Genomic DNA, 114,745 nt, shown 5'->3' with positions numbered 1-114,745 from the left:
CACTCTGGGACAGCTTGTGGGCCACTCCCTCTGGAGGCCACTCGATGGCGTGATGCCTGTTGCCCAGCTGCAGCCAAGGGGCGAGGCTAATCATCCTGCGGGTGGAGCAGGAGGACATCCCCCTGGAGGGGGAAGATTTGTGGATCTGCTGCTAGTCTTCTTCAGCACCACGTACGGGAGTATGGTGGTGCAGTGCGGGGGGGCTGGGCAGTCAGCACCTGTGGTGAGGTGCCAGCCAACTTGGGCCCAGCTCAGCATCTCGAACCAACCCTGCCCCATGAAGCTGGGGGGAGCCTGGGCCCTTTCTTAGGGGCTCTCAAGTGTGGGCACCAGGCTGGCATGGGCTTACAGTGCCCCCAGCATGTTCCCAGGAGGTTGGCAGTGGGACAGGGAATCTTTCACCTCAGCTCAGTGCTGAGTGTCCACATCACAGGCTTCCCCACTGCCCTGGGCCTTCCCTGGCTGGCTCAGGAGAAAGGCCAAGAACTGACGCTCTGGCATTGGGCTGAGGTGCACTGCAGGAAGGGATGCCCTGCTGGGCTGCAGCCAAGGACATCCTTCTCCACAGCAGCCTGTGGCCACCTCCATGATAGTACTGCCACCGCCCAGATGCAAACCCCCTGCCACCAACAAACATTGGCACAGACCAGTCAGGTGCCAGCTCCTGGCCCTGGCCCGCCTCCCTGCCCATCTCACACTTGGGGACGGGCTGGCTGTGGGAGTTGTGCCCATGGGAGAAAGCTCCTGCTTCCCTCACTGCCTGGCAGGCCAGGTGGCTCCTGTGGTGACTTGGCCTTTGGCCATGACACCAACCCGTGGGCTGGCCTTGGGCCCTGAGGGCGAAGTAAGGCCCAAGCCCATTAGCACCCAGACTAACATGTGCTGGGACTCTGAACTTAGCTACAGCCCTCACTGTGTTATAACAACACCCGCATTTGGCTCCTCCCACTGAGGGAATGCAAGTCCTTTACAAAGATGGGGAAACTGAGGCACAGATGGGCTGGGACTCACCCATGGTCACAGAGCCCAGTTCCCTGCTCTAACCACTAGACCAGGGATAGGCAACCTATGGCATGCGTGTTGAAGGCAGCACACAAGCTGATTTTCAGTGGCACTCATACTGCCCGGGTCCTGGCCACCGGTCCAGGGGGCTCTGCATTATAATTTAATTTTAAATGAAGCTTCTTAAACATTTTAAAAACCTTATTTACTTTACATACAACAATAGTTTAGTTATATATTATAGACTTAGAGAAAGAGACCATCTAAAAACATTAAATGTATTACTGGTACGCGAAACCATAAATTAGAGTGAATAAATGAAGACTCGGCACAGCACTTCTGAAAGGTTGCCGACTCCTGCACTAAACCATACCCTACAGGTGCCCTTGCAGCAGCTTTCAACCAGACTCTTGAGCAAGGGACTGCATTCCCCAGAGCCCCCAGGATCTCACCCGTCCAGGGGCCTGGATGGCAGCTCCCTTCGTCTGTTCCCTCTGCAGCAGACCCATCCTGCTTCCCCCAACCCAGCCTGGAAACACACCGCGCCTCTCCCCCAGTACCTGCAGCTGTTCTCCGGGACGCTGTGTCTGTGGGCCCTGGGGCTGATGCCCTCATTTCTTCCAGGGGATGGTTTGGCTGGGCATAGGCAGGTTTCTTTGGTGCACCCTGCAGCCTTTGGGTAACGGCCAGTGCGCCTGTTGCTCCTCTCCCCACCCCTCGTGGTTTCAGGGAGCAGCAGCCCTGCTGGGTGGGAGGACTGGCCTGGGCTGGGGGAACATGGGGTGTAGTGGTCAGTCACCCCGGGGTGGTACTGTGAAACAGTCGGTTGGCTTGAAGGACCCGGAGGGTCTCCCAGCCACAGCTGATGTCTGTGCCGGGAACATGACCTGCTGCAGCGCAGCAACGTTCCTCCTCATCAGACCAAGGCCTGTGCTACACAGCTCCCTGCCCTCCACAGGCAAAAACTGGCATCGGGACACTGCCCAGAGCTGCGGCTGCCAGGGCTGCGATGGCTGGCTCTGGCAAGCCGCAAGGGGACAGCCGGAGTGATTTGATTGCGTGTGTGGCCACAGCACCTTGGAGCCCCATCCCAGAGGAGTTTATTATTATTTGTATTACGGAAGTGACCCCAACAGCTCAGGCGCCTCCTGTGTCAGGTGTTGCCCTGAAGGGCTCACGATCTAATACGGGCGCCAGACACAGGGTGAGACAGACCCGGAGAAGGGCAGAGGCAGCATGTCCCAGGCTGACAGGGCTCTTTCTGGTCCAGCCCCACCTGTGCCTGGCTCAGCTCTCCGCCACAGCTGGGGACAGTTAGCACAGCCACATGACAGGAAGCTCCCACAGCTGAATCAGGCCCAGGCCGAGGGCTGACCCAGAAGCCTGCAGGGAGCCCAAGGTAGTGAAGGTGTATCCAGCTTGAAGGAGGCCTGCCTGCCCCCTAGCCAGGCCAGGATTAACATGGAAGCTGAGCAAAGGCTGCAGCCAGCTGGAGTGATCAGCACAGACTCTGCAGGCCTGAGAGACTCTGGGTGCAGGCAGGGCTACTTACTGGAGTTATCAGCCTCTCCCAGTTGGGCTAAGGACTAAGCCGAGATGCTGTAAGAAACAAGAGCCCTCACAGCCGAATCTTGTCTAGCATGCCTGCAGCTGGGTGCCCAGCAGGGGAGGAGAAGGCAATGCATCTGCAGGGCCATACTGTGCCCCCCAGGGGTGCAGGTCACTCAGTGCCCACCCAGGATCCAGCCCAGCCCACCAGAGCAGGTGGCTTTCAGAGCCAGCTCCCTGGGCCGGCCAGCATGGCCACGTGGCCTGCAACCAGGCCAGAGATTTGGGTTTGAAACCCTTTATTTCAAGAACCTGGCTAGTTCCCTGGTGTACATGGAGTTCCTGACAAGGGGCTCAGCTCCCCCCCACATGCCAGAGCGCCATGGAGCCAGCCTGCTCTGGGCTTTCACTGGCTCAGGGGAGCTGCTTATTCCCTATTAATGGTCATGACTGTTGGTTTCTATTCCAGTAACAGCGAGAGGCCCCCGCTGTGATCAGGGCCTTGTTGCAAACACCCAGGCGGAGGCTGTGCCTGCCCCCAGCAGCAATTCTTTAGATGAAGGAAGGATTATTAGCCCTGCTTCACAGATGGGAAATTGAGGCACAGAGAGATTGTGACTTTCACAAGCTCACACAGGCAGCAAGTCTGAAGCAGAGCAGGGCACTGATCCCAGGTGGCCCAAGCCCCAGGCGGGTGCCAAACCACCAGACACCACACAAGTCTTTTTCCCCAAGGAAGAGCTGTTGTAGGCATCCTGGGAAATGGAGTCATATTACAGGGGGATGAGCATGGCTATTTCCCTGAGGCACAGGGCTGGCACCCAGTGGAGTGTACACAATTTCAGGTAGCTCAGTGTTGGCCAGGTGCACACACGGACAGATTTAATACTGTTTCCTTGCAGAAACCCAGCAGCCTGCAGCACTTTCTTACAGTAGTATCCGTTAGCTGCAGATCTGGGGGCCTCGAATTCAGTGCTATGCTGTCCTTTGCCCTTTTGAGTTCATTTATCATCTGTCTAGAGAGGAAGGATGGGCCAGTGGGTAGGGTGCTAACCTAGGACTTGGGAGCCCCAGGGCCAAGTCTCTGCTCCCCACAGACTTCCTCTGTGGCCTTGGGTAAGTTAGTCTCCCTAGGCCCCGGTGTAATGGGAATACTAGCACAGCCCTGCCTCAGTGGGACGTTGGCAGGAGTGCAGGCAGAGCGCCAGAGATCAATAGTGCTTAGAAAGGTTTTCTTATTATTTTTAACAGATAAATAGCTAGGACTTTACCTTAGAAACCTCAAGCCCATCCCTGGTTTTGTTGGAGGGCATCCAGGGGCTGTGTCTTGGAGTCCTTTCGCTCCTAAATGGAAAGTAAGGTGTGTTAACGCCTTAACAAAGAGACCCATTCTCCCACACATTGCCAAGGCATTGGCGTTAAATAGGTATTAAAACTACTGCAAAGCGGGTGGACTACAATCCTCCTGATGGTGGGCAAGTGCTCCATGGCACCATTTCTTGTGTAATCCTGCACAATATGATACTATGGGGAGCTTATCGAGTGGAGGATGTACTATGGGTGCGGGAGCCTGAAAATACAGTGGTCTTCTAAGGACTGGTCTGCCCACAAACATGTACCATAATAACAAAGTCTTGTCTACACCCTACCTTAATTAAACTGGTTTAATTAAACCACTGCACACTCCAGTATGGATGATATGATTTAAGAGGGGCTAGCTTTGGTTTAGCTTACACCTGTTCTTAATCAACATGCATCCGACGAAGTGGGCATTCACCCACGAAAGCTTATGCTCCAATACATCTGTTAGTCTTAAAGATGCCACAGGACTCTCTGTTGCTTTTTACAGATCCAGACTAACACAGCTATCCCTCTGATACTTGACACCTGTTCTTAATCAACTGAAGCTAATCCAAGATAAATCTGGTTAAATTGAAATACAAGCATCCACACAACCTTTTGCACAGGTTTACCTAAATCATCTTAAAAGCCCACCTGACGTGAAACTAGGGCATCTCTGTCTGTAGACACATCCTCAGCCAGTTTTATCTCACACCTTTTGTTATTTGGGGGCAGGTCCCTGGATGGACTGGATACCTATTTTGGACTAAGAGTGGCCTATTTCAATTGGTATCTAAAAAAGAAAGATTAAAGTCAAATAGGACAGTCTTCATCCAAAATAAGGGTGTCCACACAGAGAGACTTTCACTGAAACAACAAAAGATGTGAAATAAAACGGATTTACTTCCAGTGGGGGTGTAGCCCAGCCCTAGTTATCTCCCTGCAAGTGTACGTATAATCAGGCCCTAAGTGTGCCTGGCAATTAACCAGCAGGAGAGAAAAGAGAGCCTCACTGTCTCTGTGGCCGGCATCCCAACAGACTCAGGCCAGCAGAGAATGCTGCATGCTAAAGCTAAAGGATGCAAAACACCCTCCATGCACGCGCCGAAGTACTTGATACAAAGCATGGGTGGGCGGCTTAGCGCTGAACTTGATATCCTTGAAAAAGCCAGCAATGGAAAATTCCTGGAGAAGAGAGGACAGAATGGCAGCTCACTCTGTGACTCCAACAGGGAAGGGATGCTGCTAGGAGGAGAGATCATCTCTTAAAGGAAGCTGGAGCGAAGACCTCTGGATCCTGGGGCCACAAGTGGGTCATGAAATGGCTGGGAGGGATTGAGAGTGTATGATCCCCACCAAGATCTTAGGCCAGAGCCACAAGGAATTAATGGTGTTAAAGGGCCTTTATTCCTGGAGCACCTCACGTGCACTTCTTCGTCCTGCAGAACAAATACCAAGAAAGCACAGTGCTTTGGAACCTGCCCCTTTGCTCCGTAGCCTCACACAGCAGAATTCAGGGGAGGCTTTAATGAGCACAGGCCAACAGTCTGTTACTGTTACATACTCTTGGGATAAACCAGTAACATGTGGGGTCTGCCTTTCAAGGAGCTCAGCACCCAGGTAGGCTCCCAAATAAGGGGCAGATCTCCCATGTGCTCAGCTCCCAGTGTGACACCAATGGTCTGATTTTCAAAATTGTTCACCACACAAAGTGCTCTTTGAAAGGCCAGCCCCTTATTTTGGTGCTCAGATAGATGCCGAGCTTTCCTCTGTCACTGATTGTCTTGCCTAATCTCAGAGGACGTCTGACTTAATTCTGAGGTAGCTGCTCCACATAAGCTATGTTTTCTTATCTGGGCTCTGTATTTATTACCCTCTGGATTTTGAGCAGGCTGGTCTAATATGCTTTGGATTGTCTGCTCTGTACCAACAATTGGCAGGTCTTAAGTCTAAGAGGCAGCTGTCTAAAACCTGGCTAAGACAGGGATAGAGAGAGAGAGATTGTCCAAAAGAGAGAGAAATCCTAGCTTGGAATAATTCAGTAATGTCCCCAACTCCCCTGAAGAGTTATCTAGGAAAGAAAATGAAACAAACTAAAATGGACAAGGTCTTTGACAACTTTTTTTTTCTGAAAGCTGACAAAATGCTGGAATACCTGCAGTTCAGGAAGAATAATCTTTCAAGCTGTTTGATGGTTTGTAATTTTGTTTAAAGTTTTAAAAAAAAAGTTAAAAAGAAAAATGAGTGGTGTGAGATGGAATAATCTCATGATAATAATCATGTTTTCCATCCCGCTAGTCAATTCCACAGCTCACACAACACAATAGTTTAGGACAGGAAGTGAAGAAGAATCCCACATTCCAACTGAAACTGCAGAGGGAATTTTAGGAAAGAGGAATATGAATTAGGCTAAAACGTCACTGTCTCCCAAGACCTATAATGACTACACCTCAGTCTCAGCCTCACTTTTCTGTCAATTCCAAAGTATAGTTCTTTCCACTGCATAGTGCCCCCAGCCTCACCCTGGAGTATTAGCACAGTACGGACACAGAGGAAACAGCGCCACCTATTGAATCAGCTACTTAATTTCTAACAGAACCTGAGTTTTCTCATCCAAGAACTGACCTACCCTGCTCTGGCTTCTCTTGTAAAATGCCCCGAGTTCTGAGCAGGCACAGCCCAGGGGAACACAGCTGCTGGGCCCATCTCCTCTCACATGATGGGGGGTAGGGCTCTGTGCTCTGCAGTGATCTATTAGCATCCTCTGGGTGATCTAGTAGGCAAGGTGGGGAAAGAGCAGCTTGGGATCTGCCCAGAAAGGATTAGCTCAGGGGAAAAGGCTCCAGAATGAATGAGATCCAAAAGCTGCACCGTGACCATGGCTTCCACGGTTCTGTGATCAGCTCCTCTCCTGCGGAAGATGTAGCTGCAGGATAGGCTGATAGAAGCCCCTTTGCACTGTGACTGTCCCTGTGCATTTAAAAATGTGACTGTTGCCCCTTTGGCCCAAGCCCTTTGCCAGTATTTGGGGGCTGCAGGTTTGTTTCCGTTAGGAGGAGAAACTGATGCCACACGTCAGGTCTATTCTTTGGTGCAAGCCTGGTAATGAGGGCTGGCCACACAGTCCTGTTTCCCTAACATGTAGGAACAAACAACTGCAGGCAGCATGCTGGCTCAGAATCCCCCATGTCTGCCACTGCAGTGCACTCTGTGCCCAAGAAGGCCTGGCCCCCTGCTTCCTCTCCACCTTTGTCTTCACTGCAGACTTAAGGCTCTGACCCAGGTTTTAGCCCAACCCCCTGACATCCACACACAAACCCCCTTTAACCTGGGTTCATGCGTGCTTTGAGCCTCGGCTGGCTTGCAGGTTAGATCCCAGGTTTCACTTTAGCGCCACAGTGTGGGTGCAGCTGAAGCCTGGGTAATGGAGCTCAGGTTGTGACAGACCTCCAATGCATTCCCACAATTCCCCAGAGGCTGGGGGTGTGAGTACACCCAGGAGCATGCTTTGGGGAGATGCCCCCAAAACCACCAACTGGCAAGAGCATCTCCAAGAGGCTGGAGGAGGAGAGGAGCATGCAGACAGCAGTTCACCACATTCTATAGGCCATTATCCTCTGACCCCACTGAGGGGTACCAAAAGAAACTGCACCATCTGCTCAAGAAAATCCCTGAAGAAGCACAGGAACAAATCTACATAGACACACCCCTACAGCCCCAACTAGGGGTCTTCTATCTGCTATCCAAGATCCATAAACCTGGGAATCCTGGATGCCCCATCATCTCAGGCATTGGCATCCTCACAGCAGGATTGTCTGGCTATGTGGACTCTCTCCTCAGGCCCTATGCTACCAGTACTCCCAGCTATCTTCAAGACACCACTGACTTCCTGAGGAAACTACAATCCATTGGTGATCTTCCAGAAAACACCATCCTAGCCACTATGGATGCAGAAACTCTCTACACCAACATTCCACACAAAGATGGACTACAAGCCATCAGGAACAGTATCCCCAATAAAGTCACGGCAAACCTGGTGGCTGAGCTTTGTGACTTTGTCCTTATCCACAACTATTTCAGATTTGGGGACGATTTACACCTTCAAGCCAGTGGCACTGCTATGGGTACCCGCATGGCCCCACAGTATGCCAACATTTTTATGGTTGACTTAGAACAACACTTCCTCAGCTCTCGTCCCTTAGTGCCTCTACTCTACTTGCACTACATTGATAACATCTTCATCTGGACTCATGGGAAGGAGGCCCTTGAAGATTTCAACAATTTCCACTCTACCATCAACCTTAGCCTGGACCAGTCCACACAAGAGAGCCACTTCCTGGACACTACAGTGCAAATAAGCGATGGTCACATAAACAGCATGCTGGAAACCTACTGACCGCTATACTTATCTACACGCCTCCAGCTTTCATCCAGACCACATCACACAATCCATTGTCTACAGCCAAGCCCTAAGATACAACCACATTTGCTCCAATCCCTCAGACAGAGACAAATACCTACAGGATCTCTATCAAGCATTCTTAAAACTACAATACCCACCTGGGGAAGTGAAGAAACAGATTGACAGAGCCAGAAGGGTACCCAGAAGTCACCTACTAAAGGACAGGCCCAACAAAGAAAGTAACAGAATGCCACTAGCCATCACCTTCAGTCCCCAACTAAAACCTCTCCAGCGTATCATCAAGGATCTACAACCTACCCTGAAGGACAATCCCTCACTCACACAGACTTTGGGAGACAGGCCAGTCCTCACTTACAGACAGCCCCCCAACTTGAAGCAAATACTCACCAGCAACTACATACCACATTAGAAACACTAATCCAGGAACCAATCCCTGCAACAAACCCCGTTGCCAACTCTGTCCGCATATCTATTCAAGGGACACCATCATAGGACCTAACCACATCAGCCACACCTTCGGGCTCGTTCACCTGCACATCTCCCAATATGATATATGCCATCATGTGCCAGCAATACCCCTCTGCCATGTACATTGGCCAGACTGGACAGTCTCTGCGCAAAAGAATAAATGGACTCAAATCAGACATCAAGAATTGTAATATTAAAAAACCAGTAGGAGAACACTTCAATCTCCCTGGACACTCAATAACAGACTTAAAAGTGGCCATTCTTCAACAAAAAAACCTTCAAAAACAGACTTCAACGAGAAACTGCAGAACTGGAATTAATTTGCCAGCTGGACACCATCAAATTAGGCCTGAATAACGTCTGGGAGTGGCTAGGTCACTACAAAAAATAATTTCCCCTCTGTTGAAACTGACACCTTCTTGTCAACTGTTGGGAATGGGCCACATCCCCCATGACTGAATTGGCCTTGTTAGCACTGACCCCCCACTTGGTAAGGCAACTGTCATAACTATAAAGGGAAGGGTAACAGCTGTCCTGTGTACAGTACTATAAAATCCCTCCTGGCCAAAGACTCCAAAATCCTTTTCCCTGTAAAGGGTTAAGAAGCTCAGGTAACCTGGCTGGCATCTGACCTAAAGGACCAATAAGGGGACAAGATACTTTCAAATCTTGGGGGGGGAAGGCTTTTGTTTGTATTCTTTGTTTGGGAGCGTGTTCCTTCTTGGGACTGAGAGGGACCAGACATCAATCCAGGTTCTCCACATCTTTCTAAACAAGTCTCTCCTATTTCAAACTTGTAAGTAAATAGCCAGGCAAGGCGTGTTAGTTTTCCTTTGTTTTCTCAACTTGTAAATGTACCTTTTACTAAAGTGTTTATCTTTGTTTGCTGTACTTTGAACCTGAGACTAGAGGGGAGTCCTCTAAGCTCTTTAAGTTTGATTACCCTGTAAGGTTAATTTCCATACTGATTTTACAGAGATAATTTTTACCTTTTTTTTTTCTAATTAAAAGCTTTCTTTTTAGAACCTGATTAATTTTTCCTTGTTTTAAGATCCAAGGGGTTTGGATCTTGATTCACCAGGAGTTGGTGGGAGGAAGGAGGGGGGATGGTTAATTTCTCCCTGTTGTAGATCCCAGGGGGGTTAAAACTGTATTCACCAGGAGTTGGTGGGAGGAAGGAGGGGGAATGGTTAATTTCTCTTTGTTTTAAAATCCAAGGGGGTTGGATCTGTATTCACCAGGAAATTGGTGAAGGTTTTTTCAAGGCTTCCCAGGGAGGGAAAAATTGAAATGGTGGCAGCAAAACCAGAGCTAAGCTGGTAGTTAAGCTTAGAAGTTTTCATGCAGGCCCCTACATTTGTACCCTAAAGTTCAAAGTGGAGATCCAGCCTTAACAGCAACTCTCATCTTTTTATGTGCTGTATATTTATACCAGCTTACTGTATTTTTCACTCCATGCATCTGATGAAGTGGGTTATAGCCCACGAAAGCTTATGCCTAAATAAATATGTTAGTCTCTAAGGTGCCACAAGGACTCCTCATTATTTTTACAAACCTCACGGGTACTTACTACAAGGGAAAGGGGGCCAGACGTACATCCAGCAACACCCTGCTCGCTTGTGTTACTCTGAGGAGTTTGGCTGGGTGCTTGGCACCACCCTGACTACAGATCCCAGTGCCGGGCATGATGGGATTTTGAGGCAACCCAGTCTGGTGTATAGATTGGGGGCAGTGGGGCATTGCCAAAGGATCTCTGAGAGGAGAGGCACCAGGTCAGATCTCAGTCCTGGAACAGATCTTGCTGCCAAAACAACTGGCCGGAGTCCCTAGCCCTATCTGGGGATGTGCCCCAGGAATGGGCAGGAGAGGAAGGGGCATCAGAGCTGGAGCCTCAGCTGAGTAAAATGCAGCTGCCATCTTTGTTATTGTTATGGGCGAAATCAGAGCATAAGTGGGAGGGTCACAAAGGAATTACTGTCCTGGACGAGATGGTGTGCTAAGGGGCGGCCTTCGCATCAGCTGAGGGTGGAAACTGCGCCATTGCCCAGCCCCCTTCCTCCACCCCACCCCCAAGATGGCTTCCAAGGTGGGGAGGAGGGGGGAGAATTTAAACCTGCAGCTAGCGAGTTATTCTAATTAGGATGCATCTGGTTGTACTAGGATGTAACTCTGTCAAAACTGGGATGACAGGCTTAGCAAACACAAATGCATAGCTAAATACACACACACAGGCTGCACTCCGTTTATAACCCCGCCATGACTGCAGTGACCCAGAGAGAACATCTGTCCCCCTGGCTGTATTAAGTGGCAATGTCCCTTGGTGCTGGTGGTGCTTGGCCTCCTAGCATGGCGCACTGTCCGGGTGAGGGTGGTGAAAAGGCATATCTGTGGTTCACAAGCTTTGCATCCTAGTTCAGCATCCTGTTTACATTTCCCCCCCCCCCCCCCCACACACACACACACACACTCCTGGCTGATGATGCTTGAGAAGTTTTCATACCAGAGAAACTCAAGTGATAGTGAGATTCTGGGTAGGGCAAACTTCCCATGCCCACCCCTGTGGGCTTACGTGCCCACTCCAGTCATTGCTTTGCTGATTAGTCACCGGGTGACAGAATAGCTTCTTGACAGACAGTATTCATCCTCTTCCAATATGGAATCACCAGCGATTAACATCTTCCAGTGGTGCTGCTGCCTGAAATAGAGTTAAGCCCATAACTGGTAACAGGCCACTGGTCCGGTAGCCCTAATGGCCTCCTCATGAGGCTCACAGAGCCCTTCTCTGATTTTTGTTTTTAACGAATTAAATATGAAATACCTACTGTAGGCTCTGTGGACTGCTAACATGGGCTGCAGCTGCCCCGACCAGGCAGATGGGTAGAAATGAAATAAAGGCATGCACCGAAGAGATGAAAGTATCCACCTGCGGCCTTGCCATGACAAAGAATGGAGAAGGGAAGATACTTTTCCTTCTTCTTCTTTCTCTTTGACCTCCTGCGCCCTCTGGTGCATAGGGCCTCCCCCATTTCTGACAGTTAGTCCGGTCTTGCGCTGGTCTGTCCAGGGTTCTGAGGATCACATTGGTGGATTTGGCTTCTTTATTGCTCTGCATAATCCTGATCAAGCTATAGTACAAGCTTTCATTGTCTTGGCAGGACCTCCCACCTCTGCCAGGCTGACTCAGCCACAGGGCTCTTGGGGAGAGGAGCCCGAATCAGCCAGGGGAGGGGGAGGATCAGGGACAACCTGCTGCAAGAAATGCATAATGACTTTGGATGGAGCTCAGCCAGGCACCTTGAGTGCCAGACCAAACAGCTGGAGGGGGACAGGGAGAGGGAGGAAAAACTGGTCGTGGACTTCAGTGAGCACAGCCAAAGGATGAGGGGGCAAGACCTAGAGCAGCAAAGGAAGTTGTTTGTACAGCGTTTTTTCTTGGCGGCAAGCAAGCTGCAGACCCCAGCATCAGTGGGTTCTCCTCCACCCTGTCACATCCCGCAGCAAATACAGGCGCTGGCCAGTTCCAGGGTGGGCTGAGCTATAAGTCAGTGAATACTTGCCTGGCATGTCAGCGTGCCTGGGCAGACGTGCGCTGTTCACACCACACCACCCTAGTGCAGCCGGGAGGCAAGAAGGCCAGGTACGCTGCCAACGTGCAGCTCCGTTATCAGTGAGATTGCACCGATTGCCGTCACTGTTGGTTTTCACTGCACATAGCGCAGTCCAGTTTTGTTGCCGTTTACACACTGCGCTTGTTGACTGTGGGCTGCCTGTATGGGTTCTTAGGAGGGGATTTATTGTTTGTTTTATTTTTTAAAACCATGTTTGTTTGTTGTACATTCCCTTGGTGTGTGAATACTTGGAAAACAAGAGAGAGGCAGGAAGTTTTATCCAAGGGTGCACACACACACACAAATTTTAATCGTGAAACTAATATGACACTTGCCACCACCCCATGGCATCAGGAGCACCCCATGCTCCTACTAATGCAGCCCAATATGCCGTTAGCCTTTTTGGCAATAAGGGCACACTGCTGACTCATATCCAGCTTCTCGTCCACTGTAATCCCAAAGTCCTTTTCTGCAGAACTGCCGCTTAGCCAGTCGGTTCAACAAGGACAAGTGCAGAGTCCTGTACTTAGGACGGAAGAATCCCTGCACTGCTACAGGCTAGGGCATTGCCAGTAGATCAAGGGAAGTGATTATTCCCCTCTATTCAGCACTGGTGAGGCCACATCTGGAGTATTGCGTCCAGTTTGGGGGGCCCCACTACAGAAAGGATGTGGATAAATTGGAGAAAGTCCAGCGAAGGGCAAAGAAAATGATTAGGGGACTGGGGCACATGACTTATGAGGAGAGGCTGAGGGAACTGGGCTTGTTTAGTCTGCAGAAGAGTGAGGGGGGATTTGATAGCAGCCTTCAGCTACCTGAAGAGCGGTTCCAAAGAGGATGGAGCTGGGCTATTCTCAGTGGTGGCAGATGACAGAACAAGGAGCAATGGTCTCAAATTGCAGTGGGGAGGTTAAAGTTGGATATTAGGAAAAACTATTTCACTAGGAGGGTGGTGAAGCACTGGAATGGGTTACCTAGGGTGGTGGTGGAATCTCCATCCTCAAAGGTTTTTAAGGCCCGGCTTGACAAAACCCTGGCTGGGATGATTTAGTTGGGTTGGTCCTGCTTTGAGCAGGGAGGTTGAACTAGATGACCTCCTGAGGTCTCTTCCAACCTTAGTCTTCTATGATTCTATGATTCCCCAGCCTGTAGCAGTGCATGGGATTCTTCTGTCCTCCATGATTTTTCCAAGGACTGAGATGAGGCTGACTGGTCTGTAGTTCCCCAGATTCTCCTTCTTCCCTTTTTTAAAGATAGGCACTATATTTGCCTTTTTCCAATCATGCGGGACCTCCCCGGATTGCCACAAGTTTTCAAAGATAATGGCCAATGGCTCTGCAATCATGTCAGCCAACTCCCTCAGCACCTTGGATGCATTAGATCCGGACCTATGGACTTGTGCACGTCCAGCTTTTCCAAACAGTCCTTAACCTGTTCTTTCACCACTGAGGGCTGCTTACCTCCTCCCCATACTGTGCTGCCCAGTGCAGCAGTCTGGGAGCTGACTTTGTGAAGACCGAGGCAAAAAAAGCATGGAGTACTTCAACTTTTTATCTGTCACTAGGTTGCCTCCTCCATTCAGTAAGGTTCCCACACTTTCCCTGTACTTCTTCTTGTTGCTAACATACCTGAAGAAACCCTTCTTGTTACCCTTCACATCCCTTGCTAGCTGCAATTCCAATTGTGCTTTGGCCTTCCTGATTACACCCCTGCATGCCTTCCAGTCGATGGGGTCTCCTTCTGATCCCTTCCCTCAGATAAAGGGAAGGGGGGTTGAAGGGACATTGGGCCCCACTGCAGAAGCTGTCACCCCACATCTGCCTGCCCTTGCCCAGCAATTAATCCTGCCCTCCCACCAGCTAAGCCCCCATCAGCCCCCACCCTCACAGTTCAGCCTCCCCCACCCCAATCCTCCCCTTTCCAGTCACCAGTCTCACCTCTGCTCCCCCTGGTATTCTTCTCTCCGCTCTCCCAGGCTGGGAGGGCTGCAGCAGGGCCCCCATCCCCTTCTGGCCCTCCCCCAGCTGGGTGCTGCCTGGGGGGGAGGCTGAGGCACCATCCTGTCCCGGTTGCTCACAGGAGGGGAAAGGGGAGGCGGAGCAGAGCTGCCCTGAGCTGCTGGGGTCTTTGCTCTCTCCCCTCACCCCCCGTGAAAGCAGCGAGCGCAGGGGAGAGACTCTGCTGGTTTCTGGCAGGGTTGAGCTTCAGGAGATGCTGGAGCTTCTTGTATATTGCTAGATGAGTCCTGGAGCCCTGCGCAAGCCCATGCCTTGTGAAAGGCTTGTGAGCATTTGCAGTACTGTGTACCCCAGGCGGGCGAGCCAGCCAGGCTCAAAGCACATATCAGCCTGGGTGTGGGGTCTGTGTGAGATGGTACCGGGTTTTGGGCTGACCCCTGTGTAAGAGCCCAGCTTCACTCTGCAGTGTAGACGTAAAAGTGACTCGCTCAATCTCAGAGAGTCTGCGTGAGGGCTGAGAACTGAGCCGGGTCCCCTGAACCTCAGGTCAGCACCTCTACCACAAACCCCCTAATCACCTCCTGAGTCCTTCTCTGCCAGCCGGCAGACAGCACCCCAGTCCTGTGGCCAGAGAGTAGCCTCACAATGTGCCAGGCAGGCAGAAGAGGGCTGATCGGACTCACAGGTTGTAACGTCGCTCACAACTGACCTGCAGTTTCAATGAAGCCTAGGAGAGGGCTGTAGGTAGGGTTGCCAACTTTCTACTCGCACAAAACCAAACACCCTTGCTCCACCCCTCCTCCGAGGCCCCGCTCCTTCTCAGAGGCCCTGCTCACTCCATTGCCCCTCCCTCTCCCCACACTCACTCACTCACTTTCACCAGGCTGGCTCAAGGGCTTGGGGTGCAGGAGGCGGCGAGGGCTCTGGCTGGGGGGTGCGGGCTTTGGGGTGGGGCCAGGAATTTGGAGTTCAGGGTGCAGGAAGGGGCTCTGGGCTGAGGCAGTGGGTTGGGATGTGGGAGTGGGTGAGGGCTGGGGGTGCAGGCTCTGGGGTGGGGATGGGGATGAGGGTGGGGTGGAGGAGGGTGCTCCAGGCTGGGACCAAGGAGTGTGGACAGCGGGAGGGGAATCAGGGCTGGGGCAGAGGGCTGGGCATGGGGGGAGTGAGGGCTCTGGGGTGGAGCTAGGGATGAGGAGTTTGCAGTGCAGGAGGGGGCTCTGGGCTGGGGGTGGAGCCAAGGGGTTCGGAGTAGGGGAGGGGGCTTTGGGCTGAGGCATGGGGTTGGGGTGTGGGAGGCGGTACCGTCTCTAGGCCGGGGGTGCAGGTTCCATGGGTGGAGCCAGAAATGAGGGGTTTAGGGTGCAGGGGGGGGCTCTGTGCTGGGGCAGGGCGTTGGGGTGTGGGGTGAGTGAGGGCTCCAGCTGGGAGTGCAGGCTCTGGGGTGGGGCTGGGGATGAGGGGCTTGGGGTGCTGGAGGGTTCTCCAGGCTAGGGATGAGGGGTTCAAAGGGTGAGAGGGGGATCAGGGCTGGAGCAGGGGGTTATGGCGCGGGAGGAGATCAGGGGTGCAGGCTCCAGGTGGCGCTTACCTCAGGCAGCTCCCAGAAACAGCAGCATGTCCCCCCTCTCTGGCTCCTATGCGTAGGTGCGGACAGGTGGCTCTGCGCACTGCCCCGTCTGCAGGCACCGACACAGGTGTGTTAAATCCAACTAAAGGTCACCATCACCTTACAACTACCCAACCAGAACCTCCTTGCATCCCAACAACTGCCATCCCCTGCTGCTAGGGCCTGCCCAGAAAGCAGCTAGCAGAAGGTGACAGGTAGCTGCAGCAGGGGATGGGACATGGGGCGTACCTGACATGGAGCCCAGAACCCTGTTAAAGAGCAGGTAGCTGTTAAGAAGGAGGGTGAGGAGAGGGAATCAGGCCCCCTGCTTGGGAGTGTCTTCAAACAGCTACAGTGAGGGCTGGGAAGGTGGGAGTGAGCTCATTGCGGGGGCGGGGGGAGGAACTGTGCCGGAGAGGGAGTAAGCCACACATGAGGGGCAGCTGGCCCTATGGTGCTCAGTGCAATGTTCTCAGAACATGAGAGGCCCAGTGGCAAAGGATCCACGAGGGCTATGAACAGATGGACACTACAGCGGGGTAACGAATCTCAGGGCACGCCTTCACTATCCACCGGATCGGCAGGTAGCAATCGATCGATTGGGGATCGACTTATCACGTCTAGTGAAGACGCGATAAAATCGATCCCTGATCGCTCTGCCGTCGACTCCAGAAATCCACCGCGGCAAGGGGCGGAAGCGGAGTCGACAGCAGCGCGGCAGCGGTCAACTCACTGCCGTCCTCACAGCCAGGTAAGTTGACCTAAAATACGCAACTTCAGCTACGCTATTCAAGTAGCTGAAGCTGCGTATCTTAGGTCGACCCCCCCCCCCCCATAGTGTAGACCTAGCCTCAGCCCTGGCACATGCCCCTCATACCCACGTTAGTTGTTTCCTATCCACCCTAACAGGAATTTATAAAACAGAGCCAGGATGGTCATAGAATCATAGAATATCAGGGTTGGAAGGGACCTCAGGAGGTCATCTAGTCCAACCCCCTGCTCAAAGCAATCCCCAACTAAATCATGGTCTTGTGACTAAATCACAGACTTTGGATTCAGGAGACTGGGTTCTGTCTCCAGGTCCATCAGTTAGTCTCTTTGTGGCCTTGGACAAGTCCTTTTCTCTCTCTGCGCCTCAGTTTTCCCATACGTACAATGAGGATGACAATATCTCACATGGGGGGGTGGGAGATATGAGGTGTAGATCATTGGCGCTTTGGGATCTTCAGACAGAAGGTGCTATAGTTGGGCAAAGTATTATTAATTATTATTATTATTATTATTATTTTATTATTATTAAATGCCCAACATAAAAATCTGCATATAAGTTTAAGAGTGTAGGTGTGGACATGACAATATTAGAATCTTACATTCATACAACACTGTTCAACTGAAAGGTCTTCACAAACAGGTAAGCTAGCCAAGAATCTCTTTGTCCACAGGTGACGCACTGCCTGAAGTACAGATCTGCTTACTGTTGCTCGGTAATGCCATGGGCAGGAAGCAGAGGAGAACGCTAACTGGGAGATGGAATTTGCAAGCTCGAATTTGTCCATAGCACCCAGACTCTTCTTGAAAGGGCTGGATACAATTTAATGATTTTAAATAGTCAGGACCTTAGTTTTATAGCTCACTCAATGCCCCCTGACACCAGGCTGGGGGGCATTCCTCCCTGCCAAAAACAAAAAAAAGAGTGCCCCCTCCTAAAACAGCAGCACCTTCCTGCAGCTACTAAGGGGTTCCCCCCAAGCACTGACCCAGTCCGATGTCACTGAGTTTATAAGATTTCAGAAGCTCTCAGCACCAAGTGGCATGTACAAACAGAACACTGAGAATGAGGGATTACAGCGCAACGTTTTTAATCTTTGTTTTGATGCCTTCCGTTCTTACGTTGCACTGCATTTCTTGAGCAGCTTTTTGCTATTGCCCTGGAGTAAGCTCTGGGGAGACTCCTCTCCCCAGTGACTTCAGGGGGTTGGATCATGCTAGAGTGGCCTCGTTAGCATGAACTGTGGTGAGAATTCTCCTCTCCCTCCTTCTAGCAGCTGTTGACATGGCAGCAGACAGGCTCTGCCCCCAAATGATGCTCTTTCACTAATGCCAGCGAATGCTGTGCTCCTTCCTGGGTGCCCCTACAATGCATTTCCTGAGGCAGAGTGGACAAGTCCTTGCTAACTTAAAGAGGGACTGTCACATCTGGACAACCTTGATATGAGAAACTATTCAGACATACTGCTGCTGAGTTCCTGGTTTTCCTCTGCAACCTCTGTGCTAGTAAAAGAGCCAACCCCTCTCTCTTCCCAACTCAGCTTCTCCTTCTGCGTTACTGCTTTGTGAAATCACAGGTCCTGTATTCATGACATCACAGTTTGCGGCCATGAAACTAGGCTACTGGCGATTCCAATTCTTGCAACTGCAGGATCAAGCAGGCCATGAAGATGAGCTGCTCCCTTGTTCAACTGCCTTGGAGCGTTAGCAAAAGCACGAAGGGAGTTATTAGAAACAGGAAAAGTAAACAGCCCTTGGTTCTAAGAGATTGGGGAATTCTCTCCAGTGCCGCTTTGAGACCAAGTGCTTCTTTCCACTTGGGGCCCTTTCCTGCTCCCATTGAAGTCAACGGCAAAGGGCCAAATTAAGTCTCTTTGAAGTTTTGCTTCATCAGCGCCCCCTAAGAGAGTTGTGGCCTAGAAAACCCTACTTGGTAATGTAGAGGGCTCAGATTTGTAGATTCCAAGGCCAGAAGGGACCAATGTGATCTTCTAGTCTGACCTCCTGCATAAAACAGGCCAGACACCTGCCCTGAAATAATTCCTGTTTGAACTAGAGCAGATCTTTTAGACAAACGCCCAGTCCTAATTTACGAATTGCCAGTGATGGAGAATCCACCACAACCTTTGGTAAGTTGTTCCAGTGATTAATTACCCTCACTGGTAAACATTTACACCTTATTAGGCTTGTTTCCAGACTAAATTTGTCCAGCTCCAACTTCCAGCCATAGGATTTTGTTATACCTTTGTCTGCTAGATTAAAGAGGCCATTAACAAATAGTTGTTCCCCACCTAGATATTTATAAGAACATAAGAACAGCCAAATTGGGTCAGACCAAAGGTCCATCTAGCCCAATATCCTGTCTTCTGACAGTGGCCAATGCCAGGTGCCCCAGAGGGAATGAACAGAACAGGTAATCATCAAGTGATCCATCCCGTTGCCCATTCCCAGCTTCTGGCAAACAGAGGCTAAGGACACCATCCCTATCCATCCTGGTTAATAGCCATTGATGGACCTATCCTCCATGGATTTATCTAGCTCTTTTTTAAACCCTGTTATAGTCTTGGCCTTCACATCCTCTGGCAAGGAGTTCCACAGACTGACTGTGCGTTGTTTGAAGAAATACTTCCTTTTGTTTGTTTTAAACCTGTTGCCTATTAATTTCATTTGGTGACTCCTAGTTCGTGTGTTATGAGGAGTAAATAATACTTCCTTATTTACTTTCTCCACACCAGTCATAATTTTATAGACTTCTATCATATCCCCCCTTAATCACCTCTTTTCCAAGCTGAAGAGTCCCAGTCTTAATCTCTCCTCAGATGGAAGCAGTTCCATACCCCAATCATTTTTGTTGCCCTTTTCTGAACCTTTTCCAATTCTAATATATCTTTTTTTGGGATGGGGCAATCACATCTGCACACAGTATTCAAGATGTGGGCATACCATGGATTTATATAGAGGAAATATGATATTTTCTCTTATTATCTATCCATTTCATAATGATTCCCAACATTCTGTTAGCTTTTTTGACTGCCGCTGCACATTGAGTGGATGTTTTCAGAAAACTGTCCACAATGACTCCAAGATCTCTTTCTTGAGTGGTAACAGCTAATTTAGACCCCCATCATTTTATATGTATAGTTGGGATTATGTTTTCCAATGTGCATTACTTTGCATTTATCAACATTGTATTTTAATTGTAGACTGAGATCAAGTCACCCCTTAACCTTCTCTTTGTTAGGCTAAATAGATTGAGCTCCTTGAGTTATCACTAAAAAGCATGTTTTCTAATCCTTTAATCATTCTCCTGGCTCTTAGGCCTGGTCTACACTACGGGTTTAGGTCGACTTTAGCAGCGTTAAACCGAATTAAGCCTGGACACGTCCACACAACGAGGCCCTTTCTTTCGACTTAAAGGGCCCTTTAAACCGGTTTCTTTACACCACCTCCGACGAGGGGATTAGCGATAAAACCGGCCTTTGCGGGTCGGAATTGGGGTAGTGTGGACGGAATTCGATGTTATTGGCCTCCGGGAGCTATCCCACAGTGCTTCATTGTGACTGCTCTGGACAGCGCTCTCAACTCAGATGCACTGACCAGGTAGACAGGAAAAGACCCGCGAAGGTTTGAATTTCATTTCCTGTTTGCCCAGCGTGGAGAGCACAGGTGACCATGCAGAGCTCATCAGCACAGGTAACCGTCATGGAGTCCTCCCAGGATCGCAAAAGAGCTCCAGCATGGACCGAACGGGAGGTACGAGATCTGCTCGCCATATGGGGAGATGAAGCAGTGATAGCTGAACTCCGTAGCAGTAAAAGAAATGGAAAAGTATTAGAAAAGATCTCCAAGGCCATGAAGGACCGAGGCCATAACAGGGACACACAGCAGTGCTGCGTGAAAATTAAGGAGCTACGGCAAGCCTACCACAAAGCCAGAGAAGCAAACGGAAGGTCCGGGGCAGAGCCGCAAACTTGCCGCTACTACGCGGAGCTGCATGCGATCCTAGGGGGTGCAGCCACCACTACCCCAACCGTGTGCTATGACTCTCTCACTGGAGAAACACACAGGGAAGACGGTTCGTGGAACGAGGAAGATGACGATGGAGGTACTGTAGGTAGCTCACAGCAGCAAGGAAGCGGAGAAACCGGTTTCCCCAACAGCCAGGATATGTTTGTGACACTGGACCTGGAACCAGTAACCCCCGAACTCACCCAAGACCCTCAGGGCACACAGGAGACCTCTGGTGAGTGTAACTTTGTAAATATTTGTAAACATTACAAAAAAAAAGCAAGCAAGTCTGTTAACGTGTATGGGGATGGAGCGGAAATCCTCCAGGGACATCTCCAGAAAGCTCTCCTGGTTGAAATGGGGTGATTTTATTAAGGGGGACATTCAGAGGCGCCCGTTCCTGCTATTCTGACCAGAAATGTTCCCCGCTGTTAACCACGCGGTGGGGGGGAGGGGTGAAGTGATCATCCCAGAGAATCGTGTGTGTGTGTGGGGGGGGGTGGTTTACTTGTGTTTGTGCCGCATGTTAACCGGGAAACCGCAGCCCCCTCCTTTTACATTGAAACCCCATTTTAAATGGACAACCCAATTCATCCTTGATATGGGAAATGCGCTGCTGTTTGCAACCTTTCCCGCATGTTAAGAAGGTTAAAAAAGCCAAAACACTGTGGCCTACGATGGCTGCCTGCAAGCCGAAATATGCGACCTTGTAATGAAAGAGTGTACCCATTGTTCCCTAAAATGTGTCTTTTTTAACCACCTCTCCCTTCTCCTCTACCAGCTGCAAATGTTTCTCCTTCGCAGAGGCTCGTGAACATTAGAAAGAGAAAACGTAAGACGAGGGACGAGATGTTCACGGAGCTGCAGATGTCCGCCCAGGCTGATAGAGCACAGCAGAATGCGTGGAGGCAGTCAATGTCGGAGATGAGAAAAGCCCAACATAAACGAGAGGAGAGGTGGCGGGCTGAAGACGATAGGTGGCGTCAGCTTGCAGACAGACGGCAAGAGGCAATGCTCCGTCTGCTGGAGCATCAAAGTGATATGCTCGAGCGTATGGTTGAGTTGCAGGAAAGGCAGCAGGAGCAGAGACCGCCGCTACAGCCCCTGTGTAACCAACAGCCCTCCTCCCCAAGTTCCATAGCCTCCTCACCCAGACGCCCAAGAACACGGTGGGGGGGCCTCCGTCCACCCAGTCACTCCACCCCAGATGATCGCCCAAGCATCAGAAGGCTGGGCTTCAATAAGAGTTAAAGTTTTAAAATGCAGTGTGTCCTTTTCCATCCCTCCTCCCCCACCCATCCCAGCTACCTTGGCAATTATCCCCCTACCTCTGTAAGGAACTAATAAAGAATGCATGAATGTGAAAAAACAATGACTTTATTGCCTCTGCAAGTGGGAGGGGAGGGGAGGGTGGGGTGGGGTGGTTGGTTTACAGGGAAGTAGAGTGAACCGGGTCGGGGGGGGGGGGTTGGAGGGTTCATCAAGGAGAAACAAACAGAAGTTTCACACAGTAGCCTGGCCAGTCACAAAACTCGTTTTCAAAGCTTCTCTGATGCGCACCGCGCCCTGCTGTGCTCCTCTAACCGCCCTGGTGTCTGGCTGCGCGTAATCAGCGGCCAGGCGAGTTGCCTCAACCTCCCACCCCGCCATAAAGGTCTCCCCCTTACTCTCACAGATATTGTGGAGCGCACAGCAAGCAGCAATAACAATGGGGATATTCTTTTCGCTGAGGTCTGAGCGAGTCAGTAAGCTGCGCCAGCGCGCTTTTAAACGTCCAAATGCACATTCCACCACCATTCGGCACTTGCTCAGCCTGTAGTTGAACAGGTCCTGACTACTGTCCAGGCTGCCTGTGTATGGCTTCATGAGCCATGGCATTAAGGGGTAGGCTGGGTCCCCAAGGATCACGATAGGCATTTCAACATCCCCAATGGTCACTTTCTGGTCCGGGAAGAAAGTCCCTTCCTCCAGCTTTCGAAACAGAGCAGAGTTCCTGAAGACGCGAGCATCATGTACCTTTCCCGGCCATCCCACGTTGATGTTGGTGAAACGTCCCTTGTGATCCACCAGGGCTTGCAGCAGCATTGAAAAGTACCCCTTGCGGTTTACGTAGTCGGTGGCTTGGTGCTCCGGTGACAAGATAGGGATATGGGTTCCGTCTATGGCCCCGCCACAGTTTGGGAATCCCATTTCAGCAAAACCATCCACTATTGACTGCACGTTGCCCAGAGTCACTACCCTTGCTATCACCAGGTCTTTCATTGCCCTGGCAAATTGGATCACAGCAGCCCCCACAGTAGATTTGCCCACTCCAAATTGATTCCCGACTGACCGGTAGCTGTCTGGCGTTGCAAGCTTCCACAGGGCTATCACCACTCGCTTCTCAACTGTGAGGGCTGCTCTCATCTTGGTATCCTGGCGTTTCAGGGCAGGGGAAAGCAAGTCACAAAGTTCCATGAAAGTGCCCTTACGCATGCGAAAGTTTCGCAGCCACTGGGAATCGTCCCATACCTGCAGCACGATGCGGTCCCACCAGTCTGTGCTTGTTTCCCGGGCCCAGAATCGGCGTTCCACGGTATCAACCTGCCCCAGTGACACCATGATTTCCACATTGCTGGGGCCTGTGCCTTGTGAGAGGTCTATGGCCATGTCAATTTCCTCATCACTCTCGTCGCCGTGCTGCAATCGCCTCCTCGCCTGGTCCGGGTTTCGCCTTGGCATGTTCTGGCTCTGCATATACTCCAGGACAATGCGCGTGGTGTTCATAGTGCTCATAATTGCCGCGGTGATCTGAGCGGGCTCCATGATCCCAGTGCTAGCTATGGCGCCTGGTCAGAAAAAAGGCGCGAAAGTAGTATCTGATGGACCAGGAGAAGGAGGGCGGGAGGGAGGGAGGGAGGGCCGAGTGACGACATGGCGTACAGGTACAGGAACAGGGAGAAACACAAACAACTGTCACACAGAATGGTCCCCCCAAAGATTAAACTGGAAACCCTGGGCTTAGCAGGCCGTTGATTTCACGGAGGAAGGGGAAGCAAATGAACACAGAACAAATCTATTTTTTACATCTTAAGGTGGCAGCCGACGCTGCAGCATGAGTGACAGCCATACCAGTACGATGATGATGGGTACCAATCATAATATACCATCATCTGCCAAAAGGCAAGGGGCTGCTGCTGTGTAGCAATGCAGCCCCACGTCTGCCAGCCCCACGTCCGCCAGCACCCAGCATCGCCCTCGGCCTCTTCTGGGTGCTTAGCAGACAATATTGGGCAATTGGCAGAAAATAGTATATTATGACTGGTAACCGTCATCATCAAAACAGTAGCATGTCTGCCCAGGTGGCCATGATTGACAGCCATACCAGTATGACGACGACGGGTACCAGTCATAATATACCATCGCCTGGAAGGGGCTGGTGCAATGCAGCATTACGGCTGCCAGCCCCACGGCTATCACTCATGCTACACCGTCTACCGCCAAAAGGCAGTTAGCAGCTGCTGCTGTGTAGCAATGCAGTCCCACGTCTGCCGGCACCCAGAGGACATATGGTGACGGTGAGCTCAGCTGAGCTGAGCGGGCTCCATGCTTGCCGTGGTATGTTGTCTGCACAGGTAACCCAGGTAAAAAGGCGCAAATCTATTGTCTGCCGTTGCTGTGACGAGGGGGGAGGGGCCTGACGACATGTACCCAGAACCGCCCGCGACACTGTTTTGCATCATCCGGGCATTGGGATCTCAACCAAGAATTCAAAGAAAAGGCGCGAACCGCTTCTCGGTTCGAGCTGTGGCGCAAACGTAGTATCTGACGGCCTAGGGGAAGGAGGGAGGGGGGCCGAGTGACGACATGGCATACAGGCACAGGGAATTAAAATAAAGAACGGTGGCTGTGCATCAGGGAGAGACACAAACAACTGTCACAGACTGGTCCCCCCCAAAGATTAAACTGAAAACCTGGGTTTAGCAGGCCGTTGATTTGACGGAGGGAGGGGGAAGCAAATGAATACAGAGAAAATCTATTTTTTTACATCTTAAGACGACGGTGCAGCGTGACTGATAGCCCTCGGCATCTTTCTGGGTGCTTGGCAGCAAATACGGGGCGGTGTATGACGATGGTCTTCAGGCCTATTGCACGAGCTGCTGCTCAGGGAAGACTCTGCTAACGTGCGATGACCCGACTTGTAATAGGCCGGCTAACAGTCATAATACACCATTTACTGCCAAAAGGCAAGCCCCACGGCTGCCAGCACCCAGATCGCCGATGAAGGCTACCAGTCTACTGCACCGTCTACCGCCAAAAGGCAGTTAGCAGCTGCTGCTGTGTAGCAATGCAGTCCCACGTCTGCCGGCACCAAGAGGACATATGGTGACGGTGAGCTCAGCTGTGCTGAGCGGGCTCCATGTTGTCTGCACAGGTAACCCAGGTAACCCAGATAAAAAGGCGCGAATCTATTGTCTGCCGTTGCTGTGACGGGGGAGGGAGGGGCCTGACGACATGTACCCAGAACCGCCCGCGACACTGTTTTGCATCATCCGGGCATTGGGATCTCAACCCAGAATTCCAAGGGGCGGCGGAGACTGCGGGAACTGTGGGATAGCTGTGGGATAGCTACCCATAGTGCAATGCTCCGGAAGTCGACGCTAGCCTCGTACTGTGGACGCGGTCTGCCGACTAGAGCACCTAGAGCATTTTATTGTGTGGACATACACAATCGGCTGTATACAACCGATTTCAATAAAACCGGCTTCTATAAATTCGAACTAATTTCGTAGTGTAGACATACCCCAAGAATCATAGAATATCAGGGTTGGAAGGGACTTCAGGAGGTCATCTAGTCCAACCCCCTGCTCAAAGCAGGACCAATCCCCAACTATTTTTTTTGCCCCAGATCCCTAAATGAACCCTCTCCAATTATTCAACATCCTTCTTGAATTGGGGACATCAGAACTGGACACATTATTCCAGCAGCCACATCAATGCCAAATACAGAAGTAAAATAACCTCTCCACTCCTACTCAAGATTCCCGTTTATGCACCCAAGAATCACATTAGCCCTTTTGGCTGCAGTGTCGTACTGGGAGCTCATGTTCAGCTGATTGTCTACAATGACCTCCAAATCTTTTTCAGTCACTGCTTCCCAAGATAGAGTCCCCTATCTTGTAAGTATGGCCTACATTCTTTGTTCCTAGATGTATGACTTACATTTGTCTGTATTAAATGCATATTGTTTGCTTGCCTTACCTAGCGATCCAGATCTCTCTGCCCTCTTCATTATCTACCACTCCCGGACAGCAAATTTTATCAGGGACGATTTTATGTTTTCTTCCAGGTCATTGACAAAAATGTTAAATAGCGTAGGGCCAAGAACTGATCCCTGCGGATCCCCACTAGAAACACACTAACTCAGTGATGACTCCCAGTTTACAATTATATGTTGAGACCTGGCAGTTAGCCAGTTTTTAATCCATTTATATGTGCCATGTCAATTTTGTATTGTTCTAGTTTTGTCATCAAAATGTCATGCAATACAAAGACAAATGTCTTACAGAAGTCTGTTATAGCAACACTACACATTTATCAACCAAACTGGTAATCTATGGGGAAAAAATGAGTTAATTTGATGGGATCTATTTCCATAAACCCATGTTGATTGGCATTAATCATATTATCTCTTTTAATTCTTTATTAATCAAGTCCTGTATTAGCTGATTCATTATCTTCCCCAGGATCTGCCAGGCTGACAAGCCTAAAATTATCCATGTTGTCCCATTTACCCTTTTTAAATACTGGTATATTGGCTTTCTTCCAGTTTTCTGTAACTTCCCCAGTATTCCAAGAGTTATTGAAAATCAACATTAATGGTACCGCTGCTGAGCCAGCTCTTTTAAAACTCTCCAATGCAAATTAGCCAGACCTCCCGATTTAAAAATGTCCAACACTGGTAGCTGCTGTTTAACATCCTCCTGAGTTACTACTGGAGTGGAAAGTGTTTCATCATCATCATCATCATCGGACATGACTATGTCATGCTTTTTCCCCAAATACTGAGCAGAAATATTATTGAATACTTCTGCCTTTTCTGCATTATTATTATTGATAATTTCACCATTTCCAACTAGTAATGGACCAATACCATTGTAAGGATTCTTTTTGTTCCTAATACATTTAAAAACTCTCTTACTGCCCTTAAATCTAATGGGCATAGATTTCTCCTTTGAGCCAGTATGTGGCAGTGTGGCATACATGTTCGTGATGCCTTAAGTTCTTGCTTTCCAGAATCTAAGAAGTCTTCATTGCCCTCTGCCCAACCTCCCCAAATTCCCCCACATCTCTAGCTGATCAGGTTGCTGAGAGCCTTGAAAACCTGAACCAGATGAAACTGATGTGGCGAAGTCTGCCTGGGGAACCACAAATTGCTCTGAGAGATGTGAACTGCCTCTTTCATTTCACTGGTGGCTAACTCATACACCTAGTAATATATGTTGAATGTCAACATTGTGGACTATTTCACCACTCATTAAGGCATGGCAGAAAGGAGACGCAGGATGATAGTATGAAGATCTGCACAACCTCCTCTGAATGACAGCTCACGCCCCCTCACCTATGGGGAAACCAAGGTCAAGAAGCCCAGTGGGCCAGGGTATACCTGCCTCACTGAGCCCAAGATGGTGTTCTTGGATCCCAGTGAGGAGGAGTGCATGGAGACCAGGCAGCCTGCAGCATAATTGTAATTTGAACATCTGCACAAACTATAATTAGCAGCATCTCATGTGGGCAGAGTTCATTTTATGGGCAGAGCTTGGAAAAGCACCTGTTTTTCTCCCCAATCTGACCCCTACCTATACCATTCTCATTTCAGACACGTTTTGTTCATACTAAGAATTTTTTCCTAAAATTTGCTAGTGGTTGTAGAAAAACTAGGAATGCTAGGGTACCAATGGCTTTTTAAGCAGCATATTATGCAGATATGCTCCTAGCTGAGTTGAATAGCATGATGCTTAAAATGCCTGTCTATACTGTTCTTGATGTTACTACCACCAGTGTTAGCAGTGATAAGAAATTTTAAAGAAAAGGGCTAAAACCAGTCAGTGTACTTACAGTTAAATAGTAGGTTATATTAGGCATCTCCAGAAAGGCCCAAACAATCAAAACCAAATAAAAAAATATTTTCAACAAACCAGACAAGAATAGTCAGTTAACTAACACAGTCAATGGACAGACACAATAGTATTATAACCTGGGCCCCAATCCTGTGGATTTATTAACATGGTGCCAGACTCTCAGCTGGTGTGAATTGGCATTAGCTCCAGTGAAGTCTATTCCAGCTGAGATCCAGACCCTCAGAGTAATTTGATGCACGACTATCCCCAATGGGTTTGTAAAGTTACTTTTGTGCTTAAGACTTTGGAGGATTAGGGGATTGAAGTCAATGCTTGCTAGATCTGTGCATAGGTTGGACTTTGAACACTTAACTGGTCATTTTCCTTAAACTTAAAAATATATTTTAGAGGCCACTCTACACTACACACCTATATCGATACAACTACGTTGCTTGGGCGTGTGAAAAATCCACACCCATGACTGACATAGTTGTACTGACCTAACCCTTTGTGTAGACAGTGCTATGTCAACGGGAGAGCTACTGCCTCCCAGGGAGGTGGATTAACCATGCTGATGGGATTCAGAGTAGCAGCCGTGTTAGTCTGTATCCACAAAAAGAACAGGAGTACTTGTGGCACCTTAGAGACTAACAAATTTATTAGAGCATAAGCTTTCGTGGACTACAGCCCACTTCTTCGGATGCATACAGTCTCGTGGCTGTAGTCCACGAAAGCTTATGCTCTAATAAATTTGTTAGTCTCTAAGGTGCCACAAGTACTCCTGTTCTCTTCATGCTGATGGGAGAAGCGCTCCCATCTGCATAGTAGCATCTGCACTAAAGTGCTACAGCTGCACTGGTGCAGTTGCACAACTGTAGCACTGTATGTGAAGACAAGCCCATAGTCACTGAGGGCTGAATCCTGCTATGGATCCATCCAGAATTCTCCTGCCTGCCCATTGGTTCAGGGGGATTTCCCTCTGGAACCTGGCATCTCTGCAGGCTTCACTGTCATGTGAAAGATGAGTGAGGGTCATTGCAACTTGGCTGCATTTTATTGAAATAAAATTAGGTGGGGGGCCCCTGCCAAAATGGCCCTGTGATGCTGTGCTTGGAGTTCTAAGCCATACATGCAAATTCCTAGCAATCCTGATACTTCATGAGTACCCAAAGCCTCATTCAGCCTTCCCATCTGACTGCACCCATACCCCAGGCCATGGTGTGAAGAGCAAAGAACAGTGAGGGGTGATAGGGAATGGATTACAGAAGTCCTGGCTCCCAACCCCCTCTGGAGCTGGCACAGAACCCAGGAATCCTGAGTCCCGAGTCCCAGGTCCCTTATTTTAACCAATAGCTCCCCTCCCTGTCCTGGGACAGAGACCAGGAATCTGGGCTCACAGCCCCCAACCACTAGACATCACTCCCCTCCTCTCCCAGAGCCAGGGACAGAACCCAGGAGTCCGAGCTCCTAGCCCCCCCCGCTCTAACCACTAGGTCCCCCTGCTCTCCTGGAGCCAGGGCAGAAGCCAGGAGTCTTGGCTCCACCGCTGCGCAGCTGCCTAGCCAGCCCCGAGAACGAGCGGCGCTCCCTTTAACTGTCCTTAGGGAGAGTCTGCAAACTCCCCGGGGCTGGGGCCCCGCGGCGGGCGCGACGGGTGTGGGCGGGCCGGCCGGCCCCGCCCTTTGACGACGCCCCCTGGGCCCCGGGAAGCGGGCGCCGCCTGCGCGGGCGGCTATAAAACCCTTCGAGGCCAAGCAGCGCCCGTTGCTGCTGGTGCGAGAGACCAGCCAGCTCCACCCGCCCCGCAGCGACCCTGCCTGCCCAGCCCCATGGCCTTCCCTCTGGTGAGTCCGCCGCGTCCCTCCCCCCGCCGAGCCCGGGGGGCGGGGCGGCACGTGCTGGCCGGCGCGGAACCGCGTGTTGGCTTTCGCGGGCGGGAGGGGGCGGGGCGCGCGAGACTCCTCGTGACGAAGTGTTGGTGGTAGGTAGAAGGGTGGGGGCGGCTGCTCTAGCGGGGGGCTCCGTCGGGGTGGGGGGCAGACATCACCCCCCCGCGCGCTGTGTCTGAGCCCTGCCCAGCCCCCTTGGCTCGCGGTGGGTGGCTCGTGCCTGGCGCGGGGACAGGCCGGCCAACAGGGGCAGGTCTCGGGGCGCTGCGGCCCGCGGGGAGGGTTCAGGGCACCAGTGGCGCAGCCAGACCCGCTGGACTCTGACCGCGCCAGTTTGTCGCTCTGCGGAAGTTTCTGCGGCAGGCCGGCCTGGAGCAGGGGGCGTAGGGTGCAATGGCCAACAGGTGCCGGAGTCAGCGGCTCGCCGGGCATCGAGACCCGCCCTCTAGCCCCTCCTGCAGCCCAGCTGCGAGCTCTGGTGCTGGGGCCGGTAGAGTGCGTGTGGGCTTCCACCCTCGCTGCGCAACGTCCAGTACCCCGGGCTCCCCTCTCGGCGGTGCTGCTGGCGTGGCCTGCGCGACCTCGGCCCCCGTGCACGGGCTGTGGGACCCGGCTGCGTGTCTGGGAGGGGAGCAGCCTGCCGCCCTGCCCTGCCCGCTCTAGCTGGGGAGTTCGCAGGGGCTGGCGGCTCCGGGGCGGTGAGTGGGTGAGGTGCGGGCTCCTGGCTAGGGTGTCCCGGCGCCGGCTGGGGAGCTGGACGGCGCTAACTGCCCGAAGCGGTGGGGCGGGGTCCTGGCGGGGCGCTCCGCGCTCGGCCCCTTTAAGGGCCGGTCCCCGCAGCGCCAGCCGGGCCGCCCCCTCACGTGGTTTCACACGTTCGCTGAGGAGCCCGGAGCAGCAGCCGCGGCGGAGCCGCCGCCCGGGCGCAGACACGCCCAGCCCGGCCGGGGCAGCGGCACCTGTTGGCAGCGGTAGGAGGGCGAGCCCGCCAGGTGAGGGCCGGTCGGGGCCGCAGGGCGACCCCCGCCGGAGGATGCTTGGTCATCGCTGTGCCCCGAGGGCGCCCCGGCCTGAGGCCCCGGCGCTGCTGAGGGGAGGGTTCCAGCCGCTCCCTGCGGATCTGTCCGCGGTGGGTGAGGGGCTCTCACTGCCGGCGGGGCGGAGAGGGGCCCGGCCTGCGGGGCAGGGTGAGCCGGTCCTGAGTCCGGGCTACCAGTGGGGCGCTCTCTGTGCCTCCCCCACCCGCGGCTGGGAAGGGCGCTGGGCCGGGTCGGCAGCGGGTCAATCACCCCTGCCGGGCGCTGCTCGGTATGGCGCAGAGGCCCTGGGCTCGCACTGTTTCCAGCTTCTCGGGTGAGAGCAGCTGTCAGCGTGGGGCGGGGGAGCCCAGAGGCTCTCGGCGGGGGAGGCTGGTCCAGCGTGAGCCGCGGTTCCGTGCTGCCGCACCTGCTGCTGCTCTGGGGTAGGGGAGTGAGCACAGCGCTCTGCTTGGACTGACAGAAAAGGGGGTTGGAAAACCAAAGTTTGAATTAACTATTTATGGTAAGAAATTGGCATAAGCACTTGGGCTCAGATCTCTTCTGTAGTGTACCTTATTTTGCTATGATTTCTGCCAGCCCCCCCTTCAGGCTTGGGCTGAAGCCCTACTCCTTTCCCTTATCTTGTCCTATTGTGAGCAAGGAGACTAGCACTTGGTGCTTCACTGCCTGGTATTTTTCCTAGCTAACCTTTAGAGACTCAGATTGTACAGAACCTCTCTTCAAAGGTACAGCTCAATCCGAACATTGGGGGCTTGTGAAGAAAACACTAAATCCCTTAGGAAGAAAGGTCTGCATGCTGTAAGAAGTTGTCAGATAAAACCCTGGCTAGTTTGTCTGCCATAGTTGCTGCTGCCTATTAGGGCACATATGGCTAGGATGTCACCAGGGAAACGTGCAAGCAGACCTCTCAGGATTTGTTTTCCTGTAATGATTGCTGGCTAGAAGGTGTGTATCCAGACTGAGGTTTGGAGAAGTACACAGAGGATATGGGTCCTCAATCCTTCACATTTCATAATGAAAGCTATTCTATGCTCTTCTGACTTTAGAGCTTGTGTAAAGAACCAGATCCTTGCCCCTGGAGATGGAAATACCTGTGCTTAAAACGGAAGACAGTTGTGCAACCTTTTCCTCACACCTAGGGACTGTGGAGCCCCATTTAAAGGTGGGGGCAAATCTGTCTCCCTCTTTACCATTCAGCTGCCCCCAACAGCAGCCTGACCCCTTTGACCCATGAACCCCTACACCAGGTGGTCTCAACCTTTCTAAGCCCCCCCAAGTGCTGTAAAAACTCCATGGCCCACCTGTGCCACAACAACACTTTTCCTGCATGTCCATTAGATTAAAAGCCAGGGCTGGCATTAGGGCAGAGGGTAGCAAGCAGGGCAATTGCCCAGGGCCCTGCAAAGCGAAGTTGCTTGTGCTTGGGTTTCAGCCACAAGCAGCAAGGATTGGGCTTCAGCTTTCTACCTTGGGGCCCCAGCGAGTCTAACACCTGTCCTGCTTTCTGATTTATTTTCTGAAACTTACTCACAGCCCCCCAGGGGGCCCTGGGCCCCTGGTTGAGAGCCACTGCTCTACAGTCTGAGTGGCATGGCAACCTGGTGCATGGGGTTAGCAGTCGCTCAGATTTGTTCTGTCCAAAAAGTGGTTGGGCCATGACCATGGTGCCCCTCAACTCCATTGACCGTCTGACTAGCTGAGTGGCTCTGGTGATGCAATATAGTGCTCTAATTATAGCATCACTTATTTGTCTTAGATAAGAAAGTGGGTAACTTGAAGCATTAAATGATATTGGGAATTATGTCCAAAGTGCTGTAATGCCATAATGTAGTGTTTAACAATAGCCATGGGTGTTTATCTTCTCTCCCCCAAAGAACACTGTTGAATTAGATAATCAAAACTGTTAGTCCAGGGTCAAACTGAGGGGTGGGGTCAGATGCTTGCTGCAGCAGCTGGAGAGACTCCCAGACTAAGGCCTGGTCTTGTATTTAAAAACTAAGTTGTTGTAGCATGGCCCTCAGAGGTGTGAATGGCACCGGAGCTGTGCCAACCTAACACCTGTTATAGACGTAGCTCGGTCAATGGAAGAATTCTGTTGACCTAGGTACTGCTGTAGATTACCAACAAGCCTGATCAGTTAAACTGACCTAACCCTGGCCTAGACTGCTCTAGGTCAGTGAAAAAACTCTATTGACCTAGCTACTGCCTCTTGGGGAGGTGGATTACTTGTCCTATGCCAATAGGATTAACCCTCCACATAGATGGGGGTTTAAACTGGCACAGTTGTCTTGTTTATGCTTGGAATGCTACCACAGTAATGGAAGAACACCTTCCATTGCTGTAGGAAGTTTCAGCACTACAGTGCACTGTGGCTGTCCTACTGCAGTGGCTGTAGTGTAGTCAGGGCCAAAGGCCATGAGGGGGAACTCCATAAGCCCCAGCTTCACTTGGCTCCAATGGGCAGCAGCTCTTAGAACTGCCTCCTCTTTGCTGCCACAGCTGAGGGCTGGGCACTCTCCCAAATTAGGTCAATGTAGTGGTGTTGCTCAGGGATATGAAACTCACCCTGAGATGTAGTTAAGCCAGAGGTGGGCAAACTATGACCTGCAGGCTACATCCGGCCCATGGGACTATCCTGCCCAACCCTTGAGCTTCTGGCCAGGGAGGCTAACCTCCGGGCCCCTCCCCCACTGTCAACATCTCCTGCAGCCATGCTGCCATGTGGGCAGCACTCTACACAGCAAGGTTGCATACTCCTGCAGGGCAGAGCGGCAGTGTGTCTGGCTCCAGCCAGGTGGCATGGCTGCCAGACATGTTGCTCTGAGCAGCGTGGTAAGGGGGTTGGGTTAAGGGGTGGGGGGTCCCAGGGGGCAGTCAGGGAGCAGGGGATGGTTGGATGGGCTGGAGGTTCTGGGGTGGGGGCAGTCAGGGGGTGGGGGGGTTGGATAGGGGGTGGGGTCCTGGGGAGGGTTGGATAAGGGGCAAGGGGTCCCAGGAAGGGGCAGTCAGGGGACAAGGAGCAGGGGGCATTGGATAGGTTGGGGGTTCTGAGGGGGGGCAGTCAGGGGGTGGGAAGTGGGAGGGGTCAGAGAGGGGGCAGGGGCCAGGCTGTTTGGGGAGGCACAGCCTTCCCTACCTGGCCCTCCATACAGTTTTACAACCCCGATGTGACCCTTGGCCCAAAAAGTTTGCCCACCCCTGAGTTAAGCTGACTGTGTAGTCAGCCAAAAGCCATGGGGGGAGGGGGAAGGGAGATCCATAAGCCCCAACTTCACTTGGCTCCAATGGGCAGCAGCTCTTAGAACGGCCTCCTCTTTGCTGCTGGGCTGATGGAGTTCTTCCACTGGCCTAGCTGCGTCTCTGAGGTAACATTACGGCAGTAGTAAGCATCTAAGCTGCCATGGAACAGCTGCTGCTGTGGCCTCTCTAGTGTAGATATACCATGAGCCAATAGTTCTCAACCAGCAGTATGTAGAGGTCTTCCAGGAGATGCATCAAATATCTAGATATTTGCATAGTTTTATAACAGGCCACATGAAAAGCACTAGCAAAGTCAGTACAAACTAAAATTTTATACAACCAGTGACTTGCTTATACTGCTCTAGATACTATGCACTGAAATGTAAGTACAGTATTTATATTCCAATTGATTTATTTTATAATATAGTAAAATGAGAAAGGAAGCAATTTGTCAGTAATTGTGTGCTGTGACTCTTGTATTTATCTGATTTTGTATACACTTAATTTCAAAGTGAGGTGAAACTTTGATTCGTCTTGCATACCCCAACTCCTGAAAGGGGTACTGTCGTCCGGAAAGGATGAGCCACTGCCCTGGGTTATACCGGCCATGATCTCTCCTGTGTCTTTCAACTTAGATGCCATTGTGGACTTCTCTTAAATTGGTACCATTGGCATTTTTGTTTCCTTTTCCTAATCTGTTCTGCTCCCCATCACTAGTTATCTTACTAATCCAGTTTTCCTGCATTTGGCTCTTCTGAAGCCATGTCACAACTCCTTGCATTTCCTTTCAGAGGGACCTGTAGTCCAAAGTTCTTATTGGGTATCTTAGATATATGTATCAAGGGAATCCTGGGTCTCAAACTAAAAAATCCTGAGAAATGTTAAATACAGAGTATTGTAAGTTTCCATCAAACAAAACGTTCAGATCTGTTATGCCCAGCTAGGTTGAGCCTGGTCTCAGGCTGGCCTACAGAGGTCTTTCAGAGCTGCTGTAGATAGGCAACTCTAATCTCAATAAATCAGTAATTGCCAGAATGGTTCAGCATCTTGCTAGCAGGAACTGTTTAACATGGCTTCCTTGCTAGTAGACAAGATTGAACTATGCAATAGAGTATATCCTCCCTGTGATATATTAATCTTCTGTGCTGCCTCTGCTGGCCTGGGAAATGGTATTGAGCATTGTTAGGCAGAGCTATTTAAGACAGTTATGTCACATGATAGAGCAAATTCAGCTTAGTTATGGTTTGGGCTTGAGCATGAATGTGGGAGTCCAAACCCCCTCCACCACAACAGAGCCCCCACTAATGTCCATGGGAAATCTTCATAAAGATAAGGGTGGAGTCTGGCCTTTGTTAATATTTAATATTCTACTTTCCCACTCCCTCCACTATCCTGCTCTTCAGCCACTGTTTCTGCCCTATATCTCTTCCTTCTCCAGCCTCCTGTCTGCTCACTTTCCCTGTTCTGTATTGCCTTTCTTGCAGCAATTCCTGGGCTTCTGCCTCACCCCTCTCCATTCTGTTTGCTAAAATGCAGTGCAGTAGCTAATCTTGACAGTGCAGTGTCCTACTATTATACCCCAGAGAAATCAGCTGGGCAAGCTCTGGCCCATGGGTACTGACACCCTGGCTTAAAGATAGTTAAGGCAGATGGTCTTGCTTGGATCCTGTCTACACTACAGAATCCTCCATATGAGGGGAAAGGGGAGGGTTGTCTAAATTGCACAGTAGTTAGTCCCATTTTGCAGTATAATGATGCCACAGCATGCCTTACCCATGTTTCCACAGTATGAAGGTTTTGGACTTAATGTTATTTGGGAACATTATAATCATAATTTGTTCCACTTGACTGGAACAATCATTGGGCTTGTGATTTGTCAGTGTTCTTATGTTCTAACCAGGTCCCTGACAGTTGACTTTGTCTGAAGCTGTACGAGAGCATACATAGCATGTGCTCCACAACAAATTCTCTCTCAACCCTTTGGGCCACCTAATTGGTCATCACAAACTAGTATGATATCCTGAGAGGTAGGTCAAGATAGTTGGGGTGAAAGGGAAATGTTAGCCAGATGGAGAAGGACAGGTTGCCCTGTCCTGTACTATATGAAGAAAGAGGTAGTGAGGAAATGGGGAAACAGGAAGACTATGGACAGGTCTGCATGTAAAATGGTGCCTGGGCACAGCTGCACTGTTTAAGTGAAGCCAATCCTATGCTGGAGCTAATCCATCTCCTGTGGAGGTGGTAAGAGAAGCTCTCCTGTCAGCATAGCACTGGCTACCCCAGGGTTCAGTAGGTCAGTAGAACTACATGGCTCAGGGATGTGGATTTTTTATCCTCACCTTCCCCAAGCATGTAGTTATACAAATATAGGTCTGTAGTATAGACCTGGCCTATGATGCACAGTGCTTAGGTGACTACTTAGTCATGTTACTGGAGCTGTGGAAACTTCAGGACTCCTGAGTATAGGGAAAGTGAGAACTGGGTCAGACTGCTGCTTACTGACTGTAACTAGGTTAAAAGGGCTAGTATTAATTGCTTTTTGCAGGGCCAGTCACTTTATTGTGCACTCTGCTCCCTGCATTTGGCAAGAATTAACTTGTTTGAAACCAGAGCAGCTGAAGCCAGCATGGCTCTTCCTTCTGTCTGTGCACTAGCATGACAATATTGATGCTGTCAGGAATGTGCTGTGCACATCATTCCACAATTTGTATAGATGTGGTGTTTGCTTGTGAACACTAATGAGCCTGGGTTGCTAGGAGAGGCATAACCCAATGTAGTTCCTGTTAACACCAAAATGGCAGCAGCTGGTTTTGGAGGGGAAGAACAGTATGCAAAGCTGGCATCCATAAAATCTTACTAAAATCTTGAAGTTCAGGCTGCTCTCACATCTGATCAGGTATGTGGTTCTCATTAATTTGTTTGTATTCCCTTAACTGGGTCTCAACACCAACACTCAGTTTCCAGTAAGCATTAATGGAAACTTCAATGCTACAGTGCCAGATCCTGCAGGAATTAGATTGATGCACTGTTTCCAGGAATGTAGTGCTCTTGTCCTTACTGTGATAGTATGTGAGGCTCCATTTAAACATCTTAAACTTGGTGGTAGGAATTTAAGGAGGCCAAAGTAAAGTTTAGAGTGGCTTTTGTATGTCTCCTATCATTGGGCAGTGTCTGTAGAAACACCACAGCAACAGAAGAGGCCCCAAGCACTCTTCTCAGCTAGTCAGGGCTCAAGTTGTGTTCCAGACTTGTAACTTTCCACACAGTCAGTACCCCAGGAGAAGTGAAGTGTTTGACTCTAACAAGGCAGCTGGCAGTCAGATTGGAAACACTTCCTTCCATAACCTCATTGGGGGTTTGGTTGAATTTGCATTGGTTCCCTGGAAAAACATGGCTGTTTAGCATGAAGGGCTGAATGGCTTTCCCCTTCACACCTTCAAAACTGTAAACTGCTCCTTTACCTACCAATTGTGAACTGAATGACAAGGCTGGAAAAGCTGTTGATTGTTGGAGGAAGGTCTTGCTACATGAACACTAGTGTCTAGGTCTCTATTATCTAGCTCAATGGCCTCCAAACTTTTTTGATCACGCCCCCCTATCAGTAAAAAAAATTGAGCACGCACCCCCTGCCATACCATGGGGCCAGCTCTACCATTTTTGCTGCCCCAACTGCTGAAGCGCAAAAAAAGCTGCTCGGACTCTCGCCCAAACTGTCAAAATGGCACTGCTCCGGCAGTGCTCCTCCTGCCACACCCCCCGAAGGATCCTCTTGCGCACCCCCTGGGGTGCACACACCCCACTTTGGAGACCACTCATCTAGCTGACACTGAGGTAAGAAAAGTCCTCTGAACAACTAAGGGCTAACCTACACTGGCAATGTTAAAGCCCTGCAGCAGCAATGCTTTACTGTGGCTTGTGTAGTTGTGGCAGAGCTCTCCCAGTGCTCTTTATTTAAAGTGTCTGCTCCCTGGCATTCTGCATCTGAAACCAGTCTGGTTCCAGTTAGAGCTGTGCAGAGGATAAAAGTTCCATTTTTGCAAAGGACTTTGAGATTAACATTTTGTGGTAGTCTAATTAGGACCAAAATTTTGAAATTCTCAAGAAAATTCTTGAAACTTCACTTTGGGTTGATCAAACTGTGGTGTGTTGGTGTTTGACAAAATCAAAACTGCATATCTTGATTTTACTTTTATTAATGCAATACAAAATTCAAAACAAGTGGTTTCAAAACCAAGTCAAAATACTTGCTCTAAAAATAGCAAATAGGATGTTTTAACATCAGAACTTTCCATTTTTTTCAAAGCAAAACTTTGTCAAAATCAACACAATTGCATGAAGCATTTCAACACCAAAGCTGTGTTCTCTTCCAGAATGGTTCTGAGATTGTTCTGGCCAGCTGTTTCCAGCCAAAGCATTTTCTAAGGGCCTGTCTACACTAGATTGTAAGATTTCCCTCACTAGTTCAGCTCCACTGGCATTAGGAGCATTGAGATACCAGGTATCTTATGTTGAGTTAGACAGCTTAGGGCTTGTCTACACTAACTTATTTTGCTGCCTTAACTATGTCAGTGTAGTCAGGGCTTAAGTTTGCTTGGTAAGTGGGGAACAAACCTCACTGTGTTCTAGAGCAGGTAGGCACCTAATCTAAACCTGGTTTTGCCTAGACTACCCTGAGTGACCACACCATGTTCTGTTTCCTTAAACTGTTCAAATCCCACTATAAAACTTCATGTTGCATTCTAAAAAAACATAGCTTTTCCAGCAAGTTTAGATGGAACCAGCTCAGGCTCCAGGGCTGAGAGAGCATTGGTTAAGGGAAGTCCTGCACGAGCAGCATTACTGCAAAGTACCCCTGTACATCAGCATACTTCAGCCCCACAAGTGAGACCCCACTCAGCACAAGAAGGGAGCTCAGTCTCACTGGGCCTCTTGAAATGTGGTCTCAGCTGAAAGTCAGTAAAATCCTGAGTTCTAATTAGTGTCCACTTCACTTCACTTCTGAAGCCTCATAGCTGGCAGATAACTCCCTTTGGTCACTAACTCATGCTGGGCCTCAACTCTGGCTCATTAGTTTGAGGACGTGAACCAGTCTTCTGAGTCATCACTTCCATTGTCTATCTTGAAGCCCCACTACTCCTCTCTAGATTCAATGAAAACCCTTCCTCTCATCATCCCTCAAGACTGAGCCAGTGATCCAGCTTCCCTCCTGCTATGAAAGTCTAGCACATCCTGTTTCCTCTTTCAGTAGTAGTTGTGTGGAAGCACTTCAGGGAGCTTCATATGTCTAAATACTTGGCTGTGAGTGAGGCTGTTAACATGTCTGGTAAACTAAACACATCCTTGCAGTTGCGCTGGCTTGTTTAAGCCCCACCTGGTCAGCCTTTTATGTAGTAATTTGGTTCTGCTCAATCAGTTGGAGACAACCCAGTACAGACCCCTCTCTGCAAAGACTAATGCTTCAGCAGTTCTCCATGCTGTCACTTCATCCTGCATCAGCACAGATGCTGCTTGTTGGAGCTGGTTCTCCAGACCTTCTGTATTGGTGCTTTAGTCTGAGTAGCCCAGTATCACTTTACCTTTATCACTGCTTCCTTGGTCTTGTACCAAAGCTTTTGGCAGCATCATAGAATATCAGGTTTGGAAGGAACCTCAGGAGGTCATCTAGTCCAACCCCCTGTTCAAAGCAGGACCAATCGCCAACTAAATTATCCCAGCCAGGGCTTTGTCAAGCTGGGCCTTAAACCTACAAGGAATGAGATTCCACCACCTCCCTAGGTAACGCATTCCAATGCTTCACAATCCTCCTAGTGAAACAGTTTTTCCTAATATCCAACCTAAACCTCCCCACTGCATCTTGAGACCATTACTCCTTATTCTGTCATTTGCTACCACTGAGAACGGTCTAGATCCATCCTCTTTAGAACCCCCTTTCAAGTAGTTGAAAGCAGCTATCAAATCCTCCTCATTCTTCTTTTGCAGACTAAACAATCCCAGTTCCCTCAGCCTCTCCTCATAAGTCATGTGCTCCAGCCCCTAATCATTTTTTGTTGCCTTCTGCTGGATTCTTTCCAATTTTTCTACATTCTTCTTGTAGTGTGGGGCCCAAAACTGGACACACTACTCCAGATGAGGTCTCACCAATGCCGAATAGAGAGGAATGATCATGTCCCTCGATCTGCTGGCAATGCTCCTACTTATACAGCCCAAAATGCTGTTAGCCTTCTTGGCAACAAGGGCATACTGACTCATCTCCAGCTTCTCATCCACTGTAACCCCTAGGTCCTTCTCTGCAGAACTGCTGCCTAGCCATTCGGTCCCTAGTCTGTAGCACTGCATGGAATTCTTCCATCTGAAGTGCAGGACTCTGCATTTGTCCTTGTTGAACCTCATCAGATTTCTTTTGGCCCAATCCTCTTATTTGTCTAGGTCCCTCTGTATCCTATCCCTGCCCTCCAGCATATCTACCACTCCTCCCAGTTTAGTGTCCTCCGCAGACTTGCTGAGGGTGCAATCCACACCATCCTCCAGATCATTAATGAAGGTATTGAACAAAACCAGCCCCAGGATCAACCCTTGATACCAGCTGCCAACTAGACATGGAGCCATTGATCACTACTGGCTGAGCCCAATGATCTAGCCAGCTTTCTAACCACCTTCATCCAGCCCATACTTTAACTTGCTGGCAAGAATACTGTGGGAGACTGTATCAAAAGCTTTGCTAAAGTCAAGGAATAACACATCCACTGCTTTTTCCCCCATCCCCAGAGCCAGTTATTTCATCATAGAAGGCAATTAGGTTAGTCAGGCATGACTTGCTCTTGGTGAATCCATGCCGTCTGTTCCTGATCACTTTCCTCTCCTTGAAGTGCTTCAAAATTGATTCCTTGGGGACCTGCTCCACGATTCCCCCCTGCCTCCCCGGGACTGAGGTGAGGCTGACTGGCCTGTGGTTCCCTGGATCCTCCTTCCCTTTTTTATAGATGGGCACTACATTAGCCTTTTTCCAGTCATCTAGGACCTGATCGACATGAGTTTTCAAAGATAATGGCCAATGGCTCTGCAATCACATCAGCCAACTCCTTTAGCACTCTCAGATGCAGTGCATCCTGCCCCATGGACTTGTGCTCGTCCAGCTTTTCTAAATAGTTCTGAACCACTTTTCTCCACAGAGGGCTGGTCACCTCCTCCCCATTCTGTGCTGCCCAGTGCAGTACTCTGGGAGCTGATCTTGTTTGAAGACGCTCAAAAAAAGCATTGAGTACATTAGCTTTTTCCACATCCTCTGTCGCTAGGTTGCCTCCTCCATTCAGTAAGAGGCCCACACTTTCCCTGACCACCTTGTTGCTAACATACCTGTAGAAACCCTTCTTGTTAGTCTTAACATCCCTTGCTAGCTGCAACTCCAAGTGTGACTTGACCATCCTGATTTCACTCCTGCATGCCTGAGCAATATTTTTATACTCCCTGGTCATTTTTCCAAGCTTCCACTTCTTGTAAGCTGCTTTTTTGTGTTTATGATCAGCAAGGATTTCACTGTTAAGCTAAGGTGATTGCCTGCCATATTTACTATTTCTACACATCAGGATGGTTTGTTCCTGCAACCTCAATAAGGATTCTTTAAAATACAGCCAGCTCTCCTGGACTCCTTTCCCCCTCATGTTCTCCCGGGGGATCCTGCCCATCAGTTCCCTGAGGGAGTCAAAATCTGCTTTTTTTTTTTTTTTTTTTTTTAAGTCCAGGGTCTGTACTCTTCTGCTCTCCTTTCCTCCGGATCCTGAACTCAACCATCTCATGGTCACAGCCTCCCAGTTCCCATCCACTTTTGCTTCCCCTACTAATTCTTTCCTGTTTGAGCAGCATGTCAAGAAGAGCCCCTAGGTGGTTCCAGCACTTGTACTAGGAAATTGTCCCACTACAGTAATCTGAATCTTACCTCTTTATTTGGTAGGCTTCACTAACCAACAACTTGGGCTAGTGATGTGCAGTCTTTATGCTACCAAGATCTAGAAAACTATATCTAATGTGCATGTGACTCTACATCATATTCCTGGAGTACCCCTCACCATAGTATCAATATACTGAGTGGAAAAGTCTCTTCTGTCCATGACTCAAGGCTGTTCTGAATTGCTGCTCAAATCAGCATGGAAGCTGCTTTACTGAGAGCTTGTATACACTTAAAACACTGCAGTGGTGCTGCTGTAGTGCGTCAGTGAAGACACTACCTATGCTGATGCCAGGGGTTCTCCTGTCTATGTAGGTACTCCACCTTCCAAAGAGGGAGTAGTTAGGTTGACAGGAGAATTCTTCTGTCTACATTCAGGATTAGGTTGGTTTAACTGCATCATTTTGGGAATGTGGATTTTTGCATGGTTATACTAGCTTAATTTCCTAGTGTAGACCAGGCCTGACACTGTAAAGAGTCTTCCATATGCCCTACAGAATGGCCTTCTGCATGCTTCCTCCCATAGCTTCTGAACTTCCCATATTAGTTAAGCCTAATTAGCACTAACATGGGTTCCCTGCTTTCCACCTGTCCTTCCTCAGAGCTCCCTGGTCTGTATCCCTAGAGATCAAAGTAGGGGAGTAAGTTTTATTCTACTCCATAGATTGAGTCAAATTAAAGGTCTTTAATTTGGGAAAGAAACCATGATCAAGCACCTTTCCTTGGGCACAATGGAGCTGTCGGCTGCACTGGGGTTAAATAGGTGTTAACAGTTTGAATGGATTTTAGTCACACTTATTTGTCTAGCTTCCACCTGGTGATACAGTAGGAGTTGACAAGTCTGCAAGTTCTCCAGTATCATAGTTCAGAGTACAGAATATCTCAATTTCTAATCTAAAAACTAGAAGGAACATGATGAAGGCTTGTAAGTTTTCAAAGTTATAACTGCCCTTGAAACTAGGAAGCAAAGAGAACAGAGAGAGTTGTACTGATTACATTAGTTAAATAATTTAGTTTAAACAGATGCAGAAATACTGGTGCTGGAGCCAGTGGACTGAGGAGCATGGGCTATGTACTTGGGTTTGGGATAAAGTTGTAAAGACTGGCTGGTTCACACCTGCCAGGTGGGTCCTGCCTTCTGAGCCAGTGGTAGCGGCACTTACAGGGGAGAACTTCAACAGGGCTTCTAAAAAAACCCAGTCCAGCATCCGTCTCCTCAGTCTTTGCTTGATCTTGTGCTGATGGCATCATTTCTGGCATACAAGCCTTCCCATATGAACACTAGTCAGACTGCAACCGCTGGATTTAAATAAGGGAGACTGTATGTTGTTTTTATATAAAAATATATGGCTGTGTCCAAGATTCCTGAAGAGAAATCTACCGTTTGCATAATTCTAAGTCAATATGTATTGACCAAGCACATGTTCCATCTTAAAAACAGAGCTGAATGCTTCCCTGTTTTCCTTCTTTCATGGGAGCAGATTTTTATGGCTGGTAGCTGCAACAGCCTGGCCTGTGCCAGCTTTGCTGCAGTTAATGCATTAGTTCTGTTTTCATGCTAGGAATCCGGCTTTGTTGTAGCCAGCTTGTTAAAGGCGTTGGAATCCAGGTTGCATAGTGAAAATGACTCCTTTGCCATTCCAGGGATCAGGACTGCAGGAATTGTATCTTCCTGCCTCCATTTTAAATCTTCACTGCAAGACTCCATCAGTGATAGCTTTTGTGTACCTGTGCATGGAACTTATCCAGACACCCCAACAGGAGCACAGCTCATGGCTGCATTGGCACCTCAGTTGGATGCCTGGGGCAGATGCCCCTAACCAGAATAGCGCAGCAGGGATCAAGCATGGCACCTTGCTCCTGGGTCACCAGGGGGCTTGAGAATGTAGTCCTAACACTTCTGAATGGTGACAAGGAGTACACTGCTCTCTAGTGACCCCTTCCTTCTAGAGGGTCACCATGAGGCAGGGCTTCTGGGAGGACAGGAAAAGCCCAAGACTTAGTTATGCTTTTCCTCCCTAAAGTCAGGCTAATGCTCAGCTTACTTTGGCTGTTGTTCCAGTTAATAGCTGCTGACTGGAGTGATGAGCAGGGGATTAGCAAACAGTGCTGTCACGTTGCTCTGCAGTGGCTAAAGAGCATGAGTATCAACCTCAGGGCAGACTTAAGAACCAGCATGCAAGCACCAAATTGACTGCAAGTTCTGTACATACATTTCACCAACCACTTACCAGGCATCAACTCAGGTTCGATTTGCCTTAACATGGAGTCAGACAGTCCCCTTGGGTACCCCAATCTGTCTCACCACCCAGGTGGAGCTATCTTTGTAATGGTCCCTTACACCATGAATCTCAGCAATATTCAGGTTACTCCCAGTCCCAAAGAACCAGTCACTTACCCCAGGTCAGTTGAACCTTGGATCTCACACCGTAGACTACACTTGTAGATTGGCTAAGGGTTTATTAAATAGGAAAAGAAAATGAGTTGCTTCAAACAGTGGTTCTCAATTTGTTCTACAAATAACACACCACTCATATTTTAATATCCTTAGTCTTACATTTCTAATGCAATGATGTTCTCTCTCTTCTCTCCCCCCCCCCCCCCCAAGCCACAGCAGCCCCTGATCTGAGGCTGGGAAGGAGAACCATCTCTCCCTGGCAGCTGCAGCTGGGGAAAGTGACCTCTTTCTCTGACCGCTGCAGCCCTGCACATCCCCATCCCCCGCCCAAGGCCGCCACCACCACCTCACCTTGCATGTGTATCTTCTCCAGGCACCTAATTAGTGGAGCCACACCTGCATGGCTCCACTAATTAAGTGGGTGGCCCTTCATTCTCTTGTATGGCTACCCAGGTGTGCACCTTACAAGGAACTATCCGCAGACCACTGGAACCTCAGGCTCATCACTGGCATTCTCTTGCTTATGCCTAGAAAACCTTGCCCTAAGAGTCAACACAATAATGGTATAGTTTCTCCTTGATGAGGGGTTTTGTTCCTTTCCTCCCTTTGGCTTTGAGCTGCAAACTTAGTCAATGGGAGGAATTCACTTGCAAGACTCCTGTGAGACCTCTAATATGCCACTTTCATCTGTCTGTCAATGAACCTTCCTTGTTGGGCATGGGATAATGCCTTTTTTGTAGGAGACCAGCATTTCATGCTAGTTAATGCTTCTGTCTGATTTACAGTTAGAGGCTTACAATGCAAATGTTCAAACATTACCTTACAATACAATGTTATAAATGAAATAAATATACAGCATCTCTCAAACATTCCATAAAGTCTAAACACATCTAATTCTAGTACCTATTTTAAGAGGTGAGCCAGACTGGTTCCATCTCTGTATTTCAGTATTCAGCTGAGACATGGACCTTGCCAGGAGCTAGCACCTGGTCTACCAGGATTAGAAGTGTTCCTTCCTCCCTTCCCCGCCTCCCTCTAAGTGAAATAATTCCTGTAGACTTCATGGTTACCTCTCAAAAGCAGGTGTCACCAACTTTTTTGAAAGAGGATGTGACTTTCTCCCTCACCCCACTGCTATGATCGCTGAGTTGGGCCATAGTACCTGGAATTGCTGTGTCCTGAGCACCATAGTGGAAAATCAAGTGAGGTTCTCCTTCCCCAGCAGCTAGGGGGAGGCTTGGGCAGAGTCTGACTCAATCCTGGTTAGCATTTTCTAACAGTGCATGAACAGGAATTTGCTGTTAATGTGGGCAAGCATGGTTGTGGTTAATCTGTTAGTGGGGCATGGCTAGCCCTGGGGGAACCACTACAGACAAGGCATGTGAGCTTTGCTGCACCCCAAAATGTCCAAGGTTTCTTTTCCTGTGCCTCTAGCAAGTGGAGTGTCCAGCAGCTACAGGTGCTTGTACACAGTCTCTTCAGAAGAAACAAGTGTTTGTACAGGTACCATCTAGACTGGTGGGTCAGACTATCACCACCTTGTTTGTGTGCAGTTAACGATCAAAGCAATGATGAAAGTGCTACTTCCCATAACTTAAAATCCACCTATGGGCAACCCCCACCCCCAGACTATGCAGTGCAGGCAAACTACAGTAGGGCACCTGTGTTCAAGCTGGTGTGTTTGAAAATCATGTATTGGCTCAAATGTACCTGTACCCTGGATATGCCAAATTCCAGGGCCTTGTCAAACCAGAGCTAGGTGGCCTCTTGCACATCCAGTGCTGAAAGGGTTCTCAGTAGCTATTGTGATCTGATCATAGGACTGGTAGACAGGAAAGGAGTCTCATATCCCAGTTATGCTGCTGACTTGTGCAGCCCTAGGCGAGACACTACTTGACTAGGTTCTGTCTCTTACAGAAAAGGGTAAGACTTGAGGAGGGGTGTTCGGATTTCACTATCATCCTTTATACTAACAAAAGCTTGCTCACCCATGCTCTTGACCCTCTTCCTCTGACACAAAGGAACTGTACTGAGATGTGGCTCTAAGGGCTTGTCTACCCTGGCAATTAACAGTGCTGTAACTTTCTTGCTCAGGCATGTAAAGTGCCAGGTAAACAGTGCCCCAGTGCTGGGAGCTATGTTCCTTGTGGAGGTGGGTTTTTTAGAGCTGGGAGACCTCTCCCAGTGCTGCGCCACGATATACAAGACACATTAAAGCACTGCCGTGGCAGCGCTTTAGTGTTGCCAGTGCAGACTAGCTGTAAGTGTAGAGGCCTAAAGGTAAAAGTAACCCAAGTATTTAATGTAAAACCAGACTATAGCTGTAAAAATCATACCTTGGTCAAAGTAGGCCATGTAAATCAGATGTTAGCTGGCAAGATACTAACACTTATCTTTCTGCCTAGAAAGAAGATATTGGGAGGACCACCAAAGACTGCTGGGATAGCCCTGATGCACCTGCTCTCTCTACTTGCAGCAATGCAGATATCTTCCGCAGAATAAATGCCATGCTGGATAACTCTCTGGATTTCAGTGGAGTCTGCACGACACCCATCACAAAAGGAAGACGTGACCTTTTGCCAGGTGACTTGGTTGGCTAGTGCTCATAAGAGCACAGGGAGCAATGTCAGATGGCTGCAATACAGGGATTCCATAGCTGGATATAATATGCAAACCTGTCTTGCTTGGTATTTCTTAATGTCTCAAGAGTACTAACAAGTGGGGAGTGTAAAGATGACTTGTCACGGAAACCACTGCAGATCTGTGTGTGCATGCAGCCCTGTGATGCATTAGAGCCTAAGTCTCTTTCAGCAGCTTCTTTCTGTTTCTACTATAGAAATATCAAAAAGGGTCAAGTCTTTTTTCCTGGTCTGGTCAGAGTCTTAATTCTGGCTTACAGACAAACTTGCACTGAAACAATGTAACTGTCTGTCACCTCTTGCAGTGGTGCTAATCTGCTTGGTGCAAGACTTATTTTGGATTCGGTGTCCTACTTTGATGTTTAAACACTTTCTTAGGGTTCATCTTTGTGTACAGCAATGCAGCTGCAACACTTCAGTGATGACACTACTACACTGACAGAGCTTCTCCCATTGGCATAGTTAATCCATCTCCCCAAGAGGTTGTAGCTGTGTCAACAGGAGAAGCTTGCCTGTTAACATAGCACTATCTACTTGAGGGTTAAGTCAGTGTAACTGCATAGCTCAGGAGTAGGGATTCTTCACACTCCTGAGTGATGTAGTTATACCGGTATAGGTCTGTAGTGTAGATCTGACCTTAGGCCTGGTCTTTCCTAGTATAGCTATATTGGCAAAATTTTAGTAAAGTGCTCCTAGTGAAGACTCAGCTTATGCTTGCAAGCCCCAAAGAGGAGTGGATGTCTGTTCATCTAGCCTGCTGCTAGTAAACCTCTCCTGGGTCCTTTCAGCCAGTGGATCCAAGTGTTCTATTTCAGGAACTGTGGGTCTGGTTACAGATGTATCCTACTCCCTGGGCAGTGTGAAGCTCTGCTGCCATAGCATGGTGTAAGCTAGGAAACTAACTGGGCAGCTTTCGTTTAATGGTCATGTCTGTTACTCAGCCCTGTTTGAGTTCCAGGTTATCCTTGTGGAGAGTCTTCATGATGACACATACAAGGGAAAACTATGGGACTTTGGCATAAGTTTGCCTTGATCGATACACTGGACTTAAAATACCTGAAATGTCATATGTGACTGAAGAGACTTCCATTCCAAGCACCATGTAATTACAATATGTATGCAGTATTGTTCCTTGTCTGCCACAGTATGCTGTGGTCTTCACTGGCTTCTCTTTCCAAAGTGGCTGAATGAGAAAATAAAAATATTTAAGGGGTCTCTCTACAACCCACTGAGACCAGAGTAAGTTGTCAATATCAGATCTCATTCTCTGCAACAGGAAGCTAAAATCCTTTTTCCTTGAAATAAGAGGTGCCGTTTGCTTAAGTACAGAGGATAAAAACATTGCAAGACTGGTGTGTGGATAAAAACTAATATTTAATTAAAAACCTAATGACTAATCAGTGTCACCAAGAAGCCAGATTTATAGAGTGAAGCTTCCTAAGGTTTCTGCTGCATGAATGCAGGAGGCCATCTGGGATATGGTGGGTCCAAAACATCATTCCCATCTCATTTGCAGCACTACTGTATTTTGAGATGTTTCTAAAGTTGCACACAACATTGTTTTAGGCATTTCACTAACAGTTGAGCTGTAAACTACAATTCTATGGTGTACTTTTCACCACTTTATGCACTCCTTACACTTTTGCTCAACTTGAACAATGAAAGTAGGCTTGCTTTGCTTTTCAGTCACTTTCACCATGTGGCTTTCATGCATCAGCACAAAGCTGCATGGTTTGGGTTGCAGAGCACTGCAGGACAATACTTAAATCCAAGCTGCCTCTAGTGGCATAAAATTATACGTGTCAGTGTTGGGTCAGTCTCTTTTTAAGCAACCTAAAGTTTAACCTAAACTACTGACATGCCCAACCAAAGGTTAGGGTTCTTCCTCCAGCAGCTACCCATCCTGAGCCAAAGAGGGACATGCTGGAGACTCTGAATTGCAGTAAATGGTAGTCATGGTGCAGTGACAGTCTAGTGCCATGATCTTGTAGCCATATATCACTTAGCTGAGCTTCTGGTAAAAGGGTTTGAGTCAGCATGGTCCATGTGATTTACACAGCTTGGGCAGAGGGCCACAAGACCAACCTATCATCATCAGCTGCCTAAGTCAGTTTATGGATGGTGTGGCCTCTTCACAAGCATGGGCAGCTTCAGTTACATCTCTTCTCTTGGCAAAGGGGAAGATAGTTTTGCTGAAGGAGCCCTGCCTTATCTAGCTTATATTAGAACACTTACAGCAAACCAGGCGTTTCCATATTTTGGAAAATGCAGAGTCCTGTATCAGTGAGTGCACACTTACATGGGGACAGGGCATTAGGTGGGGTCTAATCAGTACCAGTTCATGGTACTTCCTTAAGCTAGAAAAGATAACTACATTAACATAGTACAATTAATCACTAGTCAAGAATGCCAAAGCTCATGTTGTCAATGTGATTCTAATTCTACCCCTGTGCAGAAGCAGTAGGATCAAGATCACTTACTGTTTCTTGTAGAGTGTAGTCATAGCTGCTTTGTCCAAACTCTTAAGGACTGAACAAGTCAGGATCCTGGAGGAACTGTTCCTCACTCACCATGCACCTTAGGCCTGATTCCCTATCACCATGTGTTTGACACTAGCGCAAAGTGACTGCAAAATACCACTGTTTGGATTTGGTAGCATTGTGTACCCACTGTGCAGGGCAGTGGAGAGTTAGATCCCTTGTATTGGAAAGATTCCTGAGTTCCCTCTGGTATATAGCACTAGAAGATGCTACATGTATCTGGCTGTAGAAAATCCTATAGTGTAGTTGTATAACTAAATGCTATATCATAATTCACATGTATAAAGTGCAGCATTATGGTTCTGTATGCATTCTCAAGTACTGCCTTTCCTCACTTGAGAGCCTAACTGCAACTGTAAGTTAATGTAGTTTGAATAGATTAAAAACTAACTTAAACACCTGGAAAAAAGCTAGGAAAAAGACTTAACCCAGTAGGGGAATCATTCATGCTTTAATTTGTCTCTGTTGCCAATATCCATTGACTTTCCCAGCTCAAACAAAATCCAGGATAAGATGTCCCTTTCAGCATGCATAGAAGGATTACACTCCATGTAGAATAAAGATTGTGGACGCTTGTGCCCTTTTCACAATTTCTTAAATAGTTGACTATTGCTAATGAGGAAGTGCACAAATGCATGTAAAGACCCTTCACTTCAAGGGTGGAAAGATGTGCAGACACAGGAAAGGGAACACTATATCCAAGCTTGGTGGTTGTTCTGCAGATAAAGCTTCAAGCTTTCAATTGACTGGTGTAGTTTATATGTCTGGAGAGTTATTTGGACTCTCTAAGTTGTTTCACATGGAGGAAAAACTAATACCAGTGGGGCTGAATGCTCCATACTAAGCCTACCAGTATGTCAGCCTTTTTAAAAGGGTCACTGTTTTCTTTATGGTTAATCTTAACCAGTGTTAAGACAAACAGCTGAGTTTTATGGGGTTGTCCCTAGTAACTGTTTCATAGGTTTAATGAATGAATTGCTCCAGAAGTTGCACAAAACTCAGTTTTAGTCACTAACAAACCAGGTTACACAGACATCCAATACAGCATTATATTGGTTGCTGGCAACACCTGCTGTAGAACCTGACTGATATACTTGCAAGTTCTGTGTTAGAGGCTAACACTCCTGAACACTTGCCTTTTAGTCTGCAGCCTGTGCTTAGTTTCAGAGGTGGCATTTTTGGAAAGACAGTGGCATGGGGGGACCTGTGTGCTAGGAGACAAGCTCTTTGGAGCAGGGACTAAGTCTAAACTGCTCCAATCCTTAATCTCAGCTGAAATATTTATCCTCACTCTACGGGGAGGGGGAGGGGGATTGAGGCACGGAGATGAAGTGACATGTCAAAGGCAGAGCCAGGAATTTAACCCAGATTTCCTGAATTCCAGTCAGTGTCATACCCACAAGATCATTCCCCTGAGCATAAGGAGAATGTCTTAAGCAATTCTCGTTTTGGGAGAGAAGAAGGTACACTTCCCATTATCTCAAATTTAAACCCCAGTTCTGAGGGTCTGGAATTTGTAATGGGGCATAGCGCTAGTCTGTAAGGCAGTGGTGTCAGATGGCTACCTCACAAGAATTGTTGATCCAGCCCATAAGGGTCATTCTGCAGGATCCAAGCTTTCATTTTAAGGTTCTTCTCAGTCACAAGTTAGAAGCTTTTTTAAAAACACCACAGATCACCAACTAGCATCGTCACAACTCATACCATTCCCCACCTTATTCAGTCTGCAACTACAGGGGAAATATTCAACTAAAATGCCAGGTGGATTGGATTTCTTCACTTGCACCTTTTGAGTTTGGGCTCTTGAATACTTCTCTAGCATGTTGGTGTCAGAAGCAGTGCCCCAAAATAAAGAACTAGCTTGAAGCCTTCACCATAGTTCTGCAGGGTATAACATGGATATCCTAGTTCAGGCACAGGTAAGAATCAACAGTTGAAGATAACCTGGGACTGGGCTAACATCAGGAAAGCTGAGAATTGTTATCCTTTGCATGTTAGGAAATGCATAGCATCTCAAATGTCCAACATTAAAGGGCGATTTTCTGTGTGGACTCCGTAGCTGTTTCCAGTAGCTCAGTGAATTTGGGTCTCAATCAAATCTGACTCATCAGTGATTGGAAGCCAATCCCCCCTCAACTTTGGGTAGTCTAGTAATTGTGTTAAGGCTTGTCTACAGCATGGGGAGTAACTTCTAAATTAAGTTAACATGTTGCATATTGATCTGTATGGATGCTGTTGGTGTGCATTAAAGCACACTAGGGAACCTTAATGACAGGTTTCAGAGTAGCAGCCGTGATAGTCTGTATCCACAAAAAGAACAGGAGTACTTGTGGCACCTTAGAGACTAACAAATTCATTAGAGCATAAGCTTTCATAGTCTACGAAGAAGTGGGCTGTAGTCCACAAAAGCTTATGATCTAATAAATTTGTTAGTCTCTAAGGTGCCACAAGTACTCCTGTTCTTTTTAGGGAACCTTAATGTATTTCTTGCGGTGTGCATCACCTGGTTCTACAGTGACCAATCAATGTGTAACATGTTGGTGCAATTTAAGTCACACCCCGAGGTATAGGCAGGCACTGAGATGATAGCCCCTTCTCCACCAGCTGAGCTGGTAATGTTGGCCTTCTAATATGTTTACGTTGTGCAGTGCTCAGCTGCAGCAGTGTTAGCTGGAATGGCTCCTCTAACTGATGCAGACTTTAGTTTCTCCTGCAGTGGCTTCCTGATGGCTGCTGTAGTAGGGAGTTCTTGCTCTCAGTGAAATGGATTTGCATATGATCACAGGACATACTTGCCTAGGAGTCTGACTCCCACTTCCCCCTGCTGCAGAGCCAGGGTCAAAGAATGCTTTTTCCCCTCTGTGGTTCTTGAAATTGTCATTAATCATTTGGCCTTTCAAAGTTTTCAGTTAATTACAAACAAGTAAACCCCCCCCACTGGCTCTGAAGCAGTTAATATACCATTAAATGTCAAGTTTTGGCACTATTCAGAGTATGTCTACACAGTAAAGAACCCCATGGCTGCCCTGTGCCAGCCGACTCAGCCCTGCGGCCCAAGCCTATTTCATAGCTGTGTAGACTTCCAGACCCAGGGACTGTCCTACCCCAATGGGTCCCAGAGCTGGGGCTCCAGCCCAAGCCTGGACATCTACAAGCAATGAAGCAGCCCCACAGCTGGAGCTGCACTGGCCAGCTGTGGGTTTTTTCAGTGTAGAGAGGACCCTCAGATTATGGGAAAAGCAACACTTAACTGAAAGGCTTTAGAGCAGGTGTGGCCAATCTGTGGCTCCGGAGCCACATGTGGCTCTTCAGAAGTTAATATGCAGCTCCTTGTATAGGCACCGACTCTGGGGCTAGAGCTACAAGCACCAACTTTCCAATGTGCCAGGGAGTGCTCACTGCTCAACCCCTGGCTCTGCCACAGGCCCTGCTCCCACTCCACCCCTTCCTGCCCCCTCCCCTGAGCTGGCTGTGCCTTTGCTCCTCCCCCTCTTTCCCCAGAGCTTCCTGTATGCCACAAAACTGATGGGGAGGTGCTGATTGGCCAAGGTGCTGGGAGCAGGGGGTGGTGTGATCGGGGGCTGCTGACGTATTACTGTGGCTCTTTGGCAATGTACACTGGTAAATTCTGGCTCCTTCTCAGGCTCAGGTTGGCCACCCCTGCTTTAGGGTTTCTTGCCTGGTCCCTGGCTGCAGAAAGACCCACTAGCTACAAACAATACAGATCTCCAGGATTCCATGCTCTTAAACTAAGGGCTTGTCTACAGTTCATGGCAAACGGGTGCAAATCCACCCCCACTAGCCTGCTACAGACTGTCCATGAGGATCCTGCTGAGTTTGTTAATGTGCTTTGACTTAGTCCCATTTCAGTGAGGATTTGATTTAAAGTGAGTTAATGAACTGTTAATGGTTTGAATAGCAGCAGTGTTATTCTGTATCTGCAAAAAGAACAGGAGTACTTGTGGCACATTAGACTCAAAAATTTTGAGCATAAGCTTTTGTGGCACTAGCAGTCATCTTCAGCCCCCAACTAAAATCTCTCCAGCGCATCATCAAAGATCTACAACCTATCCTGAAAGACAATCCCTCTGTCTGGTAGATCTTGGGAGACAGACCACTTCTTGCTTACAGACAGCCCCCCCCCCCCAATCTGAAGCAAATACCAGCAACCACACAACAAAAACACTAACCCAGGAACCTATCCTTGCAACAAAGCCCAATGCCAACTCTGTCCACCTATCTATTCAAGGGACACCATCATAGTACCTAATCACATCACCTATGCCTTCAGGGGCTCGTTCACCTGCACATCTACCTATGTGCTAGAAATGCCCCTCTTCCATGTACATTGGCCAAACTGGACAGTCTCTACACAAAAGAATAAATGACACACATCTGACATTAGGAATCACAACGTTCAAAAACCAGTAGGGAAACAGTTCAACCTCTCTGGTCACTCAGGGTATGGCTACACTTGCAGCTGTACAGCACTGTGAGTTAAACCTCTCTTCGTACAGCTGAGTAGGGAAAGCACTGCAGTCAGTCCACACTGACAGCCACCAGCGCACTATCGTGGCCACATTTGTGGCACTTGCAGCGGCATTGGGAGTGATGCATTATGGGCAGCTATCCCACAGAGCACCTCTTCCCATTCTGGCACTGTGGGTTGTGGGAAGGGGGCAGAGGGTGCGGGACACTCTGGGTCCTGTCCCAACACCCTGTGATGCATCGCTTCACATCCCAGCAATCCCTGTTTCCATCCACATTTGGCGCCATTTGGCACCATCTTTCAACGGTTTCTGTGCAGCCTGGTCTGTGTTCTGTTTCGGTCTACGGGAAATGGACTCCTTGATATCATTGGATTTTAAGGAATAGCTTGACTGCCAAATGTGACGTGCTGGCGAGACTCGTCAGCATTTCAGGCTCCGACGATATCAAGTCACATACAACATGAAATTGCTTGTGGCATTCACGGACATGCTCAGCACCGTGGAACGCCGCTTTTGGGCTCGGGGAAACAAGCACTGAGTGGTGGGATCACATTGTCATACAAGTCTGGGGTGACAAGCAGTGGCTGCAGAACTTTCAGATGAGAAAAGCCCCTTTCATGGGACACTCTGAGGAGCTCACCCCCACCTGTGGCGCAAGGACACGAGATTGAGAGCTGCCCTGATGGAGAAGCAGGTGGCTATTGCAATCTGGAAGCTGGCAACTTCAGACAGCTACCGAGCAGTCCCTAACCAGTTTGGAGAGGGAAAGTCGACTGTTGGAATCTTGGTTGATGCAAGTTTGCAGGGCCATTAATTGCATCCTGCTCAGAAGAACCACGACTCTGGGTAACATGCAAGACATTGTGGATGGCTTTGCACAAATTGGTTTCCCTAATTGTGGAGGGGCGGCAGATGGGATGCATATTCCTATTCTGGCACCACTCCACCTAGCATCAGAGTATGTTAATCAGAAGGGGTGTTGTGGATCACCGTGGGCGTTTCATTGACATTAACGCAGGCTGGCCCAGAAAGGTGCATGGTGCATGTATCTTTCGAAACACTGGTCTGTTCAGGAAGCTGCAGGCCGGGACTCTTTTCTCAGAGCAGAGGATCACAGTAGGAAGTCAAAATGCCCATTGTGATCCTTGGAGACCCCACTTACCCATTAATGCCGTGGCTCATGAAACCCTACACAGGGAGCCTTGACAGCAGCAAGGAATGGTTCAACTACAGGCTGAGCCAGTCCCGAATGACACTGGAGTGTGCTTTCGGCTGTTTAAAGGGCCGCAGGCCATCTCTGTATGGGAAGCTGGACTTGACTGAAAAGTGTCCCAGTGGTTTTATCCGCATGCTGTACCCTCCATATAATATTTGTGAAGGGAAGGGTGAAAGATTCAGTCAGGTATGGACCCCCAAGTTTCAACACCTGGAGGCTGAATTTGCACAGCCAGAGAGCAGGGCTATTAGAGGGGCCCAGCACAGGGCTGCAAGGATTAGGGATGCCTTGAGGGAGCAATTTGAGGCTGAAAACCAGCAGTAATGTCTGGTGCCCTGCACGGGAGTGAAGTGCAGTGCTTCCAATGTTAGTAGGAATCGGTGTTTGCTAAGCTGACTTGCAGTGGCTGTTTCTTTCCTGGGCTAAGGTATCTTTTACTTTATGCGATAATAGACTGTTTTCAAAGCCAAAAAAATCCATTTATTGAAAAGACAACTGCTTGGGAATCAAAGGGCAAGGGGGTGGGGAATGGTACAATCACAGATTTGTATGTCCTGTCTGGTGTGCTGTGCAATGACTGCTGCACTTCCGGATGGCTATACTGCATGGTGATGGGGGCTGAGTGCAGAGGGTAAGGGTCGTAGTTCCCAGGGCTGGATGGTGAAGATACAGGTGTTGGAGGCAGCTGGTGGCGGTAAGAACCCAGATGTTGGGGAAAGTGGGTTGGCGGTGACATGGGGGCACAAGGGAAAGAATTTTGGGACAAGGGGTGGGGGGGCCAGGCACAGTAGTGCTCCACCTGCATGGCTACGAGCGCCTGGATAGTCCGCTTAGCACTCCATGATGCTTATCAGCCAATCCATGCTTTGCTGCCAGTGCTCCGTGCTTTGCTGCCAGTGTGCTGTGTTTTCCTGGTGGATCCTGCTTTCGCTCTCCCTCCACTTCTGCGCTGTTTGATTCTCTTTAAGAGATTGATGCAGCGTGTCTTCTTCCGGAGTTTTTGCAGTGATAACACGGATGGCGGAGATCTAATAGCAAAGATCTGTAAAGGCAAAATGCAACAATTAACAGAGGCAGCATTGTTTATACCAGACAGAGTAATGATTCCCCCACACTTAAGGAGGGTGCACAGTCTACACAATAGCATAATTTTCCCATTCCAAAGAGCGCACATAACCCACAGGAGCCCCAAAATGGTGAGTAAGGGGGACTGATTGTTTCAGGGCTGTACTGCCCTCTGGGTTTCTGTGCCTTGGGGAGAGCCAACAGCTGCAGGGGGAACCTATGCTGAACATTGTCCCAACATTTTCCACAGGAGTTCATCCTGGAAGATCTCGCTGCTGAGTGACCTTGGGAAGCAAGGAAGGGTCTTCTAATGCAATGTGGCTTCCGCCCTGGCCCATATGCAGCTTGCCTGTGTGCAGCAATGGTCCCCCTCGCAGCACAGTGGATGGACATGTTAGCCTGACTGGGACAAGGACTATGGTGGCTCTCCCAAGAAACATGCGCAAGCGCATTGCCCATGTTCTAGATGAGACTTTTGAAGAGATTACTGAGGCCAATTACCCCAATGTGATAGACCACATCAATGCGCTATTCCACATCTAGCATGCATGCAGCCCTAACCCTTCTCTCCCAAAAAACCCACACGAAAAAAATTCCTTCCCAGAAAGAAAAAAAAACCCGCTTACCGGGAACCTGCTCTTCTTGTCGTCCTCCACCAAGTACCGGCGACTGGCTACCTTTCTCCTGGCTCGAAGAGCTGCTGGCTGCATGCCTCCAGGGATTCCGGGGTGTCTCCCCTTTGCCCCAGCACCCTCACTCCTGCTTTCCTCTTCCACCTCCTCCTCCTCCTCCCCCCCACTCTGAAGTGTCCATGGTGGTGCTCAGAGTGGAGGTGGGGTCACCCCCAAGTATCGCATCCAGCTCTTTGTAGAATCGGCAGGTCGCGGGGGAGCACCAGAGCGGCCATTTGCCTCGCGGGCTTTGCGGTAGGCATTCCGCAGCTCCTTCATTTAATCCTGTACTCGGTGCATCCCAGTCATGGCCCTTGATATCTGCCCGAAGGTGTCGCGCTCCAGCCATAGGAATTACAACTGGGACTGGACAGCTTCCTCCCCCCAAACACTGAGGTCCAGCAACTCGCCATTGCTCCATGGGGGTTCACTTGGCGCGTGGAGGCATGGTCACCTGGAAAGTTTTGCTAATAGCACTCCACGCCTGGCTGAGCAAACAGGAAGGGGATTTTTAAAATTCTCAGGGAATATAAAGGGCAGGTCTGACGGTTGGTTACCTGAGGCCAGGGCAGTAGAGTTCAAACTGATGACCAGAGTGGCTAGAACAGGCATTGTGGGATACTGCCAAATACTTCTGGAGGCCAATCCGAGCGCATTGGGCGGCCACACTGGCGCCGCAGCACAGCAGTGACAGCACCATACTTGTTGTTCCTCTCGGGGAGGTGGAGTGCCAGCAGCGCTGTAGCTGTGGAGATACAGCACTGTACGTGCCCTGCCAGTGTGGATGGGGAGTGAGATGCTGTGAGTTACAGCACAATAAAGCTGTGTACAGCACAAGTATAGCTAAGGCCTCAGTAACAGACTTAAAGGTGGCAATTTTGCAACAGAAAAGCTTCAAAAACAGACTCCAACAAGAAACTGCTGAACTAGAATTAATTTGCAAACTAGATACCATTATCTTGGGCTTGAATAGAGACTAGGAGTGGCTGGGTAATTACACAAATTGAATCTATTTCCCCATGTTAAGTATCCTCACCTTCTTGTCAACTGTCTGAAATGGGCCATCTTGATTATCACTAAACAAGTTTTTTTCCTCCTGCTTATCTTTATTAATTAGCCTCTTAAAGTTGGTATGGCAGCTCCCACCTTTTCATGTTCTCTGTATATGTATATATCTTCTTACTATATATTCCATTCTATGCATCTGAAGTGGGCTGTAGCCCACAAAAATGTATGCTCAAATAAATGTTAGTCTCTAAGGTGCCACAAGTACTCCTGTTCTCTTTGAACTGTTAATGTGTCAGCAGGGTCCATACAGTGGCAGGCTAGTGCAGGATGGATTCACACCTCAGCTTGCCACTAACTAATTGTGTAGACAAGCTCTTAGTGTGCTAAACGTGAAATCTCAAAGATCTTGGACACTAACAGCCTTAACTCCTAGTTCAGTTTCATTATGGGCAGAAACCCTTTAGCAAGTGAATTCTCATTCAGTGGCCTAAAATCATGAAAACCAGTCGCCTACAAACCAACCATGAAGTAGAGATGTACACTCAGCTAGTCACAAAGGGATTTAGGTGCCTGGGTCCAAAATTCAGATCCTCTAAACCCTGCCCAGCTGCTATCTAACCTTGCAGGTACATAGTCCCATGGCATTTAAACTGCTGCAGGGCATGTACATAGCCCCTTAGCCTTGAACTGGGTGTGGGTCTCCTGCAAGCACGGCTGCTGCCTCATGCCTCTCCAAAAAATACTGCCATCAGAGGAGGAGGCTCTGATAATTCTTAACCCAGTGGCTAGAGCACTCAGCCAGGATGTGAGGCCTGGTTCACTTTCCTCCTTATCCTGATGGGGAGCAGGTGCTTGGACCTGGGTCTGACTTATTCTCTCTAGTAGAATGCATGGCTGAATCAGAGCAGAGGGAGTTCCAGTCCTAGGCCTGGTCATCCGTAGAAAATCAGGGAGATGGATTACCTGTCATCAGGAGAATCCCTCCTGGCAACATAGGTCCTGCCTACAGTGAAGCGCTACAGTGGCACAAAACTGAAGGCACCTGACTTCCTTTGAAGGGTGGGGTTACACCCCCCCCCCATTTCCTATTGTCTAGCTTTGGTTGCTCCCCACTCAGCTTGCTGGCTTCTGGGAGCTCCATTCTTAGGTACCAGTGCTCTCATGCAGTGTCTAGGGAGCCTAAAGCCAAACTTGAGGCTGTGGATTTTGCTAGGTGGTAGGGTGTTGCACATTGCAATGTGGCATCTAGGGACCAACATGGATCTAAACCACAGGGTCTTGCAAAGAACTTGAAACTTTCTCTTCTGTGAAATGAGGGGCCTTCTAATGGAGGGTTAGCTAAAGATGCCTATCTACATCCTGTACTTCTGGATTTGAATGTTCACTTGACTTTTGTGCTTTATGGGGTCACTTGGGTTGAAAGCTGGAACTTGGCAGGGATGCAGGAGTGCGCTTTGCTAGACTCTCGACTTTTGATTTGATAAGTTGAGTGTGAAGGCAGCAGTTGGAGTTTGTCTAACTGATCTGTTTGACTGGTGGGTGCAGGTAGAGATGGATTTATACAACTTAACGGTGCAAAAAAGGCCTTTTCTACATTAGGTCTTAATCACCTAAATCTTACTAGAAGGCTGAATACTGGAGAGCTAGGGAGGTAGTGTTCTCAAGCAGATTCTGGAAGTTGTATTATCTAGCATCTTCCTACATGACCGGTACCCATCTTTTGAAAAGCTGGAACCCTCTTAAAAGTAAAGCATGCTTGTCATACTAATTGTCCATTCATCCATAATGAATGGATGCAGTAAAACTGTAGATGACCTGAATTGCCAGGCTTAAAAATAAATTTAAAGTTGGAGTGTTTCAGGCTTCTCTCATTATAGGAATGAGTTCATGTCCTCCTTGCTTCCTCTGTAGGTCACCTTAAGATGCCATTGGAAGTGTTAATTACTGGCAGCCTTTCTGCTGAAAAATGTCTTGTCTATAGGGTGTTTAGTTCACACCATACTGGCCCAGAGTGTGCAGAGTCTGACTTGAATATGCTGTCCAGTGCAGTGGTTCTCAGCCTGGGGTATGTAGAGGTCTTCCAGTGGGTAAATCAACTCCTCTAGATATTTGCCTAGTTTTACAATAGGCTACATAAAAAGCACCAGCAAAGTCAGTACAAACTAAAATTTCATACAGTGACTTGTTTATACTGCTCTATGTACTAGATACTGAAATGTAAGTACAATATAATCTTAAAATCAACTGGAATAGAAGTATGGTAAATGAGAAAGTAAGCCTTTTTCAGTAATAGTGTGCTGTGAAACTTCTGTATTTGTCTGATTTTTTTGTAAGCAAGTAGTTTAAGTGAGGTGAAACTTGGGGGCATGCAAGAGAAATCAGACTACTAAAAGGGGTGCAGTAGTCTGGAAAGGCTGAGCACTGCTCTAATGCATAGCACCCTTTTTCCTTCTATTAAGCTTGGAGGTCAGGACAAGTTGGTGACTGGTGGTTTTAAAGCACAAGTCATCAGTGGAAAGATGATTCCCACAGACTTGGGCTATGGCACTCCCATAAACGGCATAAGTAGAAATGCTCTATAATCATGAGGGCTGAGTTCTAGTTGCTGTGGGAACAAACTGAATTGCCTGAACAAAGTGTCTAAAAATCTTATGATGCTGTCTCAGGCCTCATCTGAAATAAGTTGCCCCTCCAACTATACTACTAGAACTAAAGTAGTTCCACACCCTAACACTTTTATTATGTTCTACCTATATCTGCATTTCTTTGGTGTAGTTTACTCCCATGCAGGAAGGAGAATAAGTTGTACCAATATTGCATGGAAAAACTACATGAGACGAACATGCAGGTTGCAAAGACAACCACTCAAAAGTTAGGAAATGCCAGGTTGCCTCTGCAACTTCAGCTCAGTCCCCTTGTGCATATGCCTCATGATAGTCTTCAGCACAATCACATACTATTTTTTTTTTCCACCCCCACAGGTCACATTTCAGTCGGTGCCCAGAATGGCTGGTGCTTAGTGAATGAGTAGCTATGTAATATTTTGTGTTCACTGTTCAGTGTAATCCTAGGCCTCATACTGCATGCTAGTCAAACCCTGCTCTAAAGTCAGAATTATTTCCTCATGGGCTCTTCTGTGGTTCTCATCTCCACAGTATGAGGCTTCACAAACATTGCTGTTAGTTGAGGGAGTGGTGGGATCCCTATTGCCCAAGTTAAGGTCAGATGTACCTACTAATTTGGGGTGCCCAATTTGAAACTCCTACAACCTGATTTTGTTTCAGAATCCTCAGCATTATATAGCACTTTATTGTGTTCACAGCACAGCTCCAATTTGAATTCATTTGTAGCCAAGAGTGGTCAGCACATGTGTAAATCAAACCAAAGGTTTTAAATTGGGCACCCAGAAAATGAGAAACACTTAGCAACCCCCTGTGAAGTTTTAAGTGACATGCCCAGCTTCACATAAAAATTCTGTGGAAGAGGCAGGGATAGAATTGAATTTCTCAGGAGCATTTAACTGCCATAACCATGAGACCCTCTGTCACAGGTCAGGGGTGTGCAGGCACAACTGTGGGCCTGGGCTCAGGCCTAGTGGCCAGAGTCCATCATGGTCAAGATGGCTGCCACCTCTGAGCTGGTAGCCCAAGATAAGGGGACCTGGGCCCTCCCTCTCCACTGGATCCCAAACCAGAGTCCTGTCAGTGGCGGTGTTATCTGCCACCAGCTCGGCAGGGATCCGGCTGAAACACACTGAGCTAGCCTCCAGTTGTCCAACCAACTCCCTACAAAGACTCGCGGGGTTACTTCCTATCCACTTCTCTGCATCTTGTGGCTTCCTAGTTCCCTGCGTTCCTTCTCCCTCAGTTGTGTCTAGCACCTGGGAGTTGAGGGTTGCTGTCAGCTGGCTGGCCTCTGCATCATGGAGTGCCTGTGGCCCTTCAGCAGGGGCCAGCAGCACACCACCTTCCCCTATGGGGTCCACCAAGACTGAGCCAGGCTGCTCCCTCTTATACTGGTGTTGCATTTTGAGCATACCCAATAGGGCCGTGGGGGCATGGCTTCCTCAGCCCACAGTGAGGGGTTAACCCCTGTAGTCCCAGTGGGGCATGCATGCCCCATCACACCCTCCTTTCTCTTTCTGCAATCGCCTGCCTCACTCATTACTCACCTTCCAACTTTCCCTACTAATGAGGCAGGGATCCTACAGGCTCCTTCACTAACAGCTCTGACTTGTCCCCACAGCAGCTGCATTCCGTGCAGTGAATAAGGCAGGGTCCTGTGGAAAATGGTCTGTTAATGTGATGACTGTTGTAATACATACATGCAAGGGGGCTGAATTAAGGCTGCACCTGAATTCTGGCACTTTTGAACGCTTGAGTGCTTGACTTGGCAGTGTTCTCAAGATAGCTTTTGCATGTAACCACCTGGACTTTATTCAGTTCATTTTTTAAAAAAAACAAGTTAACATCTTGACACCCCATGGGTCCCAAGCTGGGTCAGAGCTTTTGGATCCATGTACTGACCTCTGCCAGTTGAGGGAACAGAGTAACTGACCGCAGTAGTGCCATCCTCTGCATGGAGAAGCACTAGAAGTGGAAGAGTCACCTTGCCAGATATTTGCTGGCTGCAGAGGAATGGTGAGACTTGGGAATTTCAGTTCCATTCCAGGTCCTGGGGGGCAAATGTGCTGCCTTTTTTGGCCATTCCCTCCATTTGACCCCTTTGTGCCCCATACCCCTTTTATCTGTACAAGTTCTTTCCCCACCCCATCTTAGTCCCAGCCCTGTTCTTTCTACTTAGTCTCCACTTATCAGGCTTCCAATCCCAGCTTGCTTGCCCAGTAAGTTTTAGTCTCACTGCTCCAAACTACCCCATTCCTAGTCTCCTTGCCCAGCCACTTCCCAGTCCCTCCGCTTGCCCTACCTCTTTCCCAGTCCCTGCCCTCCACCCATGTTCCCATCCCCACTAACTCCTAGTCTCCTTCAGTTTTTTCATCTAATCTGTTCCCCTGGCTCCTTGTCCGTCTCCCCCATCTGATCTCGGTTCCCCCTGCCTTGAAATGACTACCTGGATGTCAGCTGAGGGCAGAGGGACTCCATGCTCTGGCCACTGAAACAGCCCTTCCCTGGCCCAGAGCAGCTATTATGAGGAGAGCCACGCTTCACCGCATGGCCAGTGGCATGTGCTCTGAGGCAGGAGCATGTGCGGGATGGAATCTTGTTAAACAAATCAAATCCCCTGAAGTCTCTTCTCAGCATGTGCAAACTACAGTTTTCTGAGGCTTGTCATATGGGTGGATCTACAGATGGATGGCAGTAACAGCAGCCTTTGGGTCAGGGATGTGCCTTTTGCCAAATTCCAGGTTTCTGCTCCAAAGCATAGGAAGGGTAGAGCATTTCAAAGAAATCTCCAGAACTTTACCATGGGGAAAAAACGCTCTTTTCCCTAGCCTCACTCTTGGAAACAGCTGAATGCTTAGGCTGATCTTCGGGGAAATGTCTGTGGAGGCTGACACGTGGCACAGGAAACTTCAGTCCAAATGGTTACTATTTGGCAAGGTTACATGTAACTGAAAATGGCCTCATTGAGGTTGCCCTAAACATCCCATTATAGGCAGGACTACTAGCCCTGCCTGTAATACGCACCTTTACACCATTGTGTCCACACTAGAGGCTGTACTGGTCTGACAATCAGTTTTTAAAAGTGTACAGTGTTTGTAGACGTTGGTCATGAGGGCAGCGAGGACAGAGTGCTGGCTGCCAGCAGGTGTGGCTGCAGCATTACTATGTTGTATTATCTCTGACCTGCAGGCCCCAGACTTCCCAATGATTGTCAGATACTGTATGTGATGGGGAAACTTTGGGGTGCCCAAATCCCTGTGAGGCTTAGGTAGGGCCCATCTTCTACTGTAGCATAAACCTGGTTCTACCTTAGGATATTTGATGACTGGTGTCAGCTTCTGGAGCTGTGCTAGGCATGTAGACCAGTAAATCACATAGGATTCTGCTGTGGGGCCGGAAGGGAGGTCACAGGGCTGAGTACCAGACTGGTGATGCCTGGGGTGGCCGTAATTACACGTGACAAATGTGGCAAGCAGGAGTCACTGCAGCACCCTGCTGAAGAAGTGGGTGGGGTGTTCATTGGCTGGCATGCAATGGGAGGGGTTTGGAAGCAGTGTGGAGGAGACTACTGTCATTCTGCTTGGGAGCTGGCTTACAAATGCCCTGAGTGACTCAGATTTTGGGTAAGGTAGCCGAGCATCTTGTGGCTTAATCAGCCCCCAGATTCTGCATCAAACTGGCATTCTCACACCAACTGCCTGCATTTCTCTAGCCTGCTGGCACAGACAACTAAACTAAGGCAGGAATCCAGCCTCTTTAATAGCTCTGGCTTGTGACACCCTTTTCTCCTTCTCCCTCTTCTCACCTCCCCTCCCCGGGTGGGGAAGGATAGAAGGTCAGTGAGCCATGAAAATTCCTGTCTAAATGTGAATTGGGAGTTCTGCTCTTCCTGGCCAAGTTGCTTTCCCAGTGTGACATGCAGGCTCAGACTGGCCTGCAATATAATGCACTTCTCTTCTTAGTGCTGAGGATTTTTTTGAAGGTTATCCATATTATTGAATAGTAAACAATGCAGAGTCAGGGAGGCTCAGTGGCCAAGTTGAAGCAAATAGATTATGCTAGCAGAATTGTGAAGCTTTGCATTGGGTGGCTGAATCGGGGCTGGAGCCAGCAGCTGGAGCCTGTCCAGGACTAAAGTGTTTTTGGGTTTGTGGGTGGAGGGGGAGGGGCAGGGACAAGAGAGCTGGATAGCACTAAACTAGTGGGTCTGAGCTGTCGCTGCTGCTGAGGATTGCTGTCTCGAGCCTCTTTTCCTCTGTGCTGTAGCTCACGGCTTATTTGTGCTGTCTGCCTGTCTTGATTTACTGTAGCTGTGCCTTTTCCTTTCTGCATGCTGTCTCGTCTTCCAGGGGAATCTACCCTCTATACCTTTATTTTGTAATAAATGATGCGGTTATATTGCATGCCTGAGTGACGTCACTGTCAGCACAGTAAGCATCAGCAGCCTGATCACATGCTGGCCCAGTCAGTAATGCAGACGGGATAGGAAGGTGGAGGGGGGGCAGAGGAGGGAGGGGGCTGGTTCCTGGACATATGGCAGTCTTCCCCTTTGGGGTGCAGTTTAGTCTCAGTGGCTTCATCATAGGGCAGGGTCTGGCTTGAAGCTTTGGGAAACTCTTCCTAAAAATCCCTGAACTCTTCAGCTTGTGTTTGTTCCACCTGAGCAGACTTCCAGGACTCTGAAGGAGCAGTGGCAAGCAGGATGCTTTTCCCCAGCTCTGCGCAAGAGTCTCCCCGTGGCCTCCCGGACACAAACGACCTGTGCCTTGGCCTGCAGTCTCTCAATCTGACGGGGTGGGACAGACCATGGAGCACCCAGGATTCCGATACTGCAGCACAGACCAGCACACAGTCTGGTGAGTTGCTCTCTGCTTACACACAGCAACAGTTGTTGATTTGCTTTTTTTTTTTAAAGTGAAGCTATTGCCCAGAAAAGTGGCTGTTACAGGAGCAGGTTGTGACTGGTTGAGGGATTTCTCTTACACTCAGAGCATTTATAAGGTTAATGGGGTGACGAGTTCGGGGGACAGAATAAGGGGAGGTTTTGGTTCTGACTGTTCTGCAACTACTCCAGTCTTGGCTGGTGAAACAGGAAACATAACTTACAAATACCTAGGCTTCTCCACATCCTGTGAGTCTGGGGATGGATTAATGTGCTGATGGGCAAGAGCCTTGATTAAAAAATCTGCTCATACCTTCCAAGTATGTTAGGGTATATTTGAAGATTGAGCTAAACACGTACACTGAGAACTCCACTGCAGTGTGGAAGTGGCGTTAAACTCGCTCCACTTCAGATAAATCTACTAGCAAATTGCTACCTGGGCAAAATAGGGTGTGCTGGCAGAAAGTGGTCTCTCTACAGGGAGAGAGCTGCATGCTTGCAGAGGGACCCCCTGCCTGGCAGCAAATGCTGCTGTAGCACACAAGCTTGGGGTGTTGCACTCTCTGGGTCTGCTGCCTACACGCTGCATATGGGGTGTGGTGGGGGTGCAGACTGAGCTCCAAGTACCAAACTCAACCAGAAGGTTCCCAGCTCTGTAAAAGGGCTCAGCAGGACTTTCTCTCCATTCTCAAACTAAAACAAATCATGTTCTGGGGAATGGCACTTGGTCTGCAAGAGTTAGTCTCTCCCCCACTAGCAGAGTGAAGGCATGGCAGCAGAGTGAAGGCATGGCAGCAAAGTAATGGCTTCTTGTTTTGCCCTTCCCCCTTCCAAATGCTGTTCACCCTGGCTTTCGGCTGGGATCTATCTCAGAGCACCAGCAGTATGGAGTGCTCTAGATCTGGGCGCTGGTTTTCTCTATAGAAACTGAAGTGAAGAGCAATGCTGTACCGCTCAGTTTTCTAGACCACAATTTAGTGGCATCCTTGTGGTGTGGTTGGGTAGGGTGCAAGAGGGGGATGTGGACTCATCTTTCAGGTCCTTTTATAATAAAGATCTGGAAAGAACAATCTCACAGATGGTGTTACATTCACTGAAGTATCAGTCCATGGAAATATCTCCTGCTTCAGCAGAGTTTGCACAAGTTCAGCCTGGTTGCTACAGAAACTCCTCCTTTTTATAGAAGCAACCTGCTGCTTTGTTAAAAGGCTAGTGCATCTTTGTGCATTGATGGGGGTGACATAAAGGCCCCAGGCACATAGCAGATACTGATAGGACTGTGGGTTGCAGTGTCTTCTCTCTCTCTTCATGGGGGTGGCCATTCTGGGGTGGTTCTGGAGGAGTGGAAGTGACCCTGCTCAGGGAAGGTAGCAGTGATGTGAAGTGTTGCCGGCTGCTCTGCTGGCAAGCTTCATGCCAAAGCTCCCAATTTCCTTCCCACTGACTAATGCCTGTCACTTGGTTATAGCAGTGGGTCACAGTCTGCCAGGGGCAGTACCGAATGTCACTTCAGATACTGCAAAACTGGTCTGCATGGTACCTCATGCAGCTTCCTCCCATGGCTGGGCGTGGGACTTGTCAGGTGACTGTTGCAGAAGCAATGTAGCCACGTAGGGAGGGAGCAATGAGTGTTAAACAGGCTTATGCACAGACCCCTGGAAAGAACTTCCTGTTGAGGGGTCTTCCTAGGAGCCATTGGCACTCCAATAGGCTTGGGTTCCTGCCCTCCTGTGCAATCCAAAAAATCCAGCTGGCTTCCCCTGGTGACCCTGTAAATGCTCCATGTCGCACCAAACAAGGGACTGTTCTTCCCAGGCCGCAGTTGTGCCTGATCTTCTCCTTCCTTTGCTAATGTCTTGTCTGTCTTGCGCTTGCCGGTGAAGCTGGGAATAGGGAACTGTTGGCTGACTTTCAATCACTCAAACAGGCCTCCAAAATGGTGGTGGGAGAAATGTGAGTTCTTAATCGGAGCTGAAAGGAGCAGCAGCCTTAGATAATTAATAGCATACAACATTTTGGGAAGTGTCTCTGATAGGCGACTGGGTACTGAAACTGGATTATGGAAGCTTAACTAAGGCCCTGTGAACAGCAGTTGTACATATGTGCTGGAACTGAGGGTGCTGCTACACCCCTTGGATTAAAGTGGTTTCTATCAGATACAGGGTTTACAGTTTGTTAAATGGCTCTCGGCACCCCTGCAGTTGTAACCAATCCAGCAACATCCAGGGTCTGAGTACTTTCTAGTATTGTTATAGCCATAATGTGTATAAGACATAATGCACAATGGCAATGCAAAGCAGTTTTGTGTGACTGCCTCTTGCTGCTGCTCTGGGCCCCACATGATCAGCTGTAGCAGTCTCAGATGTTCCTTCTCAGCCAACATCTTGCCTGGCCCTTTTGACACAGCCTCCATTCTCACTAGCTACTGATACTTGTATGGCAGCTCTCTGCTATTCAGTGGGATGAAATGGTACATTGATCTGTGGAAGGCTTAAAACTGTAAATTGCTGCTTCCTCAACATGCAAACTTAAACTGGATATTTATGCAACACAGATCACACCTCCACTAGGGACTTCATATGAATTCAGATTGTGCAGAGCAAAATAGCCTCTGAATCAATAGAAAATTCAACTGGAAACTAGTCTGGGGTACTCCAGTGACCTTCCTGATCACTTAATTATTTTGGTGTCTGTAGAACATATCCTTCACAAATGGGGTACTGAACTACCCACAGCTCTAGTGCATCACATAGGAGTTCCTCATTAATAGCTTGCGAAGCTCAGTGGAACAGATGGCAGTGAAGAACTAAATACTTGTGATACTAAAATACTCAGGAGCACAGGCCTCCTGAATGCAAGGGTTAAGCATCTTGCAGAGGTGAAACACCCTGTTTGAGGCAGAGCACACAAAATTAAGGCTTGCATTCCTCCTGCCACCCAATCACTATCCATTGTGGGGCTTCTACCCCTGTAATTTAGGGGAAGGGAGTTTGTTTTGACAGTGCATAGATTGACCCACATGGGTCAAACTTGCCATCTACACATGGGGGGGGGGGGGGGAGTGCATGGTCTACAGGACCCACGTTCATATACCCAGAGCCATTTGTTGGCAGTGCCATTGCAGTCACCATAGTCTTTCCACCCCTGCAGAATGTGCTGGCTACATTCTCCGTCTAACTGCTGTGCATCCTGCACGAAGCAGGGCAGAGGGAAATGGGAGACTAAATGGAAAGGCAGGAGAAGTGGCGCTTGAATGGGCGACCATGGCTTGCCTTGCTGTGGGTATGGTGCATGTTTGGCTCAGGAAGTGAAATGCTGGCATTGGTGCGCAGCTGTTCCATTGTTTGCACCTCCACATCTGCAGAGTCTCGTCCATCCCTCCCTCCCTAGGACCAGGGAGTTGCCATGAAAAGCTTTGTGGGAGGTAGGGGTGGGGGGGATTCAGACTGGGTCTGGAACATTTTGGGAAGTGCCATGTGAAATGGCTTCTCCTGTTTGTGTGAGGGGTGGGCATGGGGGAGCGTTTCCACACTTGAGACCTTCAAGTTTTCAGAGGGGCCAGCAGATATGGTCAGCTGGTATTGCCTGGCCATGCCTTGTGTAGCAAAGGCAGAAAGCAGCATGTGAACGCCAGTCTAGTGCCTGTCCGTAATCTCTGGCACTACAGTGATGCAGGTATTGATTCCCAGCTGGCTGCCTCAGTCACTCGGTGCTGTAGCTGGCATTTCAGCACTGAGCCAGGGGTTATCAGAATCAGGAAATCCTGACTGCAGAGGCACTGGACTCGGCATTGGGTTGTCTGTCTCTAGAGCCTGGCTGGGAGGGGCAGGTGCTTCCAGCAAACTGCAGTTGGGACAGTTCTAGCAGTGACTCAGCTGTATAAATCCACAAGGAGCTGGCCAGGAGGGTGGAAGTGCAAAAAATTAACAATCAGTCTAAAATTATGATTGCTGATTTGGTTTCCTGCAGTGCCAATGCTTGAGCATTGATGAGCTGGAATTCGGGCGCTCTAATCTGCAGGACTTCACTAAATCTGCATACAGCCCCTGCCAGGTGCTGGCTGTACCTCTTCCTGAAAAGGAATGTCTGGCAATAGGGAAACTATACAGGTGTCACCTTGTGCCTCCTGTGGAACTGATGCACAGATATGCTTTATATTGCAGTTGTGTACAGGGACCCAGTCTGGGTCAGGGCCCCATTATGCCAGACACAGCAGACTAGGCAAAAATGCTGTTTTTGTTTTGCAATACCAAGGAGTTTTCTCTTGCAGTCAGACTGCTGCTTCATGCCTCCCCGGGGGCTGGGAAGCTGCTCAGGCCCAGGACATGGGGCTTGCAGTGCATTTTCCTGCTGACTCTACTACATTGTAGAGGAGACAATCCGCCTTTGAGAGGGTGGAAGAAACTTTGCCCCTCTGCCAAGGAGCACCCTCCGCTCCTGAAGCTGCTGTCTTGCCTGGGGAGAGCCTCTACTAGAGGTAGCGGCTGCCGCAGTCTAGAATTGCTGCATCTATTGGCTATAGGATTTAATTGCTGTCTTGTGGCAGGAGAAGAACACTAAACCCACTGCTGCCACTAAAACTGTCTGTCAGACTAGGAATATTGACTCAAGTCCCAGAAACCTGTTCTCATGGAAATAAATGCGGGCCTTGGATGCTTCCAGCTAAGCATCTCCTGTAATGCAGTATTCCCTTCCCAATTTAATAATCATAAATATGCAGTATTCCTAGCATCCAGGGCACCTGTTTCTCCTTGGGGGAGGTAAAGGGACCGTGGAGGAAGGAGCCTAAAGTGCTGGTTTAGTTTGTATGCCTGCATAATAGATGACAGTAGCACACAAGGAGATGTGAGGTAGAGCCCTGCAAGGGACTACCTTTTAAATCCTGCTTCCACCCACACAAATCTTAGATCATGAGACACAACTTCTCCCACTACTTAGAAGAACCACAGTTGGCTAATATAGAATGGAATTCAGATACAATTTTTACCACTAAAAGAATAAAATAAATCTTGCTTAAACCATGTAAAAATATTTAACTCCTGTTATAATAAACATCAAATCTCTATCCCTGTCCTAAATTTAAGAAAAATAAAGGTTTTAATACTTGTTGAAATTCTATTTGAAAAACTGAGACTGTTTTCCCACAAATTACTGCAGTCTGGTTTTTATTTGTTCCTCCACACAATCCTGACCATAACAAAGTACATTTTACCCTCTCCTGCTATTATGGCAGTAGGTCCTGTGGGATCCCAATTGGGCTGCAAGCCTCTGATGGGAGGTTTAACATGTGCTCAGTCTCTCTGCTCTCACTGGATGGTATGAAGCCCTTATGCTGTTAACTGAATACCTGGCATGAGTATGAATGCCAGTATTGCCATACTGGATCAGACCAATGACCCGTCTATTCCAGTATCTGCTCTCTAGCTCTAAAAAGTACATCTGACTCCAGATGGACAAAGTGACTAGTCCATGGAGAAACATTCTTAAACACTGTTAGCAGTGGTTGCTTATGCTCTGTATCATAGGGTCTGTCTTCTTTTAGTCTAGTTTATATAACTAGATGTTATCCATATGGCTGATTAGCAGGATTAAAATAAACTCTTGGTGTCTTGTGGCAGTGCGTTCCATAGTTTGACTATGCATAGTTTCCTTTTATCCATTTCAGACATTGCTTTGCTTTGTTTCCTTGGTTGTCCCCTGGTAAAGAGGAGTGCCCTACTACCTTCCTGAATGCTTGCTTATATACACTGTCCTGTCTCTTCAGAGAAGAAACTGGGCCTGTTCCATTCATAGGTCCCCTTCCGGAAGCCCTTCGATGGCTCTGACCCATTCCCAGTCTCTAGATAAGTCTTCTCTCCCATCAGGGTTTGCCTCTCCCACAACTGGGCTTCCCCCTGTGCTGCAGTTGACTGGGTCTCATTGCCAGTCATTCTTGGCTGGAGATGGAACACTAGATGGGGGAAGGCTCTAAGGCCTTGTCTTCACTTACCGGAGGGTCCGGCGGCACGCAATCGATGTTCTGGGATCGATTTATCACGTCTGGTTAAGACGCGATAAATCTGGGATCGATCCGGGATCGAAGTGCTCACAGTCGGCGCCGGTACTCCAGCTCGCCGAGAGGAGTACGCGGCATCGACTGGGGGAGACTTCCTGCCGCGTCTGGACCGCGGTAAGTTCGGACTAAGGTACTTCGAATTCAGCTACGTTATTAACGTAGCTGAATTTGCGTACCTTAGTCCGAAGTGGGGACTTAGTGGGGACCAGGCCTAAGTCGCTACAGGGAATTCTTACTAGGGTGTCTGCCTGGTGGGTCTTGCCCACATGCTCGGGGTCTAACTGATTGCCATATAGGGGGTCAGAAAAGAACTTTCCATCCAGTCAGATTGGCAGAGACCCTGGGGTTTTTTTGCCTTCCTTTGCAGCGTGGGGCATGGGTCACTTGCAGGTTTAAACTAGTGTAAATGGTGGATTCTGTGTAACTTGAAGTATTTAAACTAGGGCTGTCAAGCAATTTAAAAAATTGTGATGAATTGCACTGTAAACAATAGAATACCATTTATTTAAATATTTTTGAATGTGTTCTAAATTTTCAAATACATTTCATTTACAACACCGAATACAAAGTGTACAGTGCTCACTTTATATTTTGGTGGGACGATTTAGTTGGTGTTGGTCCTCCTTTGAGCAGGGGGTTGGACTAGATGACCTCCTGAGGTCTCCTCCAATCCTAATCTGATTTTTTGATTACAAGTATTTGCACTGTAAAAAAAAATAGTAGTTTTCAATTCACCCAGTACAAGTACTGTAATGCAATCTCTTGATCATGAAAGTGCAATTTACAAATGTAGAATTATGTACAAAAAACTGCATTCAAAAATAAAACTATGTAAAACTTCAGAGCCTGCGAGTCCACTAAGTCCTACTTCTCATTCAGCCAAAAGTTTGTTTAAATTTACAAGAGAACGCTGCCCTCTTATTTACAAAGTCACCAGAAAGTGAGCACAGGCATTTGCATGACACTATTGTAGCCAGCATTGCAAGGTATTTATGTGCCGTATATGCTAAACATTTGTATGCCCCATCATGTTTTGCCCACCATTCGAGGACATGCTTCCATGTTGATGATGCTTGTTAAAATGTATTAAATTAAATTTGTGACTGAACTCTGTGGGAAAATTGTACATCCCCCTGCTCTGTTTTACCTTCATTCTGCCATATATTTCATGTTATAGCAGTCTCGGATGATCCAGCACATGTTTGTTTTAAGAACACTTTTGCTGTAGATCTGACAAAACACAAAGGTACTAATGTGAGATTTCTAAAGATAGCTACAGCACTCGACGCAAGGCTTAAGAATCTGAAGTGCCTTCCAAAGTCTGAAAGGGATGAGGTGTGGAGCATACTTTCAGAATTCTTAAAAGAGCAACACTCCGATGCAGAAACTACAGAACCTGAACCACCAGAAAAGAAAATCAACCTTCTGCTGGTGGCATCTGACTTATGATGATGAAAGTGAACATATGCCCGTCCACACTGCTTTTGGATGGTTATCGAGCAGAACCAGTCATCAGCATGGATGCACGGCCCTTGGGATGGTGGTTGAAGCATGAAGGGACATGAATCTTTAGTGCATCTGCCACAAATATCTTGCAACGCTGGCTACGACAGTGCTATGCAAATGCCTGTGCTCACTTTCTGGTGACATTATAAATAAGAAGAGGGCAGCATTATCTCCTGTAAATGTAAACAAACTTTTGTCTGAGCAATTGGCCGAACAAGAAGTAGGACTGAGTGGACTAGCAGGCTCTGAAGTTTTACATGGTTTTATTTTTGAATGCAGTTTTTTGTACATAATTCTACATTTGTAAGTTGCACTCTCATGATCAAGAGATTGCATTACAGTACTTGTACTGGGTGAATTGAAAACTACTATTTTTATAGTGCAAATATTTGAAATAAAAATACACTGATTTTCAATTACAATACAGAATACAATAGATGAAACTTATTAAATACTTTGGATGGTTTTTCTGTGTTTTCAATTGATATTCCATTAAGTGATTAAAACCGCAATTTTTTAAAATCACAATTTAGTTTTTGAGTTAGGCATATGAGTTAACTGCAATTAATCAACAGCCCTAATTTAAACCATGATTTGAGGACTTCAGTAACTCAGCAGAGATTAGGGGTCTGTCACAGGAGTCTGTGGGTGAGGTTCTGTGACCTGTGCCGTGCAGGTGGTCAGACTAGATCACGATGGTCCCTTCTGACCTAAAGTCTGAGTCCTCTTCAATAAAAAGAATCTCCAATCTCTGTCCTGCTAAGAGCTGGCTTCCTCCCCTGCTGCCCAACCAACAAAAGTAACTTATCTTAATCAGTGGATCCAGAAAAAATGAAACCCTACCCTTTACAGGATAAAATCTGATTGGGAGAGGTGCCAAGGACTGGACTATATAACCTCTCAAGGTCCCTTCCAGTCCTGTGATTCTAGCTCTTGACTCTACCTGGAAGACACTCAGATACCACAGCAATAGGTGGCAGTGTGTAGACAGTGTAGGAAAATTCTTGCTTGTTAAGAAGGGGTTTAGGTAATGGACATCACCTTAAGTGCATCCCTGGAGGTTCAGTGCTCCCCACTGTGGCAATCTCTGCTGATCTGGGTTTTGGGGGAACTTGTTCCAGGACATACAGCAGTCTCCCTTCCCCCAGAGCCAGAGGGAGCAGACAAGCCTGCCAAAAAGCCATTAGTGTTCCCCTTGTTGCCAGCTTTAGGTATCCATCTTGTGTGCCTAGGAGCAGCCAATACTGTCTTACACCAGTAGCTTGGGGAAGAGACTTTAGCTGTCTGCTACTGGCTCAGCAGCACAACCCTTGAGGGATTGAATTCCAGTCCCATCTTTGCATCTCAACAGTAGTGGCACAGCAGTCTGCTTATGGGGCCTTTCTGGCAGCTGTCACTTCCACATGTGGGGTGTGAGCTGGGGATGCTGACTATGGTATCTCAGAACAGGACCTTCCATAGTGAGCAGGTAGAGCTGCCTTTCTACCCAGCCTTGGTTCTAAAAGTTGCTGCTGTTCCACAGAGTTCAGGGGTCTCCTTCCTGCAAAAAAACAAACCTCTTCAACCCTGGAACATGCAGACTCCCATAGCTGTTAGTCTGACTGAATTTAAGAAAAATATATGAAGGTTTGATGCTTTTTTTTTTAAACTGCTGGGCAATACAGAAGAGACCTCTAATGCATTGAATGCTAGGTGGTTGTGCTGAGGCATACAAGACAAAAATAGAAGCTTATCACCAGGTCATGATTTCCTGGACTAAAACCTTTTGCATCCGAAGAGATCTGCAAAGCAGCAGATTGGTCTTCAACTTGTACAATTGTCAGACCATTCCAGCTACAGCCCCTGTGCAGAAAAGCGCTGAAGCATGTGCTTACATGCTGTTTTTAATAGGGATGTTTCCTGAACTGAAGCCTAGATATACAGGTGTTGGCAGACCCAGCCTCTGGTAGGAAGGTACTGCATGTTGTGTTGCTCTGGAAATCCACTAAAGCAAACTGCCATAAACACCTGTGGGAGGGTGTTAATCCCAATAGCAGGGATGGCTAGCAGGGATCCAGAAGTTGGATTCCTGATCCTGTCAAGTATTCAAGCTCACCTTCCTGGACTATCCACTAACTGAATGCGCAAGATCAGTCCAGTGACCATTGTTGACCACTTAATGCTGTTAGAAACACATTGTCTTCTAGTTTAAGAAGCAACTGTTGGTCTTCCTGGAGGAGCTAAGCCTCCTGCCTTGTCATTATTCAATTGCAAAGCCAAGACAAAACCCACTGGTAGGAATGGAATCTAGATAAGCAGAGAAATGTATGGGATATCAAAGTCTTTGTCTGCTATGTCTTGAGATATGGGTTGCAAAAGTTGAACTCTGTATCCAAAGCAAGGACCTAACACCAGCAGATACAATGGCATATTATTTCTGGTATTCTCCATCCCACTTGTTATGCATCTCTCTACATTTGCTTTCTTGACAGCTACTGCACCTTAAGTTTAATCAAACTGTTGGCAGTGTCCCTCAGGCCTTTCCCAAGTAAGTACAGCTGACTCTGAAATAAGCAATGTGTAGCAGTGGATGGGAACTCTTTCGATGTGTATTACCATGCATTTGGCAGGTGAAGTTCTGTGTTGACACCAGGCTAGAATAGTATCAGAGGGGTAGCTGTATTAGTCTGGATCTGTAAAAGCAGCAAAGAGTCCCGTGGCACCTTATAGACTAACAGACGTATTGGCGCATGAGCTTTCGTGGGTGAATACCCACTTCGTCAGATGCCGATACTTGCATCCGACGAAGTGGGTATTCACCCACGAAAGCTCATGCGCCAATACGTCTGTTAGTCTATAAGGTGCCACGGGACTCTTTGCTGCTTTTTACAGGCTAGAATAAGCTCTCTAGGTTTATCCGGATTCGGAAAGAGGTCTAGCTTGTCAGAGTTCTCTAGTACTATTACTGTAGTATCCTAAATAAGCCCTTCTTTGGGTTTTAGTGAAAGGGAGACATCTGAGATCATGCCAGTAACCCTGGGGGAAAAATAAGGAGATCTTTACCCACCATGAGCAAAGAGGAACAAATTTTTGTCCTCTTGTTGGTGCTTAGTTCATACAGATTTTGACGGAAGTCTTAATTTTTCAATGCTTGCTGCAGATGGCCTTAACTGCCTTCCCCCCCCCCCCCACCCTTTTAGCCCAGCAGCTACCTCTTTCAAGTTCTAGATGGAGGCCATGTCTACATAGGTGCAATTATACTGGTGCAGACTTAGCACTGATGCAACACATCTCTATTAACCTGGGCTTGCTTACACTGCTGCAGTGAGAGTGAGCCCCATGTAGTGACTTTGCTGCATGCACAGGGACCAACACTGTAGTAGTGCTGAAAGGAAGGACCATGATTCCTGAGAATGTTGGAATCCACATCTTCCCTCTCGCTATGGGGTTCTGTGCTGCAGCTGCACTTCTGTAAACAGCCTTGCACAAGCACTTGCCCCATCCCACTAGTAATACCTACATTAGCACTGTTCTAAAACATTGTAAGCACAAATACCTAATGAGGCATTAAACAATTCCTTGAACATGTTTGGCTGTCCAGTTACAGGGCTGCTCAAATTCAGTTCTGACTGTCAAACAAGTTTAGACTAGTGTCCGGTAGCTGCCAACTGCGCTCGTGATGCCATCTTGGATTCTTAACAGAACCAAATCATGTCTAATATGCATACACATGCTAAAAGTGATGGTGGCTTTGTCAGTGCCTTCTTCCAATGGAAACTGAATTCAGTCCTGCTATGCCTAAAACCTGCAATCTTAACCCCCTCCTCTTTTGAGACCAGTCATTTGACTGACTTGCATTGATGTAACAGGCAGGGCCAGCTCCAGGCACCAGCTGAGCAAGCAGGTGCTTGGGGCGGCCAAGGGGAAGCACGTCGGGCTCTTCGGCAGAAATTTGGCGGAGGGTCCCTGTCCCTCTCGGAGGGACGGACCTGCCACCAAAGAAGTGGCGCAGTGGAACTGCCCGCTGATCGATAGCGACCCCCCCCCCCGCCCAATCGCTTGCGGCGGCAAAAACCCTGGAGCCGGCCCTGATAACTGGAAACCTATTGCAGCAAAATACATAGGTGCTTGAGTGAACATACCAGTGATATCAGATCTGCTGGTTGTGTTCCAGTTCAGGTGAGATGTCATTTAGTCTGATTTTGCACAATAGGTAAATTTGTGAAAGCACATAGCACAGAATATCCTCCTTCAAGAGCTTCTTTCTCTATACGGTCTCTGCTGCATTGGTGTCTTAAAGCCGTCCTGGTAAGATGTAGCTGCTGTTAGTGCTGACCCTGCCATTGGTCTGTACCAGTGCAGTGCCATTTGGAGATGGTAATGGCTCATCTGCTAGGGTAGAGAACTTTATCGCTGCCTCACCCTGCTCAGAGCAAGGTTAGGCATGATGATGGTATGAATGCTTGCGCAGTCCCTTGTCATGATGTATGCCAGTGATTTGCCATTGTAGCTGCATAGGTGTGCAAGTAGTAATCAGTCCACTGTGAATGCACTTGTTGATCGCAGAACCTGAGGTACTTTGTGATTTTTGGGGGCAGTGACATAGCCAGGTTCTGCTATTGGTGCAACTTTATAGGGTGTAGATTGACTGGCAGGCTTCATGGCGTCTCAAAGTTGAACTAGCCTGTAATCTGGTGGAGGAGAACCTCTGCATTCTGAGCTTGCTCCGGTAGCTCTGAACAGCCCTGGCCTGCTAACGCTTACAGATCAGGCTCCCTAATCTGTCTGCTCTGCATTGCCAGTACTGAGGGTGGCAGCATAGCATGGAGCTCAGCTTCTCAAACACTCTTTTGTACTGGGGCTGAAGTCTTGCATGGCCTCGTCCAAACTCCCTTCCACTTGGACAGTTACTCCCAGTTCTGACACCTGGTGGGACCACACTGCTGCACACTTGTCTCAGGCTCACAAGAGGTGGAATGCACACTTCCAGAGCCAGAAGGGCCCACTGATCATATAGCCTGGACTGTACAGAACAGGCCAGGAATTATTTCAGGGAAATTCTTAGCACAGATCTTGGTGAAAAACCCACCAATCTTGGTGCACTAGCCCTGGTGACTGAAGCAAGCAGAGGTAAGTCTATATGTGCAACCTGGTCACTATAACATGGTAAACCTGTGGAGGAAGCCCTGTACCTGGCCTCTCAGGCCTTCATTGAGAACCATTAAAAGATTTATGTTGGGGTGTGTACCAGACCAGTCTGTTACAGCAGTGATCTGTGGCTTCTGGTATCAGCAGACAGGGATGGGCGCTATGACGTGCTTCTTCCACTATCCATGACTTAAATAGGATTGGTGGGTTCAGATTGTTTGCTGCAGCAAACAGACTTCAGCTCTTTGCATTATGCTGCATTGCACCTGGCCATAATAGCCTGCTGTTAGTTTGGCATAACTAGGCCATATATTGCATGATCCTGCAGAATGGTCACAGCTGTGCCAGTCGGGCTAAAGCCAATTGGTGGGGAATGACGCACATGCACTGCCAGCAGAAGAGCAGCTATAGCTGGTCTGTTCAGACAGACGAGTCCCCCCGTAGTTGGCTCCTTTTATAGACTGTCCACCTGACTGCCCAGGATCAGATGGACCAGGATCCACGCTTGTCTTTACAACACTGTTGCAAAGGGATTAATTGCATGCTCTGCACAAGGGGGAGGCTCCAAAAGGGTTGCGGTCAGGGTATACCTGCATGACCCTAGGCGTGTGAGATTTCTCAAGTCTGTCCCCAAATATCTGGGAGTGAATGGGTCTCTGCACAGAAAAAGGACAAATGGAAGGGAATTTCCTCTAGGGAGGCTGTAGCAGGTATTCCTGAGCCTCCCCAATGCGGAGTCAATGGGGAAGGGGCATAGTCTTCCTGGGTCTCTGCTGGGACAAAAGCACTTTCAGAACTGAGCTGAGATGCTGGGAGCAGCCACGAATGCTTTTGGGGCTCCCTGTTTGTCTGGTGTGGAGACCTATTAAGGGCAAGTACCAGCTAACCAAGTGACAGGATTGGTGGCATGTATCACTCAGCCCACATTAGTGGACTTGAGCTCGATTAGGGGCATTAGAACACACTTGGTCTCCTCTGCATTGCATATCTTGATGTGTAACTGTATCAGGGGGTAGCCATGTTAGTCTGTATCCACAAAAACAACAAGGAGTCTGGTGGCACCTTAAAGGCTAACCGATTTATTTGGGCATAAGCTTTCATAGGTAAAAACTCCTTGTTTTGATGTGTAACTGAGTCCCTGGACTCCTTTGTCTTCCTAATGTGGCTGGACCTGTAAGTGACAAAACAGCTGACTCACAGGTGATGTGATGGCTGAGCTGCTGTCAGTTCTGGAGAGACAGCTCTCAGGTGCAGCCAGCAGAGTTATCCTTTTAGAGAGCCACAGGACTGCACAGCCTCCCTCCTGCTAAAATGCTCTCCTCCATGGAGTATGAATAGAAAAGGGTGGAATGGAAAGTGAAGTTGAGTGGAGAATACCCTGAATCAGTGTGGCAGACAAGTCACTGCAGGGCTGGAGGTGGTCAGCCATTTATCATTTAGTATCAGAATCTGACTCCTGGGTTAAAATATGTGCTTGGGCAGGATTCTAAGTGGAAGGAAGAGGGCTGGGATCTTAACCTTGAGCGCATTCCTTTTGCAGTGGAAGCTTGTTTGCTTTGTCAGGGGAACTAGATCTGATGTCAGGCTCAGATCAGTTGCAAATGGACTTCAACCAGTCTGGCTATATCTTACAAGCCTGTTTAAATTTAGATGCCTGTTTTAGATGCATTTAAGTTGCTTTTTCTTGCAGTCAGGTATCAAGCTTAAAGGTGCATGGCCAAGCAAACCCATGGTTTTCAGACTTGTCCTGCACTATAGAGAATTTTTAATCTAATGGTGGTCTCATGACTAGGCACTCATCTAGGCTGCATATATAACTGGATAGTGGAAATGATACTGCTTCCCCTGTTCTTGCATATATTATCAGTCTCTAGTTTGCACCCTAAGCATTGCAGCAGACACTTGTGAGGAGCGTCTAATTGATACTTATATATAGAAATGTGTGTTCCTGGGCTCTGCAAAACAGCAAATGTATCAAATTTGACCTGACAGTTTTGCTTTTAAATCTTGGCTGCTGGAACTGATGCTAATGCACAGTGGACATCATGCCATGCTGCATATTTGTCCTGCTCTCTAAAAATAAGCATGCAATTGTGCATGTAGTCTCGCGTTACCTACTTGTGTGTACACTAGGCCTGAAGACATTTGAACTTTCAGCAGAAGCTTGCAAATCTTGCCTATTTCCATAAACTCCATTCTGGCTAGTCTTGAACCCTGACCATCCCTTCCGTCCCTACCCACAACATCCTGGGAAGTTTCTAGACAGCCCCTTGGTCAAGGCATGACTTGAGCCAAGTATTCAGGCCTGCCTCTCGCACCTCACCCACTTGGGACTCTTCTCTTGATCTTCTTGCATGCTGTCCATACAAGGGTCAGTGCTTCCAAACACTGAGTTCAGCCTGCAGATGACCCCTGACATCTTAGGGCCTCATTTCAAAAATAACATCCATGCTGTTGGATGTTCGTTAGCTTTTTTTATTGTAAAACACTAATTGGCATTAGGTTTTAGGATTAACACCCATTCCAATGTTAAGGTTGGCCCTATTAGTAGGGAAGAAAGCAAAGCAGAGGCTCCAGTTCTTGGAAGTGAAGTCTCGTGTGTATTTTGACTTCAGTAGTAAGGTGGCTATGTATCAAGTCCAAATGCCTTTCCTGAGATTACACAAGGATCAGCTCAGTGTCTCATCCTCAAATTGTGCCATTGCTCTTCCTAGACAGGTTTGGTAACACCAACAAATCCTATAGTGAAAGGGTGGTGGTGGGTTAGCCTGAAGTAGCAGGCCATCTTCCTTCCCTTATGAACTTAGATGTGCCAAGCAAACTTTGAAAATCTCATGCTTCAGACTTAAATGAAAGCTGAAATAGCCTTCCAACTGCTTTTCTATGTCTACAGGGGAATTCCAGCCATTGGCCGGCGGCTGCTGGTGTAGCCGAAACAGTGTAGACGGAGTAAACAGCTATAATCTGCAGTTACTGCAGCAGTGCAAACACTTGCTTGAACCCAGGTGCAAATCAGCTGTACCTGTTTTATTGTTTGCAATATTGGTCACCAACATCTAAATTTGGGTCACATCCCCGATGTGGACTAGAGCTAAGGAGAATTCATTTTGATAGCCACCCTTTGTCCACAGTTCTGGCTCCTTCCATTACAAACAGTCTTTCCCAGCATAGCTGTGTTCTCCACTATTCGGGGCACTAGCCTGGGTGTGATGCTGGGTGTGAGGTCTTAAGTACAGTGCAGGTTGCATCATAAGCAAGCTTGGGAGTCCCCAGAGAGGGTCTCTGAGCTCCCACCACAGAGCCAGGAACTCTGGAGTACTGCTCAGAGAGAGCAGACAGGAAATCTTTAGGCTGAATAGCTTCATGCAGTCAACACAAATGGCTTAAAATCTAGGGCAGGGATAGGTAATCTATGGCACGCATGCCAAAGGCAGCACACAAGCTGATTTTCAGCAGCACTCACACTGCCCGGGTCCTGGACACTGGTCTGGGGGGCTCTCCATTTTAATTTAATTTTAAATGAAGCTTCTTAAACATTTTAAAAACCTTATTTACTTGACATACAATAGTTTAGATGTCTATTAGACTTATAGAAGGAGGCCTTCTAAAAAAGTTAATGTATTACTGGCATGCGAAACCTTAAATTAGAGTGAATAAATGAAGACTCGGCACATCACTTCTGAAAAGTTGCCGACCCATGATCTAGGGCCTGCAAACATCCTTCAAACACTGCTGGTTTAGTGCTTAGCAAGTCCCAGTGACCTTGGTCGAACAATGCTCATAACGAGTTTGCAGGATTGGGCCCTCTGCTTTTAACTCAAAGGCTTCCACTTAGTTAATGAACACTGTCTTGAAGGAAAATATTCTCAACCCCACTTGAAAATTAGGATGGCTCCAGCCATTCAGCATCACTATACAGACCTTGCTAACCTGCTAATGTAGCTAGGCACCAACTTAATCTGCCTATAACTGCTCTCCAGTTAGGTAAGCCCAGTCCAACTGCAGAGATAATTGGGCAGTCCACAAACAAATGAGGCAAGTAACTAGTATCTACTGCTCTGCCAAACTTCCACATATCTTAGAGCTGTTAACCTGAACTTTGGTTTAACTCTGTCACTGGTTCTCTAACTGCAGAGATGGCTCGTTAACTCAAACACTAGATATAGGTAGCTGCTAGTGTGTTGGTACAGCTGTGTTCAGGCGGCATAATGCTGGCTGTGGGATTTACATATGGCCCACAAGTAGCAAAACTTTCTCCCTATTTTTTGGTCAAGGAGAGGTCAGCAGTGATGCATTTGGCAGCTCTGAGACTTGGGTGGCAGGACTAGCCTGCTATGCATCAGAGCTTGTAATGAGCAATGACTAATCAGGTTTTTTTTTAAGACTCTAACAAATTCAGCTGTCTTCCTTGAACAATACATTAGCTGTATTGCTTTCAAACATGCCACATGACTTCAGAGAAGCCTGAAACCATGCTTACTCTAGCTTGGATAGAATGTCTCCCAACCCATACAACAAACCTATATTCTGGAAAGAGACCCAGTCTCCCCTCATCCCCCTAAACTGACACTAGCATTTTCCTTAATGCTTGATCTGCCAGTGCAGCTCCACCAGCGGTAGCAAAACTCAGCCCTAGTACAGAGAAGGCTTCATGGGTCTGCTCAGGCTGGTGGCAGGCACCTGGTCTGTGCTAGCACTCCTGCTGTTCCCCCAGCTAGAGCCGAGCTGGTGTTTGCAGTGAAGGAAAGTCCTGGCAGACAAGGCTGTAGCATAAGGGCAGATTGGGAATTGAAGGGGAATTAACAGAGTAGCAAAAACTGACACTCTTGCTTATACTCTAAAAGAGGAAAGTTAAGCTAGTACTGTGCAATACCTGGCCTCCAGTGTCCTGAGGAACCAGAGCTGCAGACTGGAAGGTTCCTGTGCCATAGGACAGAGGTTAACAACTCTGGGTACGCAGAGATCTTCCAGGGGTACATTAACTCCTCTAGATCAACTTCTCAACCTGGGGGTTGAGCCTCAAAGGGTGGGGATGGGTTAAGGGTGATTGCTAGTGCAGGGATGGCAAACAGGGCAGTTGCTTGGGGCCCCACGCCACAGGTGGCCCCATGAAGGTAAGTTACATGCTTCAACCCCAGGCAATGGGGCTCAAGCTGATCCTGGAAGGGGTACAGAAGTCTGGAAAAGTTGAAAACCACTGCCATAGGGATCATCCATGTCCTATGGACACAGGTGGAAGGAATCCTACTCTAAACCTCTGCATGGTGCTTGCTGTTGGTGACAGTACAGCCCAGACTTCTCAGTGCTTGGTGGGGGAGGATGAGTAAACATTGGAACACTCCAGCATGCCACTAAGGTTTGTCTTAAATAGCCATAATGCCTCTATCAGCTAATTTCTAGCAGTCTCTTGCCGTTCACCTTTTTAAGCTGCAAGTAGGCACTGCGTGGTGCTGACATGGACATAAATTCTGCATTTCCTACTTGTAAGGAGGTGCCTCTGGCCTTGCCTTGACAGGGATTTAAAGGTAGGTGCTGGAATATGTTCAGTGTACTCTAGTATAGGAAAAACGACTGGTCTACCCTAGAACTATAGAACACATCGGCTAATGTTTTCTGTAACACCTCTAGGTCCTAGTCCTGGCGTAAGGAAGGGGTGGGGCGATGGCCACTTGACCAATGTTGAGCTCTCATGAAGGCTTCCTTTCTGAAAACCAGCTCCTCCTCAGGCTAACTAGGCATTGGCTTTGAAGCCACAGCAGACTTTAGACTAGCTATAAATGCTCTTCTAAGTCAGTTGAGCCTTCTGCAAAACTGTCCCCCTGCACCAGTCAGGGCCCTGCAGAGCCTGGCCTGGGTGGTAACTGTCAGCGTTTGATCACGTGCTTGCGTGAGGGAAGTCCCCTCTGTTCGGGGGGGGAGGGGTACGTGTCCAAGGCTTAAACCCATGTGGAGTTCTGGACCAGGTGCTGACAGCAGTTTCAGCAGGCTGCTGACAGGAGATGCTCTGGTAAGGCTTGGCATTGAATTGCAGCGGTGCAGTCTGAAATGGCACTGGGAGGGAATACTTTGCAGCCCACATGCTGCTGTGGAAGGAGTGATGTCAGGAGTGTCTTTCGTCTCCAGAGATGGAAACAAAGGCGATGGGCGATTCCCTGACAACATCAGAAGATGTGCACTTGAGTCTATGGGCTGGCTTCTGGGCACAGGCCTGTTGACGTGTTTATCAGCACGCTCTGGTAGTGTTGGTATCATGGCAGCTACATATACATGTCTAGCTCTAACCAGCTCAGGGTACTACTTTCAGTGTTCATGGCCACTCCTATATATCTGTTGTAACCAGTCCTTGTTCCTTCTAGCTCTGCAGTAGGGTGTCCCATAATGCATTGCCCCACATGGCATTAGGGTGGTGTGTGTGCCTTACAAGCACTTGACTCCTTGCTGAGACACTAAGGAATAGCTGCCCAGACTTTGCCAGCATGCACTTGTGCAACATGTCTGAGACCAGATGAGCCAAACTGGGAGCAGAACTCTGCTTTTGCAACCAGTGCTAATGGGGCCTTGGCTCTCAATTTCTCTGCTCTCCCTCGGCTGGGACGGCAGCTAATGAGGCAGATAGTGTTAAACATCCATCTGACCACCCAGGCTGGCATTGCTGACTCTGCACATTAACCATGATGCTGTTGCATCTGTGTTTCAGAGTGGTCCAGCAGTTTTTTCAGGAGCCCACTAGCTTCCAGACACAGCCTGGCCAAAGGAGATTGGAGAAAGCACGTGTCTACCTTCTGTCCAACAAACCTCCCTGTCAGACCAAGCCTCCTCGATGCTGCCTGATACAGAGCCTTTCGGGAGTGCGGGTGGGGAAATGGGCCCAATATGCTAATGAGGGGATTTTCTCTGTTCTAGTTCTCAGCATGCTCAGTAGCCCTCTGGGGAACGTTTTGGGAAAGCCCCCTCTGGGCTTCCTGCCTCTGGACCCAATTGGCTCGGACTTGGGAGAGAAGTTTCCCACACAGACTCTGAGGAGCTCCCGCCTGGACAGTCGCGCTCTCCTGGATTCCCGCTCCAGCAGCCCTTCAGACTCCGATACCAGTGGATTCAGCTCTGGATCTGATCATCTCTCAGACTTAATCGTAAGATGGTTCTTGTTTTTCCTAACCTCACAAATCTTTGCATTGCCCCTCTTAGGTCAAACACTCAACTCCTGGCACCTTTGGTGAACAGCATTGTGCTGCAGAACACCATGACTCTATCCTGAGACCGTAAAAAGGAATTCATTGCTCCATTATTCTCTCAATAGCTCCTAGCCTGAAACTAAGGGAGTTGCTTCCCTTCTGGATCTGCCGTCAGCCAGGATTTGGAAGATAGACTGGCTTACCCAGCACCACCCTCCCAGGGTGAGGGGAGCAGACCATTGTGCCAATTTTTCCTTAAACAATGGACACTAAAGGGGTAATTTACTACTGAGATCTTTTTTTATGGCATTACTCATCAGAGTACTTAGACTTCAAATTCAGTCACTCTATAAAAGTTCCAGGACAAACACTTGCCCTACAATCCCATGCTAATTGAGGTGACTTCAGTCATTTCTCATGTTTAAAGAAGCTTCTTTGGTAAGGCTCAAACAGCTAGAGTAGCAGTTCTCAAACTGTGGGTCGGGACCCCCTTTGAATGGGGTCACCAGGGCTGGCTTAGACTTGCTAGGGCCCAGGGCTGAAGCCCAAGCCCCACTAGACAGGGCGGAAGTCAAAGCCCGAGGGCTTCAGCTGTGGGTGTCCGGACTCAGGTTGCAGGCCCACTGCCTGGGGCAGAAGCCTCTTGAGCTTCAGCTTTGGCCCCCATCCTGGGATTGTGAAGTAATTTTTGTTAGAAGCCCTGAGCTAGAGTGAATGGCCTAAAGGAGGAGGGGGCAGTGAATTAACATGGGGGTGGGAGGATGCCATAAATTGTTGAAAGCAAATAGAGAGTAGTCAGGTATGTCTCTTACCTGTCACTTAGTGTTGTGCCTGTTACAAATACCCTTCAGAAGTGTTCTCAAAGTTGTCAGATTTAAAGGACACTGGCCCAAATCTTAAACTGCATTAAACAAGGCTTTAAAACTGAAGGCTGATAACACTTCCCCACGTTTTTCACCAGTTCAGAGAGGAAACGGGTTTCTAAAATTTAACTGCAGTTGATTTCTTTTGATAGTACTTGCCATGTGCTTTCCAAACAAATTGCCCCTGCCCCCAGAATTATTAACTCCTTAAAGGAAGGGGAAATAAGTATTTGACTATGTTAGAGCAGTAAAAGTATTTTAGGATATAGGTTATTGCCTGTGGCATGGCTGGCTGTCTAGCTTTTTGTAGCAGTCTTGGAAGGATTTGCAACTCAAACACTGCAGCACTGAAAGTTAAAACTGATAGCCTCACCAAGCTGAGGGAAATGCAAAAAGCAAAATTGAGTCTTTAACTTTCACTAATGTGGAGCGCTAGTAACTTGGGAAAGACCTTTTTAATTTTCAGAAGGGACAACAAAATTAGTCTGGTTTGTAGTTATCAAGTAACTTAAACTAGCCACCTTCAGACATTTCTCACTTTTGTGCAGTCGGACTGCCACTGCCACCACCGATTAATTGGTGCTGGCAACCAGGGGAGATTCTTTCCAAAAAAGGCTGGTGTAGACAAGGCTCTGGCCCTACTCCAGAGGGCTCAATCTAGTTGTCACTGTGGAATGTAAAGGAAACAGTCTTGCTTCTCATGTTCTGTAAGGGTAGCTTTCACATTACAAGTCTCTGCTTATCCTTTTATCACACTCATACACCTGACTTGCAGGGCTTAAAATGGAAGGCCTTTCCTAGTGTGTTAACAGGATTTGTGGGAAAGTCTCTCTCTCTCTCTCTCTCTCTTCCCCCACCCCATGCTGGGCACTCAGATGCCACAACCAAATGTTGATCTTCATGCCACCTGCTCTCTTGGTGACAATCTCGCAGAACTGTGACACTAAAACTGCAGAAGGAAGCGATTGGCAAAAACATCAGTTCTATGGACCTCCTAATTGTATGTTTTGAGCATGTTGCTCAAAGCTAACTGCTTCCTCATCTGGTGATCAGGGCCCACATACTTACTATCCACAACATGCAGCCAGCTATACAGTGTTCTCCTAATGCACTTGGTTTACAGCTGTGTGCTTTGGATTCTAGATTAGCAGACCAGGGATGGCTAGATGTCTTCAAATTCTAGTCTTAGATACTAAACCCATTTGTCCTGGGAGAATCACTTAGATGATTCTGAGCAGCTCTTTTGAGACTCATTAACTTTGGGTTTGGTATATAAATTCCTCCAAGCCTGTCACACCATGCAATGCCTCTGCTCTGGTTTGCAACTTGCAGTTCTCGCTCACCTCACTTTTCAGACCTCTTCTCCACATACCCACTTTTTCTGCCGCAAGCAGTCTACTGCTCCGCTAGCCTGAATAGTATGTCATACGAGTTTCCTGTCCTCTTCTGAGGTGTCGCTGGAGATCCCTGTGAGCAGCACTTCCTTGCAGCCTCTGTTTAGCCTAAGCTGCTTTGGGTTTTTCAGACTGGGTGTTCAGAGCATCCCTGTAGCCAAACCCAAAGGAGACCTGCAAGATACTATGTACCTGCCCAAGACTTTTCTCCCCTGAGCCACAAAGGGAAATGGTGCAAAATCCAGCAACAGTAGGTACTTCAGAAGGTTAGGCTCTCCCTGGACTCCAGATAGTCTGTTCAGATGGCCTTTAATCCTTGGAATGCTTTACTCACATGCTCAGGGGCTAACTGATGACCATGAGGGGTGGGAAAGGCATTTCCACCAGGTCAGGATGGCAGTGATCTCAGGGAGGTTTTCACCTTCCCCTGCAGTGTGTGGTTGGGGTTCACTTGCCAGGATGATCTGGGTATCTCTCACTTAATCATTTCCCTGCCATTGCAGGGGCACTGGTGCACCTCTGTCCCTCCTATTCTCTGCCTTTGGCACATCATAGTCCAACCTCCCATGAGCTGTAATACTACTTGCTAATTTTAGAGACAAGGTGGGAGATGTAATCTTCTATTAGACCAACTTCTCGCTGGATTCAGTATACAGGTGCTAGGTGGCATCGATAGCCTGTGAGACACAGATCAGACTAGAAGATCTGCTGGTCCCTTAGGCCGTAAATACTGACGTAGATCTCTACAAGTGACCTGGCCTGGTTGCTATAGCGCAACCTTGCCTGGGACCAGTAGGGAATTAATCTGAGAGGAGAGCGTTTCAGTGTTCAACCCTCTTCCATTTGGAGTGAACTTTGACTCCTTATGGGCAAGACATGCAGCATCCAGAGCATTACTTCTAGCCTGAATGTACTGATGATCCCCATGCCCAGCATGCTTTGCCTGAAAGCGTTCTACTCTAGCTGGTATGTTAGAGCTCTATCTCCTAGATCAAAATACAGCTTCCCCTCAGCATTGGAGTCTGAAATGGACTTCTCTGGGACCTTCTTCCATAGAACTCTAGGTACTTGGGAAGGAAGGGGGTGGATCAGAGCAACACCTCTGGAATCTCGCACACCAGGTGCTAGCTGCAGGCCGGTCACCTGCCTCACACAGTACCCTGCTGTGGAGGAGTGGTGTCTGGAACCCATGCTTGCCCAGCTGAAGAGGCACTGACATAGCTTGCCCAACTGAAGAGTACTGAAAGGCAGTCTAATGTCAGTAGGACTCTGGATTGCACTCTGCCAGTCTGGCCATCATTTGGCTCCCTGTGGACCAAATACTTGTCCTTCTGCAGCCAGCTTAAGTGTCAGTGACCACCTTGCACTGATCAGTGGTAGATGCTGTGTAGGAACCTGCCCTGTGCCTGACAGACTAGTACTAGGGCAGCCAGGGGCTTGCCCCATGTGGGTATTGGGAGGGAATTCCTCATCCCCCTCAGTGGGCAGCGTTTCCAGTGTCTGCATTCTTAGTGCAGATGTGCCTGTTGAGATGGCCACACAGCAGCCAGAGTGTTAATGCTACACCAGGTCTCTCTCCCACCCCAGTGGAATCATGACTTAACAGATTTCCTACTTGATGGTGAACTGCAGATTTATGGACCAAACATGCTGGCCACCTTCAAGTAGCTTTGCCACATGGCAGGCAGGGCACAGATTTGCATGCTAGCTGTTCTCCCCTCCACTGCTGTCAGCAGCTGTAAGACTCAGCTATCCAAACATCGCAGCCTTGAGTGCCTGCCCACTTTCTGTGTGGCATTGTGGTAGCACATGGAGGCCAGGCTCCAGCATGCAATGTGCTGTGCACACAGGTCCCTGACTCAATATCAATGACAAGACAGCCCTAAGGCAGGAGGAGGAATCTGCCTCCTGCAGATGGAACACAGCCCCAGATTAAACGGGGTGCATCCCAGACTAGTGACTTAACCATGCGATTACTTTTCAATCGACATAAATCCATAAGGACCCTACCTTCTGGCTTGCATAATTGGGCAGGAACACCTGCTCCTCTAGTCAAGTAGGAGGGCTGCTGGCTGCCCTGTAGCAGTTCAGGCTGTCATGGGCATCCCTTTGGACTGGGAATTACAGAGCACTTTGTTTCTTGCAGTCAAGCCTTCGGATTTCCCCACCTCTGCCTTTCCTGCCCCTCAGCGGTGTGTCAAGGGACCCCTTAAAGATGGGTGTGGGGTCACGACTGGATCAAGATCAAGCTGCATTGGCTGCAGTAACTTCCTCCCCAGCCAGTGCATCTAAAAGGTGGCCTGGGGCATCTGTGTGGCCTTCCTGGGACCTGCTGGACTCACCAGAGGACCCTTTCAGCATTGAAAGAGAGGCCAGGCTTCATAGGCAAGCAGCAGGTAAGTCAGGGCTTGGGGTCTCGTTGCTTATTTTACATTACTATGGGCCCAGTCTCAGACCACAGCCCCACTGTGCTAGGAGCTGTACAGACAGCTGGAAGATGATCCTGGCCCCAAGGACCTTAGTCCAAGTTGGCAGTGTGCTCCATAGTCACCTGATTGCTGACCCTCGCTTTTGGGGGGAGGAGGAGACTGTCCTCAATGCAGCGAATGGTGCTGGGATGTGAGAATACTGTTCTTAGCAGTTCTGGGTCTGGTAGGCTGGCAGGAAAGTAGCCTTGAATGGACAAGGGTGCCTACTCTTGACTAGAAGCTGTATCCTTGTTTGAGTGTGGCAGCCTTCTGAGACCAGGGAGCTAGGGAGAAAGTTATTCATAGCTTGAAATGGCTCCAAACAGTCCTATAAAGCTACTTTTACATCTGTTTTAAGCTGTGAACGAGGCAACCTGCACCTGGAGCGGGCAGCTCCCTCCCCGAAACTACAAGAACCCAGTCTATTCCTGCAAAGTCTTTCTGGGAGGTGTTCCATGGGATATCACGGAAGGTAAGTGGCCTCCTGCATTCCTCGGGCTGCAGACCTCTAAAAGAGCAAGCCCTGAAGCTGTCACTAAAGTGTCGGGAAGGGCCTCGATACTGAGAAAAGCTTCTCTACACCCCTTTCCCACAGCTGCCAGCTCGCTCCACGCTAGGACAGGTAGGCTCTATGCACCCAGGGTGTTTAACCCGACAGGGCTAGGCTAAATACCAAGGGCTTTCTGTACCCAACTTGGCAGCTGGCAACAACTGGATGTCTCCAAAGGAGTCTGTGAAATACCTTCCCCCAAAACTGCCAGGGCTGGTGTGGGGAGGGTCTTAAAAGCTCACTATTCTCCCCCCCCCCCATGTCCCCAGAAAAATGTCCAGCAAAGAGCTCTAAAGACATCGAGCAGCTGGGGGTTAACCCAATGTTCCCTCTCAGCACAGTACTCAAACACTTAACTCTGAGCATGTGACTCACTGAAGTCACTGCTCTCTGCCTAAAAACATAGTGCTTGTTGGGGGCCCTGGTTGAGCACCAAACTCTGCTGCCTTGGCCATAGCACAGCTCCATTCAGTCTCTCCTCTTAGAGGAGGGTTAGTCATGCACACAGGCATTCGCCCCTGGGGAAGGGATGGCTCCAGGGATCACAGTCCTTGCACCTCCAGGATGGGCTCTCCTGCTGCCTCTGAATGAAACTTTCTTTGTGCAGCTGGACTGATCAACACCTTCCGTGTGTTTGGCTCGCTGAGTGTGGAGTGGCCTGGTAAGGATGGCAAACACCCTCGCTGCCCTCCCAAAGGTAATATGCCTAAAGGTAATAGAGACATGGTAGGCCTACTTTTTTCCCATGCTATGTTACAGCACTGATGCTGGGATCGCACGGCTGCATGCTGGTGACTAGATGGGACAGAGCACTGTAGGGTAAACACTCCACTCTCACACTGTTCTGCACAAGGGTAGCACAGTTTCTTTTCTCTTACTAAATTTCTGCTAACCTGTCCAGAGCAAGGCAATGCATATATAGTGTGTCCGGAAAGCACATGGGGGAACTCCTGCCCAGAGCTAAGCTGGTGCTGCAGAACTCTGACGTGGGACTGGATTGCCAGTCACCAGTACTGTGTAAGCATCCCACACTGGCACACACCAGGCAGTTAAATACAGTACATGGCTACTCGTTATGAGCAATGTTGCAATTAATCTACAGCAAGCTGAATTCTGTCCCCTTGGACTGTCTGCCCAAGAGCAGAGTCAAACTAACCAGACTAATGGGTAACTGTTAATCATGAACAGATTGGTTAGGTGCCCAATGACCTGGCTCTTCTGTGCTGTCCTCAGTGAACTTAGAGCCCTGGATTGATGCATCATAGCAGTGAAGCAAAGGATGCTGGTCTGTTGGGAGCATGTTTTGGCCAGAATAGTTACACCCATCACTCGTGACACTGATACCATCATTCTGTGCTAATCCCAACTACCTAGCTGACAGGGAGGTGTTGAAACTAATTCCATTGAACATATAGAGTGATGGTACAGGTGGAAGGATGAAGCGCAGAGCTGAGTGCTAGCTGTTCCTTTGATCTCATTCCATGCAGAGGAAGACTAAAGTGGATGCAGTTCAAATGGGGTGGCTGGGGGGCATTTAAAAAGGCTTGTGCTGGGATGGGGGTGATCCCTTCTTGCAAGTGCTGCTGTTCTAATTCAGTGCTCTTCCCACTGCGCCCCCCCAGGGTACGTCTACTTGGTGTTTGAGTCAGAGAAGTCTGTGCGGGCCCTGCTGCAGGCTTGCTCCCAAGACCTACTGAGCCCTGATGGCCTGAGCGAGTACTACTTCAAGATGTCCAGCCGCAGGATGCGCTGTAAGGAGGTCAGTGGACTTGCTAGCCCTCCAGGTCAACTAAAACAAGACATTGCTGAGCTTGTGCTTGATGTGTCTAGAACCAGTGTCGGTGGCTGCTTATGGTGCAGCAGTGTCCACGGAACTGCCCTGCTAGGAGGCTGCAATCCATAACTCGTTGGCGAGGAAGCCTTCGGAGAACAGCCTCTCTGCAGAAAATATTGGCTGATGGGCAGTCTGCCAGCCTCCTGCCCTCACCTGCTAATCTGGATGTTAACACAGAGCGGCAGCATGGCCTATAAAAAAGGTCCTCAAATGCTCTCTACTCAACCCCCACCCTCAGTCCCATGAGCCTCATGCTCCACAGCAAGAAGCCATGGCTGGGTGGGGCAGCTGGGTGAGGTCTGTGAGGGGCGCTGGGGTGTGGGGCAGCTATCCTGCTCCAGGGAAGCACTGCTTAGACATGGAGCTGGCTGAGCATGGAGCAGCAAAGGTCAGGGAAGCAGCTGGCTCCTGGCTACCTTTCCACAGTGCTTTCCTGCAGCAGAGGCAGTGTGGGCAGAGAGGATGGGGAGGAAAGGTGAGAAGTGGCAGCACAGAAGAGCAGAGCTGCTTAGCCTTTAGCCAAAGGCTGGCAGCTCCTAGGATTTCCCTGCTATATTCTGCTCCCGTGTGACTCATGGAGGTTGGGAACCCTCACTTGTGGGCTGGTGGATTGAGCAGGGACCTCTTGGACTCTGATTCTGGATTTGCCATGGACTCTGGCCCCATGCCAGCAGCTGATCTTCTGTTTCAGCATGTATAAAATGAGAACCACTTACCACCTCAGAGAGCCAGCGTTATTTTTACACTGCTCTGTGGGGAGAGGGGCTTGGCTCCCTGGCTCTTGCAGCAGGCAGGCTTGATGATTGCAGAACGAATGGCCTTCATGCATAATACATATTGCTATTACAACTGTGGATGTGCTTGGTCTCAGATGTAGTCTAGACTACCTGTCTCGATCTGGGGGCTGGTGAAAGGTGCCAGATTGGAATTCCTGAGACAGAAGCCCCCTCTGACCCCAGGGCAGGTGCAGTCTGGCCAGCAGCTGTACAAGTTTGCATGGTTACAGAATTGAGATTCCACTCTTATCTGGACAGGAACAACAGCACTGTGCTCCAGACAGCTCTTCTGTTGTCTGGTCACTGGTAGCACCTTCAGGCTTGTGATTTATCTCTGAGTCCTCTATCAGCTGTCTTGCAGATGGAAGCTCCTGTAGAAATTGACAGTAGGTGGGATGTTGCATTGAGCTGTTCCAACAATAGGTCTCTGCAGGGCGATGTGACTGGGCAGTGAATATAGGTAGACAGTAGGTAAAATCAATCTTGCCTGGCTGGTCCCTGGCTGCCTGCCCCGAGGGACTTGTGCTTTTGATTCCAGCCTAGCACTGCAGTTTGGTGATGGGGCACCGTTCCAACTGATGGGACTGCTCCTGTGGCATGTGGTGCTGGCGTGTGGTGGCTGCAGCCATGCCAATTGAGATCGAGGCACTAATGGAACTGGCTGCTCAAGGGGCAGAAACATTTCCTACTGGAATAGTACCTCTTGCCTGCCAGCAGCTGTGCTGGCTCAGGACAGGTGGAGGAGCCCAGTTAGCTAGCACTGGGGGAAATGGAAAACCCAGTGGAGATATACTGTCTGTTACCTCTTGGTGGGGCAGTCTTTCAGCACTCCCCCGGAATGGTGCTGTGCTCTGCTCACCCCATTCTGCACTATAGCTTGTGATAATGGGCAAGACCCACACAGTGCAGAGAACTCTGGACTCCAAAGGCAGCAGGCAATGGGTGGGGGAGGACCCTGGTATGAGGCCAAAGTGATAAGGCTCCTGAGGGGCCAGAGTCTGTCTTCAATGGACTCCGTAACCCATTGAGATTAGTATTGGGCAGCCCCAGGTTTTAGCTTGCCAGGCTCTAACTCACAGGTGACTTACCTGCTCATGGGCGGTTCCAGGTGCAGGTGATCCCCTGGGTCCTGGCAGACAGCAACTTCGTGCGAAGCCCATCTCAGCGGCTTGATCCCAGTAAGACTGTCTTCGTGGGGGCCCTGCATGGGATGTTGAACGCAGAGGCCCTAGCAGCAATCATGAATGACCTGTTCGGAGGGGTGGTCTATGCTGGTATTGACACGGACAAGCACAAGTATCCTATTGGTAAGTGTCAGAGCCCTGTGTCTCCTAGGGCTGCATGTAAACATCCCCTTGACACTTCTTCTGGCAGGGCTTTGTCCACTCCGAGGGGCAGAGAGTAGACTAGCCACTCTGCAAACAAGGAGCCCCCTTTCCCCAATGGCTGGAGTGTGCAGGGGAAGGGAAGAAGGTGAAAAAGGCTATCTGGCTTCCCAGGGCAGAGTCCCGGCAGTGTATGAATGACTGAGTGCAGCTCAGTTCCCAGAGTCAGGTGCATCTCCTGATATTCCCTCTGGCTTTCTGCCTCCTGCTGTCCTCCCTGCTGCAGTTCGACATTCCCATAGCTGGTTTCATTGCCTGTTCCCAGCTGAGTCCTGGGGCTACGTCTGCCCTTTGGGAGATGGTCCCTTCAGCTCTGCTCTTGCTGCGAAGATGCTGGTAGTGGCTGGTGCTACGTCAGACTCAAGGAGCAAGGCTGGCTGAGAACCTGAGGCCAAAGGAAGTCTGTCTTCTGCTCCCCCTATTGCGGTTTAAAATACATGGAAGGAGTAACAGAATTAAATCAAAGACTAGGGTTTATAATTTTAAAAAGGCCAATTTTAACAAACTAAGGGGACTGGTAAGGGAAGTGGATTGGGCAAACGTATTAATGGATTTAAAAGCAGAAGAAGCCTGGGATTACTTTAAGTTAAAGATGCATGAGCTGTCGGAGGCCTGTATTCCAAAAAAGGGAAAAAGATTACTAAGCAAGAGATTTAGACCGAGCTGGATGAGCGACCGACTCAAAGGGGCGATTAGGAAAAAACAGAAAGCGTTTAAAGAGTGGAAGAGGGGAGGGATCAGTAAGGAAATGTACCTAAGTGAAGTCAGAGAATGTAGAGAGAGAGTGAGAAAGGCCAAAGGCCGTGTAGAGTTGGACCTAGCAAGGGGAATTAAAAGCAATAGTAAGAGGTTTTACAGCCACATAAATAGGAAGAAAGCAAAGAAAGAAGAAGTGGGACCGCTGAAGTCTATTGCCGGAGAGGAGATTAAAGACAATCTAGGCATGGCGCAATATCTTAATGAATATTTTGCATCGGTGTTTAATGAGGCCAATGAAGGTATTAGGGATACTAGCACCACTATAGAGGGGCACTCGGGATGGGGGATTACCGTATCAGAGGTAGAAACAAAACTTGAACGCCTTAATGGGGCTAAGTCGGGAGGACCGGACGATCTACATCCGAGAATATTGAAGGAATTGGCGCGGGAAATAGCAGGCCCGTTAGCGATAATATTTAATGAATCTGTAAACTCGGGGGTGGTCCCGTTAGACTGGAGAATAGCTAATGTGGTTCCTATTTTCAAGAAAGGGAAAAAAAGTGATCCGGGTAACTACAGGCCTGTTAGTCTAACATCTGTAGTGTGCAAGGTGTTAGAGAAAATTCTGAAAGAGAAACTAGTGGAGGACCTGGAGGGTAGTGGCAATTGCGATAAATTACAATATGGTTTTACGAAGGGCAGATCGTGCCAAACGAATCTGATCTCCTTCTTTGAGAAAGTAACGGATTTATTAGATAAGGGAAATGCGGTGGACCTAATATACCTGGATTTCAGTAAAGCGTTTGATACTGTACCCCATGAGGAATTATTGGTTAAACTGAAAAACATGGGGATCGATATGAAAATCCAGAAGTGGATAAGGAATTGGTTACTGGGGAGAATGCAGCGGGTTGTATTAAAGGGTGAACAGTCAGGTTGGAGGGAGGTTACTAGTGGAGTGCCTCAAGGTTCGGTTTTGGAACCCATTTTATTTAATCTATTTATAACTGACCTCGGAACCGATTGCAGGAGTGGGCTGATAAAATTTGCGGATGATACGAAGGTGGGAGGCGTTGTAAATTCGGAGGAGGACAGGGATATCCTGCAGGGAGACTTGAATGAGCTTGTGAATTGGAGTATCAGAAATAAGATGAAATTTAATAGTGAAAAGTGTAAGGTGATGCATTTGGGGATGACTAATAACAATTTTAGTTACAAGATGGGGACGCATTGGTTAGAAGTTACGGAAGAGAAGAAGGACCTAGGGGTTCTTGTAGACCGCAGGATGACTGAGTCGACAATGTGACGTGGCGGTGAAAAAAGCCAATGCTGTCTTGGGATGCATTAGGCGAGGTATATCTAGTAGGGATAAGGAGGTCCTGCTTCCGTTGTACAAGGCGCTGGTGAGACCTCATTTGGAGTACTGTGTGCAGTTCTGGTCTCCCATGTTTAAAAAAGATGAACTCAAACTGGAACGGGTGCAGAGAAGGGCCACTAGGATGATCAGAGGAATGGAAAAGCTGTTGTACGAAAGGAGACTAGAGGAGCTTGGGTTGTTTAGTCTGACAAAGCGAAGGCTGAGAGGGGATATGATTGCTATCTTTAAATATATTAGAGGGATTAATACAAGGGAGGGAGAAGAATTATTCCAGCTTAGTACTAACGTGGATACCAGAACGAATGGATACAAACTGGCCGTGGGGAAGTTCAGACTTGAAATTAGACGAAGGTTTCTGACCGTCAGAGGGGTGAAATATTGGAACGGCCTACCGAGGGAAACGGTGGGGGCGACGGACCTGTCTGGTTTTAAGATAAAGTTAGATAAGTTTATGGAGGGAATGGTTTAATGGTAAAACATAGTAGTCTAGGAAAGCCAAGCAATGGTGGGTAAATAGTATAATGGCTAACGGGGTCAGGCTGGAGACTCTTGCCTATATGCTCGGGGTCTTACTGATTGCCACATTTGGGGTCGGGAAGGAATTTTCCTCCAGGGCAGATTGGCTGAGCCTCTGGAGGTTTTTCGCCTTCCTCCGCAGCATGGGGCAGGGATCTCTAGTAGGAGGGTCTCTGCCGATTGAAGTCACTAAAAACAGGATTGGGGACTTCAACAGCAGAGTCCAGGGAAGGGGTAGGGACGGTTTTATGGCCTGCAGCATGCAGGGGGTCAGACCAGATGATCATAATGGTCCCTTCTGACCTTAAAGTCTATGAGTCTGAGTCTGTGGCTAGGCCACAGTACACTCCCCTGCCCTGGGCAGGAAAGGAGGCAGGGTTGGAATAGAACTGACTCCAGGGCAGGTGGCTCCACCTCTGGGAGGGGAGTGATGCCAGAAGGGCAGCATGGCAAGTGGAAGAGGGCACCTGAATCCCTATCACTCTCACCAGTATCTGCACCTCTGACTGCAGAGCTCAGCCACTCCCTCTTCCCTGCAGATCATGGCTGGAGAGCACCTGATGCTGCCAGTGCAGTAAGGGGCCTTCACACCCAGCTCCCTCCCCCTCGGACAGCCCCCCTTGATCCTTGCTCGCATCTGACTGAGACCTCCATGGGGAAACAGCCCTACTTGTCCCTGTGGATCCTGTGCATAGAGGTGTTGAGCTTCTGCGGAGCCTTTCCTTGATGCCACGGCTGGCCTGTGTGGGGGAGGGGAGACTAAGCCTCCAGCCTCTGAGATCACTAGCTATGGGAAGTGTTTTTGGAGCAAACCAAGCCCAGTCTTGTTCCCCTGTGAAGCTGGATTATAGGGACAAACTCCCAAAGGGGAAATGTGTGATCAAACCAGGGCTGGATTCCCACCTTCACAGAATGCAGCAGGGCAGATTGATGCAGAAAAGACCTGGTGTGGACCTGCTGCTTGTGCTAGGTGTGCAGGGACACAGGGAATTCTTCCCATGGGGAGAAGGGCCAGTAGCCTGAACCAGAGTTTGAGGATCAAGTAATAAAATAGCACTGACTGTTGAGCAAGAGTGTACTGAGTATTGTCAGCTGCGCTGGAGGAGAGAGCTTTCAGTCCTCACACACCTTCCCAGACTGCCGGATTGGGACAGGGATTTCCTGCCATTCCCAGCTGCCAGTGTGGGGCAAAGTGCCCTAGAGTCCTGGCTTTCTCCAGCTTCCGTTTCAAGTTGCCATGCCTCACCACCGCCTCCACCTCCTATCCCAGCAAATGGCAATCGGGTGATGAGTAGCAGCTTGGATGTGGAGGAACCAGCAGGCAGTAAAGGGCTGCTAGGCCCACCATTTCTTCCACCCTCAGGTTGCTTTCTGTAGGGACTGAAGGATTCTCAGTATGCACCAGTCAGCTTGTCCTGGGATCACCACCAGAGACATGTACCTATTTTCATGGACTCATACCTGAAAGTTGCCTCCTTGCTTTACTGGCCCTTCACAGGCAGCCAAGTCCTGACAGGACTCATCTCAGCACCCTCCTTCCAGCATGGGAGTTGTCAAGCAGCATCAGGCCAACAAGAATAAAGAACTGTGAGCTGTCATCTGCCCCCTTCTGGGCTCCTGCATGCTCTCACAAGCAGTGCTACCATGGGTGTATGGCCCCTCGCAATCTATAAATCACATGGCCCGAGGGGGTGTCTATGGCAAAAGTGGGTTTCAAATCTGTTTCATGCTGGTATATTAGGCTTTGGTCCTTTGATCAGAGGCTCAGACAGCTGGGAACTCTATATCTTAGTGATACAATGGGAAGTGTTATAGAAAACTGAGGCTATTCAGAGTAATCAGAAAAGGCAATTTCCAATCCTGACTCCTGCCAGATGCATAGAGGAATTCAGGTCACATGGCAAGCTGAAACTATCTGTGAAGTACAACAGGAGAAAATACCTATTTGCAAGTGTTAACTAGAACAAGTGCCAGGTCAGTAGCTGCCTTCTGATGCCAGGTTCTTCGATGGCAAAAAGCCTACATATCGCTTTGATCAAATGAGGTCTGCGCTCACTGTCCAGAGGAGGCACTCACTGAGACTGGGCAAGAATTTCCAAGACAGCTTTGTCCCAGACCCAGTCTCAGCAACCCATGGAAACATTGCAACATGACTGAAATCAGCTATTGTAGACTTCAGATCAGAGCATTACAACCCACTCCCAATGCTTTTCCAAGCCTCTGCACATCAGAGAGAAGTAGAACAAGACCCTATCTGAAACATCTAAGTTCCTAATGGAAGCTTGTTTTCAGCATTCCCATTTTACCATCATCTGACAACTTGTTTTGCAAACAAATGGAAGCCACCTTTCCTTAACTTTGATCGCTTACATTTGATTGTGCATGTGCTCCCAGGGACTCTCCCCAGCATCATAGAGGCAGTAACATTGGCTTTAGGGAAGAAGGAAATTCACTTCACTGGTCATGAGCAGAGTTTCTGATCAGGATTCTGTATGGAGGAAAGCTGAAGCAAACACTCCAGGAACCATCCCACTGTATCTTGGATTCAGGACAAACATATGGTACTAAGGGAATTCCATTACAAGATTCATCCTCATTTCAGGCCTGCAAGTACAAGCGCTCCTCTCAAAGAACATGAATGGAAGATGACGATTCCCACCATGAAAAACAAGTTGGCCTTTTGTTTGTGATGCCAGTCTGTGTGGTGCGCCTACTGGGAATTCTGATCTTTTAAAAATTAATGGAGATATCCCATCTCCTAGAACTGGAAGGGACCTTGAAAGGTCATCGAGTCCAGCCCCCTGCCTTCACTAGCAGGACCAAATACTGATTTTGCCCCAGAACCCTAAGTGGCCCCCTCAAGGATTGAACTCACAACCCTGGGTTTAGCAGGCCAATGCTCAAACCACTGAGCTATCCCTCCCCCCATTTTTATTTTTAGCAGCATAACACAAGTTTGGTTTTCTATGCCTTCTAATATCTATTTAAGGAATGATACAAGAATCAGTTGCAGCGATTTAGTATCTGCAAGTCAGCAGGAGAGGAAATGCTTTGTCTGCTGCTAAGTGCAACACTAACTTATTAGTATAACATTACATGAATTCTGGACGGGCCATCATTTTTCGTTACCTAGATCACTGCAATTTCCTAATCTCCACTTTTGTGGAATTACAGTTGGAATAGTTATTGCTTTTAATGCACTAAATTAGTTTAGTTAACTACATTAACTTTTCCCACCTATATACAAACAAGTAGTAAACTACATTTTAGGCTTTAAATGTAAAAGGGATCATGCTACATATTTGTGCAACAACTTTTCATTCTTTTAACATCCAAAACAAGATTTTGACAAGCTTGTGTCATCTGTGCCACCAGTCTAACCCCACTGGAACCCTCCAAAAGTAATTGTCATTCATTTATGTAGTTCATATCTGTGTACAGCACCAAGTAGAATCTGATGGGAAGTTTTGCTTGAACAAAGGGAAATTTCCTGAGTCTAGGATAAATAACACCAGTTGTCTCCCATTTTTCCCCCCTTCAGGAGTCCGATTCATCCTCCTCTTCCTCTTCATGGTCTTGAATACTTAGCTGTAATTCAGTTTGATTGATAGCAGTCTCATTGTCCATCTGCCCAAGGGTTTTTTGAGTCTCCTCTGTGTTACCTGGTGGAGAGACCATTACATTCTTCTCTCTGGAGCTAATCTTGTATGGCTATGGCCCACAGGGCTTTACCATTTTGCTTGGACAACTCGTATCCATAGCAGTCTCATGCATTGAGATCTGCTAAACAGCCACATAGCCATCAGTACATAAGTTCACCAAGTTCTGCTTGTTGCTCATCCAATTTTCACCAACACCATGTACTTTCTTTTGGCAGAACACTGCTCCTTGCCTTAGTGCATTCATGGAGACTTGCATAGGAAAAACCCCTTGTTTTGGATCATCCTGCTTCCTACCCTGGAGGCACACTATGAAAATCCCATTGTAATGGATCCATGGACCTGAGATCAGACTGGGGAAATATATCCATGTATGTCTGAACTTTCTTCATGGATCTGACCCACTCTGGAGACAAATGAATCATCCAGCATAGATGGAAACTTGACATCCAAGTATTTAGGTTTGTCACTAGGTAGAACTTGCCTTGCTTTGCAGTAGAAATTCTTTCTTGGAGTACAGTTAGGCTTGGCAGGACTTTTTTATTTTTTCCCTAATTGATAGAATAGTGATGGGCATTTACCAATTTTAAATTATCACAATTGTGGGATATGGAGGGGTCAAACAATTAATAACAGATGCTGAGATTCAAAAAGTTCAATCTTTAGAATTGTCAACATCACTTGTCAAAACATACAATGTAAATACTCTTAAATCAAACTCCTTCTCAAACTGTTCCTTGTTGTGCCTGTCTGTAAATCATAGTTATCATTGGAAACATTATTTCCTCAGTTTGTGCGTACAGTGAAATCGTTGACTGACGTTTACTGATAACCATGCATGGGCTTGGAAGGGTTTGATAACACACCTAGTTTAGGAAAATAGACACGAATGATTGTGGCTGCAGAAGCTGTCTCAACTGGAAGGAACTCCAGGAGGCAGGGTCTCCTGATGGCCAGTGACTGGTCTACTTCTGCCCCCAAGCAGGCAGTTTACCCAGTGTATCATCCCTGCAGAACCAACACTGGAACGGACTTTACCATAAACCACATTGAACGCCTATGCTGTACTTCCGTGTTTCCCACGAGTTTGGGAAAGGGGGAGGCATAGCCACAAAGCCTTGATATTCTTCTGATGGGAACATGCGCTGATTGCCTCATACTAGGAGAATTAGGCCTGCTGCCATAGTGGCTTTTCCTTGGGCCTGAAAGAGCAAGCCTGGAGATGCTGCAGTTCAGTTCTTGGGGTGGTTCTGGAGTTGGCTTGGTGGCAGCTCACCCTGCAGGTTCTCTCCCAGCCTCTGCATTGTTTCCTCTTGGTGTTGCACTAATGGTCTGGCTCATTTCAGGATCTGGCCGTGTTACCTTTAACAACCAGCGCAGTTACCTGAAGGCAGTCAGCGCTGCATTCGTGGAGATCAAAACCACCAAGTTCACTAAAAAGGTAAGTGAGGTCAGTAGGAGAGGCTCTGCTAGGGCTGCTTGGCACCTGACCTGGTGTGGCAAATGGCACCAGGCTCTACCTCTGGGTGCTCTGTCTGAATACAATTAGTCGGCTCGCTTCCTATGGCCCAGCCTCAGGCCCTCTGTTTGCAGAGGAAACCAAACCGGGACACTGCCAGCTCCATGCTGTAGTCAGTCCAGTCTGTTCCTTGGACTCATCCCCTATAACAGTCATCTGTCCAGAGGCCTGGCTGGGATCCTCCCAGGGGTTGCTGTTGCCTGTCACAAGCAGGTGATGGGGGTGGAAAGGACAAGCAGCGCTCAGGCCTGCCTCCGGATCTCTGTTCCTGTCTCACGTGGCAGCTTGCTCACCTAGCAGTCAAGCTGGGCCTTGGGGTCCTGAGACTGAGTTGCTTTTAGGCTACGGGATGTAGCTGTGACTGAACCATCATCAAGGGGTCAGTCCACACCCTAAGCATGCTGGGAACACTGACACTAGGCCTTCTGCTGTCAGGCTTAGCTCCTGAAGAGCTCCTTGTGGCTGGCAGTGTCTGCGCTCCAGCACAACTCTGGAGGTGTTGGTCAGTAGTCCAGCTCCAGTACAAGCCCTGGGCTGTCTTCACTAAGTGGCTGAGGTTAGGTCAGGGTTACCCTGCCTAATGACCAGCCCTGAGAGTTCCAGTTGGAGGCGGGTGAGACTAGTACGTCTGCCAGTGCCAGGAATGCTGCAGGGAGATGTTTGAGAGGCCATGCTCCTGGAAATGCCCAGTCAGTGCTGCTTCAGAGAAGCCCCTTCAGGAGTGCTAGCAAGAGAGCAAATAACCATGAGGCCAGAGAGCAAACACCAGAAATGCTGTACCTGTATCCATCCCTGGGAGTCCCTCTCAAGTGGGAAAAACTACTGTGGGGCTGGCTCTAACTACAGGAACCCAGGTTGCTCACTCAACCAGCGTGGGGGAAGCAAGACTGTGCCAGCTGTCCTGCTGTGGGTGGGTGGGTGCTGGTAACTGTCTCAAGGAGCTGGGTGAGTTTGGCAGGTGGGTTACTAGACAGTCTTTCCCCACTCCCTCAGGCTGTCACCCTGCTCCTGTTAAGCAGTAGTGCTGCTCAGCCCATTCCTGTGCCAAGAGCTCTGGTCCAGGGACAAGCAAAAGCTGCCTGGTGTGGGGAGGGGACCCTGCAGCTGGGACTGATGGGCAGCGGCTCCAGGCCTCACTGGGGCAGATGGGCCAGTGGTGGCCCAAGAGGTTTCCCACTCAAACAGCTGCAGTCTGCCCTGCCTCCAGAGGTGCCTCTGATGGTGTGCCCAGGGCACCTGCTTGGGGCCTTCTGCCCTCTCTTAAATGGCAGCTGTGTTGGGAGGGGAGCACAGCCTATCCTCCAGTGCCATCCACACTGCTGAGCCTTGAGGGTACATGCCATGCTGCATCTGGCCACTCCCCCTCATCCCTGGGGTGAGTAGTGAATCTGAGAGCTGGGTGAACAGGCAGATTCCTCCTCTGCAGGCACCTAGTATCCATCATGTCCATGCACCCTGCACTAGAGCAGCCACTGCCCATGGCCTGGGGAGTGAACATCTCCAGAGACCATTGGGCAGCAACAGCGAAGCTGATGTGGTTTGAAAGCATTGGAGTAGGACGTATCCGCTCTCAGGGGCGGCCTGGTACATGGGCACTGAGTGCAGTGGGCACTAGCCAGATCTTCCTTGACCTCTTGGGATAGGCCCACTGACTTGGGCAGGGGTTACAGAGGAAGATGAAGGCTTCGCCCTCTGTAAATGGGGTTTCTGGACTCTCCACACAGCAGTCTGGGAATCCCACCCCCAACTTGTTACAGGATGGGTCTTGGCTGTGTCGCCTGAGCCTGATTGTTACTGGCCTCTCTGAAGGTCAAGACCTTGCCAGGTGCTGAGATGTGCTTGAGACTTCTTCAGTTTGTCCCTGGGGCCATCAGTGCAGGGTGGTTTGGGCCCTTTAACTCTGCCCAGGGAAGAGCGACTCCAGCCCCCTGTTGCAGCTGGTTATGTACTCTCTGTAGGGGAGCTGCTGCTCCTGGATTGTCTGCCCCAGTCAGTCCAACAGGGAACCGCTCCCCCAGTCCAGCCTGGATGGGCTTCTGGGCAAGTGACCGTTATTTCTTTGATCATCCTGGGGTCCCCGGAGCTGAATTTAGGTGGCTCTCACCACCCCTGGTCTGAGCCTGTCTGGAAATAGCGCTGAGAACTGGAGCCCTGTCAATCACTGTCCCACAGTGCACATAACCTCCCCCAAGCACAGCATTACCTTAACAGTCACCCTCACTGCAGAGCTACTGTTGCACCACCACAGGTCCAGCCATCTGTGAGCTACAGCCAGAGCAGTGCTGCTCCTGACCTGACCTGACCTGACCAGTGTCTTGACTTCAGCCTGATTGACTCTCCTTGCTCTTGTGCAGGTTCAGATTGACCCATATCTAGAAGATTCCATGTGTCAAGTGTGCAGTGCCCAGCCAGGTCCCTTCTTCTGCAGAGACCAGGTAACTCTACCTTCATTGGGGATCATACCTTACCAGCTAGCTGTGCTCAATCCAGGAGCAGGAACTTCATATGCAGCATGTCCATGAGTAGACCGGGGTCTGCCCCCACAGCTCCTGGGCAATACAGTGACAAAGGGGTGCACAGAGGGTGCTACCATACTTGGTGTTTAGAGGTCTGCCACAGAATGTGCATTGGCACTGGGGATGCTTGTTATCTCTCACTCCTGGTCAGGTGCCTCAGATAACCCCCCTGGGGAATCAGATGCCTTCCCAGCCTGCATAGCTATAAGGACACTAGCCAGGGCTCAGGGATGGGGATGAATGTGCGCTTAGGGGCAGGACAGCCCCTTGGTACAGCACATTGGGGCAGGCAAGGTGCCATCTCTTGTGATTTTTTTTTTTCATGCAGAATGAGGAATGAATTTACTGGCTGTGGCAGGGCCAGTGTTGCTTCAGAAGAGCAAGCCTTGGGTGGAGGCAATAACTAGGATGATTGCACAGTATGATCATGCCCACTTAACACTAAGTCCTGGGAGTGTCTGGTCTGCAGGTAACTAGGGACTGCAGACTGGAGCCCTACAGTCTGCTGCATCTGGCTCAGAGCCAGATGCAGCAATGGCCTGCTGAGCTAAGTCAGTGGCATATTTGAGGTCTGATATGGAAGCCACCAGGGCTAGAAACAGATGTAAGCTACCTGCATGTGAGGGCTAAAACCGTATCTGTATTGAAGTGGGGTCTGGAGGCAAGAAGCAAGGTGAGAACAGAGAGGAGCCTTAATGCAGGGTTCACTGTGTTCGGTGTCTCAAGACCCTTACATACTTGCACAGACTGAAATGTTTCCAGATTGAAACAAGCTCAGCCAGGGAAGGGCTTCTGGACCCTTCATCTGCTGGGGATCCAGGTGCCACTGCTAACCTAAACTGAGTGGTGACAAATTTGTAAGGTTGATGCAAAAACATGGTTACCTCCACTGTTTGCCTGGGATGCTAGTACTCTCCTGAAAGGAACAACTCGCGTGTGGTAGAACAGGGATCAAGCTGCCTTGAGCTTTCTAGGGAACCAGAGTCTAGAAACACTGATCTACAAGCCTTGCGCAACACCTGGCTGTGAATGCGAACATGTGGTCACTAACACCTACTGTACCACTATGAAATAGGCATGGCCTGTGCTGCAAGCTGCAGTCCATGGATGTAGGCACCTGGGCACTTGGAGGTGCTTTACGCCCCAGAATTAAGGAGTGCATTCAGATGAGCTTCTCTATTCCAAACTCTTTATCTCTTTTTATTGAAAGGACAGATTTCATTAGGGAATAAAACTACTCAGGAAAGCTGAGTTCAGCAGTTACTTTAACTGTAGCCCCCTCTCAAAGTAATACAACTCTGGGATATAAAGGTTTTCTGACCAGGGGGAAGACTCTGGCTTGTTTTTGTTTTTTTAAAAAAAAAAAACAAGTCTTCACTTTAAACCAGAGGTCTCAAACTCGTGGCCTGCAGGGTTCCAGCAGTTTTGGGACCGGGTCTCTCTTGGCCCCACCTGCCACCCCCAGGCACTCCCCAGGCAATTTAAAATGGCCTGGGGGCCCAGCAGCACAGCAGAGCTGAGCAGTGTCTGCCTGTTTGCTCCATGTATCTGCTGGCCCCTCTCTGTGGCCCAGGGCGGGGTTTTGCCTCTGCAGCCAATGGGAAGCTGCAGAGGCAGTGCTGGGGGCAGCTATGCCCACAGGCCCCCCTGCCCACCCTACCTTGGAGCCCCAGGTAAGTGCTGCACCCCCCAACTCCCTCCCAGAGCCTGCACCCACACCCCCTGCCCCCAGCCCAGAGCCTGCACCCCAGACCCCCTCCCCATCTAAACTCCCTCCCAGAGGCAGGTGGGGGGTGGAGTTTTGGGGGGGTGGGTTCTGGGCAGCATGAGTGACATTATTGGCCCACTGGGAGGATTTGAGGATTGGTACTGGCCCAAAGGTAAACTGAGTTTGAGACCCCTGCTTTTAAACCCTCCATTTAAATACTTCCAATGTAAGGGGCCAGCGTAATGACCCTGGAGACTGATGTCCCCTCACTACACACCTACTGAGGCAGCATCACAATGTTCCCTCTCGTTGTGACCCCTCTGAAACTCAGAGCATGGATTGAGCAGAGACTGAATTCCTTCAGGAGCAAAGGTCTCATCTATTCTCACCAAAGAGATGAGTGCGGATGCTGTATCACTCCTGGCATGCTCCAATTAACTGGTCTCTAGAGGCAAGATGGCTTATCCCATAAACCAGTCTCTCTCCTTTCAAGAGAGACTCAGCTGCTTGCAGCAGTCTTCTCCCCACCCCCCAGCTCTGCTGTCAACCCCTTCAGTAATCCCTGCCTATTTCTCCCTGTAGGTCTGCTTCAAGTACTTCTGTCGCTCCTGCTGGCACTGGCAACATTCCATGGAGGTCCTGCGTCACCACCGCCCGCTGATGCGCAACCAGAAGAACAGAGACTCCAGCTAGAGAGGCAGCAGATGCACCAGGAGCTGCTGCAGTTACAGGAGAAAGTTCTTTTGTTAACCTGCCAAGTGGAGAGAGCACGAGCGTGCCTGCCAGTGCCAGACCCAGACTGGGAACGCGCTTCCTGAGGACTAATGGGGAAATCTTACATTCACGTTTGCACTTGCTGGTCTTTATTTGTTTCTGCACTAATGCACAGTGAATTTTGTCGGGTTTTGTTTGGGGTTTTTTTGAGGGGGGAGGGCCCCTCAAACGATTCTGCAGTTCCCAGACTTTGGTTCCTCGTTTGCTGACAAGAAGCAAAAAGGGCCATGTTTTGAGAAGGTGTCTATGCAGATGCCTTCACCTAGGTTTTTTATTTATTAAAGGCGCTTTTTTACATTCCTTGCAATACTGATGGTAATAATGCAGGTCTCATTGGCTCCATTTTTTTGCAGTTGCCATACAGTGCCTTTCCATTCATTTAACCCCCATCTGAACGGCATAAACTGAATGTTCAGCTGGCGTTTTTTACTGTAACAACAAAGGAGACTTTGCTCTTCATTTAAACCAAATCATATTTCATATTTTACGCTCGAGGGTTTTTACCAGTTCCTTTTTACACTCTTAAAACGGTTTTTAAGTCGTTTGAAACAAGAATTTTTCTTTCCTGGCAGCTTTTAACATTATTGCAATTTGTGTCTGGGGCTGCTGGTTAGACAAGTTTCACCGTTGTGAATCAAGGGGTTTGCAACAAGAAAAGGACAGGATTTTTGGATTTGAAACTGGACCGGATAAACGATCTCTGAGCTGCTGTATATAGTTTTAAATAGTTTGTTGCACTTTTTTAAGTTGCACTTAAGGGGGGTTGATAGAGGTTTTTAATCACAAAGTCACAGGACTTAATTTTCTTTTGTAACTGAGCTAAAAGGGCTGCGTCTTGGTGGGCAGACAAAGGTTCATAGGAGCCCTTTCTCTTAGAGGGGACAAGTACCTTTCCCTTTGTTTAAGAAATGTAAAAAGCAACAGTGCAGTCAACTGAAATGCTGCTGGGATTTGAGAACTTTATAATTTATTTTTTACTTTCCCCTCTATTGGAAGCTGTGTGCCAAAGAACCAGTGTCATATTTTTTCCCTTTTTCCTGCTGAGCTGATGTTGCATATCCCAGCTGCTCTTTGTGGGGTTTTTGTGAAGCTGTGTGTGAAGTCTCTACCTCATTGTAGTATATGCAGGCAAGACTGCACTCTCCTACAGATGCGTGGAGTAAGCTGTGGTGTAGTTTTTGGCACATAATAAACACGTTGCAGCAGTTCTTAGTCTGTCTCTCTTTAATGGGGATGTGCAGGGAGGTGGAAGGAGCTGCATGGGAGAGCACTGGGGAAACCACTTCCCTATTGAACAGCAGTTGTGTGCACAGGAACTAAGGCCTTGTCTGCACTAAAGTAGTAGGAAAAAAACACTAGTCTGTTACTGGTTTAGGTGCTTCTACCAGAATAGCTTATTCTGGTTCAGCAAAGCTAACTAAGCTACACTGCTATACGGTGCCTTATACTAGTACAACAGCATAATAGTCTAGCCTACACCTAGGGCTTGTCGACCTAGTGCTGTCTCCCATGGTGTGAGAATTCTACATACTGAGAGAAGTAGTTGAGCTGACTAACCACCAGTGTAGATGCTGCTAGGTGAATAAAAAGTCTTCTGTTGATCTAGCTACTGCCTCTTCAGAGCACAACTGTATTACAGTGATGGGAAAAACCCCTTCGGTTGTGGTAGCAAGCATTTACACTACAGCACTCTGTGCGCTGCAGTGCTTTTGTGAGGACGTAGCCTGAGTGTTTTTTCCACAGACAACCCAATCAGCAGATCCTTTACTGTTTTGAGTGCAGACCAGGCCTTAGGAGCTTTGATCACTGCTCTTTCCTGTCCTTACACAAAACAGATTCCTGAGTCTACAAGTGGGTCCCAGAGCAGTTGGGGAAGGATATGGGTAGGCATTCACTCTGCACTCCTCCCCACAGGGCCCAGCTGACTAGCTGGGCTCTGAAGCTGGCTTTCCTCTGTGGCAGTTCATTGTAAGTCACAAGGCTGCTAGGCCAGCCATGCTTCCCTTCACCAGTTCTAGCAGGGTCTGTGATGGGTTCAGTCACAGAAACCCTCTTGGGACTGTCACCTGATGTGCTGAAACTACCTCTGAACCAGTTTTCTTTGCCAGCTTGGGACTCCAGAACCCAAGTTGTTGAGCCAGACATGCTAGTCTGCTGCAGCACAGACCCAGGGTCTGAACCACACCCCCAAAGCTGCAGACTTAACTGAAAACAGCTCAGCAAGTGCTCCTGTCTCCAGCACCCAGCCATCCAGCTCCCAATGAGATCCAAACTCCAAATCAGTTTTACTCTGTAAAAAGCTTATACAGGGTAAACTCATAAATTGTCTGCCCTCTATATCACTGATAGAGATGCGCAGCTGATTGATCCCCCAAGTATTAATCACTTACTCTGGGTTAATTAATAGTGATTTTATTAAGTATAAAAAGTAGGATTTAAGTGGTTTCAAGTAATAGAACAAAGTTACCAAGCAAAATAAAACAAAACATGCAAGTCTAAGCCTAATACATTAAGAAACTAGCTACTAAATCTCACCCTCAGATGTTCCAATAAGCTTTTCAGACTAGCTCCTCCTTAAACTGGACCCAGTCCTTTCCCTTGGTACAGTTCTTGTTCCAGCTCAAGTGGTAACTCAGGGATTTCTCATGACTGGCAACCCCTGTTGTTCTGTTCCACCCCCTTTTATAGCTTTGGCCCAAGGCAGTGTGGAAGCAGGGAAAGAAAGAGAGGGTTTAAGTGCAGCCATTTAAGTGTCAGACAGAGCAACTGTTCTATCAGCAGGAATCCTTTGTCTCTTTGGCTTCCCACCCTTCCTTCTGAATAGAAAAGCACCAGGTTTAAAATGGATTCCAGTATCATGTGACAGGATCCATTCTTCCAAGGCTGATCAGCACAGTACCTTGGAAGTTTTGCGAGTAAACAGATCCATTTACAGGTGATTGATTCTGAAGCACTCTTAATGGCTTCCACCTGACATGTTTACATCAGTAATACAAATGTATATCTTTTCCTAATTCCAGACAGAGAAATAATGCATGCAAACAAATGGGATGAATACACTCAGTAGATCATAAGCTTTGTAATGATACCTTACAAGAGACCTTTTGCATAAAGCATATTCCAGTTACATTATATTCCCACTCATAAGCATATTTCCATAAACATATGGAGTGCAACATCACACTGACCCTTTACTCAATGTAGGAGATGTAGTTATCTGCTCCCTACTCATGACTAGAGCATGACGCATGAGCTACCTCCTGTGGGCCAGTGCTGTGGCTGCCAGAACAGATCAGCTGCAGCTCTTTGAAAAGCTGCATTTCAATTCAAACCATGAATGCAGCAGTGAGTGATGGGTAGGATGAGGGGTGCTCAGCCCAAAGGAAAAACAATGGGGAGTCCTTGTGGCACTTGACAGACTAATATTTATTTGGCAAACATTGGTCTCTGACAATTTTCTGCCAAATGTCCCTCTGCCATGATGGAGGAAGGATGGGGGTAGACAAGACGATCCTGGATCTATGTGCTGTCTCTCGGGAAAGATGGCCTGTAACCCCTCATTGCATAACCTAAAATCTTGTGATGTTTGCAGTGTTTGTTTGTCCGAGCATATTAGGGACAAGGTGGGTGAGGTAGTCTTTTAGTTGGTCCAATAAAAGATCATCTCACCCACCTTGTCTCAGGTCTTTTCAAATGCTTACTCCATAGAACTTGTCTGGTGAAAGTACAAGGTACATAGATCAAGTGAGGATAATTGTTGGAGGAGATAGTGGAAGAGGAGAGTTTATCCATATATGGGGGGCATATCCCTTATTATATTGGATGTGATATCCTAATCAGTTAGTAACTCTTGCATACAGATTACCAAATGATTTTCAGAAATTCTCCTGGCCTCTTTCTAGCAGAAACAGCTATGCTCAAAGAAACTAAGAACTGACCTTGCTTGCTAGCTGGTTGATAGCCTTATTGGGTAAAGAATTTCAGAGGAACAGTTTTTTAATAATAAAAAAACAAAACTAGTTACTCTTGGAAAAATAAATGGTACCAAGCAAGCTAGACAGATGCCAAATACAGACTTAAACATTTAGTCACCATTTACCCACTCAGCAACATGCCCTGGCCTGAACAACTCCATTGTTTAAGTCTTCAATGCTAGGTTTGACAGTCTGGATTTGTAAATATGAACTGACATGCTTGTTTGTATCCAGTCTGCTATACCATAGAAGATTAGGGTTGGAAGAGATCTTAGGAGGTCATCTAGTCCAACCCCCTGCTCAAAGCAGGACCAACCCCAACTAAATCATCCTAGCCAGGGATTTGTCAAGCTGGGCCTTAAAAACCTCTTAGGATGGAGAATCCATTGCCTCCCTAGATAACCCATTTCAGTGCCTCTTTGGAGCCCTCCTTCAGGTAGTTGAAGGCTGCTATCAAATCCCACCTTACTCTTCTTTTCTGCAGACTAAATAAGCCCAGTTCCTTCAGCCTCTCCTCATAAGTCATGTGCCCCAGCCCCTAATCATTTTCAGTGCTCTCTGCTGGACTCTCTCCAATTTGTCCACATCCTTTCTGTAGTGGGGGGCTCAAAACTGGACACAATGCTCCAGATGTGGCCTCACCATTGCCGCATAGAGGGGAATACTCACTTCCTTCCATCTGCTGGCAATGCTCCTACTAATACAGTCCAACATGCTATTAGCCTTCTTGGCAACAAGAGCACACTGCTGACTCATAGCCAGTTTCTCATCTACTGGAATCCCCAGGTCCTTTTCTGCAGAACTGCTGCTTAGCCAGTCAAGAGCTAGAGTATCAGTTCCTGCTGCTGACCCCTCCTCTGCATGGGTCATAGATTCCAAGGCGAGCAGGGACCACTGTGATCATCTAGTCTGACCTGATGTATCGCACCAGCCCGAGAATTTCCTCAGATAATTCCTAGAGCAGATCTGGTCTCCATCTGCTGGAACCACCAGTACCTATTCTGCAGGGAAAGGATTTGGGTGGGACCAAGGCCTGGCCTGACCCAGATCATCACTTGCCAGACCTCTGCTGGTATCAGCCTCAGGACTGATGCTGTGAGGAGACCAGTGTGTACTACCCTGGAGCAGGCTGCATCTACCCACGGAGAAGCCTTGCTACAAGTTGGAGCTTTTGCCATTAACCCTGACTGAGCTGAAACTGACACCCCCCCCCCAAAAAAAAAATTTTTTTGCACCCCCTGCTCTACCCCGAATGTGCCTGTCCCACAGCCCTTCTCCAGCTCTGACAATGCAGCTCATCTGCCTGCACAGCACACCTTGGCCTGCTCACATCTGGTCACTTTCAGCTCTGACCCAAACTAAGAGCTCTGACTGGCCAAATCGTGACTCCCTCAAGATAACCAGCATTTTAGAATGAAAAGCCAGGATCCCTCCCTCTCACTTCCCCCTTTGCTGGATTTAGTTCTCACAAACTGGAATTCTATTACTGTCTAGATCAGTAGTTTTCAGCCTTTTTAGGCTTGGGACCCATTTGCAAATGTTTACAGCCAATAAATAGTCTGGGGGTGGAGGCTCTGGGGTGGTTTTGGTCAAGTCCTGCCCAGCACTCACCCCACTGTGGTGGCTCCTGCAGCTCCTATGCTGTGGGGCTGGCTGGGTTTGGCTCTTTGCTCCAGGGTTGCAGCGCAGCTCAGGTTTGGCCCTGCCCCCCTGACTGGACCAAATTTGTGAAAGTGGAGTTGTGACCCGGAGTTGTCACTCACATTTGTCCTACCTGGACTCCCATCATCATGCCAGCTGGGCCAAACCAGAGTGGTGCTAGGACCCCAGAGGTTGCAGTGCCTAGAGCAGCGAGGGACAGGAGCTGCCAAGTGACCCTTTGAAACTTTCTGCTGACCCCAATTTTGGGTCCCAACCTAGGGGTTGAGAAACCCTAGTTTACAGGATCTAACCGCCCTTACTGCAATAAGCTCATTGCTTCTTGTCCTATCCTCCGACTGAACAAACCCAGTTTTTTCAATCTTCCCTCATAGGTCATATTTTCTAGACCTTTAATCATTTTTGTTGCTCTTCTCTGGACTTTCTCCAATTTGTCCACACCTTTCCTGAAATATGGCGCCCAGAACTGGACACAATACTCCAGTTGAGGCCTAATCAGTCCAGAGTAGAGCGGAAGAATTACTTTTCGTGTCTTGCTTACAACACTCCTGCTAATACATCCCAGAATGATGTTTGCTTTTTTTGCGTCAGTGTTACATTGTTGACTCATATTTAGCTTGTGATCCACTATGACCCCCAGATCCCTTTTCGGAGTATTCCTTCCTAGGCAGTCATTTCCCATTTTGAATGTGTGCAACTGATTGTTCCTTCCTAAGTGGAGTACTTTGCATTTGTCCTTATTGAATTTCATCCTATTTACTTCAGATCATTTCTCCAGTTTGTCCAGATCATTTTGAATTTTAATCCTATCCTCCAAAGCTCTTGCAACCCCTTCCAGCTTGGTATTGTCAACAAACTTTATAAGTGTACTCTCTATGCCATTATCTAAATCATTGATAAAGATATTGAACAGAACTGGACCCAGAACTGATCTCTGCGGGACCCCACTCGTTATGCCCTTCCAGCATGACTGTGAAACACTGATCAGTATTCTCTGGGAATGTTTTTCCAACCAGTTATGCACCCCCTTATAGTAGCTCCATCTAGGTTGTATTTCCTTAGTTTGTTTATGAGGTCATGCGAGACAGTATCAAAAGTCTTACTAAAGTCAAGATAGACCACATTTACTGCTTCCCCCACCCCTCCACAAGGCTTGTTACCCTGTCAAAGAGAGCTATTAGGTTGGTTTGACACAATTTGTTCTTGACAAATCTGTGCTTACTTATCACTTTATTATCTTCTAGGTGTCTGCAAATTGATTGCTTCATTATTTGCTCCATTATCTTTCTGGGTACAGAAGTTAAGCTGACTGGTCTGTAATTCCTCAGGTTGTCCTCTTCCCCCTTTTTATAGATGGGCACTATATTTGCCCTTTTCCAGTCCTCTGGAATCTCTCCCATCTTCCATGACTTTTCGAAGATATTCGCTAATGGCTCAGATATCTCCTCAGTCAGCTCCTTGAGTAGTCTAGGATGCATTTCATCAGGGCCTGGTGCCTTGAAGGCATCTAACTTGTCTTAAGTAATTTTTAACTTGTCCTTTCCCTATTTTAGCGTCTGATCCTACCTCATTTTCACTGGCATTCACAATGTTAGACATTCAATCACTACTAACCTTTTTGGTGAAAACTGAAGCACTTCTGCCATTTCCACATTTTCTGTTATTGTTTCTCCATCTCATTGAGTAGCGGGCCTACCCTGTGAATGTACATTGTTGTTAAAAAAATTATCCATATATAT

General features: G+C 48.5%; 1 protein-coding gene across 4 annotated transcripts; it reads left to right on the top strand.

The window, feature by feature from the left end:
- The first annotated feature begins 29,605 nt into the window (after window positions 1–29,605).
- Window positions 29,606–108,581, top strand: CPEB1 (cytoplasmic polyadenylation element binding protein 1). 4 transcript variants are annotated; one of them, XM_054042385.1, is made up of 12 exons: window positions 29,606–29,674; window positions 46,745–46,922; window positions 65,260–65,448; window positions 85,066–85,292; window positions 89,738–89,987; window positions 90,418–90,531; window positions 91,217–91,306; window positions 92,232–92,368; window positions 94,328–94,526; window positions 102,203–102,297; window positions 104,730–104,810; window positions 107,182–108,581. In XM_054042385.1, the coding sequence occupies exons 1-12, from the start codon at window positions 29,660–29,662 to the stop codon at window positions 107,290–107,292; spliced, it is 1,686 nt and encodes a 561-aa protein (XP_053898360.1). In that variant the 5' UTR covers window positions 29,606–29,659; the 3' UTR covers window positions 107,293–108,581. The 4 variants fall into 4 exon arrangements, with proteins under 4 accessions (XP_053898360.1, XP_053898359.1, XP_053898361.1 ...); XM_054042384.1 differs by having other exon boundaries at window positions 91,217–91,321; XM_054042386.1 differs by lacking the exon at window positions 29,606–29,674 and adding an exon at window positions 30,593–30,711 and having other exon boundaries at window positions 46,749–46,922; window positions 91,217–91,321.
- The last annotated feature ends 6,164 nt before the right edge of the window (window positions 108,582–114,745 follow it).

Source organism: Malaclemys terrapin, chromosome 10 (genome assembly GCF_027887155.1).
Source record: "Malaclemys terrapin pileata isolate rMalTer1 chromosome 10, rMalTer1.hap1, whole genome shotgun sequence".
Lineage (NCBI taxonomy): Eukaryota > Metazoa > Chordata > Testudines > Emydidae > Malaclemys > Malaclemys terrapin.
The sequence above is the reverse complement of the archived record's forward strand: the minus strand, read 5'-3'. Positions and strand labels throughout refer to the sequence as shown.

Bases quoted from the DNA above. Each gene is read 5' to 3' on its own strand.
- CPEB1 (XM_054042384.1), top strand. The intron at 85,293-89,737 runs GTAAGATGGTTC...TGTTTCTTGCAG, and splicing joins ATCATCTCTCAGACTTAATC to TCAAGCCTTCGGATTTCCCC. The intron at 89,988-90,417 runs GTAAGTCAGGGC...ATCTGTTTTAAG, and splicing joins GCTTCATAGGCAAGCAGCAG to CTGTGAACGAGGCAACCTGC.